At 38.1% G+C, this 144,179-nt stretch overlaps 3 protein-coding genes across 12 annotated transcripts in view; all 3 read left to right on the forward strand.

Moving 5' to 3' along the window:
- Positions 1 to 20,607, forward strand: part of dip2ba (disco-interacting protein 2 homolog Ba) — a 59,057-nt gene extending 38,450 nt beyond the window's left edge. The window contains exons 7-39 of one of the 2 annotated variants that reach the window (XM_053240475.1): positions 1,320 to 1,439; positions 3,420 to 3,617; positions 3,710 to 3,801; positions 3,919 to 4,029; positions 4,472 to 4,595; positions 4,697 to 4,806; positions 5,077 to 5,179; positions 6,263 to 6,327; positions 6,439 to 6,532; positions 6,873 to 6,992; positions 7,076 to 7,190; positions 7,279 to 7,418; positions 8,153 to 8,289; positions 8,383 to 8,463; positions 8,557 to 8,684; positions 8,778 to 8,892; positions 9,028 to 9,229; positions 9,466 to 9,578; positions 10,629 to 10,652; positions 12,385 to 12,465; positions 12,712 to 12,835; positions 13,286 to 13,407; positions 13,494 to 13,605; positions 13,698 to 13,807; positions 15,470 to 15,600; positions 15,844 to 16,012; positions 16,150 to 16,320; positions 16,623 to 16,684; positions 16,884 to 16,941; positions 17,034 to 17,108; positions 17,354 to 17,528; positions 17,627 to 17,750; positions 18,518 to 20,607. In XM_053240475.1, the coding sequence (XP_053096450.1) occupies positions 1,320 to 1,439; positions 3,420 to 3,617; positions 3,710 to 3,801; positions 3,919 to 4,029; positions 4,472 to 4,595; positions 4,697 to 4,806; positions 5,077 to 5,179; positions 6,263 to 6,327; positions 6,439 to 6,532; positions 6,873 to 6,992; positions 7,076 to 7,190; positions 7,279 to 7,418; positions 8,153 to 8,289; positions 8,383 to 8,463; positions 8,557 to 8,684; positions 8,778 to 8,892; positions 9,028 to 9,229; positions 9,466 to 9,578; positions 10,629 to 10,652; positions 12,385 to 12,465; positions 12,712 to 12,835; positions 13,286 to 13,407; positions 13,494 to 13,605; positions 13,698 to 13,807; positions 15,470 to 15,600; positions 15,844 to 16,012; positions 16,150 to 16,320; positions 16,623 to 16,684; positions 16,884 to 16,941; positions 17,034 to 17,108; positions 17,354 to 17,528; positions 17,627 to 17,750; positions 18,518 to 18,770 (3,959 nt within the window). In that variant the 3' untranslated portion in view covers positions 18,771 to 20,607. The remainder of the gene's footprint in view (positions 1 to 1,319; positions 1,440 to 3,419; positions 3,618 to 3,709; positions 3,802 to 3,918; positions 4,030 to 4,471; positions 4,596 to 4,696; positions 4,807 to 5,076; positions 5,180 to 6,262; positions 6,328 to 6,438; positions 6,533 to 6,872; positions 6,993 to 7,075; positions 7,191 to 7,278; positions 7,419 to 8,152; positions 8,290 to 8,382; positions 8,464 to 8,556; positions 8,685 to 8,777; positions 8,893 to 9,027; positions 9,230 to 9,465; positions 9,579 to 10,628; positions 10,653 to 12,384; positions 12,466 to 12,711; positions 12,836 to 13,285; positions 13,408 to 13,493; positions 13,606 to 13,697; positions 13,808 to 15,469; positions 15,601 to 15,843; positions 16,013 to 16,149; positions 16,321 to 16,622; positions 16,685 to 16,883; positions 16,942 to 17,033; positions 17,109 to 17,353; positions 17,529 to 17,626; positions 17,751 to 18,517) is intronic. The other variant, XM_026920246.3, reaches the window with a different exon arrangement.
- Positions 20,608 to 24,649: 4,042 nt separating this feature from the next.
- LOC113530704 (glucose-6-phosphate 1-dehydrogenase) lies at positions 24,650 to 42,529 on the forward strand. Of its 4 annotated transcripts, XM_053240476.1 has the most exons (15): positions 24,650 to 25,280; positions 25,499 to 25,526; positions 25,711 to 25,790; positions 25,885 to 26,006; positions 33,257 to 33,294; positions 34,182 to 34,290; positions 34,392 to 34,609; positions 34,738 to 34,896; positions 35,031 to 35,156; positions 35,273 to 35,366; positions 37,516 to 37,702; positions 38,292 to 38,527; positions 40,225 to 40,301; positions 40,423 to 40,515; positions 40,915 to 42,529. In XM_053240476.1, the coding sequence occupies exons 4-15, from the start codon at positions 25,890 to 25,892 to the stop codon at positions 41,003 to 41,005; spliced, it is 1,545 nt and encodes a 514-aa protein (XP_053096451.1). In that variant the 5' UTR covers positions 24,650 to 25,280; positions 25,499 to 25,526; positions 25,711 to 25,790; positions 25,885 to 25,889; the 3' UTR covers positions 41,006 to 42,529. The 4 variants fall into 4 exon arrangements, with proteins under 4 accessions (XP_053096451.1, XP_026776743.3, XP_026776745.3 ...); XM_026920942.3 differs by lacking the exon at positions 25,711 to 25,790; XM_026920944.3 differs by lacking the exon at positions 25,499 to 25,526.
- Positions 42,530 to 47,232: 4,703 nt separating this feature from the next.
- On the forward strand, positions 47,233 to 110,844 carry scn8aa (sodium channel, voltage gated, type VIII, alpha subunit a). Of its 6 annotated transcripts, none has more exons than XM_053240675.1 (27): positions 47,233 to 47,640; positions 51,333 to 51,664; positions 60,834 to 60,951; positions 62,806 to 62,896; positions 63,961 to 64,089; positions 65,925 to 66,016; positions 69,767 to 69,988; positions 71,819 to 71,882; positions 72,061 to 72,202; positions 76,670 to 76,876; positions 77,030 to 77,308; positions 78,160 to 78,474; positions 81,068 to 81,200; positions 81,556 to 81,794; positions 85,041 to 85,214; positions 85,443 to 85,799; positions 85,987 to 86,454; positions 86,965 to 87,082; positions 88,713 to 88,867; positions 90,055 to 90,228; positions 98,004 to 98,126; positions 103,289 to 103,573; positions 104,020 to 104,073; positions 104,158 to 104,295; positions 104,410 to 104,514; positions 104,608 to 104,878; positions 104,973 to 110,844. In XM_053240675.1, the coding sequence occupies exons 2-27, from the start codon at positions 51,389 to 51,391 to the stop codon at positions 106,118 to 106,120; spliced, it is 5,877 nt and encodes a 1,958-aa protein (XP_053096650.1). In that variant the 5' UTR covers positions 47,233 to 47,640; positions 51,333 to 51,388; the 3' UTR covers positions 106,121 to 110,844. The 6 variants fall into 6 exon arrangements, with proteins under 6 accessions (XP_053096650.1, XP_053096648.1, XP_053096652.1 ...); XM_053240673.1 differs by lacking the exon at positions 65,925 to 66,016 and adding an exon at positions 65,615 to 65,706 and having other exon boundaries at positions 47,233 to 47,554; positions 104,973 to 110,843; XM_053240677.1 differs by lacking the exon at positions 65,925 to 66,016 and adding an exon at positions 65,615 to 65,706 and having other exon boundaries at positions 47,233 to 47,554; positions 78,160 to 78,441; positions 104,973 to 110,843.
- The last annotated feature ends 33,335 nt before the right edge of the window (positions 110,845 to 144,179 follow it).

Here is a 144,179-nt window from a genome sequence, read left to right on the forward strand (position 1 = left end):
CATAAATATTTACTGGCCCATCTATAGAGATGTTCATTTATATAAACATTCTAGTTGTGTAACTGTTTACACCTCTTGTACACATTTCCAGTATAGTTTACATGCCATTTTAATAACAACGATGCATTATAATACGATGATACATGATAGTTTTATTGAGCTTTTCAAAAACTCAATGATTCTTACAGTGTTCAAGAACACAGACAAAACAATAATTACGAATGTTAAAATAACAGATTAGATAAATGACAGGCCTGAGAAAACAGCTGAGTCTTAAGTTTTACACAGAGCATGTGGGATTGTCTGGCTGTTACCACAAAAATGCTCAAATACCAAGACTGCAAAAATTTGACAGAGAGATAGTGAGCAAGGCATAAGAGGAAGGTCGAAGCATGTGTAGGGGTTGGTAGGGTAGCACAAGGTCAGAAAGAAAGAGGGTTTTGAGCTAAATATGGGAGTACAGGTGTAATACAGAGCCGGTTGTTAGTCAGGAGATGAGCTTGTGAAGGAATCGCGAGTTGATAACTTTAACTGTAAGAAGAACTGCAGTAATCTAAGCAAATGAAGGAGAGAGTCTTGTGTGACGGTAGACAGTTGAGTCATCCATTCTCACTGCTCCTCACCTGAATATGGTTTCTTCAGCTCAGAGCAAGCGTATCCTTACATCTTAACAACTTGAAAATGATTTAGAATGCAATTTGAGTAAAGAACTGAGCATTTCAGGATTAAGAATATTGACCAGAATGAAGGATATATAAATTACCTCAAAACATTAATTAAGGATTTTGAAAAATTTGATTTTGATTACTATTATCATTATATTGCCCTTGCCCAAGACAGATCTATCACAAATGTCAATATTGTGTGTGAAGGTTTTCTAAGATGTACTCACCTTTAACACCTCAGAATACTTCAGGTGTGTCAAATAATATACAGTAATGTGATTACTATTTTGCACATTGATGTGAATCCAGTATTTAACCCATATTTTGCTCTTTTTTCATCCATCATGGGGTTGCTTTTCTGACTATAGGAAAAGGTACCGTGACGTGAAAGAGAGCTGTTCAGTGCAGTGACCCCTGTCTTTTTTGCTTTCGTGTTCAATATCTTGCTGCCTCCCTGTTTTTTTTGTGTGTGTGTGTTAAAGTGATTTGTTCTTGTTGTTACAAATTGCGACATGTTTGGTGTGAGCTGTGAATCTGTTTCCTCTAACATGCATGCGCTGATTCTTATCTAGCTAGTGTCCTCCTGTTGAGAATTGAGAGCTGAGTGTGTGTGTGTGTGTGTGTGTGTGTGTGTGTGTGTGTGAATGTTTGTAGGCGTTCCAGTGCACAGCAGAGTCTCCACCAAGATCCAGCAGCTACTCAACACGCTGAAGAGACCCAAACGTCCTCCACTCAGCGAATTCTTCCTGGATGACGCTGAGCACATTGTGGAAGGTAGAAGAGATTTCATGTCAGTCGACTCCATCGTATCATGCAATATACACTATATGCCCAAAAATATGTGGATCCCTGATCATTCAACATCCCATTCTAAAACCAGGGGCATTAATATGGATTCATCCCCCTTTTGCTGCTTCCACTCTTCTGAGAAGGCTTTCCACTAGATTTTGGACCATGGCTGTGGGGATTTGTGCCCCTTCACCCACAAGAGATTGGGCACTGATGTTAGGCAAGAAGGCCTGGCACAGTTAGTGTTCCAGTTCACCCCAAAGGTGCTCAGTGGGGTTGAAGTCAGGCCACTCAGGTTCTGCCACACTAACCTTGGTAAACCATGTCTTTATGGACCTGACTTTGTGTACAGGGGCATTGTCATGCTGGAGCATGTTTGGGCCTCAGTACCAGTGAAAGGAAATCTTAATGCTACAACATACAAAGACATTCTATGCAATTGTGTGTTTCCAACAGTTTGAGGCATGCCCACATATGGGTGTGATGGTCAGGTGTCCCCATACTTTTGGCCATATAGTGTATATGGGATCTGAGACTACTTGCTCAAAATAATCTCTCTGATCCCTTTCAATCTGGCTTTCATCGACTGCATAGTACTGAAACTGCCCTCATAAGGGCTGTCAATGACCTACTACTCTCTGGTGACTCTGGTTCTCTTTCTATTCTTCTATTACTTGATCTTAGTTCTGCTTTCGATACTGTCTGTCATGACTTACTTCTCTCCCGCCTCTCGGATGTTGGGGTCACAGGTGTTGCTCTTTCCCAGCTTTCTTCATACCTCACAGATAGACAGTTTTACATTTCAATGCAGGATTATCAGTCCCCTACTGTTCCCCTGAAATCAGGTCTCCCTTAGGGATCAGTTTTTGGACCTTTACTATTCATTTTATATATATATATATATATATATATATATATATATATATATATATATATATATATATATATATATATATACTGCCTTTGGGTCAACTTATTGTCTCCCACTCTCCAGACTGGTCCACTATTAGCATGTGTAAATGAAATAAAAAGATGGCTTAACTCCAACTTCCTAAAACTGAATATGGATAAAACTGAGATCACTATTGTTGGAACACCAACACTTACTAAGAATATTCTCTGTGACATTGATGGCACTCTCATTTAACCATCCAGTACTGTAAAAAATTTAGCCATCATCTTTGATCCCTCCCTCACTTTCGAAGCTCATATTAACTCCATCTCTAAAATTGCATTTTTTCACCTTCATCGCATTGCTCGCCTTTGTCCCTTCATTATTCTCAAAGACGCTGAAACACTGGTCCATGCATTTATATCCTCATGTCTTGATTATTGCAATGCCCTCTCCATTGGTTTACCTGCTAGCTCTATTGCTAGGTTACAATATATTCAAAACTCTGCTGCTAGAATTCTGACATGTACCAGGTGCTCAGCTCACATTACTCCAGTCTTCTTTGATCTTCACTGGTTGTTGTTTTTGTTTCGCATTAAATATAAAATAATCTTGCTTACATTTAAATTATTTGACGGTTTGGCACCTTGCCAGCTCAGTGAACTGCTTCTCCCCTACAACCCGATCTGCTCACTCAGGTCTTCTGGGTCCGGACTCCTCTCTGTCCTTAGATCTCGCTACTTTATTATGGGTGGTAGGTCATTCAGCATAGTAGCTGTATTTATGTACATTCTAATCATCAGCATTTTGTGATCAGATCGTATTTTCTCAAGCTAATTACTACAGTTGGTGAAATGCCATGAGTTTTTTTTTTTTTATTGTATGGGAGTCATCTGTTTTTCTCATATGATCTTTTGATATGTTTTTAATAATTTTGATGCCAGTTTGATGCATAAAGAGAAAATATAGCTACGTGCATATCCTTCATGCTTATAAAATGTTTGTAAATGTAGTCGCATGACAAAAAACAGCCTATAATCTGGCTTTTAATCTTGCTATGCTCTGTCTTGTAGTCCCTCGGCCGGATCCTAACACTCCGCGTCCAGAGGGTCGTCAGATGATCCCAGTGAAGAGCGAGCCCCTGGGCGTAGTGAGTAACTGGCCCCCGGCACTGCAGGCAGCGCTCGCCCGATGGGGCGCCACTCAAGCCAAGAGCCCAGCTCTCACAGCGCTGGACATCACCGGCAAACCCCTCTACACTCTCACCTATGGTCAGTAGCACACAATTGTGTGTGTTTGTGTGATTTGTTCAGCAGTGTGTTGTTTTTTGAGAAATTAATCCCGCTCTTTTGTTGTCCTGTAGGTAAACTATGGAGCCGTAGTCTTAAACTGGCATACACACTCTTAAATAAACTGGGCACCAAGAACGAGCCTGTGCTCAAACCTGGAGACCGGGTAAGAGAAGATCAAGAAGAGTTGCGTGCTACTTAATACTCTGGTCATAATATGTATGTAGCAAGAATGAAAAGAAGTCTACTGGTAGTCAAGTAATGTCTTGTGTGTGTCAATTAGGTGGCCCTGGTCTACCCTAACAGTGACCCTGGTATGTTCTGGGTGGCTTTTTATGGCTGTCTGCTGGCTGAAGTCATTCCTGTTCCAATAGAGGTGCCACTGTCTCAGAAGGTAGGGAAGGATTTCAAGGAATACAGTTTAACCACATTGTTTTCAACATTATCTCTATACACTGCATCTGTGTGCACTCAAAACTCACTATAATAGAAGCCTAAGGGCAGTGGTTGAATTTTATCATTTAAAATATGAGGAAATATAACATAAGGTCTTTGGATAGACATGAGAGAATGCCTTATTATGCCTAAGAAAAACTATTCTTATTTAATTTCATCCAACTTTCCAATATCTGAACACAGAAAACTGTTGACGTTCACGCCTGTAGTAATCTACCGTATGCTACAGATATGGTGAATAGAGATTAGATTGAGAAATGCTGAAAAATTCCTTTAAAATACTGAGCAGTATAACGATCTGGCATTTATTTTCTTCTCACTTTGTTGAATCCTCATTATTAATACTTATTATGTTTTCTTTCATTTAACTTGTTGAATAGGATGCAGGAAACCAGCAGGTTGGCTTTTTATTGGGGAGCTGTGGGATCGGTCTTGCTCTCACCAGTGAAGTGTGTCTTAAAGGGCTACCAAAAACACCCAGTGGAGAAATACTCCAGTTCAAAGGTAACTGCAGCCTCTCCATTTGGTTTGTACCCTTAAACATGATGAGTTATGGATGTTGAACGAAAGGTCGATTGAGTGTGCGTTTGTGTGTGCTTTCACAGGATGGCCTCGGCTCAGGTGGGTCGTCACAGACACCAAGTATCTTACAAAACCTTCTAAGGACTGGCAGCCGCACATCCCCACTGCTAACACTGACACAGCCTACATCGAGGTGAGGACCTGTCACAAATAATCACTGTTCACATACCATTCAAACTTTCACAAAATTTACTTATTCCAAAGCAAATATCCACATTTGAATTTTAAGACTGACACTATTTTTTAAATGGTTGACCGCTTGATCTTTTAAGTAATTAAATACATTTTCTAAAAGAATCTTAGCCTTAGAGTCTGAATGTGAGCGAAAATCAGTGTGTGAATGTACGTATCATATGTACGAGATCCCTTGTCATCCTGCTAATTTTGCGATTGATGGTTTTAGTACAAGGCCAGTAAGGAAGGCACAGTGATGGGGGTGGCTGTGTCTAAAATCTCCATGCTGACGCACTGCCAGGCTCTCACTCAGGCCTGCAATTACTGTGAAGGTGAGTCACGCTGCAGCACTGTATTAATCACTGTATTATCACTGTATTATCATTAGATTATCACTGACACCAAGCTGAGAAAAATAACCCCGCATTGCACCTCACACTTTGCCCACAAACTCTGATCCAGCACTATTAAATATTAATGACATGGTTGGTAGAAGACTGTGCTATTTACATCACACATTATCCAAGATTTTTCATTCAAATTAACATTTTCTAACAGGGAACGGTCATTAAGTAGTGTAAGTTCTCTCCACAGTCAACAGCCTTATACAGGAACAACAAACCAGTGCAATAAAGAAGTGTTAAATAATTGAGAGCAGAAAGCTGTGTGTTCTTGAGTTCGATTAATATTTCATGTTGCCTCTGTGCACTGTAAGCATATTTCTACCACAGGAACTATTTACTTTAGATAGAGGAAAGGTTCTAGGAATCTTTGAAATTCCTGCTGTGGAAAAGGCACTTCTGTAGATAAGGATCTGTTGGAGTTTGCCTTACTGATTGGACTAATGCAAGCTTCACATGATTAAACCTGTGTTTAGCTAACAATCAGTTAGTTAAATATGTTCTATAGCAGAACTGACCACATGGAACATTTCTTATGATACTTTTGATTTTTTTACACAATTAGCAATCCAAAATTGAGTGACCTTGACTCAGGATATTGAGTGCGTGAGATTGCGCTTTTGGCTTTGATAGCCAATATTATTGTTAAGATTAATATTCCTATATTGTGTTTCCAGAACAAAGCAAAGTTCAAAAGTTGTTAGTCTCAAATTTCTCCATGTTCTGAGTTGCTCTGAGTTCTGAGTTTTTGCCATGTAAAGAGATCTTATCTGTGCTGCATTTTGTGTCATTTGTTTTACATAATAGTGCAAACGCAAAACAGAAACCACAGTGTATTTCCCCAAATCTTTTAATTCTTCAGAAGGTTCCTAGAACCCTGGTGCCTGTATACTGAATAACAGTTACTACAGCATGTGTTTCCTAATGAGACTGAGATTTTTGTGAATAAGCAAAAACAGCTTGAAACACACTGACTTAATATGTATTTCTATAAATCTGTGTTCATGGATTTAGGAGAGACACTGGTCAATGTTCTGGACTTCAAGAAAGACATGGGCCTGTGGCACGGGGTCCTGACAGTGAGTTTATTTCTCTTTGCTTCTGTGTTAAATGTTGGTGATGCAGTACAGATGCTCTGAAAGCTGTGAGGAAGTTGCTCCTAACTCTAAGTCTGTGGTTTGCTTCTCCAGAGTGTGATGAACAGGATTCACACCATCAGCGTGCCCTACGCTGTCATGAAGGCCTGTCCTCTATCCTGGGTGCAGCGAGTCCACGTCAGCAAAGGTTGGAATAGCATCTCTGTTTCAAAGTTCTGGTTTACACTTTTTGACAATTACATACAAATGGAAAAATACATTTGTGAGCACAGAGCAAAATATTTTAAAACTGGACACTTGGGGCAATATTTATCTGCCCTAATTAAATAATTTAACTCAATTGTATCATACATCAAACAGAATAGCATCAATATTTTCCACCGTCCATATGGCACTTTTACAAATCAGCGAGATATGAAGAGATATATTTTAACATTCACAAAAATGAGAAACTTCTATTGTTTTTATTTTTAGAGTGAAGTACATTGATTTGACTAAAATGTCTGAGTTTATGTGTTCGCTCGCAGCACGTGTGGCCCTGGTGAAGTGTCGGGATCTGCACTGGGCTATGATGGCTCACCGAGACCAAAAGGACATCAACCTATCCTCCCTGCGCATGCTCATTGTAGCTGACGGTGCTAATCCCTGTGAGGAAGCTAAAAATCTTCACAAGCACACTTCTCAACCTTATTCACCGTATCTAAAGCTTATATACGTGTGTGTGTTTTAGGGTCTGTGTCGTCATGCGATGCTTTCCTGAACGTGTTCCAGACTCACGGCCTAAAGCCGGAGGTGATTTGTCCCTGTGCCTCTTCTCCCGAGGCCCTGACTGTAGCTATACGCAGGTATGTACAGAAGTCAACATCTGTACCTGAAGTTGCCCACATTTCACTCAACAGTCTCTGAGCGCTGTGTGTTTGTGTGTGTGTGTAGGCCGGGTGTCCCTGGTGCTCCTCTCCCTGCCAGAGCCGTCTTGTCTATGGGAGGACTGAGTCATGGAGTGATCCGTGTCAACACAGAGGACAAGAACTCTGCTCTGACTGTGCAGGACGTGGGCCATGTCATGCCTGGAGGTGAGAATACACACTACAGGAGGACAGTGCTTCTGCTTTGTACATTTTAATTATTTAGCATTTATCTAAAGGGGTTTACAAGTGAAGCAGAATACACTTTAAGCATAGAAAAGAAATACTGTTACTTGTACTTTCCCAAAGATTTTGTGGTATCTATGCATGACCAAATCCAAACAGCTATGCTTGTGATCCATAAACACAAATTCCTCTCTATCAAAAAAGATTAATTATACAAATAATTTTGTGGAAGATCGAAAGAAAGACTTCTACACGATTGGATGTTTTGCATAAACATTTATTGATCAGATTTAACAACTGCCCGTAGACATCCATTAGTACAAGAAAAGAACAGAAAATAGACATTGTTGAAATAAAAGGCTGTGGAGATGGCGCTGCAGTATGGAGTAAGTAAAAACACAGATTGGAGTAAGTACTAATATTCAGGAGTGCTACAGTCAGTTAGTCTACAAGTAATGAAGTATTGCAAGTCAAAGAAGCCTAGCTTGCAATAATAATAGTGATGCATATTACTGCCCTTAAAATTCCAGGACTTGCTGGAGGATTCAGATGTATAATTATAAAGCAATATGTGTATTAAGCAATGGTCACTGATCATGTGGAAAAAAAATTACACTTAGATAGAACATATTTGAATAGACAGAAATCAGGAGGATTTGTGAGGAGTGATGAGGTAACCTTCACTGTGGTGCCTAAGTTTCTTTTTTGTGTTTCAGCTCTGATGTGTATCGTCAAGCCAGACGGCCCTCCCATGCTGTGTAAAACGGACGAGATTGGCGAGATTGTGCTGAACTCTCGGGCTGGTGGCACCATGTACTACGGCTTACCAGGGGTCACCAAAAACACATTTGAGGTGCGGACAGTAAATTTTAAACGTACATCCCTGAAGATGTTTCATAGTATATATCACATCCCTAATTTGTGAGGGTTTTTTTGTGTTTTGTAGGTGATTCCTGTGAACTCAGGTGGAACTCCTATAGGAGAGACACCTTTCACCCGGACAGGACTCTTGGGCTTTGTGGGTCCGGTAAGACATAACTAACTTTGTCCTAGTTTAAAACTGGCTTGTTGTCCTACTTTGTTCTTGTTTTGATGATTGTGCATGTGTGTGTGTTCTCAGGGCAGTCTGGTGTTTGTTGTGGGGAGAACTGAAGGACTGCTTATGGTCAGTGGACGCAGGCATAACGCAGATGACCTGGTGGCCACAGCACTGGCTGTAGAGCCGGTGAAAACAGTCTACAGAGGGAGGTGAGCTCTTCAGCTGTGCCACATTTCTGAAATACAAAACAAGCTTGTGAGAGTACTGAAAGCAGTGTGCGTGTGTGTTTGTGTGCACTACAGGATTGCAGTGTTCTCAGTCACAGTGTTCTATGATGAGAGGATCGTGATCGTGGCTGAGCAGAGGCCCGATGCCAACGAAGAGGACAGCTTCCAGTGGATGAGTCGTGTTCTACAGGTCTGGCTTTTCATAATAAAAACATGTATTTAAAATTTAAAATGCACTGCCTTCCACTGCCTTGATAAGAATTTTTCACTGTATTGATTGTATTGATGACTTTTTTCTTTTTTTCTTCCCTCCCCCCTCCCCCAGGCTATAGACACTATCCATCAAGTGGGCTTGTACTGTTTAGCATTAGTCCCAGCCAACACTTTGCCAAAGACCCCTCTGGGTGGCATTCACGTGTCTGAGACGAAGCACTGCTTTGTGGAGGGCTCCCTGCACCCTTGCAACATCCTCATGTGCCCTCACACCTGTGTGACCAACCTGCCCAAACCCCGGCAGAAACAACCAGGTACTCACTTTCAGCCTTCGGGATTCTCAGTGTCTCTCTTTTGTTTGTTAAATTAGCCTCATAGCTCCAGAGCACCCTTCAGAAAATTGGGGTGAGATACAACAGAAAGGACGCTCCTGTAGTTTGGAACATTGCCATGGTTAAATATATGTAAAGTATTTATTTATCCTCATATTGTTGGGAATATTTTGTGCGTATGCATCACCAGGTTTTGTGTTGTTTTGTCTTTGTAACAGTGGGAGTAGGTCCAGCCTCCATCATGGTAGGGAACCTGGTGGCAGGGAAGAGGATTGCCCAGGCTACAGGCAGAGAGTTGGGCATCATTGAGGATCAGGACATGTCCAGGAAGGTGTGTAGATTACATCAGATTCAGGTCACATCTGAACTGACATGCTAAGTACCAGGATAAGACCTTGCTGAATGAAACTAAACAACTGACTGTTTAAATTAAAAAACAACAAAAAAAAAAAAAAAAAAAAGAGCCAAAAATTCTTCATATAGCATTGCACCAAAAGATGCTTGTAGAGCTGAGATGCATGTAACATGCTATTGCCTCTGGGCACTGATTTGATGTGAAAAATGCATATCTTAATTATTATTTAAAAAAATTTTTTTTTTTTTTAATACTGAAAGTCTAACTGTAAAAATTGAGGTCATTAACAATTTGTAATTTTTTTAAACAATTTATTACATCAAAATATGTGTTTTTAATATGCAAATATTTCGTGCATCACAGTGAGTGCATACAGTAGTGTTGAGTGTGCTGATTGGTCAGATGGGGTGGATTAATTTTCTATAACATCAGCTCTGACAGTGGTTCTAGATAAAAGGATAATCACGGGTTTATATCATGTCTTCAGAACGGGGCTTTGCTATTTCAGGGTGTTCTTTCATAAATTTTTCTTAATGTTTGCAAATTGCTGCGGTATAAGAGGAATTGGAAATTGGAAACTGTAATTGGAAAATAATAACCTTTGTGGTGGTAACAGTAACTCCGCTTCATGTCAGACTGCATCACACCACCCTGTCTTTGATTATTTTCCTATAACAGCACACCGCGTGCATGTAGGGGTTTTTCCACTTTGCATATTTATGGAATCTGGATTTCTTAGTACAAGGATAAAAGTGTATGTATTTTTTTGTCTTGCCGTTTACTACCATTCTTGTATGGAATTTTACCTGTAAGTGATTTATTATACAATATCAAAAGAAAATTTATGGTCTTCAGAACAAGGTCTTGGGTGACTATAGCACAATCACTAGCATATTTCATCCTAATTTATGTGGTTTAATACCAGAAAAGGTAAAAGTAACATCAAATAGCATGTGATGAACCCAGTGCAAGGAGCATGACTGCTGCCCTCTTTATTTTCCACTCTCTGTTTACGTGGGCCTCTAGCTCTGTACATGGCCCATGAAGATGGTAAGCCTGACTGCTAGCAGCCCGTGTGTGTGTGTGTGTGTGTGTGTGTTTTGGCCTGAGCTATGACCCTCCTTAACCACCAGCCACACACAGCCACAACAACGACGATCTTAGATTCATCAGGGCTCTACAGAAATGGACTCTTTCTTCATAATGAAAGCTTTTCTCAGTAACTCATTCTAGTAATTGGAGTGTTGTAATATCTGCTTGTGTGCACACTTCCACTGATGAAACCAAACACACTCTTCACACACTGTGTGCGGCTGCCACTGCCATCTGCTCATGTCGTGAGATTCAGCCGGGTCAGCACATAATCAGACTCTTAACTAATCTAACAGAACCATTAGCAGTCCATAACACGGCCGTTTCCGTGAACACTAATAATTAGATCATTATCTGATTGAGCAGCTACTGGTTTATTCAAGTGGACATGTAAGCAGCATATTACAATACTGTTTATCAGAGTAGTTATTCCCAGATTCTCAGAGATATTCTCTGATAATCAAATTTTTCTCTGTTAATTTTGTATGTTTTGTTTTTTCTATGAAAGAAAAACTAGATTGAGATGATCCACACTGAAATTACTGAATCTTCAACATTACACTTGTGAAATGGTCACAAAGCAACTGATGCATTTATAGTTATCTTGTACATGAGCACATACTTGTAAATGCAACAGAAGCAAGTTTTTTTTTCTCCTTACCCGCATTGTTAAAGAATATATAAGCCCTTAAATCCCTATAGTAGGCACTAGCAGCAGTAGAAACACTCACATGTACATGAATATAAGGGCTGTATTGCGTAGTAAGCAATGCCCGTCGTCTGCATGAGCTTGCCCTTCCTGCTTCGGTGTGTGTATGTGGTGTGTGACACGCAGTGTGAAACACACACCTTGTATTCATAATGCTGCTTCCTCAATTCTGTTTTTTCTTTTTGTGTTTTATAATGAAATAGGTTGGACAAAGACGACCTCTGTACAGTTTGCCCCCCTTACTCCAAATGAGGTCAAATCATCCAAGGCATTTTTGGCATCTGAATTTTATTTCTTTAGTTTTGAACCCAAGGCTAATCTAGCTAACTAGTTAAGGCAAGACTATAGCTACCAATTTAGCATTGTGCAATCTGAATACCTAAAGTATTCACAAACAAACCTGCTAATGAGGTTTCTAAACCCATATGACATGCACTGTTATCTGTAAAATGGACAAATGGACATTACAGAGCTAACATTCGTAGTAGCCATGTTGAAGCCAGAATTACTTTATTCTTCAGCACACAATGTGTTGTCACTTAGCTAAAGAGGTGTAAGCCAACTTGTATACATGGAACTGCATGCCGGAAGTGATTTGAAATTATCTAGTTCCAGGTTGATTTCATTTTTAATACAGATTATTATGTTATTTTGTTGTTTATGAAACAGTTTATTTACAAATGAATGCCTTTTGATGCGAGTGTGCTATGATTTAGCAATCTGGCTTCAAAACTAAAGACGCCAAATATGTTTTGGTTGTTTGATTTAAGTTGGGGTAAGGGGTGAAGACTGTGGAAAATTCCATTTTGACCAAGCTATCGCATTAAATGTTTTGTCTTATTCTATACTTCCCGGTGATATTTGCTCGTGAAATGTAATGGGCTACCGAATATGTGCATTGCCTAAATATTAAGCATTGTGTAGGAGATAGAGTTAAGTAATAGTCTTATTTTTCATACTTGCTTCTCTCCTGCATTACAGCATCAGTTCCTGTCAGAGGCGCTGCAGTCGAGAGCACAGAGTGACCCAGATCACGTCCTCTACATGCTTCTCAATGCCAAGGTAAGTGAGAAAGAGCAATCTGTATTACTCACAAGTCTTTGTGTCTGTGTCCAATTTCCTCTTAAAGAAAAAAAAATAGAGTGTAATTATAGTTCTTGTGTTAGAGTTACACCCCACATTACAGAATGTCTTCACAGGTCTTTACCTTTTCCGTTTTATATTGCCAGATTAAACCCTCTAGGTTCATTTCCTTGGTTCTAATCAATCACACACATTTACCATACTGTTTACCATCTTGTCCTACAGGGGACAGCAGTGAGCACGGCCACATGTTCACAGCTTCACAAACGAGCTGAAAAGATTACCGCAGCACTGCTGGAGAGAGGAGGCATTAACACTGGAGACAATGTGGTGCTGCTCTACCCTCCTGGTACTGCATTCCTCCGTGAAGAGTAGACATGTCCTCAGTCCCCTAGAGTCCCATAGAGTCTTCAAGGACTCCCTGCTTTCTTTAGGAATTTCAACTTGTATAGATTTGTCACATTATATTTCTCACACAAGACACTCACTACTGTGCATATGTTTTTGTTCAAGGGAAATTGCATGGCCTAAGTGCTAACCTTCAAATTAGTACTAACAACTAAATTCCCCACCACATTGCTTTAGAAGGAATGTGGGTAGGAGATCCTAGATGCAGCTCAGATTCACAGGAAAATATTATTCATATTTAAATGCAGGTTCTGCAATTTTAGAGTCTCTCAATCTGTACTGTTATGTGTTAGGTCAACAATTTTTCATAATTTGTGGACACTACTTAATGTAATTTGTGATGTAATAATTATGTTGTAAGTCTGACATTTTCTCTTCCACTTCTTTACAGGCATCGACCTTATTGCCGCTTTCTACGGCTGTCTGTACGCCGGCTGTATACCAGTGACGGTCCGACCTCCTCACCCTCAGAACCTGGCGGCTACTCTTCCCACAGTGCGCATGATCATAGACGTGAGTTTTATACACGGCACTCTCACAGATTCCTATATCACTGACATTAATATGTGTGTGTGTAAAATAACGTGTGTTCTCTGTAGGTGAGCAAAGCAGCCTGTATCCTGACCACTCAGGCTCTCATGAAGACTTTACGATCTAAAGAAGCTGCAGCCAGCGTAAATGTGAAGACGTGGCCCACTATCATAGACACAGGTAACAGCGTAACTCATTCCTAATGAATATGTTACAGGATCTGATTGTCTCATTCACTCACACACACACGCCTGTTCTCCCTACGTGTGTAGATGATCTTCCAAGAAAGCGACCACCTAATATCTATAAGCCTCCCACACCTGAGATGTTGGCCTATCTGGATTTCAGTGTGTCCACCACTGGCATGTTGACGGGCGTGAAGGTAAATTAATCCTTATTCATCATCTTCACTCTCTTTTAACTCTGATTACAAAAACTAAAAACAGATAGTAGTAGTTGGTATGATGGTTGATCTTTTATGCTGGTTCCATTCCTAAGGTATGGATTTTTTCCATACTTTTATCCCAGTATGGAATACTTCTATGCAAGTAAACAATGTATTACATATAATCCACAGAGAACATGATGTAATAGAGCAAAAGACTGGAGACCATAGAAAAAATATAGAATATGAACTTTTTTTTTTTTTTTTATTGCGACATCCACACTGGTTGTGCATATTCATTTATAGATAGAAAAAATGCATAGCTCTCCTCTATGTTATCACTGACTCGCATGTTAATCTTTTCTGATTTAAAAAAAAAAAACAGACTTCACTTGCTTGCACTCTGTGTGGAGGAAGAGGCATTGGCACCTATCACAACATATAAAAATAAAACCTGCTGTTTATCATTATATTCCCACACACTAATGATAAAGCAGTGTTCGTTCAGTGTTGGAGTGGTTTGAGAAACAGAAAAATTACATTTCATGTGGATTATCATTTTATAGTCTACCTGTTCTGCATATTCAACAAAAAAATTAGATTTAAATAACAAATGGAAGTGAAGTTCAGTTTCATTCAATAAATGTTTGTAATATACCCTCACTGTAATATACATTGTATATACACTATACACACACACACACACACACAGTAATATACACTCACTGTCCACTTTATCAGGAGCACCTGTACACCAGCCAATCAGCGTGTCAGCAGCACAATGCAAAAAAAATAGATACAGGTCAATGCAGATACAGGTCAAGAGCTTCAGTTAATGTTCACATTAAACATCAGAATGAAGAAAAAGTGGTACTCTGTAACTTTGATCATTGCGTGGATGTTGGTACCAGATTTTCAGAAACTCAAACCAGAAACTCTTCTGGGAATTTCACACTGAACAGTCTCTAGAGTTTACACAGAATATACCAACCATTAGTACCACCCACTCCGAATGGTTGAAATAAGTTAAAAAGAAACAACTATACAAATGTGCAAAACTGTAGTGAATATAGATTATGTGGAAAATGGGATAGATACACTCATATGCAGATTATAACAGTGTGCAGCATTGGGTTGAGCAAAATTCTTGAAGTGTTATGTTTATCCTCCAAGAAGTAGTGCAGAAAAATCAATGTGCCTTCTCAGCTGTAGAAGTTGTGTGGAGTTGTACAGTGTGATGGCCGCAGGGAGAAGGAACCTGTGAAAGTGGTTCTTTCTGCACCGAGGCATAAGTAGCCTCCTGCTCACTGTGTCTTCTGTGCAGTGATTGTTGGATGGAGCGGGTGGGACCGATTGCTCATGATGATGACTATATGACAAAGCTGTTAATCAGGCTCTTGTACTTCTCCTCATTACCTTCCCTAATACATGCCACATTATCTGAGAGCTTCTGCATATGACAATGCTTACAGTCTTCTCTGACATACAGTTCTGTAGCCGCACTTAATGGGGCCTGCTGGTCAGATAGTCAGTGAATATACGCTGCCATGATCATTTCAAACTATATGGTGATCTACATATACTAATAAGAGATGAGTAATTTTACACTAATATGAATTGCGTATGTGTATGTTCATGTGTTTTGTTCCTTTCCTCCAGATCTCTCATGCCGCAGTGAGTGCTCTGTGTCGCTCCATTAAGCTACAGTGTGAGCTCTACTCCTCCAGACAGGTGGCCATCTGCCTCGACCCCTACTGCGGCCTTGGCTTTGTCCTCTGGTGCCTCTCTAGGTAAGACACAACCGCTAACCACTAATTTTAGAAACATGTACACACCTTTATATTGGTTTTACTGTCTTTGTGAGGTCCTTCTATTGATTAATGTATTAATGTAGCTAAATAGTGATAGGCTTACACCTGAACTCAAACCTTGACCTCACTAACTTTTACATTTTGACCTTTCCATCATGTTCATTTTTTCTTTCTCTCATTCTGTCTCTCTCACGCCGTTTGTTTGTGTGTGTGTGGCTACAGTGTGTATTCAGGTCATCAGTCCATCCTGATTCCCCCAATGGAGCTGGAGGTCTCTCCCTCTCTGTGGCTGAGCACACTCAGTCAGTATAAGATCAGAGACACCTTCTGCTCCTACTCTGTCACGGAGCTCTGCACCAAGAGCCTGGGGACGCAGACCGAGCTTCTGAAGGTGAACACATACTTATCTCAAACACACACAGGATCACACTCTCTGTCACACTTATTTAGCAGCATGACTCCCTCTCTTTGAGCTTTGGAATGTACCATTCCCCTGAGTGTGTGACTGATAGTAGTGTTGGGTTGCAGACGCGGGGTGTGAATCTGTCATGCGTGAGGAGCTGTGTTGTGGTGGCAGAGGAAAGGCCTCGGCTGGCACTCACACAGTCCTTCTCCAAACTGTTCAAAGACCTGGGCCTTTCACCACGCGCAGTCAGCACCGCATTCGGCTCCAGAGTCAACCTGGCCATCGGCCTGCAGGTCAGCAACCGCAGCAACCACACACACACACACACACACACACACACACACACACACACACAAGGCATCAACTGAGTCCTAGAATTACCAATTATACCCACAAACCACCCATTTTAAATATTATATATGTATTATTTAATATTATTAACATTATTCACTCACTCACTTATTGAGATAAATATTGCAAATAATACTGAATACTGAGATATTTATTGAGATAAATATTGATTTATCAAATGGAATTATTGTAAATATTGAGTGTATGTTGTGAGATAATTTTGCTTCTGTTTATTTTTGAATAGGGAACAGCTGGTCCAGATCCTTCTACTGTTTACGTAGACATGAAATCCCTCCGCCATGACCGGTAAGGAGGATCTGCTTCAGCCGAGTGACGTCAATCTCTAATCCCAAGGGTGACATGCATGATAACCTGTGTGTGTGTGTGTGTGTGTGTGTGTGTGTGTGTGTGTGTTTGTGTGTGTTTGTGTGTGTTTGTGTGTGTTTGTGTGTGTTTGTGTGTGTTTGTGTGTGTGTGTGTGTGCGCGTGCACGTGCATGTTGCAGGGTGAGACTGGTGGAGAGAGGAGCTCCTCAGAGTCTGCCCCTCATGGAGTCAGGAACTGTAAGCATATTTGCTTTCGTTCTATCAGCTTTGTCTATGAGAATGTTAATAAACCAGAATGGAATGTAAGTTTGTGTTGTGTTTGCACTCAGATTCTTCCAGGAGTGCGAGTAATTATTGTGAACCCAGAAACTAAGGGGCCACTTGGAGACTCACATCTGGGCGAGGTAACAGGTCTCGCGCACACACACACACACACACACACGCGCGCGCAAACATGCACACAAACACTGCAAATAGTTTCTAGTCTTGCTAAACTGTTCAAGAAAATACAACAAGATCAGTGTTGTAGCAGCAGGTTAATAATAACTGTAATAAAACCAACAATAATAACAATAGTGGTAACAAAAAGAAATAGTATGTATATTAGATGGTTTTTTGTGCATTTTTCATTTCCTGACTTCTGTGACAGATCTGGGTGAACAGCCCTCACAACGCCAGTGGCTACTACACCATTTACGGAGAGGAGAACCTGCAGGCTGATCACTTCAACACACACTTGAGCTTTGGCGAGACTCAGACTCTGTGGGCCAGGACCGGATATCTGGGCTTCATCAGGAGGACTGAGCTGCTGGACGCTACTGGAGGTCAGACTCCGACAGCGAGAGAACACTGACGTGGCTGTGGGAATCTATATACTATACAAGTATAAATGAATATTATAAAATTCTTTCTTATCCTTTAGATCGTCATGATGCGCTGTTTGTGGTCGGCTCACTGGATGAGACGTTGGAGTTGCGCGGTCTGCGCTATCACCCCATTGACATTGAGACATCAATATCACGGGCACATCGCAGCATTGCAGAGAGGTGAGAGTGCAGGATGTGGCTGTTGTACGCTACAAATCAAACGTTTTTGAACACTTCATTAACACTTCATTGCTTAAGCTTCAAGCAATGGGCATAAATACTCAAAAATACAAAATATAAAAAAGATAATATATGTAAGTTCAGAGGGTTTTTTTGGGTTTTGTTTCCTTCCTGTGACTAGTAGTATACATGGGTCAAAGAAAAAAATGCAAAGTGAAATAATTTTATGACTTTTTACCAAACATGTTAAAGAATTAAGTCATTCAGCTGTTATAATGTTATTCAGCATAACATAATTTTACCTTCACTACTTGGATAACATTTACAAAAATCACACTGTATATTACATTACCAAATATTATATATTTAGGGGCCAAGCACCGAAGTTGCACAGGCGTCCTATTGTAATTTATAACTCTTATTCTATTTGTTATACTGTTAATTACAATTTCTACTTTGTTTCTGTTTCTGCATGTATTTCTTTTCATTCTTATCTTTGAGTCAAAACTATAGTTTGTGTTAATATTAAACACTGCTGTACAACATATGCTGTATGACTGTGTAAGCCCTTTTCATTTCGTTTGACTCATGTGTACACACTTTACACTAATTTGATACTGTATGTTGTATAATGTTTGCAAGCACAGAGGAATTCTGGGATGAAAATGTGGAATTATTACAAATTAAACATGTCCATGGAGCATACTATGGATGATTATCAGTCATTGCTGAATGTTGACGACTGTGATTGGACTTCTTCTCCACAGTGCCGTGTTCACTTGGACCAACCTGCTGGTGGTGGTGGCTGAGCTGAGCGGCTCTGAGCAGGAAGCTCTGGATCTGGTGCCTCTGATCACTGGAGTGGTTCTGGAAGAGCACCACCTGATCGTGGGAGTGGTGGTTGTGGTGGACCCCGGCGTCATCCCCATCAACTCTCGAGGGGAGAAACAGCGCATGCACCTACGGGACTCCTTCCTGGCTGACCAGCTGGACCCCATCTATGTGGCCTACAACATGTGAGCTGATGGGAGCTTCTTCAAGGGATCAGAGATAAATATCAGAAGAACGCCAGTCTTTCCCGAGTCGGGGGGGCCATCAGCTCGATAACGTGAGATGCAGCATCAGACAGGCAGCATCATTTGCAGGAGGTGCTCCTTTTCTCTTTGTGCTAGACTAACAGGTTAACCCCGCCATGTTATTTAACTCGCAACTTTGCCAACAGCCATTTTGAAGAGCATGAAGGCAAAAAAGTTGCAAGTTATTGACTGCTTGCAATTGCCTCCTCAGTAGGGCAGTCAGTACCACCGGCCCTAAAGACTTTGTGCTCTGGTTTGAGACCGGACAGTAGACTGGAGGGGCTTACATATAAAACTTGTCCTTGCACTTTATTCCTCCTCCTTTTGAGCCTTTTTTTTGTGGGGGAGGGTGTCCTTAATTTTTCATTCTAAAAGTGCAAACAAATTTAAAGATGTCTTGCAACATATTTTGTCCATCTGGGGAGAAAACTGTCTGGTATGGTGCAGTCTGGGATCACATTATGCATCATTCATGAGGGCAAAACACTGTCCTGATTCAAGAGGGCTTCTGAAAACCCTCATTGGTGCTCACTCTGAACTTCAAGCACCATTTCTCCTCTGCTGGACAAAACATCAGACATCGCTGAGTATTAGCAGGATCACCAGCGTCATTGGCTGTGCTAGTTTGACACGCAGAATTTGCTTTGTTCATATATATTTTGTCTTTTACTCAGAACTACTAGTTGTTTTAAAGTGGAAAGTGAAAGGTTTACATCGAAACCTCAGTTTGCACGCACGAGAATAGATTTTATAACTCATATTGCCAACAGTAATGCACAGCATTTGATAACCAGTGTGATCAATAGCTTTTAAAGGATCCTCATAGGAAGCACAAATCGATTCGAACATACTGGATTTCTATCTTGAAATTTATATGCAGAGAACTAATGTACACATAGGGTGAAAGGAAAGTTTCAAGATAAACTCCATGCCTTATGAAACCTGTGGAAATTTTACTTTTATATGTATGTTTTATCCTTTTATTTGTATTGCTGTACTTATACTTTGTACTGGTATCAAAGGGACTGTGGACTGGTGAAAATCTGGAAGGCTTCATGTGTGTGTAGGTTATTGTAGTGTCTCACTGGGTGTTACTGTATAATCAAATGGACACGTGATCACGGTCCCCTAAACTTGACTGATCTCTCATAGCTGATGGGAACATTTCCTCATCACTGGCTTAAACAGAAGAATTATAAAAAAAAGTAACTATTTTACACATTTGAGAAAAATACAGTTAAGTTGCACGTTCTGTCTTTTAATTTCTTTGTGCTTTTGAAATTTTAGTTAATATGTGTGTGCACATATTACCCATTCCATCATGATGGCAGTATTGTTAAAAAAAACATTACTTTCCCCTCATTGTTAATAGAAAAGGCGATATTTAAGGAATGATTTTAGTTTACCGGCTTTACATTGCTTTATTGTTTACATGCTGTTCAATGTTTATGTTCATTTTAGCACAGGGTCATTTAACACCAGAAACAATTGAAACTCGCTTCCTGGCATTATGAACACATGCAAATCCATTTGTACAGTTTAATCTGAGAGAGAAGAGGTTTTATTCTGTGGACTCTTTACTTACAGCTGCTAATTCTGGTTCACTCTGTTCAAACAAACTGCAAACAGAATTATTCTGAACTGAACGTTAATCTTAGTGTCCTTTAGGAGACTGTTCTGACGGACCGGATTGAGGGTTTTTTGTTTTTTTTTTTTTGGTTGCAAATCCATTAATTTCAATGCAGAGCTGAATGCCCATTTAATTAAACTTATTAAATAGACACTGTGTTTCACTTTTTTTTTTCTCCATTTCTGTTATAGGCAAAATGTGTCTCAGTGTCATAATACAATTACAGTTTAATGACGTACATAAGTTTGTCCTAAAGTATAGTAGATCTGTCTGATTTCTTTCATTTGTGATCATTTCTTTCCTCAATACAACAAGCCAAGTAACCCATTCACAAAATACATTACTGGGATGACTGTGTTTGTGTTTGTTTGTTTGTGTGTGTTTGTGTTTGTGTGTGTGTGTGTGTGTGTGTGTGTGTGTGTGTTTAAATAAATAAATAAATAAATAAAATTAACTTTTTTAGAATATTTTCTTTCAGACAAAATCAGGGATGGATGCAACCTTGTTGTGCAGGACTTTGTTTAGACAGAAAACAAATCAGAGACTCTTAATCTTAACACCTCTGTACATCCTTCTGTTATTTTCCATTTTTGTAAAATTAAGTAAAGAAAAACTAAACATACCTGTTCACTTCAATAACATCAATAATGATCCTCTATAGTTCACTAAATCTGAAATCTAAATAATTATTGACTAATGATCTCAAACAAAAACAGTAGATATGAATTTAAGGAATGTTTGTGAATTTTAATGGGAATGGCATAGAACTGAACTGAATTAGGTAGCAATAGCACACAATGTACAATCGCACAATCAGGTAAATTAGCCGTATAGGTGTACAGTTCCTGAGAATATCTGTTGACATGACGACCCATCCTCTACAACATCTGTCGACGGAAAGGGACCACTGCAGGGCCACTGCACACCAGATGTTATTTGGGTGGTAGTTTATTTTCAATACAGCAATGACACTGACGTGTGTGTGTGTGTTGTGTTTGTGCTGCTATGAGTGTATTGGATGCTGCAGTGTTGCTGGGCTACAGTCAGTAATTGTATACTTTCATAGTGCACCCATGGGACCTGTTTATTTGCATTAATCATGCACTATAAGCTTCTATTTTTCTTTTGCGGCCCTTCAGCAGATCAGCGCTTTGTTGGTTTGTGTGTCATTTGTTTTGTGTAGGGAAAAGATTGCTCATTTATTCATCTTCAGTAACTGCTGAACCTGAACTGAACTGCTGGTCAGGATGGCAGTGAATCCCGGGAATACACCCACCTCACAGCTCCAGGATCCTGGGTTTGAACGTGAGCTTGGGTTACTGTCTGCATGGAGTTTTTACATGATCTGTCCTCATGACCTCCCAAAAACATCCTGGTAGGTGGATGTGCAGCTTTAATGCTTTAATGCTGTTCCACTCAATCCTAGTCTCAAATGTCTCTCAGGTGTCTTTATTATATGATTATTTAAGAAAAGGGTGTATTTCTAAGGAAGAAGTATTAATTCTGGAGTGGGGCAGAAATCGAAGGAAGCTGTGCAGCTCATTTAGGGGACTTTTCACTGAAGTCTAAAATAGTACTACTGTACATATGCATCTTTTTTTTTTTTTTTTTTTTTTTTTTAACATCTTCCACTTTCTCTTAAGACTACTTGACTAATGGGTCACAGTATGATGTATGCTATGAGTGGAGTTACTAAACTACTTACCTTCTATACTAACATTAGTTAAGTTGTTAAGAATGATTTAAAATAGCAGGTTAGCAGATTTGCGTAACAACATACCATGTGTATAGAAATCCACTGTATCCAGTCTTATTAATATCCTTTTGTTCCAACAGCATAAAATGATCTGATATACAGTATATCAGTTGTGTACAGTCAAATACAGAAGTTTGTATCCCCTCTAATTGCATGAAATTAAACAATTAAAAAAAAAAAAACAAGAAAAATGTTTAAAATGAAAGACAACAGGGAATAAATCATCAGAAAAATAGTTTGAAAAGACGTTTTTCCATGATGTGATTGTTCTCCAGACCTGATATGAAAAAGAAAGTAAATGACATCTGACTAGAACAGCAAAGTCAAGAAAAATGGATTGTGAGTAATACAGCAAAACAAACAAACAAGCAAACAAACAAAAATCTAAAAGGGAGATACAAACTTTTTAAACTGATTTTTCCCTTCAGTATTAAAATTTCAGCATACAATTTCTGACCACTTTTGCTACTTGATGTAATATAATAAAATTGCTATTAATTACATCTCTGAGTTCATTTTCATTCACACAAGAAATTATTTCTAAGACAAATGCAGGCAGATATACCTTTGCTATTCTGTCTATTTCTGCACGACACTAAAAAGATGAAAATCGCTTCTAATTACAGCGTACACAGACATACATTTTGCATGTTTGACATTTTACTGATATGGTAAACTAGTGCAGCATTAAATATAGCAAAACTGAAGAAATGTGACTGAAACTATACTCAAATGTCGCTACTCCTGAACAGCAAAAACTGTCACTTCATCCACCAACAACCAACACAGAAATATACTACTTTTTAAATAAACTACTTTATTAGAAAGAGGTTTTAAAAAGTCCAAGCCATTTTATCAGAGAGAGTAATAATAATAATAATAATAATATACATTTTCTCTACAGACTTTTTTTCTAGCTACAGCTCCCCACAATTTTATCTTAATTTATTTAGGGGACCAAGCATGCAGTGCTTGAAACCCTATTGTTTTCTTTAGGATATTTCTTCTTCTTATTATTATTTTTTTTAATGCAGACCAAACTGTAGGTGTTACAGACATGAGACATGGTCAGTAGGTGCTGTAGTACTCCCTCCCACTTCTCAGCCAAGAGAGATGAGCCCCACTGGCCTAATAGTGGCGCTATAGCGAAGATCTGGCTCATACCTAGGAAACAAGTCCTACAGTGAAAAGTCTTTGTGTTGCTCACTCCTTGAGTTCAAGAACAATTTAGTTTGAACCCCACAGATTGACGCTTGCGGCTGTATTTATATAAAAATGAATATACCTGTGAAAATTATACGACTACAATTTAACATTTTACGTGTTAATTAATAACGCTGTACATTCCTCTCTGAGTTAGCTGAAGAACTGCTGTTTATTTTTGCTAAATCATTGTGAACATACGCATAAGCTATGGGTGGGGTGAAAGGTGGAGCTGCAGCTTTTCAGATGCATCTATTGCGCATGCGCTGGTTCTAAGTCTCTACTGCGCAGACTCTGGCTCCAATTTTTGCAAGATGTTATATTTGTTAAGATTTATCTTTCCTTCTTTGAGTCACTCAGTCACGACTCAAAGCTCTAAACTATTTTCCTGACAAAATCAATATAGTTTAGACCTTTGAGTCGGGACTGAGGGAGCTAACATTATGCTAGCGAGCTAACATTATGCATCATTTTAATCAAAGTAATGTCGTATTAATGCTGCCTTCATGTGCTCTCGGATTTATCCTCCTTCCCACTTCTGAAGTAGGAGCATGTCGTGTTCACATGCTTTGTTGTCGGAAAGAACATGAAACATGGACGACGCCAGGTTCATTCATATGTACACCATTACACACATTACTCAGTTAGCTAGCTTGCTGACGATGGGGTTTTTGGTCAAATACAATCTATTTTCACTGTGTAAAAATGTACAACATGCACAGGCTGGTTGCTGATATAGTAAATATGACCAAAACAGCAAGCGCTAACAATTAGCTGCATTTAGAAAAATAAACAAAAACTGTCATTCAGTACAGAAACTGGACTCTCCTCCTCCATGTTGAAAGTTTCCTCCCATCTCGGAAACTCGGGTATCAGAATTATCTCCGAGTTTCCCAGTCATTCATGGGGACATTCATGTGTAACTTCCTAGTGGGAAACTCGTATGTACGATAATTCCGATAGCACTTGAATCAGCATAAGTAGTGAATGGACCAACTGAAAATATAAACAGCAGTCAATATTTACACTAAATAATTATAATTAAGATCATTTTGAATTGATTCTCATTACTTGTATTTGCAATATATTTTTATGCTTCTGGATTTTATTATTTTATTTGAAACTTTTCGCACAAAATGAACTCCATAGGCTCCGATGAGAAACACAGTACACACACGATTTAATACAGGAAGCGATTTATTTGCTAATTTGCTAATTGTAGCTAACTGTAGCTCCAAACACTCTCCACAGACACCAATGTTCTGTGCTATTTTCTTTCCAACTTTATTTTCTTCGTAATGTCTCTATAGACATTTAATGAGAGGTTGTATATGACAGGATAAGATGAAAACACAGTTTTACGTTTTTATTCCTTTTTTCGAGTCAAGCAGTAGCCTATATAGGAACTAAAATCACTTGGGAACTAAAGTTGTGAGAAGGGGGGAATGAAAAAAATGTTGTACCACGCGCGCCACACGATTGGTCCGAGGAATCATACGAGCCAATCGTTTGGATTTGTCGCTGTAGACGTCATAGCTAATTTGCATAAAGTTGATAAAAGTTCAACTTGCTTTGTCGCGCGCGTACATCGAAACCGTATGGCCTGCTGTCACTGTGTAGCTCGCTAATGTGAACGCGCTTTTAAGTTGGCAGCACTGACCCCACCACAGGGCGAGCTCGGGAGTGGCCACGCCCCCAAAATAATCTCATTGGCTCACAGCTGTATGGGGCTTGAGCTTGACTTCCGGGGCTTTTTGTTTTTACGTTTGGCTGACAGTGGTGGGGATTTACTAATTCTGTCTGCCGATTGTGCATCTATTCCTACTGCTGTATCATCGCAGAAGTTTATCCTTGAACGCCTAAATGTAAGTAGTTGATTATTTATATATAATTATGTATGTTAATCATACAGTCTGGCAAAATGATCCCTTTTAAATCCAGGGCTCAACCTGTAGAATCCTGTGTGTTTATATAAAAGTCAGGTAGGAAAGATCTCGTGTTGTTTTGGATGGTGTGTATTAAATGTCAGACCAAACGATCAGCCTCTAGTAGTATTTAATTTTAATGTGTTTTAACTCAACAGAAGTTGCATAACTAAAGAAATAGCATGGGTAAGGAAGCAGCTGAATGTTAAATATCTTTAACAAGTGTTGATGCCTGCTCATTTCTCTTTAAAACAGTGATATCAAATGGTCTTGGTCTTGATTACAATACCTGTTGCTTTTTGCACAGATTTAATCTGCTTTTCATGACTCTCCTTCTGTCTGTTTGTCTGTTTCCCTCCCACTAAACAAGTGGGCTTTTCTGGCTTCACCAATCTCTCAAGATTTGTCCATGCAAAAGTAATCACAACTGAAAGAAGTTCAGTTTAATAGGTAATGGATGAGCCCATAGCAGAATCATAGCAGAAGCTGGAAACAGGTAAGAGAGATGTCCGAGTGCCTACTAATCTTCTAATGCCCTTTGCAGAGAAGATGAGCATGCTGCCCCTCTCTCGCTCTGAAGTGTTCGGGGAGCTGAGGAAAGAGCTGCATCAGGATAAAGAGTTTCACCAGTGCGATGTCCATATCTTCATCATTTTGGGCGCATCAGTAAGTTAGAATTTATGAGCGAAAAAGAGTGAACATGACCGTTCTAGCATGAATGTCCCACATACAGTTTTAGAATTGTATCTGAATACAGGGCTTAATGTGAGCCTCCATATATTTTCATTAATCTGTGGAATATTCAGCATGTTTCACTCTTACACTTGGTCAGAATGTGACAAAACATCCCAACCTTAGATCATTTCCCCAGTCCACTTCCACCTTAGACCAGCTACTTGCTCTTATTTTTTAAAAAAAAAAAAAAGTCCCTGATTCTGATTTAGCTGGATTTTTTGTACTTTGTCATTTAGAGGGAAGTAGAAGTCCAGTTAAGCAACAACAAATGAAAAGAAAGACTTGAATGAGGAAATATGAGTCTTGCAGTACAGAAGGGTTGAGTAACACGGAGGAGCGGTTCAGCAGGGGGATCAATCATGGCGCTGAATACTCAGTGGTCAGATGTTATGAAAACAGGCTACTGTTAGGACAAATATTAAAGAAGCTCTTTCTGGTCAGGATAAGGTATACGTTTGAAACAGACATCTTTACAGAAATTAACTAGAGAGAGAACAATCATTGCAATGACTAAAGCACAAAAAAGGAAAAACCCATAACTACTAACCTACATAATGCTAATATTTGAATAAAGTAATGTGATTCATTTCTTTTTTCATCCATGTAATCTGTAAAATATGAGCACATAAGTGCAGCCAAATGAACATTCCTTGTGGAGGGAAAAGCGGGCCCTCCCTTTTTTTTATTTATTTATTTATTTTTTTGAATGGGCGTGGTGCTATTGAGCCTGCTTGTGCAGCATCATTACCAGTCAGCATTTTTTCCTGCAAGGAAGGAGGAAGGTCAGGTAACTAGGTAATTGTAGCACTGATAGACTTAGGTGTGGCTCTGTGCCCAGACACGTGGACATGTGACTTAATGCTTAAATAAACACCGACTGGACCTAATCTCTGCTACTGTCTGGACAAAACCCTAATGTGACATTTTTCTGGCAGTACTACAACCTGGCTGTGATACGCTTTGCTGGTGTATCAGTTCTGCTTCTCTTGTTAACTACATTGTATTTCCTTTCCTGCTATTTTTGTCAGAAGCTTCTAATTAGATGGACATGAACCTGAGTTATCAGAAGAAACCAGAGTGGAGTTGTATGTAGGCTAAGCAAGAAGGAAGAGACAAGGTGTGCACATGGTTGTAGTGTTATAGGTAGAAGTGAATCCTACATGCACACAGTCACCTTTTTATACATCCCTATAATTAGTTTGATCTTACTGGACTATTACGTCATATGTTAAAGCTTAAAAACCCATTAAGTGTTCGTTACAAATAGGAGGGGGGATATGCCCAGCCAGTGGTTGTTGTATGCTGCTATAGAGCTAGTTTTACAACTACTGTTCCAATGAACAGTATTTTCTAATTATTTTCTAATTTTTTTTCCAACTGTTCATCTAGTTCAACTGTTCAACTGTTTCAAAAGTTGATCTAATCAGTTTGTCTGTGTGAGAACTAGTTATATAGAGTGGTTTGCACTTTATGCAGCAAGATCCTGCAGAAATCAGACAGATGGTAATGTCAAAGTTTTTACACTTTTCTTTTCTGCCACACTTTATCGATGGTCCCTAACCTTTCAGCAACAGATACTCAGAGTATTGTTTGGAGAAAATGGAGATCATTTTCTCTGACTGTTAGCGAGCAGGTTACCAACCAGAGTGAGACTGCATGCAGTGGCAAACAGCTATAGTGAAAAGGTTTGAAATAAACAAGGTTTATAAAATAAACAGAAACTGGTAAAGTAAATGAAACAAGGTATATAGAGTCAGTAAAATTTGTGATTTAATATAAAACAACTGTAATTAAAATGTTTTCAATAAACATGTTCTAAAGGGAAAATAAGCATAATTTGGTAAAGACAAATAAAACAAAAAATAAAAAATTTTAAAGTATGTAAAGTAAATAAAATTTGTCTTGTAATAGAAAACAACTTTGAAAGGTTTTAAAGCAACAAGATATAAAAAGGAAAATTATAAACCATGACAAAACACAGATAATATTAAAGTAAATCAAATTGAAAGTAAAATTTGTTTTATATAAAACAGCTATAATTAAAATGTTTTAAATAAACAAGGTTTAAATGGAAGCTAATCAGCAATGTAGACAGATAGATTTGCACACTTCGGACAGAATAGAAGAAAGTGTTGCTGCTTCCATTCTGTAGCTTGCCGATACAATTTGCTGTGAGCTGCCAGATATCCTGAGAGTCACGGCCAGTCTTTCAACTGTGCTCACTGGTGACTGGTGGGTTGACTGGAGTACAGTGTACACTGCAGTGTAAACAGTGAAAGTCTCACTTATCGCATCCACTATCTTCCCTTTTCTATCTATTTTTTATGGTGAAACATGGATCTCTCTTCTATGTTTATCACTTTTAGAACAGTTTCCATTCCCTGTAAATTCCAGTTTCCGTTTTTCTGTAAATCTTGGTTTGCGAAAATATTTGTGTAAAAAGGGGAACATAAACAAAGGGGCTTGTTTTTTTGGGGGAGTTTTGTCTATGCAACAAGGCCTGAATGCAAGAAGAAGAGTGCTGGTTCTCCACCGATGAGAGCTGTGAGTCGTTTCTTTGAGGTCTGATCGGCAAGTGTTCCAACTAGACCTTCATTTTGTGTCCATGTTGCACGGCAGTTAGCCTGAGAGAGTGTGAGACAATGTCTTGTTGGTGTTTTGAGTGTTTTACTTGTGTAACATATCAGATTGCTTTCTTACGTTTACTGTAAAAAGTATAGTAACAAAAGGGCCCCATCTGTGGATGCATTGTACCTAGAAAAGAATACACAAAAGATGAAGTTTGCTGCCACTGAGTTTCTGTTGGAGGAGAGACCGAGAGCATACCTTTGCATGGGTTAGACACTTTGAGGATTTCAGGATGACAGCTGTGAAATATGACAAGCTTCTTCCAGCCACATAGCAGATGGGAGGGATCTGACATGCTCTTCCGAGCCCATCAGTACAGAATAATATAGAAATATAGATAGGCCTCACGAACGTAGGTTCCATACATTGATATTAGTTTTTCTTCAGTAGGTTCATACTTCAGCCTGTTGAAACGCATTTGCTATTACCACCAGGCAAGAGCCAGATGAGTAATTTGAAACACCTTTGGAATAATGGCCTCAAGATTCAGGATCTTTAGCAGACCTTTTGACTGCTTACCAAACTGTTGGCATTGTGCAAGGCCACACAGGCTTTCACAATTTTCTGTACTGATAACTCTGTGCCAGGACCATACAGGTACCTGGCCAGCATGTTGGCATTACAGCATTATCACAGATGGAGAGATTGTGAAAAGGGACAGCAGCCTACGGCATCCTGTTTGGGCTACACAAAGAGCTTTGTCTGTCAGGGACAATTTTAAATACTAGAGTACTTTTTGTCCGAGGCTGGAATGCTGCTGTATCAGGAAATGCACTGGAAAAAAATAACTTATCAAATTTACAAAAAAAAAAAAAAAACGACTGAGGCACCAATTTGCACTCGGTTTGTTTGATTAAATTTAACCCTATATTTTGAGTAAAGAATACCTACATTTAATCAAATAAAATCTACCTAATATTTGTCAGTACATATTACTTGTTACTAAATACCTAATTACTTACAAAAAGTGGGTAACAATAACAATACTCAACAAACAAGAGTTTTTGTTACCCAGTTATTTGGTTTATATTTGTTTCATATTTGGCTTTAAAAATTTGTATTATAAAATGTAATTCAGTATTTATTATCATTGCTACTTAACGGCCAATAACATGTTAAATGCCTCCAACCAGAAGTAGCACTCCACTAATATTGGCACCCTTGGTAAATATGAACAAAGAAGGCTGTGAAAAGTTGTTTTTATTGTTTAACTTTTTGATCTTTTGTTCAGAAAATTCACAAAAATACTCTGCTCTCATGGATATCAAACAATTGCAAACACAACACAGGTTTATCCAAAAAAAAACCAAAAAAAAAAACAAACCTGTGTTAAATATATGTATGGCACAATTATTGGCACCCCTTTGAATTCATATGAGAAAAATATATCTGAAGTATATTCCGCTTTGATATTTAACATTTTTTAGTACACTTGGGTGTCTAGGAACAGGAAGTTTTTCAACCATGACTTCCTGTTTCACAGGAGTATAAGTATGAGGTAACACACAGGCCAGATTCCCTTAGTCATTCATCACAATGGGTAAGACCAAGGAATATAGCTGTGATGTGCGGCAAAAGGTTGTTGAGCTTCATAAAATAGGAAGTGGCTATAAGAAAATAACAAAGCATTGAAAATGCCCATTTCCACCATCAGGGAAATAATTAATAAGTTCCAGTAAACTGGAACTGTTATGAATCAACCTGGAAGAGGACGTGTGTCTATATTGTCTCAAAGCACTGTGAAGAGGACGGTTCGAGTGGCCAAAAAATCTCCAAGGATCTCAGCTGGAGAATTGCAGACGTTAGTTGCCTCTTGGGGTCAGAAAGTCTCCAAAACTCCAATCCGACATCACCTACATCACCACAAGTTGTTTGGAAGGGTTTCAAGAAAAAAGCGTCTACTCTCTTCCAAAAACAATCTCAAGCATCTTCAGTTTGCCAGATACTATTGGAACTTCAAATGGGATCGGGTTCTATGGTCCAAAATAAAGCTTTTTGGCAATAAACATCAGAGGTGGGTTTGGCGCACACAGAGAGGTAGCCAGAAAAGTACCTCATGCCCACTGTTAAATATGGTGGTGGCTCTTTAATGTTTTAGGACTGTTTTTCTCTTGGAGGAACTGGACATTTTGCTCATATTTACCAAGGGTGCCAATATTATTGGAAGGCACTGTACATTAGCCTTTGTAAAGACTAAACTGGCAGAATCCATCATGACTACTTTGACCATTTTGCACACACACACACACTCCTTCTTCTAGAAATAATAAAATAAAATGCATACTTTTCGAATGTAGTTTTAGACAATGTGCAATTAACTGTAAAATTTCTTTTATGTAGTCTGAAATATTATAAACATACCCATATTAGAGCATGAAATATGAAATGGCTCTAATGCAAGAGTAAAAATGTTGATAGATAGAAAAAACTGCTTATTTATTAGTAATTTATTTTGATGTATTTTTAACTCCTGATAAAGAGGAAATTGAGTTGTGTGCATGTCTGAGAATCTTAAGTGCAAGTCTCCCTTATAAACAGGTGATGAAAGCGTGTTCAAGGTGTTGCAACATAACCTAAGCAATCAGCAACCAGAACCTGGTACTGTTTTGAGTTATATGCAGAAATTGTAGTTCATGCACTTCTTGTGTGAATTATTTTCTGGTCTTTCTGCTAAATCTCTCCATAAACTGGAATTGATCCAAAATTCATTAGCTCAGCTACGTTCTTGTACAAGTATACCTGCATGCTTTAGTTCAGTTCCACCTGATGTACTCTTATAGACTCTTATCTCATCCAGTTCAGTTTTTGCTGTATGGTGAGGTCCTTCCTCGTTTCACTGTGCCATTCACTCAGCTGTTTGGCCACCGGTTTCCTTTCTCTTCCTTAACTGTTTACCATGTTAGCAACATTTCTTTGATTGCACAGAAGAAAACATTTTTCACTTTTCAATTCATATTAAAATCTACATGAAGACAAAATGCTGGAGGACACCAGAGTGAGTCTGTAAAGTAATCCTTGTTAAGAAGTGAACTCTGATGACTAATTTTACCTTTATTATCTGTAACTATGCCACATATCATGACACATTTGCTCACTCCTAACTTCAGCAAAGAACAGTGTGTAGATTATAACTGTTGTTAAGTCACAGGATTATAAAGTGTGTTATAATGTCAAAGTTTTGTTAATGTCATAGGATATTTTGTCACTTTGTGTTAGTGTCACTCCACTGTATTTTTGTTGCTCAAGCTCCTGGCCTATTATTGCTACTCGTCCATGAAGGAGCATTTTATTTGCTTTACGAATATTATATTTAAAAAGATTTTTAACTATATATTATTAAGGTATAATTTTCTGTGTAAGCAGTCTGATCTGATTGCATGCTTCTTGAATAGAACTTATCTGACTTATCCAACCTTACATTAGCCATTATAATAGAAACCAGATGACTTGCCAAGAGAAAATTTTTTTACAAACGAAAACAGAAGTTCAAATATTGCTATGTCTATTGCAATAAGGTTACAGATTGTCTAACTCCAGATTGAGGCCAGATTATTACCCAAGAGGAACTTTTGAAACTTTCAGCTGGCTCTGGACTCATGTATCTGCAATTAATAAAAATGCTACATCTACACAATACTGTCAGCTTCAGATTAATTTTAAGATTTGAATAATATTTAATATCTGTATTCATGATTGTGTGTATGCATTAATTAGCCTATGTTCAAAGTGAGCAATCAGTGGGCCTCATTTATCAGTATTTTAGTAAAGTTGTGCGTAATTGTTCGCATAATCGTGAATGAACAAAAAGGTTTTGGAATCGCTGATTTCCTTCATAAGTAGATGAATGCCAATCACCCATAAATTGCCAGATGTGTGAACAGCACAGCTGATTTGCAGAAGGTGATGCCCACAAAACTCACACAAGCTCACACAGCTGAAATGACGAGCAAGAGGCAAAAATAGACTTTGTCATAAGTTGAACTGAAAATTATTTTGACTCCTGTCTGTGCCAATAAAAAAATATACAGTGTTCAACCCTGCTGGAATTTATCAGATTTGTCTGAATAACAAATAATGATTGCACATATTGTTCCTGCCTGAAATTTTATTGAACTGTTGAATTGAAATGTTTATTTTTTCATGTCATCTTACAGTGAATTTTGAAAGTCAAAACTTATAATTGGTCAGCAAGTATTTAAAAGAAAATTAAAATATTAAAAATGCCGCTTGCATAAGTATTTAATCTCCCAGATTCCAGAAGCTCCAGATGAAGGATATTTACTTACAGTTGTTTTTCAGCTTGAAATCTTAAATCAGCTCACAGTTTTCTTAAAGAACAGATGCCAAAGTGTATTACTGGTGGAAATACTTGATTATGGTCAAAACCCATAATTTTCCATAATTTGCTAACTTCCAGAATTCAGCCATATTAAAATATTTTCCCAGATCGCCACACATTATACTTACACTTAATAAGTCTTATAGCATTGCATGCATAATATGCTGTATGTACATAAATATGCACATATTTTTCTCTTGGTTTTTGCTTCTAGGGAGATCTGGCCAAAAAGAAGATTTATCCAACTCTGTGGTAAGAAAGTTGTGATGTAACATACTGATTATAAATATCAGATTACATAAGAGCAATTTGACTAAGTTCACTGACACAGGCAAGAGATAAGCTACAATGCACTGGATTTTTCTATATATAGACTCACCGTCCACTTTATTAGGAACACCAGCTCATTCATGCAGTTATCCAATCAGCCAGTCATGAGGCAGCAGTACAATGCATAAAATCATGCAGATACAGGTCAAGAGCTTCAGGTAATGTTCATATAAAAAAAAAAAAAGGAAAAAATGTGCTCTCTGTGACTTTGACCATGGCATGGATGTTGGTCCCAGATGGGCTGGTTTGAGTATTTCAGAAACTGCTGATCTCCTGGGATTTTCAGGCACAAACTTTAACTTCTCTAGAGTTACACAGAATGGTGTGGAAAACAAAAGAAACATCCAGTGAGCAACAGTTCTGTGGGCAGACAGGCCTTGTTGATCAGTGAGGTCAGAGGAGAATAGCCATACTGGTTCAGGAAACTGACAGGAAGGCTAAAGTAACTCAATTAACTGTGGCAACATATAAAAAGTGCTGTAATTCCTACACCATTCACACAATTTGGATGTAAATACTCTCAAAAGAAGCAACTGTAATATATTATGGTAGACAGATAAAATAATAAATTTGCCACTGTCAAAATGTTTATGGACCTGACTGTGTATACACACACACACACACACACACACACACACACACACACACAACACACACTTGTTTTTGAGATAGAAAGCTTGAAAACCTGCTCAGTAGGATAATAAAAGATTATTTGTGCTTATTAAACAGTATATAAAGAGTACTGTATTTACTTTGTCTATCACAGAACAAACATTGAAATATTGTCTTTATGTCGTCTTCTTTCTCAGGTGGTTATTCAGGGATGGACTTCTTCCTGAACAGACCTTCTTTGTCGGCTTTGCCCGCTCTGACCTGACTGTGGATGCCATTCGGAGAGCCTGTCTGCCCCACATGAAGGTAGTTTATCCTCTCTGTGTGTGTGTGTGTGTGTGTGTGTGTGTGTGTGTGTGTGTGTGTGTGTGTTATACAATAAAGTTCCTCTGAATGCCCTTCCTCAGGTGGCAGACACTGAAGCAGACCGTGTCTCTGCTTTCTTCAGCCGTAACTCCTACATAAGTGGGAAGTATGATGATGAGCGTGCTTTCTCCAACCTGCATTCTCACCTGTTGTCTCTGCCTGGTGGTGCTGGGGCCAACCGCCTCTTCTACCTGGCCCTGCCACCCAGCGTTTACCATGATGTCACCAAGAACATCCGACACCACTGTCTTAGCACCAAGTGAGGAGCAATGAGCTTTTAGTTGGTTTGCTTCTACATACATTTAGAAATGAGTAAGGCTGTTTGCAATTTGTAATGTTTTATAGTAGATCTTTTGAGAATGACAAAGTATGTTCCATGGCTTGAAGGGGATGGAACCGAGTGATTGTTGAAAAGCCATTTGGCCGTGACCTGCAGAGCTCAGAGGAACTGTCCAATCATCTTTCCTCTCTCTTCACTGAGGACCAAATCTACCGCATAGACCATTACCTTGGCAAGGAGATGGTGCAGAACCTCATGGTCCTAAGGTAAGTCTCTTCTGCATCGTTTACTCTATACTTTTTTTTGCATTCTACTGTATTCTGCAGTGTTTTGTAGCTTTGTGTCTTAAGCACACAGATGACTGTTGCTGGACTCATGTAAACTTATTGAATGTTTCCAGGTTTGGAAATAGAATATTTGGGCCCATATGGAACCGGGACAGTGTTGCTTGTGTGGTTCTGACCTTTAAAGAGCCCTTTGGAACCCAGGGCAGAGGTGGCTACTTTGATGATTTTGGCATCATTCGGTAAGATGAATCGGTGCATCGGAGCAGATCAACACATAGTGTTCTGCTTCTTTAAGAAAGAATTGCTAATTTACTTATTCTGATTCCCTTCCTGTCCCCTTCTCACCCATGTTCAGCGATGTCATGCAGAATCACCTTCTGCAGATGCTGTGTCTGGTTGCCATGGAGAAACCTGCCTCCACCAGCTCAGATGATGTACGAGATGAGAAGGTAACGATCCTGCCATTGAATTAACCCAACACTACTCCACTGGTCTGCACAAATTTATCTGGGCAAACTTTTTTTTAAGGAACAGCCTGATGCAGTACATTTTCAGCTCATTGAGTTTAGTCATAAAATTCAGTGACACCACAATCTAATACTGTGTGGCTCTAAGACTGCCGGATGTGGCACTTGATTAGATCAAGATGTGAAATACCAAAGTTTAGTGATGGGAGAAGCAACGTATTTGAATTTTGTGGTGCATTGAGTTTGCAACACTGGTTCACATTAGCAACATCTGCTGGTCAGTTTAGTGGAACTGCATCTGGAAAACCTGAACCTAAACACCAAACACAAATGTGTTGTTCACAAGAGAGTCAGCTCTTTTAGGTGAACATGGAGAGTCATATATATATATATATATATATATATATATATATATATATATATATATATATATATATATACATATATACATATATATATATATATATATATATATATATATATATATATATATATATATATATAGATAGATAGATAGATGTAGGCAATGGAGTTGCTCTTAATTTAATGACAGTGCTTCTATGGGAAGTTCTTTCCAACATCAGAGCTGTACATTTGCATGAATGGTGAGATGTATGTTGTATGTGTGTAAGAGGCAGCATGGTGGGGAGGGTCACCCTGCACTACTGGTACCAATGCGGTACCAATGCAACTCAAGCATGACAAAACTGCACTACTAGCACAACTGCACAGCACTGACCAATTACCTTCTTTTTTTATTTAGAAAGTAGCATAAGTTTTTGTTAAACAATTTCAGCCATAGTTGGGTGAGGATTAGAAAGAAGAACAATTACTGATCAAAATATCATAGTAGTATTATAATTGAAGTATTATAGTAGAGTAATTATAGAATTATAGCATCAGTCATCTTCAGTAAGTGCTTTATCCTGGTGAACACACCCTGAATGGGACACTAGTCTGTCGAAGGGCACCATACACACACAATTCACACAGTCCTTCATACCTAGGATCAATTTAGAGGCACCTATTCATATACTAGCATATTTCTTGGGAAGTGGGAGGAAACTGGAGAACCGGGAGGAAACCCACTTGGACGTGGGGAGAACCTGCACAATGCATGACTCCGTAAAGCAGAAAATCCAAACGATTGGCTCAAATGATTCCTTCCTTTCACCAATCCTATAGAGTGTGTGATCCGATGTTTCCGTAGTTCCCCACTCACGCTAACATGGTATCCACATTAGCAATTAGCATAAAATTGAAATCCAGCATACGATGCTCTTATGCATGTTTAGTTGCTATAGAGCACATTTCACTACACATTTCATATCCAGTGCAATATATAATAAAAGAAAATTTTTTTTGAGGTTTGCGTCATGTTGATATTCCAGTGATTGATTAGCATCAGTAGTATGGAAGTACGTGGTCCGTAAAGCTGTTCACACAGACGCAGTTCAAATCTGGCAGCAGCAACATTACCTGATCAGAACAACTCAAGCATGACAAACCTGCACTACCCAGCACAACTGCACAGCACTGACCAATTACCTGTGTGATTCGCTAGACCACACATTGCAACTTGCTTGGCAGCACAGCACATGCCAAAAAAAAGTGCGCAACCCACTGAGTAGTGCGGCATGACCAATTAAAGAGTTCTCTACTGCGGAAAATGTCAGCTCATACGAAGCAAAACAGATTTTCACATACAGCATGGAAAACTGGCCTAGGTGTGTGGTCAATGCCTGGAATTCTCCCCAGAATCGATAAGTCTTTTAAAAAGAATGATAGTATAAGAACCATACAAAATGGTCTACTCTACAGACAGAAATCCAAAGGCTTCTTAATCATCTGTAACACCAAGATGAGCCCATGAGTTGTTTTACTATGTCAGCATTGTTGAAAAGTATATAAATAATGGAAACCATGTATGTAAGCACTAATATGCTAATATGGATTTGAATCTGCCTATCAACAGTATCTATGCTTTTTGATACCACATTCTGAAATTAAAATTAAAAGCAGTTCATATCTAAGCATTACAGTGACTAGCCGTACAGAATTGGAGCTAGGAGTTCTTCTTTAGTGTTTTTCTGCCTGGCTGGTCACATATTCCGTCTGGTTCCCATTGCAGGTAAAGGTGCTGAAGTGCATTGCTCCTGTCACTCTCTCAGATGTAGTTTTGGGCCAGTATGTAGGAGATCCAGAGGGTGAGGGAGATGCTAAGCTGGGCTACCTAGATGACCCTACTGTCCCTAAAGGATCTACACAGGCTACGTTTGCTACAGCTGTACTCTATGTAAGGAATGAACGCTGGGATGGTGAGTGATGTCTGCATTTCTTTCTTGGTTAAATATACACGTATATGTACATGGCAATGTCTCCTCCAGACATAACAAGCAGTAATTATAAAAGTAGAAACTAAATCCTTATGTCAACGAAGACATTATGTTAGTCTAGTAGTTCTTACCCTGTGTGACATATTTTTGTAATCAATGCTGGGTATTAAAGTGACTAAAATTTTTATGGATGTAAACATGACATCACTACAAAAAATACTAGTTTTATGCCATTTTTATTACTTTTAGTTGATCAGCTAATCCAGCTAACTCCAGTACCATCTTTAGTCTTGCATAGCTTAGTTGCCAACAAATAAACCAGGATAGATCTTTTGCTGAAACTAATACTGTGTAAAGCTACCGAACAAGAAATGCACAGAAACCTAAGAATGTAAGTGATCCAGAAGAAGAGAGAGATGTTAAGTGTGAAACTGGTATTTTATAGTGTGTTTTTTTTTTTGTGTGTGTGTGTGTGTGTGTGTGTGTGTGTGTGTGTGTGTGTGTGTGTGTGTGTGTGTGTGTGTGTGTGTATTTAAAAACTATCTCCGATCACAATCTCCTCCTCCCCCAGGTGTTCCATTCATACTGAGATGTGGGAAGGCACTGAATGAGCGGAAGGCAGAAGTGAGGCTGCAGTTTATGGATGTACCAGGTGACATCTTCAATTCACAGTGCCGTAGGAACGAGCTGGTGGTGCGTGTCCAGCCCAACGAGGCTATCTATGCCAAGATGATGAGCAAGAAGCCTGGAGTCTATTTCAGCCCCGAGGAAACAGAGCTGGACCTGACCTACCGTAGCAGATACAAGGTGAGGGAAGGGGTCCTGGCAACTATGTTTTTTATGCCTCTTCCCCTGAGTGGTGGAGGCATTATGTTTTCAGGAGATTCTTGTTAGCGTGATATCTCAAAAACGAGTGGTTGAATGTTTATAGGATTTATGTGGATTTATGACTTATCATTGTAACCAGCAGATGAACTGATTAGATTTTGAAGTTGATCCAGACATGATTAAGGTCACAGCAAGGTCCAATGTCTAAAAGAGTATTTTAATAGCTTCTCTTCCTGTTTGTCAAACAGAGATGGAACTTAGACATTCATTATCAGGAAAACAAGGCCCATTTTTGACGTCAGTCTGTCCATGTGTCTTTCCAAGTTTTTCATTAGTGCGATATCTCAAGAACAAATAGTTGAATGTTTATAGGATTTATGTGTGGAATTATCATTGTAACGAGCAGATGAACTGATTAGATTTTGGAATGGAGCCAAACAAGGTTAAGGTAACAGCAAGGTCCAATGTCTGAAATGGTTTTTCTTCTCTAGCTTCTTTCCTGTGTGAGGTATATTTTAAGTGTATTTCTGGCATACAAATTAGGAACAGGAAGGACTAGACTTGTGGATGCCTCTGCCACCAGCATCTACACTGTTGACACTGAGTTTACTTGTTTCATGCTGCATTCACTAGTGTAAATAATAACTGCATATGTTCTTGAATGGTTAAATGTAGAGAGCACCATATAGGGGTAAACATTAGATATATTACCATTTCACTCAGATCACTTTATGCTGGTTACTAGTGGGCATTCCTATCATTACTTTATTGCTGGTTGCCATGGGTTTGCAGGTAGGGCTACCTGTAGGTAGGTAGGCTAATGCAATAGACAATATAATGTATACAAAACCAACCATCTGACCACAATTCAGATGTCTTCCTACTAGAAATAAAAATACTGAAGGGAAATACAGTGCATCCATGCAGTTCATCACAGTCTACTAGTGTCAGAATGAGCCTAAAAGAACAGAAAGGAAAAACAACCAAAAAATGTTTTGCTACTCACATTTTCTGCCATCTGCAAGTGACACAGCAAGTGTCACAGATTGGCTCAGGACCTGAAAAGCAATCAATTTCTGGAATGAAAAAACACAAATAATGTTCCCCGGTTGGCGGTGGAACTACCAACCACCATCCATAAAGTTTTAGTCACTCCACTTTTTCACGTCACTCACCCTGCCTACGTTGCGTCTCTAACAGTCATCTTGCCTTCTGCTGCTGGCCCATCACCAGCTCTTGTTGAAAATGAATGAATTCTGGCCTGCCTGTGTTGAACTCAGGAAGCAAGATCATTAAATCAATAAAGATCATTTAATTTGTGGGAAAACTCATCAAATGTTGCTGCAGCTGAATTCAGGAAAACAAAGAAAAAACAGGGTTGTGACAAAAATCTTTCAGTCAGTAATACATTTTGACACCTTTACTTTAGGAAACTATAAATATATTTTACCAAAATGAAGTGGAAAGGTTTTAATTTTATATTAATGCACTAATTTACTTAATTCATTATATCTCTACAGAGATCACATTGGGTAGAATGGGTAAGGAATTAGCTAGCTCAGCGTGATTTCCTCACACAGTGAATGGAACAGTTTGATCAAGTTTTTGGATGCCATAGTGAAAACAGCATAAGGTACAGTTGTTAATGTTAATGTATTCTTACCCTTTCTGTTCAGGATGTCAATCTTCCAGATGCATATGAGCGTCTGATTCTGGATGTCTTCTGTGGCAGTCAGATGCACTTTGTGCGCAGGTGAGGCTACTACTAAATTCTTACTGCTTTTAAAATCTACTGTATTAGTGTGCTAGCTTGCCACTATAGCAAAACTCCCAGAGCACTGTATTTGACCAATAATTTTTCCCTGATTTTTTAGTGATGAATTGAGGGAAGCCTGGAGGATCTTCACCCCACTTCTTCATCAGATAGAACAAGAGAAGATCGTTCCCCTTAAATATAAATATGGAAGGTAAACCTTATTTGTTAAATGTATAATCGTTCATGTATTTATGCTAACCCTAACCTCGAACGAAATCCACATTTGTGCAGGTCACTATGGTCTACTCAGAATGTTCACTGAAAGAAATTTCTGATTTAGCTGATTGAAAGAAGCACTTATTTTTCCATCAATGTACACAGCTTACCTAAAGACCTCAGATTTAGGGGCATCATAAAAAAGAGTTCATTGACTTCTGTCATTTATATTTAAAAACAAAGAAGGTATACTTAAAAGTATATACTCTTTTTAAGTATACTTAAAAAGAAAGAAGGCTCTTCTGGCTATATTTTCCTCTGTGAAATATCATTGAAATGGAAGTTGTTGCTCCAGGTATTACTGTTCTTAATTCTTGTTGTTCTTCACTTGCAGTCGTGGACCTCCTGAGGCAGATGAATTGGCGCAGAAGGTGGGCTTCCGTTATGAAGGAACATACAAATGGGTCAATCCCCACAAACTCTGAACAAAGTAGAGACAGTTTGCGTGTGTGTGTGTCGGTTTGTATGCAGACCAAAAGAATTTACCAGATACCAGCCATATAACTAATTTACTTTACTTTTTTTTCATAGCAGGCCTAGATACTGTATGCATATAATAGTCATATGTAGTCTACTGTAACTAATTACTCTGATAAAGAGTCACCTGTCATTCCTTCTGTTTCATTCCTATTGTATAGATTTTGAAGGTGGTGAACTGTTCTTAACATTTGCTTTCCTTTCTCTTTTTCCTCTTTTATATATTATCTAAGCTATAATTGAATAAAGAAATGTATGTCACTGCTGGCAAATAAGAGACCACATAATCACTGATACTGAATTTGAAGTTTTTTTTTTTTTTTTTTTTTTCTTGCACTGTTTAATGGCTTAAGTGTTCAGTGGGTAGGGGCTTTCTAATGTTAATGTAAAAGCCATGAGTCTATTTCATTTAGTACATGATACATATGAATGATTTCAACAAATATATAGTATGTACACTATAATGCCAAAAGTATGTGGACACCTGGCCATTACACCCATTACACTGCCCATTCAGTCACAAGAGGATTACTGAGGTCGGACATTGATGTCAAGTGAGAAGGCCAGTGGGGTTGAGGTCGGGACTCAGGCCACTCGAGTTCTTCCACACCGACTTTGGCATGTCTATATGGAGCTCACTTTGTGCACAGGGGCATTGTCATGATGAAACAGGTTTGGGCCCTTTAATTCCAGTGAAGGGAAATATTAAAGCTGCAGCATACAAAGACATTCTAGACAATTGTGTGCTTCCAATTTTGTGACAGCAGTTTGGGGAAGAGCCACATATGGATGTGATGGGCAGGTGTCCACATACGTTTGGCCGTATAGTGTGTATTAAACAGATTTTCAGCCACAGGATCACAGATAACAAAACCATATGTCATTTCCCTTAAGTTGGGGTGCTAAACTTCCATTCTGAGTTTTGCACTGCCCCCTGTGACATTGCATACATGATGTCATGTGATGTTTAATTACATATTGTCAGTACTAAGGCTTATTAAGACTTCTTATTGATTACAATACTTTTTTAAGTTTACAGTGAATTTGATGATAAATGTTCTTAAAATCTTTTTCAAAATAAAAAGCAATTGACCTATGATTTTTTTTTTTAAACCAAAAAAACATGGATGTTATTCAGAATTGAATGTTTTCATGGATATCTGGAAAAACTTGTGTCTTAACACCTAGTGTCAGCTGAGCTGTGTATAGCTCGTTTAATTATAATGAGCTGTATGTTTCTGGAATTTGTTACATATTTATTAATGGAAAAAAAGACCAACTTTATACATGGAAAACATTCTGTTCTTTGTTTTTTTTTTTTTTTTAAAATTGGTACATATTTGCTCGAGGAGGTCTTTGAATTGCTGTGTTCATGAGATTCCGTTACTGTTTTCATAAAAAAATGCATTATAACAAGTTTATGATTGAATATGCTTATACATCCAATAAAATACTTGTTTTTTCATGTAAAATTATTGTGTAAAACTGTTATTCACTACATAGACCCATACTATATGACATGAGAGTCTTTACTTGTGCCTTCACAAGAGGTTACAAAATGAAATATAAGTTAAATTATTTTTCATTTTCATGGAGATAGATAGATACTTTACAGTTTGGTGAGACGTTACAAAAACTGTTGGATCTCTTTTTTTTTTTTTTACAAATTAAGCTTTTTGTTATCCGCTGTTATCTATTTATGTTCATCATCTGTCTTTAAAAACTCTTTTTTTCCAATTTCAATTCCTAAATATTTAGCACTTTCCTTGGTAAGGATTATTAAAGTCTAATCAAAGGAGCAATCATGAACTGTTTTTTTGTTACAGTGCTTGAAAAGCAAAAATAAGTACACCCTCAATGCGAAATGCCCAATCATAAAAACAAATATCCACCTCAATGATAATGCCCTAAACCCAAAAACAAATACTCCCCACACTACTAAATACCCCAAACCTAAAAACATGCACCTCTGTGTTAATGACCCAAACACAAAAACAAATACCCCCTCACTGCTAAATGCCCCGAACACACAAAACAATACCACCTCAATTCTATATCCCCCAAACACCAATACAAATATGCACCTTACTGCTAATGCCCCAAACCCCAAAACCAATGACCCAACCCCAAAAATAAATACACTGTACACTGTTAAATTCCCCAAACATAATAATAAATACTCCCTCGACTGATACATTCCCCCAAAACCCAAAAATAAATGGCTAGTCCTAGGATTTGAGGCCTATCCTTGCAAACCTGGTGTCAGTCTACTTACGAGAGTGTAAACCTCGCTAATTATCAAAACCGCTGACATTTTTAAACAGCATTGCTGCCACACATCAATCGATTCTAATAAGGGGGAAACTAATTAACTCAATCATCTATAACTCATGATTGCTTGCATGGATTTACGTGAAACTATAATAGATAACTGATAACAGATAACTGTTTCTCAGGGACAGTAAGTCCAATCAAGCTGAAGTTCGGTATGATGCATCTATGTGCTAATGTGTAAGTGGATTTTTAATGATGACCTAATTAATTTAAAAAAAATGGCCAATCAGCTTTAAGCAGAAATTTGACAGGGTTAATATTGTGAAATCATCATGAAAGGCACTACAATTCCCCTAATTTCTATTTTTAGCTTGATTATTTTGCTCAAATTATACAAAATTGCCTTAGCTCCACCCACTCAAATGGGTGGTAATTTGCATAATATGTGAAACCTACTTTTGCAAATAGCTGTAATGTATAATTGGTGATGTGGATATGAACCAAACAGCATGGTCATTGATATGGGTGGGGTTAAGTCCAAATAGCTCTTTCTCATTAACCAAAAGTCTGATTGAGTTGAAATTTGGTGTGCTGCATCATTCTGCTAATTTGTAATGGGATTTTTAATCCTCACTGGATTACTTCAAAAACATGTCTGTTTTCAGCCAATCAGCTTTCAGCAGGCATTTTCACACAAACGGCATTTAGCAATCATCACAATACTTGCTAGAAGTATGTCCATCTATGATCTCTTTATTGTTCAATGTAGCTTGGCAAGAACTGGCCACTGGGGACACTATTTATGAGGAGTGCTTGGACCCCACAGATCACTGCTGGCCTCCTCCTCCTCCTCCTGCTTCTTGTTCCTGTTCTTCTTTCTCTTCTTCTTCGTCTTCTTCTTCTTTTTCTTCTTATTCTTCTTCACTGGTTGTGCAGACCAAACTGTAGGTGCTACAGACATGAAACCTGACCAGTAGGTAGTACTGTACTCCCTCCTGCTACTCAGACAGGATAGATGAGCCTGATCGGCCTAGTGGTGGCGCTATAACAAAGCATTTTAGTTTGTGCAAATTAGATTTTGTACTTATTCCTTAGGTTCTCAGAATTTCTATTATATTTTCATTTTCTCTATTTACTGATTCTTCCTTTATGTTGTTTTTTTATTTGCCTTTTTTTCTTTCTAAAGCACTTTGAGCTGCATTTTAATGTATGAAAGGTGCTATATAAATTAAGTTTCTCATGATGATGTGATTATTATTATTGTTGTTGTTGTTAGTAGTAGTAGTAGTAGTAGTATTAGTGTTTAGCATAAACATGGTAGATGCAACGGATTTGTCACATATGTTTTGTTAAAGAACATAGCAGTCCGTGAGATCCAGCTGTTTGGATGGTGATGACATGTAGAGCAGCACAGAGTTCACAAATATCTTCTGCATCCTTCTGAGTCATGCCGAGTAGTGACTAATACATGTATATGTGCAGGTTTCTTCAATAAACCATATCTCTGTGTCACCCTGATGGCAGAGATGTTACTCACATCTTTATTCGCTGTCTATGAATATACAGTGTATGAGAGAGACATGCAGAGATCAACTTTATGAATCTGAAGCGTGAATTTGCTTTATCAACCAGTAGTGCAACTGATTTGGATACACTGACCTCTAAAGAAGGGGAAGAAGATGTAATACTTACCAACCCGATTATTGGTTAACCCTAACTCTTAAAAGATTTTTCTATTTGTCCCTTTAGGGAAACCTGTAAAGTTTCTATATAGAACCATACAACAGATTGATCAGAAAACCAAAGAAAATGTCCCCTCAACTCGGAATTCCTACTCAGAAACTCAGGAAGGTCTCCTCATCTAGGAGTTCAGCAAGTGATGTCAAATAAACATGGCTGCTCACAGCAACAAGTAAACAAAGTAGCACATCTTACCTTTAAATGAGTTATAATGTATATACAAGTATTTGCTTTAGATTAATGAACATTCAGATTACATATTAACATATTAACTTGTTAAATCTATACCACTGACTAAACAGTTGTTTTGTTTTGAGGAGGATGAGGTACATCACTCATCACAATTAGCTGGCTAGATTGTACCTTTACTGAGCGAAATAGAAGTCACGGAGGACAGGGAGGGGGCAAGGACAATACAGGGAACCATCCCTTCATAATAATAATAATAATAATAATACTACTACTAATAATAATAATAATAATAATAATAATAATAATAATATAGTTCACATTTGTTTTTAGCCTTTTGAAACTAGAACAAAACCTGATGTTTTTAAATTTTATCTCCCAAATGGGGATGTAGCTAGAGAAGATATATATTCAAATGCATTACTGGAGGAAGCATGACCCACTAGTGTTTCATCACTAGCCAGATTAAGAGTTGACTTTGTAACGAGAGCTCTATTCGAGGACTCCTATAAGACGTATATCTGCTATATTTAGAGTCTTGAGTTTGAGTTTGAAGTACAAACCTTCAGACATGATGCTGTATCCCTGAGCTAGCATGAGCTGAAGGTGAGCTTCCTCTCCTCAATGTCATTTCAAAGTGTGTACACAGGCTGAATGCGAGCAGACGGTGGATAGTGGAGGTGCAGGAGTGCCAAGTCATTGTCATGATTTTTTTTCGTCATCTTCGTGACTAATAATATTTCCCACAGCCCGCTGCTGGACAGCCCTGGCATGCTTTGACTCAGAGTGCCATCCAGCATCCAGCCGCAGTCTTGACGTGTCCCTGCAGCACAGCAGGTGAAGCCATGCTAATCAGCCTGATTGTACTGCAGAAACCTGAGACTTGTTGTAAATGTTTATAATATTTGGTATCAGTGAAGAGCTTCATATACTATAAGGAACACCATACTATAAATATACACAAGGACACAGCTAAGAGAGATACTTATCTCTCAAGAAGCAGACATTTAACCTAGTGTGATCTCTATATAGGTATCTTGGGTAGCACAGGGGTGCAGCAGGTGATGTTCAGGGTTCAAGCTCGCGGTAGAGGTTGTTGTAATTTTGCATGTTCTCACCATGTCTCTGCGGGTTTCCTCTGGGTTCTTTGGTTTCCTCCCACCACCCAAAAACATGTCGGTAGATATTTAGGGAATGTGAGTGTAGGGGTGTGTGGTGTCCTGTGACGGACTGGCATCCCGTCTAACTGGCATCCCCTCTAAACTTACGCCCAGTTTTCCAGGCATAGACTCAACAACGCTGGCCAGGATAAAGTGCTTACTGAAGATGAATGAATAAAAAATATTGTGGTATAGTTATCTCAAAAGACCTAAAAATTTAAACCAGGGGTTCTCAAACTTTTTACACTCAGAGACCCCTTTAATTGTAAAAAAAAAAAAAAAAAAAGATTCCCTCATTAGACATTTTTAACAAACAAAATATTTTTTAAAAATAGGTACATTATTTAAATGTGTACAATAATATTTTTGCTATTTATTGGAGTTTTAATTTCTGAACTTAGAACCTATAGAACCCATTTTGCCATTCGATTCCAGTTGACATTATTTTCAGGCATAATAACGCTGATAATGGTGGGTTGTGGTTTTTGCCACTGTAACAAAATTATACCCCCATGGCTATTCTTCACACACTCCTGAATGTTCCTGGATCCTACTTTGACATCCAAGGCTCTATTCTGACCAACATAACAATCATATTTTATTGTTTTAATTCCAATAAAAAATGTTTAGAGGTAAATATTAAACATAAGCAGACTACTCTTGCTGTCAGTTGACTCTAACCTCAGTTGATAAAGAACATTTTTGTCCTAGCTACTGTATTTATGATCTCACCAGAATCCAGAGTCATTTGGACCGATTCCTGTTGGTGAATCATATTCATTCATTCATTCATCCATTCATCCATTCGTTCATTCATTCAAGATTCACTCCAGTAAGCAGCTTCTTGTCTCTGGGAGTTTTTCCTCTATCGAATAAAGAACAGTTTGAACTGTAACCCATATTATTTCGGGTAAAGGACTGCTCTGTGAGGAATCAGTGAGGAGCTTCTTCTTGCTTTTTGGGATGAGCTCAGGCGTTATCAGTGCAGAGTAAACACACACACACACACACACACACACTGGGAGGGAAGGTGGGAAAGGAGCAGCAATATGGCGGAGAACGCCGTTTCTCTTCAGTGTTCCCGACATCCGCAGTCCTGCTGTGCGTTTTAGGATAGCTGTTAATGTTGAACAAGTAAGTGCGCTGTTCAGATTTACTCTTCACGCTCATTCATCTCAGTAATCTTTCCCAGCCAAAATGTCGCCTGGGTTTATTGCATGGTAAGCGCGCCTTGTGCATTTCTTCACAGCATCACTGGAATAAGGATTTTTATTTTTATTATTATTATTGATCTTGGTATGTCGCAGTTCCTTTCTAGATTTGCATTCAGCATGCATGCATGCACTGGTGGCATTTCAGTAAGAGCGTGCATTATGGATACATGCATAGATATTTGATATTATAGGCTAAATCAGGATTTTTTTGTGTATTATATAAGCACTTCGGTGAGTGGTAGCCTACAAAAGTGCGAGAATCCTGCCTTTGGATGGCGCTGATTCACACAGATTGCACTTATTTGGCCACATTTGGATTTTACTTCTTAATGCTATTGCAAGGGCAGCACAACAACCTAAAATACCTAATGTGATCAGCCTGGTGATAGATATATTTAAAAAAAAAAAAAAAAAAAGAAAGAAATGGTGATAGCTTGAGTTGATGTGTCAATATGGGCCTGGAATATTTTGCCACTTTGTTGGAATATCAGCTATTCCTATAATGCTGTGTTTTTATGAAAGCACTCAGTGACGCACACAGAATGAATGCTCATACTACACAATGAAGGGTGCATAAAGAAATAGAAATCCATTCTCTGATATTTTTCTGAGCTGTCGCTTGTGCACAGGTGAGTATCGGGATAGCGATTGGCGCTCGGTGTATCGGTGCATCCCTGGCTGCAGTGTGCAGTGGAGTCGGTGAGGGGCGGACAGAGCGGGTGTGGTAGGCAGCAGCTTTCTCTCTCTCCACAAATAACCTCCTTTACATCGTCGTCCACTTCTCCTTCAGTGCAGGATCGTCTGGTTTTTTTCCCCCCCGTGCCTTAGGTTAACCCAGAAGCTGCTTTTTTCCCCCTCTGTCTCTTTTACACGACAGAAAAACAGGCTCCGCCGAGACAAAATCCGCCCTACTGCAGCATTCTGGTTTTGATTTTTGGTGGACAGTCAGTGCTGAGATCCTCTGGATTGCATGCGCATTTTCAGTCCCCTGACCATGTAGAGGAGGAAGTGTGTCCGAGATGAGCTGTGTGACCTCGCTAATGGTGCTTAACTAAGCTGCTCAACAGATATGCAAGCATTTCGGTGAAAGCAAGGTAAGAAGAGTGCTGGGATGTGATTGCGCATCGAGGGCGATTCTGATTTGGATGAACCTGCAGCCTCAGTGGGATGGACAGAAATACTTGTTTGGCTGATGTTAACGGGGATTTCTAAACACAGAGCTGTCTGTATTTAATCTGACGCATGGGAATGCATGAGTAATGCACTTTCAGCATTTACAGCATCTCTGTTTGGCTCGCATTTACAGCATCTGTGCTGGATTGCATCCCTCATTGCGCTGGGAAAAGAAAGCCTCGTTGTGCTATTACGTTACACATTCAGCTGTGCTGTCGAAATATGACTATGGCACGAATGCACGCTCTGATCTGCACACAGATGACGACAGGGTTATCAGCCTGACGTCATATCATGCATTAACGTTTAAAATCAAGTAATCTGCATTTATGAAGTAAGTGAATAACATTTCAGGACCAGCGTCACGATGTGTGCTTTAGTGAGTGGTGCTGAACAGACAGCTCCCTTCCGCCAATCACGGCTCTCTCTGCCTCTGTGTCTTACCCAAATATGTCACTAACAGCCTATATGGCGTATATTTTATTTCACTATAATCATCAGCAGTATAATCATCACGATTGCATTTCTACCTACTCATACATAATCGACATGTGCATTGCAGTTAAGCTAAAAGACACTGCTGAGCCATGTGCTGTGCCATGATTAAAGAATTAAAGAATGACCTGCAGTTTTAGTTTTAACCAAAATGATTTGTGGATCAAAGAGGAGGCTAGAAATGCTGTGATTCATCCATCCCAGATTCATTCATCTGCACTCTGAGATTAGTCAGGATGCCCACAGCATTCAATAAACCATTTAGTGGTTGGCTGGAGGCCTTATTTGCATATTGCAGGCTTAAGTGTTAATTAACAAGCAGTAAATCGTGGTGTCCTCTGTTCTGCTTAGTGAAGATGCTGATCTTAGACAAAAATCTAAAACCTAAATGCTTGCCCTACTGTCGAGTCAGTAGTTCTTACAGCGATAAAGAATATTTCAATTATATTGTACGCTTTATTAAGCATATAGGATTACAGCTATATCTTTACCGTATTTATTCATTGTTATACGCATCATCGTGAGCAAGGCAACATATGTTCTGTCAGGAGCAATAACTTTGATCTTATCTTAAATATTAAAATTCTTTTCATACTTAAGATAATTATATCATGCTGTATAACTTATAGGCCTAGGACTACCCAGCATACATTATAGCATTATAGACACATGGGCAGAGTTGTTATAAGGTGTCATAGCCTTTAATATGTGCTCATTAGCAATATAAGAGCTTCAGATTATGTTCAGTTGAATTCCCTGCTTATTAAATCAGACTCACCATATTGTCTTCTCATTTTTCGATGATGTTTGATCATTGTGTCTTTTCCCCATTTAATTTAAATATTGGATAAGCATCATAACTAGGAATAAGGAATAGATTTTCAGGTAAAAAGCAGCAACTACATTACATATAGTCAGCAAATAATCAGACTAATGTTGTTCTTTGACTTTTGACCAAATATTTACATACAGTGAAAACAATCAGTGATATTTGATATCTACAGGAGACAGCTGAGAGGACGTTGTGCTTTACAGTGCTGTACATACATACATTCATACATAAAACTATATACCATGTCTTTCTGTACTATATAGGTTGAAGTCCACTATGTTTACTATACCATTACTTAAATTTACATTTGATTCCCTTATTAAAACAGCTTTTGTTACTGTCAGGTGGCTCAGTGATAGTAATCAGTGGTGCAGTGAGGCTCTGGTTGGTCTGGTTAAGTTTCTAGCTCGTAATTGCCTGACGGGAGCTTGTTGATTTATGATTCAGCAATAAATGCATCAAGAAGAAGATGGCTTGCTTTAAAAGAGCTATGTCATCCCCTCCTTCATTACTATTCCACTGGCCCAGTGAAGTAAGCAATGTCCCCTAAACATCTCCATGGATTATTGATTATTATTATGAGGACAAAGACATATACAAGACCTGTCTGTTAATTTATCATCTGTGGAATTTCTAGTGATCTTTCCAAATCAATTACACCAAGACAAACAGGGATAAGAGTTAATGTATCAGAAAGTAGCTTAATGCTCATGAACTCAGTTGTTTCCACCTGCAGGCCTTCATAACTGAGTTTGTTTTTCAACACCCATGTAAAAAAAAGTATGAGTCAGACACGATCGAGTGCTTTGTCCTTTTTAAGTCTCTCTAATTTTAGCATCGGTGTGTTTCTTGAACTGTAGGCTAGGTAATTTTAGTCTAATGGGACCTGGGTTAATGCAAGTGTGATGTCTATCTATAAGGTTTGGTAATCTTCAATGGTCTGCTTGATTTTGATTACACGAGTCCCTTATTCATCTCAGTGGTGCTCACTTGGGTACATAAAAGCAGATTCTTTATCATCATTAGTGCAAAATAGTGCTCTGCTCTTCCTTCGGAGTTACATAATACTTTCAATGTCAAGCCTGTGTGTTCTACTCAAATCCAAGTTTTGCATTTTATTTCAAATATCATGGATTGAAATGATCTGATTTGTTTGTATTTTTGGATTGTTCACCATCTTCTCTGTCCTCTGCCCCAGAGCTCACTGCCCTGGATGGTCCCTAACTAAAGAAGCAGTCGCTGCAGGATGAAAACATGGCTGCACCCCTTCTTGCACCGCCAGGACCTGACAGCTTCAGATTGTTTACCTTGGAGACTCTGGCTAATATTGAAAAGCGTGTTGCTGAGGAGAAAGCCAAGCCTCCACCCAAGCCAGACAGCAGTTATCGTGATGATGATGATGAAAACAAGCCCAAACCCAACAGTGACCTGGAAGCGGGCAAAAACCTGCCCTTCATCTATGGTGACATCTCTCCTGGAATGGTGGCGACACCACTGGAGGACATCGACCCTTTCTACATGAATAAGAAAGTGAGTGATCGAGTTCCCCAGCTTGGGGATTTTCCTCTTTTATTCTGTAGATTCTTTATTTCACTCAGCAGTACAGGCTGGACGGCTGTACCTTCATTTTCTGTTTACTCTGGGTGGCTAAAGGTCAGCCTGACCTTGTTGGATAGGAGTCGAACATCTTCATCACAGAAAAGGATTGATATGCAGCTCAGCATCAGTAAAATGTGTCCTGTAGCATTTTGGATACTTTAAAATTTAGGGTGTGACATGGTTTACATAAAATGCTGCTTTTTAATTATACTTTTTATTGTTTATAATAATTTAAAATTATATACAATTTTAGACATATACATAACTCTATAGTGTAAATACATATCTATAGTGTAAAAGCCATATCCCTAAACAGTAAAATACATATCTGTATAAAATAAAATACATATCTCTATAATTTAAAATCCATATCCCTAAAAAGTAAAATATATATCTGTATAGTGTAAAATAAATATCTCTATGGACTACAGTCCATATTTTTGTAGAGCGTAATACATCTTTATAGAGTATAAAATATATCTCTACAGAGTAAAATACATATATCTGTAGTGTAAAATCCATTTCTTTATAGAATAAAATGCATATCTATATAGAATAGAGGAAAATCTATATCTCTTTAGATATAGAAATATAAATCCATATTTCCATAGTGTAAAATTGTTATCTCTGTATAGTAAAACACACATCTTTATAGAGTAAAATACTTATAGAGTAAAATCTTTATGGAGTATGAAATATATATTTATAGTAAAATGCATATCTTTTATAGAGATATTATAGAGATATTTTATAGACATATGTAAACAATATGTTTTGGCAATTAAAAGCTTTTTAAAGATGTGTAAATAGCAACTCATTATATACATAATATGGCCAAAAGTTTCTGGACACCTGAACATCACACCCATATGTGCTTGTTGAACATCCTATTCCAGATTTAGTCCCAATTTGCTGTTATTCTCCACTCCTCTGGGAAGGCTTTCCACTAGATTTTAGAGCATGGCTGTGGAGATTTGTGATCATTCAGCCACAAGGTGAGGTCAGGCACTGATGTAAGGTGAGGAGGCCTGGGGCACAGATTGCATTACAGTTCATCCCAAAGATGTTCAGTGAGGTTGAGGTCAGGGCTCTGTGCAGGTCACTTGCCTTCTTCCACACCAACTTTGGCAAACCATGTCTTAATGGAGCTCGCTTTGTGTACAGGAACAGTCATGCTGGAACAGGTTTGGGCCTCTTAGTTCAAGTGAAGGGAAACTGTAATGCTAGAGCTTACAAAGACATTCTATACAATTGTGTACTTCCAACTTTGTGGCAACAGTTTGGGGAAGAACCACATATGAGTGTGATGGTCAGGTGTCCACACACTTGTGGCCATATAGTGTATTCTGTGTAAAGTGTGTAAAGATGTTATTGTTGGGCTTTACATAGAACCATGTAAGCACCATTCTGAGTGCTGAATACAACCAGTTGGAAAAAAAAAAAAAAAAAAATATATATATATATAATGGAACCCCAAAACATAAATTCATGTGGTACATTACTCCAATATGTCCCAGATGAGTTCTTCATTCAGCTTTGTTTTTTTAACTTTTGCTGGCAATTTGATGCTGTGCCAGTGTAAAAGAGCAACACCAAATGCAGCTAAGTCATTAAACTACTCTCCTTTTAGAAATATTGTAATATTAACAACATGCAGGCTGTTACAACTGTTCCTGCTTAACACAACTTGTGTGTTTACTCAGGAGCATACAGCGTATTTTTTTAAATACAGTTACACTGTTACACGATGTTAGATATTCTCTTGGAATGTTCAAATTCATATTCCAAGTCACAGTTCAAGATACTGCAATAAGATATGGTGTTTGAATGTTTGCAACCACATCGCTACATGTCCTTTCACAATCAGTATGATGTTTTCAGAAAAAGAGACTAGTACTTCCAATTATTTCGAATAACCAGTAGAAATTCAGTGTTCCTGGCTGGGATGGGAAGTGTGGTGCTGCTTGTATCAGCTATCACGTTGTACGCTGATGGCTCTGGGGCTTTGGGAGAAGGTCAGCTGTAGAAACTGTTAAAGCACTGTCGTTCCAGATGACAGACTATAATAATTGTTCTTTCTCTAATCTGCCAGGAAGGTAGTGAAGAAAGAAGTTGTGTACCACATTCCCAGCTCCATTAAATTACAGGACATTGGTTTTAAAAAAAAAATCCATGTTTTGTCATACAGTAAGAGAAGTTGTAACATCTAGACATTGGTAGAGGAAGCCAGACTTTTAAAACTGCAGCTAATAATAATAAGAAACATTCTAGCTAGTCTACAGCCACCTAGCACGAAGGCTGGTTATTTATCTTTCTAGGTAATACACTAATTTTATTGCTAACACAAAGAGTAACCCACAAGCCAGAGATTTTTTTTTTCAAGAAATTCATTACACTGCATCAACACTAATCAGTAAGATAATTAATTTTGCATATTGTTTAATTACATTTGCTTTGCAGTTAATTGAATTAGAAAAGCTGTTTTTTTGCTAAGTGTGATGCCAGTTCCTAATGAACTAGCAAACTGAAACAAAAGTAAAAAAATGATAGATTTACTTATAAATTTTTACCATATTTTAATCCGAGTTGTGGCATTTGTACAGGTTAAATTTTAGATTAATAATAAAATCATTTACTGTATAAGTAGCTTTTGTTTGCCTGAGCGCTACTGCTACTATAAAGCTAATTTCTGCTAGCGCCCTTATGCTGTGCTAGTACTAAGCTAATGAATATGTTGTCTTTTGACTTTGAAACCAGTTTGAAGTCAGACTGTTATCTGAAAAATACAGCTAGAGGTTATATTTGTTTAGTGTCTCTGTGCCCTCTGTCAAGGTTACATCAGTGTATTAATTTATACAAATGCTAACTGGCATATTAGCTATCACACTATGAGTTAATTAACTACAAGTCTTTTTTTAAACAACTTATCTGTCTACATTCACTGTCGCTCAGTTTCTACATACACTTGATGAACGGTTCTTGTTTGAATAAATTTTAATTAAAACCTGACACACTAGCTATATGGTAACGGGATGCAGCCATTAACACACACACACACACACACACACACACATACACACGTATGGACACACAATTTAAGCTGTTGATCATGTAGCACATCTTTCTGGTGCAGTGTAGTTCATTACCTTGCGGTTTTGCAGCTCTGGATTCATATATATCTCTAATGTCAGTTTTGCGTACTCTGGATAGATTGTTTTTCCAGGTGTGTGGCCCTGTCCTGTCTTCCTGTGCTTAAGAGAGCTGTGGCTTGGTGCTAAGTGCACCCAGTGAAGCCTCAGTAGATCTGCCATGTCGACCTGTCCTAAATAATGCATAGAGCTGTGTGTTAATGTTATGTGTGTACCTCTCTCTTTCCCTCACTATCCCTCATTCTCTGTCAGTGTCTCTCGCCCACACTCTCCCTCTTTCTATTTCACTCTCTTTATCCCACTCTCATGGTGTGCATGCTTCCTGTTATGCAACTGCTCTGCCTACTGCACAAGAAGGTGATTGCCATCTCCCGGTGAAATCCTTCGCTGAAACATGTTCGAGAAAAACCAAATCACTGGTAGAGGTTTTGTGCAAATTGCCCGGTATATCTGTGCCTGGAATGAGCCGCAATGTTAAAACCTGAAAATATATGAGAACCTGCTAAATTTGTGCCAATTCTTTTCATCTCGTTTCATATTCGGCCCAGGGATTCAAAATCGAAGCAGAGTGTAGCGATATGATCTGGGCCTGATCCTCATTTATCACCCGATATGTTTCTATTGTTGTAGCAGTAGTAGGTTTGCACTGTATTTTGTTTTCTGCGCAGCAGGTTCAGTGTGGCGTGGTGAAACACGACTCCCTGCTCTTTTCAGCCTGCTCTTTTCACAGTGATTGCAGTGCAGAAGCTGTGGCCAGCAGCTTTTACAGCCTCTTAGAGACAAGTCAGGCCCATTACACTGTCAGCAACAATTAGGCCTGGAGGCTGGCTGGTTGCAGGAGCAGCTGATCTAACCGCAGCCCGAGACCACACTGCTGACGAGCTGAGCGCTCACGGAGACGTAGGTCGCCAGTTTGGTGGGGGGTTGTGGTGCTGAGGCGGATGGAGAGAGGGAGGGGATAACACAGGACATATTTTATCTTGGTGTTTGGCTCGGGCTCTGCCGAATGCGCCACTTCTCTGTCTCCGATGACGCAGCACTTTAAAACTGGACAGGGCTTGGCTGCACCAAGTGTGAGGACATGGTGTTAGAAGCTCAGGAAAATAGACAGAGAATTCCAGCATTTCATGCCTTCATCCTTTGTTTCAGGAAGTCTCATTTCATAGTCCTTGTTTTCTTTTTATATTTATTACATTCCCCTCCCTCCATTTTTCTTTTTATAGTTACTGTATTTCATTCTCTTTTAGTAAATATTATCTCCACATTTCTCTGCATTTTCTCTCTCTCCCCTCACCAATCTGCGCTGATGTAGAAGGCAGACAGCGATGGTGGAACATGCCGGAAAGTGTTCCACTGATGCAACCCTCCCCTTGTTCTTGAAATGCTCAACACAGACGAGCTCAGCTCCAACCAGTGCTGATGACGCATTCAAATCCTTCACTTTGAGAGTAAAGGTTAAATGTTTGTCCCTCTGGGAGAACCCTTAAAGGTTCTATGTAGATCATTAAATATTGTTACACTGTTAGGCAGGCTTTCAAGTAGAAGCCGTTTAGGAAGCAAAGTGTGTGAGTCCTACCCAAACAGTGAATATTGTTTCTTCAAGCAGGACATGTTTTTGGATTAAAATGCTCATGTTGTCCCAGGAACAACCTTTTTTTTTTTTTTTTTTTTTTTAACAGTCACTGCCAGTGTGTGCCTAGGACTCATTCCAAAAATATTGTGTAGCTTAGTAATTTATTTCATAGTTATTAAGTAAAATTGTTATTTGTTAAAAAAAAATCTAGCAGATGTTAGCTCAGCCAACTAGATAGCTACACACAGAGTTTTTATTGAAATGAATAATGAAAGTGGTACAGCTTAAATTCTTTAAAATTATACCACAGTGCTGTTGAAATCTCGAAATGATCAGAAGGTGGTGATTAATTTCTCTGATGGTAGTGTTGGCTGCAAAGCAAATAATAGGTTATATAATAATACGTATCGTTTCTATAGTAACAGTTAATTCACATGGACTTGTATGGAAGATGCTCCATATAATCTAAAGCATGTTGTTATTTAACAACAAAAAAAAATCATTCACATGGTGAAGTTTTCTGTAAGGAGATGTTTATTAAATATTTATGGAAGGAGTCTCCAGTGTCAGTGTTTTGTAACAGTCAGAGGTAAAACCTGACCTTCAAGTTTTCCAAAATGGGAGAGTCATTAGGACAGTGGACTTTGTGGTTTGCAGGTTCTCAGTAGCAGGACAAGCTGTCTATAGATGTTATAATGTAAGTGATGACAGGAAGTAACTTGTTTCACAGATTCCACAACATTGAAAGTAATAATGTAATAAATGGTTGAAAAGTATGATGATCATTCTTTAATAATTAATTGAGAAATTACTGTGGTATAAGAGGAATAAAACAATTCAGTACGTGCTGTTATAGGAAAATAATCACTGTTGATTGTGTTATAATCCTTACATAATTAAACATGAAGTATATTCAAATAATCAAATAATTTTGCCTAAGTTTCTAAATTGAAATGATGTTTCTGTACTGGAACCAACTGGTGCATCTGGAAGCCATTTTTAAGAAAAAAACAAAACAAAAACAACAACATATTTTTAAGATGATGGTATCAGATTGCAGTGATTGGTTAAAAAAAACGCTGTTCCCAGAACAATAAAAAAAGATGTTGATCTTGACACATATCCTAATAGAAGAAATCACTTTTACACTTTACCAAAGGTGGTAAATCACCTTGCATCACCTTGGGTGACACCGGGTCATCGCTTTTTTTTCCAGAGACACTGGTATTGAATGACACTGTATTGGACCTTATGGAGGAAAGGTGAACAGTACTGAGTGTACTGATTAAAACGTAGAGGATGTTATGTGAGAATTTTAATCAGTTTTTATGCGAACCTTCATACTGAACAATATCATTGTGTCGGTTTACCTGAGAAATTTTTTAAATATTCAGAATTCTAGATTAAAAGCGAAAGCTTCAGGTTCAGATCCGTTAATCTTGAAATATGTTTTACTGCAGCTTTTGGAATGAATTTTAAATCTGCTCGTAGCACATAAGGAGGAGGCGTTTGCTCCGCATGTAGGTGGTGCTGTATATTACACAAGGCGTCTTGTCTATTGATGTATGAAGTAGGTGCTGCAGTCCGACTTAATGACTTAAGTGCATGAGCTGTTTTTCTTCTCTTGACCCTCCTCCCTCTCCTCCTCTCTTCCCCATCACTCTCTCTGACTCTGTATCTCTCACCAGTCTAGTACATCTTCCAGTGTTGTTTATCTGCTCTGCTACGCTTCTGTAATTTGATTTTATTCATTTTGTCGCTTTGACACTGCTCTCTTTCTGCCTGTAAGACTCACTCTCATTTTTTTCCTCCACCATTCCTTTTCTCATTCAGCCTCTCTGTGTCTCTCCTACAGTTTTTACTGTTTGATTTAAGATTTCTAACAGTAAAAACACAACAGAAATTCCCTCAGTATCCTATATTAAGAATCAGATGTAGAACATACTACATAATTTAGATGTTAATTCCTTTGTTTACTTTATATTGTAGAAAAATTATGCTTCAGTTTGTTAATTTTCTACATTGTTTTTTTTAGGCTAGGTTTGTAAAATGTCATTTTGAGTAACATTAAAATTCTGATCCAGTGAGCACTGATTATCAGAGATGTCCGTGGATAACCACAAGCCTAATCTGACTTAAACTAGCCCATAAAACAGGTTATTATTATTTGGCTTCTAAAAATACGCCTTTCAGTTGGTCAGTTTAAGTTTGACATCTTGTATATGACCACGTTAGCAAATTTTCTTCCTAAGACATTCAAAAAACTCACTTTGACAGAAACCTAGAAATGACTGTTTTGTCTTATTTTAGGTGTTTTAAACATTTTGTCCTCACTGGGGAGAATAAGTCCTTTTCATAAATAATACATTTGTCCTTATAACCTTTAAAGCAATAAAAGACATGCCCATAACTTTGACTCTTTTATTGATCATCCCTTTTTTTCTTATAATGGCAGTTTTATTTGTTTTTTTTAACATGTAGATCTTACACAATACAACGTGCTTTGTGTTTAGAGAATTTTTTTAGCTCAGTCTATATTTCAGCTGGTAACCGACTTTCTGGTCCATCTAGAAATTCCTCTTTACTGCGCTTCTTTCTTTATTAATCACTTTTCCTCTCTTTCTTCTGGTTTCTCTCATTTTCCCACTCATTTCCTTATTTCTCTTCTCTGTTATTTGTGCAATTCCTAAGTCCTCACTATTTTGTTCTCTCTCTGCTGTTCCACTCGAAATTATAATATTTTCAGGAGCTGTGTAGTCTCTCATGCATCATGAAGCAAAAATGCACACGAAATCTTTCAGTTTGTGTGTGTGTGTGAAACAAAACCAGAAACGTAACATGCTTTTTATAAAAGCTGTATGATTCTTTTCTCAAAACTGAAAAAAAACTTTGTGTGTGTGTGATTCAGTCTTTCTCAGGGGTAACTGGCACTAACAGAATGATATTTACTGAACTTTTCTAACCCAATTCCATCAGTGCCTGTGAAGTGGACCTTAATTAAATGAAACGATTCTACACTGATTACTACATGACTTTGGTGTTGAAACAAATGAAGCACAGTTTCAGCTGCACCTTGAGTCAGTGGCTGTAGTGATGAAAAGCAGAACCGCATGATATTGACAAAATACCTTGTAGCACTTACACATATTATGACTGCCTTGCAATATATTAAAGTACATTGTTGAACTCTTCGTCTGTCATGATTCATCCAAATGCACACACACACACATCTGAAGCACATAAGGTCAGGATGCCCACACCTTATTTCCATATTGCAGCCTTTCACTATATCAGTGGAAGTGTTAACGATAGACATTTTAACATACAGCCCTGTACGCTAGCTATCTATTTGCTGATGAATGAAATGAATGAAAATGATAATATTACGCACATACATAGTCTCACATACAGAGACTTCAGAGTGATTCCAGCTTAGGGACATATGTTAGATGACTAACATCAGTTAGATGATTCAGCATTCAGCCTCGATCAATTTCTGATGTTATGCTTTAGTACATTTTAAGAAAGCATCTGGACAGTGAACAAGATCGTCTTTCCGTACCTTTGAATCACTAGGTTTAATGTGATATGTTAGTAGTTTATGGTTGTTATTGTCGAACAGAGTAAACAGAGGAGTACAGACAGATATGCAAACCTGTAGCTTGTGTTTCTGTGATATTTTCATAGTATACAAGCTTTTGAACATGGATTCATTCTGCTCTGATGAGCAAATTCCAGGAACATACATGTAACTGTACAATGCATTAAATCTATAACTCCTAATAGTTCTTCAGTCCTTGTATTGGGTAAACTCTTAAAGGTTCTATGTAAAGCCCTACAAGTGAGTATTTCCCTGTCAGTATGGTTCCAAGTGGAGCCTTTTAAGAAAGCTAAGAAACTGTAAGAACCCTTAAAAAAACATTGAAGGGTTATATTTTCTGAGAGTGTAATTCTGCAGCCATTTTAGTAGTTGCCATGTAATTTCAGTTCTTATCCAAAATAAAGCAAAACATTTTTTAATCCTATTCAGAAAGGGAAATTAAAGTATTTCACTATTAGTATTAACTATTAATATTATTCTTACCCTGCACTAACGTTCTGTTACTTGCCATAATGAAGAAATGTTTGTGAAACCTGGCACACTATTGTCTTTTTGTATAAATTCAATTTCTAACCTTTTTAATGTGTATTAATGTATTTTTTTGAAGCTGTATGTGTGGAAATATTGCTTACTTTTTGTGTTTATGGTGTCAAAATTTTGAAATTATAATTACTCCATAGATTGAAATACTCTGAAACTTTGTATAATACAATGTGAAACTAACCTTCTCTCTCTCTCTCTCTCTCTCTCTCTCACTCTCTCTCTTTCTCTCTGCAGACATTTATAGTGATAAACAAAGGGAAAACAATATTCCGCTTTAGTGCCACACCTTCCTTGTACATTATAAGTCCTTTTAATATTGTTAGGCGAATAGCTATTAAAATTTTGATACATTCATATCCTTTCAATATGCTTTTGCATACAATGTGCTGTGAAGTTTGAAGAAATGACATGTCCTATTATGGTTAGGCATCATAATGCAGCCATCAAATCCTTTAGGAATCTAATGTGTATGTATTCGTTTAAGTGCATGCCTGCAGTTTTTATGTTGCCGCTGAAAGATGTAGAACAGGTGGGAAAGAAGCTGGGTCTCTCCCTAGGGCACTGCATTTGCATTAGAACAGCATCAACAATGGCAGGTCAGCAACACATTACAATGTTTTTTTATGGAGCTCAAAAAACAACTTCCTATGCATTAATATTTCAAACGTGAGGAATGGCTTGTTTACACTGCCTTAAGCATGCTGTATCTACTTTAGCACAGAGAAGATCCAGCATTAGTAAGATTCCCAGGAGCGATTTCTGTGCATGTAATGAGTCAATTCCTGGAAGAGATGGAGCAGATTCCAGCTGGAAACTATTTTCAAAACTTTGTGCTTGGTACCCTAGCAGAGGTGGATAAATCAGTAGCCCAGACAGCCGGGACAAGAAGATTTCAAGTCTGGGCTATTAGTTTGTATATGTAGTTGGTTGCAGACAAGTAGCTTCAACAACCAGAAAAAAATCCTACTCCTTATAGACTTTAGCAAAACAAAAGGTTTTATTAGGTATGTAGCTATGTATATTTAAATGTAATGCCCTTCATGGTGGTGTGACGTACCTCAATGTTGTAACTATAGCACAAATTACTCATTTCAAATCCCACCACATCATCCATCGTTTAGTGTGCACAAATTACAGACATCTTTTCAGAATCAGCAACATGTAGGATTGTGAAAATATTAATGAAGCTAAGCAAAGCTGCCACATAACTCTCCTCTTTATAACTAACAGTCACCTCACACTTAAACATATTGAGAGAAAATAAAAATGCTAGCCTGTTGCAAGTATCTTTTACATGCGATGTGAGAACATAACATAACATATCTCATAGCCGAAACATTGGCCAACAACTTGCAATGACACATTAGCACCATTGTTAAACGAGTTCAATGATTATATACTCATTTCACTTAGTTTGTATTAGTATACTTAACTAGCTAGTTAGCTGGCCATATGTTAATACATTGCATTAGCTATCATCTTTTAGCATTGTCAGTTTCCAGGCAGTCAAAACATGGGCCAAAGCACTTTGGGGCTTTTACTTGCCTGGTGGGCTAGATAATGAATTTATCATTTGTCCATCCCTGCTTAGTTACTTAAGCACTGAGTCACAATATTGTAAATCTTTGAAAAGTTAGTCACATAATTATTAAGCCTGAGTTTCAGCAGCGAGTTTAGTTAAGTCCTACCAACAACAGCTCCTTAAACTGTAGCTGGTTGTCACAGTGACCTACAGAGTGAAATACTGCAGATTTAATCCTAATCATTTAATGCAGTTATGACACAGTAAGTATAGATCTAAGCAGTCTAAATGTAAGGACATTCTCTTTTCCGACATTATTAGTTTGATCAATATTTAGCTCAGAATTAGAAAGTTAAGAATGGGCACTGCGTGCAAATCTCTCTAAAGGCCTTTGGTCATATTGCATTATTTGATGGTTGATGTGGCAGCAATCCAAACCACCAGAAGCATTAAAACTGTCTGGACAAATAATACCAGACTAAGATGAAATTCATTCTTATGCCATTTTCATGATTGATTGTACGAGGTACATATTTAAGTAATATTTTTTTATTTTTGTTTACGAAGTTTTTTTTTCCTACAAAGTTTTGTTTACATGTAGATATCTGAAAATCTAAAATGTGTTGACCAGCATGCAGTGTTTTTCTCTGTTGACGTATTCCAGTTTGCCTTAACTCCTTCTCACGTTATTCAGCATGATCATCATGTGTACGATTTTGACCAACTGTGTATTCATGACGTTTAGTAATCCTCCAGAATGGTCCAAACAAGTAGAGTAAGTACTCCATTCACACTGCATGAACACCTTTATAAAATATAGAAATACATTGTAAAATGCTTGCTATTTTAACACACAGTCAAAGAAATAAGGCTGCCAAGTGTGTGTATTTCAGTATATGCTTGAATTAAACCATATGCATTAGCTCCTCAGTGTAGCTTCTAATGTCTGGACCACACGACAAGATTTATACAATCCTACCCAATGTTGAAAATGTGAGAGACTCCACAAAAAAAATGACAGATTTTATGGATATTTTTGTCCTGGATCGTCCTTCAGTCCTCCTACACTACAAGATTTGCCCAGAATAAAACACCACTCTTTCAGATTATGCTCTCAAGTCGAAATCCTGACCAATGTTCTCAACTCTCAAAACCTGCGATCTCTCAGAATTTCTTATGAAGATTTTAGCAAACTTCAGCATGGCTGTGACTAGTTAAAGCTCTTCCACACATGACATCAAGATGTTGAAATGTAAATATTCAACATGTTTAATATTTATGATTTTTATTCAGAGTGACCACAACTGGACTGTGAATACTTTGGATAGGATTTTATTCCACACCACTGGAGACTCTGGAAAGATAATCATTTAAGCCCATTTTAAAACAGGGAGACATTTTGTGATCGACAAATAGGTTGAGTCAAGCTCAAAATCTAGCCTCTCTCTTAGATAATCTGAGAGGAAAATCTTCATTCCTTCTGGCGGAACACTTAAAGGTTCTATGTAGAACGCTAAACAGAGTGTTTTCCTATCAGAAAGAGTCCAAAGAGGCTAAGAACCCTTAATTAACCAATGAGTCCTTAAAGAACCCTTGAGGAACCCATTTTTTCTAATAGTGTAGTGTGATATAAGATATTCTTTGATCTTTTCTTCATCTTCTCAAATACACAATGTGCTTTAAAGCCATACAGTCCTTATTTCAATAATTTATCTCTTTTGCATGTTCTGGAAAATTAGAAGATTATTCATATTACTCTTATCACAATCAGGTTTTTAATTCATGACTAGATCATTACTAATGTCCATAAGCTTCTTGTTGTCACTCTCTTGTACATAGGTACACATTCACAGGAATTTATACGTTCGAATCGGCCATCAAAATCATCGCCCGCGGCTTCTGTATAGACGACTTCACATTCCTGAGAGATCCATGGAACTGGCTGGACTTCATGGTCATCTCAATGGCGTAAGTATCCTCCAGCATACAGTATCACAGCTTTATTGAATTTGTTCCATTCAAAACCTGCTGCTTACCTTTTAAAGTCATTCTGAATATTGTGAAATGTTTTTAATGATTAAATCATTTGATTTGAATGCAGTGGTTGAAATTCAAAATTATCAGACTTTTATAAGAAACAAATAGCTGTGACTCTAATTCTGAGATAGTATAAAATATTAACATGAATATAAGAGCCTATAAAGTTACAATAAGAAAACATCTACTCTTGTTACACTAAATTAACAGGAGAAGCTCTAAGCCCTACCTAATTTTCTTCTATCCATCTAGTCACAGCTTAACAAGTAACCTTTGCTATCAATTTATCACTCCTCCATTTTTCAGAAGCTTGACCTTCAAACTAACCAGGTGTGGGCGGGGCCTGGGATCATTCAATTAGCATATTATTAATTTTTAATTCATGTAAAAGTGTAGATGCCTTTTTTGCCTTTTTCTATCATAAGTTTTTGTAGAACTACCATATTAATAGATATTATAGAGAAATTATTATAGAGAAATTTTATGGTCTATATATCAAGTTATGGATGACACTGACTAGTTTAATATGTCTGTACTCTTCAGTGTTTTCTCTCTGAACTCCTCATTTTGTTCAGTTTCTATACTTTTTCTTTCTCTTTAATGAGTGGGGTGTGTATGTTGTGTGAGCTTACTTGTAGATATTTTTCTGCATACAGTATATTCACCTTTAAAGTGTTCCAGCAAGACTGTTCTTTGTTCCTTTTCCTGACAGCTCCTGGAAAGCCATGGACCTTGCTTTGACACTCTTTTATTTCCCTCAGATCACATTCACACAGATCAGTCTTTGTTTATGGGTTAATTTTAGATTTACGAGGTGGGGAAATGCTTTTATGGATGTGGGAACACCACCATTCAATTTAAATGTTATTGTAATCATAGAAATGTTATTATGGAAATGTTTCAATCTGTTTCTGGCTTAATCTAACTCTAGTTGTGTTAGAGTTGTGTTCAGACCTTTGTTTTCCACATTCCTTGTTTGCTGGCTTTGGCATCAAATGATATAATAATATTTTCTGTCAAAGATACAATAAAAGTAGCAAAATATATGGAACATATATGGACATATGGATTAAAGGCCATATTCAGAGTTGGCATCTTAAGTCTAAAAGTTAAATCAGTATTTAAATGGGGAAAGTTGCTTGTATTCGGGTTACACACATGCTTAAATCAATTTTGCATACACACCACAGTTAACAATAGTCTTGACTGAAAGAAAACAAATTATAGTACCAAAACTCTGCTTGCCATTTATGTAAACCAAAGGCGCAAATTAATCCACACAAATTAATCCTTGTCTTTGACGCTTCTTTATTCATTGTATTGTAAAGATTGATTTTTCTGGGTTATACAGAAAGAGTGATCAGCCCTTACTGTAATGTCTGCCTGTGGAACTGAACCGTTGTGCTCGTGTCTCTGTGTAACTTTGATTTGATTATTGATTTGATTATTATTGCAGGTATATAACAGAGTTTGTAAACCTAGGCAATGTCTCAGCTCTGCGCACGTTCAGAGTTCTGAGGGCATTGAAAACTATTTCTGTAATCCCAGGTAAGAACGTGCGTGGACGGGAGGGGCCGGGTTGGTGTTAGGTGTGTGTGTGTGTGTGTGCGTGTACGTGCGTGTTGTTTCTTTTCCTTTTCTTTTCTTCCCCCCTCTGCGTGGACAGGCTCTGTGAGTGGTGTAGTTCCTGGTCCAGTGGCGTGCTGGTGTTCTTGCCGTGTTTGTGGTGGTCATTGGTGTCTGTGTGTGATCCTCCCTTATTTCAGATATATAACAGAATTTGTGGACCTGGGGAATGTATCTGCGCTGAGAACGTTCAGAGTTCTCCGAGCATTGAAAACTATCTCTGTCATTCCAGGTGAGGCCCAATTTAAACACTGAGGCTGAGTTTTGCGTTTCTGTTTCATTTTAAGTTTCATTTCACTGTTATGATTTTAGCAGAGATTACATTAGAAGTGACTATTTGGTTTGCTTTCTTTTTTTTTTTTCCTTCTACCTCCAAAATGATCAAAAATGGTACTTATACATTTTTGATAGGCTTTGCAGTCTACTATTGCACTATGGCCAGAGTCTCATAGCATTTGCTTTCCCATCTGCCCTGGAGGAGACACACTGACACAGAGAGGCTCATGGAGCAGCAGCAAAAGTCCAACACCTCTGTTCCACAATTTTTTCATTATTATATGTTGGGTGCTCTGATAAGAACAGGATTTGATTTTACAGGCAGTCACAAATCAAGATTCAAGATTCTTTCATTGCCATGCAATGGTGTTAGTGGCAGCTGACTTCAGTACAGCTCAACAATAAACAATACACTAAATAATAAAGGGCAACAAGACAACTCATGCAAGAAATGTGCATTTTAAGTGCAAATTTACGAGAAGAGTAATTGAATAATTGAGTAGCGATTGAATTAGATATTTAACAGTAACTATATATATATATACTGATACCAAATCATAGTCAAGCCTTGAGAATTTATTAAATTATTGTTACATTAATGTTAAATTAAATTAACATGAATTTATTATTTATTATTCATGTATACAGTGGGATGACATGACATGCATTCAAGTCCAGGATACAACATAAAGTCAACTCCAGAATTACTGACACCCTTCAAAATAACATTTAACTTTTTTTTTATTAAACAATATAGACGATAATTCAGACTTCATAAAAAATACTTTACTTTAGGCACAAAATCATTCTCATAAGACTATTATGAGAATTCATGGTTATACTGTATAAATTATAGAGAAATCATGCCATTTTCTCTTAAAAACATATGTGTAAGAATGATTGATACCCCTTAAATAATTCTATTTTACGGTTTGCACAATACAACAGATGCACAAGAACCCTAACCCAGAATGAATAACAAACTCTATGTACACAGAACTACATGAATAGTATCATTCAGGTTAAGTGTGTTGTTTTGCAGGTTTATGTTTTAGTACATAACCACTCTAGAACAGTCCCATAAACTCCCAAGAACCATAACTCTCATAGCTGCATAGATCTCCTTAACTGAATATTAAGCTGAGACTGGAACTAGAGCTAGAGCTATAAGTTGTTTTTTTTAAAAACCTGTGTGATGTAAGAAGTGTAGCAATGTAACATATAATGCAGAAGTACCATTTCATACTAGATATTATAATCAGGAATAAATTATTTTGTGTTTACATGGTTTTTTGATTTTATTCAATATCTACATTTCAATGCACTTTTTAGTGAACTCTAAAAATATACCGCTTACTTCTTTATGAAGACTGCCAAGCCTAGATTGGGGATATATTTTATGCTGCATGATGCTTCGAAAGACACTTGCTTTTATAATATTAGCCCAGAACGAGCTTGGTTGACTTATTTATCTGAACTTCATTTTTTTTTCTTTTAATTTTTAGTTTATTTTATTTGTGTATCGGTCTGGGAAAATTTTGTCATTTTGACATTTTCCACTATTTATATAGTTGTGAAAATGACCATCCTGAACTGAAATGTTTCTCTTTTGCTTTAGTCTCAACCACAAGTACAGTTTTTCCATTTTAAAATCCCAAAAGAGAAAAAAGGAAAAGATTGCATGTAAAGACTGCATTCTGATTACAGCTTAGGAGCATTACAGACATTTTGACAATCTGTATCTGATTACAAACTGATTTGATTAGGCTGTTTCACTATGGCACGTAACTGTCCAACAAAATCATCAAAGTGTTATGTTCACTGTCACACTTAGCTAGCAAGTTTTTAGACATCTTTAGTCAGACTGACTTTTTTTTTTTTTGCTGCGTTTGTTGAACCGACTCCTTACACAAAATGATCTTTGCAGGAAGATAAAATAAAATAATTTCCTCATCTTTTTGGTGAAATACAGTTATAGTTTCTTAAGTTTGAAGCTGTTGTCAGAGTACATTATAGGCAGAACCAATCCAGATTTTTCGTCTTTTGTTCACAGAATCCAGTCACAGCAACATCCAATGGGTTTTCCCAGACCGCCACACATTTACAATGAAACCTGATAAAAAAACAAAACAATGTAAAGGATATGGTAAAACAATGTAAATGGATACATTCAGATCTCTTAAAAAATTTGAAATAAAATAAGGATTAAAAAAACTCTTGGTGTCTTTTCCGCTTCATGAGCAAGTAGCAGGGAACAGTAGTACAATATAATGATTTGTGCAATAAGTAATTTGAATTTTAGAAGAGTATAGTGATAATTCATTACTTGTGATCAGTTCTCCATTATGGGCCAGAGGTCGACCATGCTAATGTGCTCATTTTTGATTCAGTGAAGTAAAGAGGTTTGGGGTATGGGGCTTTGCACTTCTAATGATATTACAAGTCCAATGGAGCTGCATCAGATGTCGCTGTTGGACTGTATGCATTCAGCCTTAGGGTTTAAATGCCCTGCATGTGATCTCCACTTTGATCCCTCTCCCTGCATGCTCTGCTCTCCCTCTGTCATGGCCCCCTTGCTGTGCTGCAGTATTTAAATATGAATGGATGTCACAGACTTATTAATGGGAGTCCTCTCTTTGGGTCCTCACAGATCACACTGATGAAACTTTCACAACACTGGGAGCTCTATGTAGCTGAAGTGTGTGTTCATGCAATATTATAGTTTAAAATAGATTTAAATGTGTGTTGTGAGGGTAATAAGTAAGCTTATACCACAGCACTGTCGAATTCTTGATTCTGATTGGTTAGAAGGTGTTGATTAATTTTCTATAGTAGTATAGTAGTTGTGCTCATTGTAATATGTTATTTTTCCTATAGTAACAGCTAATTCACAGGGACTAGGCAGATGCTCCACAAAAATGGATTAAGAAACGTATATAATTGTAAATTTGGTGAAGTTTTCTGTGAGGAGACATTTATTTAGCATTTTTGGCAGGAGTCTCCAGTGTCAGCATGTAAAAGATATCATTTTAAGTTTTCCCACATGGGAATGTTTTGGCGTTCCTGTTTCTCAGTAAAATGACAAGGTATTTTTTTTTGTCTTATTAATTTGAAGAGAGAATTAAAATAGAGGCAATGACTGTTTATAGCTGCTGTGCTAAGTGTAAGTGATGAGAACCTAACTAAATTGTTGGACAACATTAATTTATTGTTGGCAAATTTTTGTGGATTAAGAAGATTGAAACATTTTGCGAGGTGCTGTAATTGAAAAATAATAAACTTAAGAGTTTACATAGTGAGTGAGAATGGAAAGAGATGGCTCCCAGACAGTCACTGTGTAGTCTTGTGATCATAATATATGATTTTTTTTTTATGTTAGTGTTGTGTGCATATGGTCTATTTTTCGACTTATAAAGGAGGTCAAGGCATGATTATAAAAATTGGTTTAATTTTATAAGTCAATGGACTTCAAAAATGTGTACACAGAAAATTATATCCCTGTGTGTGTGTGTGAGTGAGAGAGTTTATGAAATTGGCTGCACTATATAATGGCTCTTTTAAAACCTTCTGTCTCCCTTTCATGCCTTGAGACCCCTTTCGTCCACATCTGCCAGTTGAACATATACACAACTTCTCTGTGCTTCTCTCTTTGCCTGTGTGTTTGTGTGTGTGTGTGTGTATGTGTGGGGGTATTTTCACCACCCAGGTCTAAAGACCATCGTTGGCGCCTTGATCCAGTCAGTGAAGAAGCTGTCGGATGTGATGATCCTCACCGTGTTCTGTCTCAGCGTGTTCGCCCTCATCGGTCTGCAGCTCTTCATGGGGAACCTGCGGCACAAGTGTGTCATCTGGCCCATCAACATCACTGAGTTATACCAGGCCAACGGCAGCCACACCTTCGACTGGGACGAGTACATCATGAATGAAAGTGAGAGAAGCATCCTGAACCAGATGCTGTAACAGTGCACACACTCTCAGATTTGACATTTATGGGTTTCGGCAGGAGTCTCAGTAATTGAGGAGATCGATTTTATGCCTGGAAGGGATTCAAGTGACTCAGAGTAACTGTAATAGAAAATGAGAAGTTTTGGGGAAATAAATGTTGTTGACCTTCAGGGCTGGAAAATGTTTAAGTAAATGTATTTTGTTACTTTAGCTAAGGATCATTTAAGGGGATTTGTACTTCACCTGACTATAATTGAAAAGGAGTACTTGTAGTTTTACTTAATTACGCTTCCTTGAAAAATGTCTCTCTATTTTAACTGTATTTATTAATTATATTTAAAACATCTAATCACATCCATACAAGCACAAACATCTTTGTACCAAGGCTACATATTTGTTATCATTTGTTCTTCTTCTACTGCCAGGCAAGAGTTTTTCAAAATCTGGCATTTAGTATGTTTCATTACACTTTAATCGCTATTACTGCCACAGACTGACCTGTTCAATCTTTGAAATAATTAATAGAAATGAAATACTGATAGATAGTGTTAGTATTAACTGTTGTATTAATTAGTGCCTAAAGTGCCTAATTAGAGGGATAAAGTTTTTGGATTCTTTCCAATAAGATTAAATCTGGATTGTTACATTAAAATAAAGTCATTTCTCAATTCACTAACATTTTATAATATATATTTATCTATTCATGTACACCTATTCTTTGGATAGATTTTCTAAAATTTTCACACCTATTGGTCCATTTGTTGTGTCAAAGTGAAACTTGATACTTTTGCTTCATCTGCTGTTTGGTTTGGTTTGTTTTCTTACTACACATAATTAAATGTACCAAAAAAAACAAGAACAACATTGAGGGGCATGTAGGGCTGAAAATGCATTCATTCACTGGTCAGAAATACAAAGACAGAAAAAGCTAAACCATTGCCAAGTACACAGAAATAATAATCATAGAGCATAGTGCACAGAAATAATAAGCAAAGAGCACAGAAATAACAAAAGAGCATAGTGCACAGAAATCATAAGCACAGAGCATAGAAATAATAAAAGTCATAAAAATCATCTGAGCACGAAGAACATGAAGCTTCACTTTGCGCAGCTGGATGGATTCAGGATCTAATCACTTTCTTATGGTGTTTGCTTGGAACAGGACCGAGACCACCACGCTCAGATAGTCTCGAACTGGTTGTTTTGGTCTACACTCGATTGCTGTGTTCTCACCTGTCTAACCGAGCTGCACCAAACGGGAAAACACACCAGGGTTTGATTCAAACAGACTAAACTTTTCATATGTGAAGTAAAAATACTAACATATAGGGCGTACAAAAACTTTTGAGTGATACTATATGTTATCATGACTTTCATTCAGAAAAGAAGAAAAGGAAACAAATCTCATGTTGATGTAGACAAATTTGATTCGATTTCTTGCTAAACAAAGAATGAATGTCAACCCCATCCCTAACTCCAGCCTTGACTTTCAAAGGTTATGACTTTAATTTAAAGACCTGATTTATAATTTAATTTGAAATCATTCTTTTCTAAATACTTAGCACATTTAGGAATATGGACATTTCTCAACAAAATACCAATAACTTTACTTTTTAATTAAATTGTTCTGTGCTTTTTCCACCCATGTTAAATTCTACAACCTGGTCCTGGTTAGAAATTCATCTTTTGTATTTTCTTACAATCCTGATTCAATTGTAGTCATTTGTGACTGTAAGAAAAGAAATGAAAAGAAAGGCCAGTAGTCAGGAAAACACTTGGAATTAACTGGAGCTGTTTCTCTGTTTGTCACCAGCCAATTTCTACAAACTCCCTGGCAGTCTGGATGCTCTGTTATGTGGGAACGGCTCCGATGCTGGGTGAGTTGCTCTGCAGTCTCTTTCCCTCAAACCAGCACAACATATCAGCTTAAATACTATTAAACATGGTTCAGCAAAGGAGCCAACTATCCTGGAAGTGCTGCTTCTCATTTAAATAAGTCTGTGTGCTGGAAGGAATCCTGCAGTCTTATTGCGTGTTGTGTGTGTTTCTGGTTAGTCGTTGTCCTGAGGGCTACACATGTATGAAGGCTGGACGCAATCCAAACTACGGCTACACCAGCTTTGACAGCTTTGGCTGGGCATTTCTTGCTCTTTTCCGCCTCATGACGCAGGACTTCTGGGAGAACTTGTACATGCTGGTAAGTGTGCATCATATTTTCTTGAATTAGGGCTGCGCACTATATCATTTGTTCACTGTTATGACGGTTTTAGCCTTGGCAGTACTGACATCGCATTGCAATATGCAATAAGCATTTTTATTTATGATGTTCTGTGAGCATTCTGAGTCATCTTGGTTTTCAGCGTGTGGCAGTGTAATCATAGTAAGTTATTTTTGTCCATATAATGCAGTGCTATTGAATTCTTGAATCTGATTGGTCAGGAGGTGTTGATTCATTTTCTATAATAGCACTGCTCAGACAGTTAACGCACCCATTCTAATTCTAATGTTGTCATTTTCCATAATAACAGCTATTTCACACACACACTAGTTTGGCAGACGCTCCACATAATCTAAAAGTAAAAACAAATAATGAAGTTATTCCAACAAAGAAAAAAGTGTAATCGTTGATATGGTAAACCTTTCTGTGACGAGGTGTTTATTTAAGGAAGGAGTCTCTAGTGTCAGTGCTTTGTAGCAGTCAGGAAGTTTTCAACCACACCAGTATTTTCAGGACAGATGACGTAGCATTTTGTGGTTTCTCTGTAACTTGACAAGCTGCATTTTTTTGGCCTTCTTTTTCTTCATTCATTTTGTGGATGTTCCACAACATTATTAACTATAAATGGATAAAAAGTATGACACATTGTTCTTTAATACATAAATAATCACAATCATGGCTGTAGTAGAAGTGGAATAAAACATATTGGGACAAGCTGTTATTGGAAAATAATCAATTTCTGGGTGGTAACAGTAATTCCATGTCTTCATACTGCTCCATCATTGATTATTTTCCTATAAAGGCATGCCTTATCATGTTTATTCCTTTTTTATGAATATTTTAAGGCATATTTGATTATTTTACAATCTTAAATGATTTTGATTTTTATTTTACATTCCAACAAACATGTACTGCTTTGTAGAGCAAAGGCAAAAAGCTTGTTATTGCAAGCATTTGAATGCTCTATTGTTTTTATGACTTGCTACTTAAAATGCAAAATATGCAAGTCAATTCAAAAATGTTCTGACATAAAATATAAATGTGCAATTTTCATTTTATGTATATTTCTATGCTGGTCAAGCAACACATGCCACCAGTTTTCTTCCTCCACCCAGAGAGTGAATGTAATACTCTCTAAATAATATGCTCTAAATTGGATTATATGTAGCAGTGAGTCTGAGCTGCTGTAGCTCGGTGTGTTCAGAGTGGAACGTCGTAGGCTGCTCTGTAATGGCTGAAACACTTTAGAATACAGGAGCGACCGGGAAGAGGCATGAAATATTAACCTGCAGATTACAGCACAGGCAGACTGATGAGAAATGACTCCCAGATGGGAGCACATAGCCTACCCTATTTTTGGTCCAAGCTTTGAATCTATGTTTTTAGTATTTGCTCACTTTCATGTCATGCTTGTCGCCGGCCCCCTGCTTCTCTGTAAGGCACAGGGCTATATTTACACCAACTCACCTCCGAATGATGCAGCTGTTGTCCAGACTCATGGTGTGAACTACATTTCTTTCTTCTGGAATGTCTTGATGTGCATGAAACCACCTCAAAACCTCAAAAATTCATATATGTTATTCAATAATACCTCAGTAATTTTAAAATCTCTTTACATGAGATTATTGTGGATGGTACCACTTAGAAACCATGAAGATGGCTTTGGACTTCAGTTGATATGAACAGTTTGCTATGATGGCTTAGGACTACAATTGCTATGATAGCTTTAAGACTGCAATTACCACAAATAGTTTTGCACTCAAGTCTCCATCAGTGAACATACATGACTTCATGCATAAACTATAATGAACTATTGTGGTTACACACTTGTACTTTTTGACCATACAGTATACAGTTGTAGGAGGGAATTATTTATAATCGCACTATCCCGTGTGACCAAGATGAGGATGGGTTCCCTTTTGAGTCTGGTTCCTCTCAAGGTTTCTTCATATCGTCTCAGGGAGTTTTTCCTTGCCACTGCTGCCTCTAGCTTGCTTATTAGAGATAAATTCATAAATTTAAAATTTATTATATCCTGAAATTATATATTTCCATAAAGCTTTAATGCTTTATAATATGCTATATAATGCTTTGTGACAATGTCCATTGTTAAAAGCGTGAAACAAATAAAATTTAATTTAATTAATTCAAATAATGTATTTATTAGAGGGAAGAAGATTTTAGTTTTTGGGAGGGCTTGAGGTGGATGTGACTGTAACAGTTGTTTAAATTTCCTCATAGCAGTCGTCTGAGCTCAAAGAGTTTTTTCTTCTGAGCCAGGTTCCTCTAGCAGAATTATTTTTAAATGCTGCATCTCAATTCATTGTTACAGTCCACTTATTAGCTGCAGACTTTCATTGATCTTACTGTATACATATGTGACAATATTTCATGAAATGTATTTATTTGGAATATGGAACCATGACATAAGCATTTTATGAGGCAGAGTTTCATGTCCATTGAGCCTTGATGTTATCATTCTAGACTGATGCTGAATGAGAAAATAGATATCCAAGATATCTGAGATCCTTGACCTATAATGTCCCATTATAACATTACTTAGTGACATTTCCACATTATCAAAACCAGATCATCTTAAACCTTCCACATTAATATATCTAGCTATTGAGACTGTGTTACTTAACTGGAAAGAGAAAACCAAAATATCCATAAAACATTGTCCTTATCCTCTTAACAGATCAGTAAAATCCAGTAACAATATTAAACGCATCAAAGAATCCTGGTCTTATTTTTTTTTTCTATAGATCTTTTTTTTTTCATCTTTTCTGTTTTTATAATACTGTACGCTGAATAATAAACTTTTTTTGTATAATACACATTTCAATTTATAATACACTGAGAGATAATGATAATTTTTTTGTATTTCTTATAATACCTTGAGATCTTTCTTCTTTTTTATTTTATTTTTTCATTTGTAATATTAGGAAAAGTGGGTGGAGAGAAAGGGGAAAATGGCTTGATGACAAGTTGCCCTGTCTGATTGTTTTTCCTTCACTTTTGGGCTTTCCCAAGGTCCCAAAGACACAGGTGTCCTATTAATTTCACATTACTGAGATGTAAATAATACACAAAAATGACAGTAAAATAAATATCACAGTGTAACAAACTTCATAGATGGGCAAGGAGGAGGTAGAGTCTTCACTGAGAAATGAGCTGTATTTTTTTTTTTTTAAATCAGAATTAAAATCCATGTGTCTGTTTCTCCGAAGTCAGGACTGGTAAAGAACATTTGAGCAAAGCTACATTGCTGTATCCTCTAGCAGTTCTCTGGTATCCATAGAAACTGACAGAATGAACCAATCAAAACTCTCATATTAAACTGACTCAAATTGGTTTCCCTGACTCCAAACATACAAATATTTTTATATTCTCTTTGGCCTGTCATTGTTTTAAAACAAAAATAAGTGGGTTTAGTGGTGGGTATAAGCATAAAACCATCATTAAAAGCCAGTAAATGTAGAAAACCTGGTGTGAAAGGGAGTGTATAGGTGTATGAGATCAGCTCCACCAAAGTTTAGGCCCCATCCTTTCTGTGCAATATGACTAAAGTATGTTTGTACACTGAGAGCATGTGAAAGTAGGTCAGATGGAGAATCAGCATAATCAAAAGGATCTTGGCTTCTCAAAGGGCACATTCTGATTACACTATAACTTACAGTTGGATTATTTAATGCATTTTTGCTATTGGTTCCCATTCCGGATTCTTCTGGGAAGGCTTTCCACTAGATTTTAGAGCGTGGCTGTGGGGATTTGTGCTCATTCAGCCACAAGAGCATTAGTGAGATCAGGCACTGATGTCGGGTGATAAGCCTGTAGTGCAGTTGGAGTTCCAGTTCATGCTAAAGGTGTTCAGTGGGGTTGAGGTCAGGGCTCTGTGCAGGCCACTTGAGTTCTTCCACTTCCAACCTTGGCATGCCATGTCTTCATGGAGCTCACTTTGCGCACAGGGGCACTGTCATGCTGGAACAGGTTTGAGTCCCTTAGTTCCAGTGAGGGGAATTTGTAATGCTATGGCACATAAAGACATTTTAGACGATTGTGTGCTTCCAACTTTGTGATAACAGTTTGGGGAAGACCCACACATGGGTGTGATAGTCAGGTATCCACATACATTTGACCATATGGTGGATTTATAAGGGAGAAACACAAACAAACAAACAAACAAACAAATAAATAAATTTTATTGATAAAACCATTTTAAAAACAAATTTGTAAAATGAGAATGAGTAAAACAGCGATAAATTTAAAGTGAAATAAATAAGAGAAAAAAAGGGGGAAATGACAGAAAAATGACAGAATTATTGAATATTAGTCAACTTTTTTTGCAAGTCACTATATGCTAAGTACTGAGGTTTCCTACCAAACACCTAAACTTGTTTGGCACTGGAATAATTTTTTTTTTTTTTACTTTTTTGTGTTCCACAGACTCTAAGGGCAGCAGGGAAGACCTACATGATCTTTTTCGTGCTGGTGATCTTCGTGGGCTCCTTCTACCTGGTCAATCTGATCCTGGCTGTGGTGGCCATGGCCTATGAAGAGCAGAACCAGGCCACCATGGAAGAAGCAGCACAGAAAGAGGAGGAATTCAAAGCCATGCTGGAACAGCTTAAGAAACAGCAAGAGGAAGCCCAGGTTACTGATATTACCGCATAGTGTCCTCTCTATAGCTGTAGGACTATCCTTTGACTACTACTATTAGTAATTTGTAATGTTTTGTTGCTGCGCTTTCGCATGTTGATATTTTGGGCACATATTGACTAATCCCTCGGTTGGTGACTGTCGCAGGCAAACGCCATGGCCACATCAGCAGGTACGGTGTCAGAGGATGCAGCGGAGGATGATGGAGTGGAGAACTTGTCGTGTAGCTCCTCCGAGATGTCCAAACTCAGTTCCAAGAGCGCCAAGGAGCGCAGGAACCGCAAGAAGAAGTGGAAGCAGAAGGAGCAGGACAGGGAAAAAGGGGACAGTGAGAAGTTTGTCAAATCTGAATCGGATGATGGCAGCAGGAAGAGGTTCCGTTTCCCTGACAACCGCTTAGGCCGAAGGTCCTCCATCATGAACCAGGTGAGTCACAGGAGTGTGTGTGTGTGTGTGCACAGAGCTGAAATGACATTTTAAAGAAAGAACATTTGTATTTATTGTGAATGTTCACTATTTCATTATATAGGTCATAACATTCCATTATTTCATTAGTTGGGTATAAGACTTCCCGTCTAACATAATTACAATGGATTACTGCTGGAATGGTATGAAAACTTATGTAATTTTAACATCCAATCCAATATCATGTTTATATGCAACATTGTCATATTTGCTTACTACATTATGAAGAAAACATTAAATGTCATGGAACACTGCAGTGGCAATGCAAGCATTTCATTAATTAAATTAGATTTATTCATTTGGCAGATGCTTTTATCCAAATTGTCTTCTGAGCAGATAAGGGTTAAGGGTGTTTTCTCAAGTGCCCAACAGTAGCAGCAGCTCAGCGGTACTGGGATTCAAACTCACAATCTTCTGATCAGTAGTCCAGAGCAATAATCAATGCTCCATCACAGCCCCAATTATGAGAAACTTCTAGAGTATATATACTTCTAGAGTGTGTGTATATATACAGACACACACACACACTCTAGAAGTATATATACTCCATCATGAACCATGAACTTTAGTTCACTTTTAGCCTTCAACAAATTATGAAAATAAAAAGAGCTATGATCTTTTTTTCCTGACTGTTAAAAAATTATGAAGCCTGCTGCATAATATAACAGTATAATTATGACATTGATGGAATAACTGTGTCAAAGTACCTTGCCAAAACAAATACAATCCCACTTGAGAGAGGAAGAGTATTTTTGTCTTGATCTTTTACATGCTCTCTACTGAAGCTCTAGCTTTTTTCCGCTTCACTTCAGTCTCTCCTCAGCATCCCTGGCTCGCCCTTCTTATCACGCCACAACAGCAAGAGCAGCATCTTCAGCTTCAAAGGCCGCTGCCGGGACGCTGGCTCTGAGAACGAGTTTGCAGATGACGAGCACAGCACTGTGGAGGAGTGCGATCAGAGACGTGGCTCGCTGTTTAGCCCGTACCGCCGCAGCAGCTACAGTGGCTACCATGGCAAACACAACAGCACGGTGGACTGCAATGGGGTTGTGTCTCTAATCGGGCCTGGTCCGGGAGGACGCCTACTGCCTGAGGTGATAATAGATAAGGCAGCTTCTGACGACAGCGTAAGGACAGCTACGAGTAGATCAGTATAGGCACGGACATCTTTCCTCTCTGAGCCTTGGCTTTCATTTTCTTTTCTCTGTTTTCTCCCTCTCCTTTTTCTCCTGCATTTGACACTTTGTTTATGGTTATTATTTTGACTTTGCTCTCTCTTTTGCCCTCTTTGTTTTGGGTTGAAGCTCGGTTAGCTAGCTGCCTGTGGCTGCTGCCCTTGCAAGAATGAAAATGAGAATTATAATGTAAAAAAAAAAAAAATGCAGAAGCTATTTGCACCCAGGTGAAAACAGAAATGTATAATTTTTGTGCCCAGTTTAGTTTAGGTGCTAATTTTAGGTGCTAATTTCCGCCCACTGGCTTGGTCTCCCTCTATCGCATGATGGCTAACACTTGCTTGCAAACATGACCACTGTTTTGTTTTAAATACATAAAAGTTAGCCTAACGTTAGCTGGTTTAGACAATATAACAACCTAATGTTAGCCGTCACACTTGGCTACTAGATTACACTATGTAATACATTATTTAATTATATAACAGTCTAATGGTCGATATCATAATAGGGAACTTTGCTACTGGTTTAATTAAACAGTTTAACAGTTAGCCTAATGTTGGCTAGCTTTCCAATAACTTTGGCTACTGGTTTATACATTATAATAGTTAGCTTAACATTGTCTAGCTTGCTACTGGTTTACATTCGAGATAGGAAAAAAAAAGCATATCAATAGCTCACCCAATAGTTGTGGTTTTACATTACACAGTATAATAGTTGCCCTAATGTTTACGAGCTTGCTAGTGAACGAACCTGTCTATTAGTTTCAGTTACATAATCATTCTGTTAACTAGCTTGCTAGCAAACCTGGCTAATGGGATCAGTTAAAAAATAGTTCTCCTAATGTTAGCTGGCTTGCTACTGAGCTTGGGTAATGCATTCAACTGCATTGTAGTTATACTAATATTATTGTTAGCTTGCTAGCTACCCTGGTTGCTGATTTACACACTGTAATATTTAGCCTAATATCAGCTAATTGTCTGGAGTCATAGGTGTCTGGATTACACAAAATACTATTTAGCCAAATGTTAGCAAACTTGACTAGCTACTAAAATAATTATGCTAGGTTTAGGTAGCTGGCTAGGTTGTTAATGTTACTAAAGTCTGTTCTGTTCCACATGCTCATTTCTTTAAGGTACTTTAGGGACTTGAATAGCTGTACCGGGTGCAAATAGATACTCAGGAAGGGGAATCTTGCTTCTGGAAGAACTGACAATAATATATGAAACTAGTTGCTGAACGGAGTTGCCACGTTATTAGTTAGTGAATCAGTTCACCTAATAAACTGGCAACCTAGTTTATATTTGCATAAAATACTGGATAAGATTGCACTAAATATCTTTTATCAGAAATAAAGGATGTACATTTTGTGAACATGCATGTTTCATTAGCTGTAGATAAGCATTGTTGTCTTCATTTGGAGTTTGTCCTTCCTTTGGACATTTCATTTCTTCCACATCTGCATTTTTCTCCTTTGTCTCCTTTGTTATGTGTGTTTATCCATCGTGTGATATGTATTTAAATGTGTAAATATGTTTCACTGTCCTTCCGTACATCTTCAAATGATCTCCTGCGTATTGCTTTTAAGATGTGAAACTGAAATGCATTTTCAGATGCATTAATGGAAGATGGACATTAAGATCTCACTTCTGCATATGTCTGAGCACTTAGGCCATTTTAACCATCACTATGGTGTTTTAGGCGATTCCCATTGTGTGTCCAAGATGAACAGTAATGCACATCCTGTCTGTTTCATCAGGCTTTAGATCACATAATTGTCTGTTATTGTGTGTGTGTTTGTGTGTGTGTGTATGGTGTACAAGAAGAGGGACAGGCTGTACAAATCAGATAGCCTCCATATCTGATCATTCTGTCACACATTCTGTCTCATTCACATGTCATTAGAAACTGGGGACAAAAACAAGAGCTTCTTTCTCTTTCCATAATTTCAGTTTCTCTCTTTTTTTTCCTTTAGTTTTTCTTTTCTATATATCATTGATTTTGAAACCCACTTTGAATGGACAGTTATCTTCTGCCGCTCCTGACTGTAGCTAGCATGGTAGTTTGCCGTTCTTACGAATCTCTGAGAGCCCTTGCGTATCTAAATGCAGCATGAAAACGGACTGATGGATTATGGTGTCTATAATTTTTTTTTCCTCTCTGACTCTTATGACTCTGAGTGCATGCTGATGCACGCTAACTGCTGCCCCTCCGGCATCCTGGATGGTGCAATAACACGCAGTCTTCAGAGATGGGGAGAGAGTAAAGCCAAATTGTGCTTTAGTGGACTGATTTAATTAACTGGTGATTTACCAGGCTTCGAGCGCAGCTTCCAGACAAGGCTGTGCGTCATTGGGAAGAGTCTCTGTAAAAGGGAAATCAAATATCTTTAGCTCTCCTTTTCTCCCCAGTTGAAGCCTGCATGTTTTTGCTCTTTTGACTGACTTTTCTGATAATGACAACCTCTTTCCTCTGCTCCTGTGATGCACTTCAGACTGTGGTTTCTCAATACTTTCAATTTAACCTCAATGCTTTTTCCTCTTGACAGCCAACCACTGACATTGAGATCAAGAAGAAACTCTCAGGCTCTTTAATGGTTTCTATGGACCAACTCAATGCTTCTTTTGGGCACAAAGAGCGAGCGAACAGCGTCATGAGCGTCACCAATACATTAGTAGAGGGTAGCCTTTTTTAATTTTGTTCTCTTATACTACATTCACACTTGCAAGTGACAAGTGACTCATGTTATTTGCAGTTTGTCTCTTGTGGACGTGTAGTGGATGTGACCTGTCCAGTGTTTTTTTGTTCTGACGATATATAAAAAATGCATTAATCAGTATAAGAATTGGTTATTTGATTTACATGTTACATGCAAAGCTTATACTAGCTTCATTGGCAGATCTGCAAAGCAAGCTGATATAAGCACCTGAAATTAAGTTTTATAAAATTTAGGGTGACTTTAAAAAATAATACATAATAATGAAACCACAGGATTATCAATAATCTGATTTTATATCTCATCTGTTTGGTTTAAAGAACTGGAGGAATCGCAGAGAAAGTGTCCACCATGCTGGTACAAGTTTGCCAACAACTTCCTTATCTGGGAATGCTGCCCCATGTGGCTGAAGATCAAAGAGATTGTTAACCTGATCGTGATGGACCCCTTCGTAGACTTGGCTATCACTATATGCATCGTCCTCAACACTCTGTTCATGGCCATGGAGCACTACCCGATGACGCCACACTTTGAACACGTGTTGTCTGTGGGCAACCTGGTGAGGGTCTTAAATCTGGCTTCTTACTGTTCTTCATCTTGAAGCATATTATTTAGTAACTACAGTTTGACTAATATGAAAGGGCAAATGTTTGCATCCCCCATGGTTTCTGGGTGACAAAGTAATAATGATAATAATAAAGATGTAAAAAAAAAAAAAAAAAGATGTTGGTGCAGCAATACAAAAATGCAAAACATGAGCCAAAATCAGCAGAAAATATTTTGAAAAGAAGCTTTGTTGTGGTTTTTGCAGTATTCAGACCTGATCTGTAGAAAGCATTATATGATATTTAGCATGACAAATATGTAAAGAAGAATGGGCAGACAATCTGAGAGAGAAATAATGAACAAGGCTTCAAGAGGCTGAACACTACATCTGAAAATACAAGAGGCAGTTATAACAGGAAAGGGTGGGCATAAAGGTTATTATACCACAGGGCTGCTGAATTCTCTAATCTCTAATCTCTAAATGGTCATGTTTATATTAATGCAGTTATTGTTTCTGTAGTAAAAACTAATTTGCAAGTACTAGTATGGCAAATCCGCCTCATAATGTATGACTAAAAATAAATGGATTAAAAATAACTTGTTTCCGGTTCCATAGGATTAAAGAAACCTATAAATGGATAAAGGCATGATGTGTTGACCTTAATGAATAAAAAAAATTTAATCACTGGGATATTGATGTGGTAGATGAGGAAGAGAACATTTTGAGACATGATGTTATGGAAAAATAATCAACTTCAGTGTGGTAACAGTAAGCATCTGGATGCATTATGCCACTGTCTCTCTCTCTCTCTCTCTCTCTGTATCTCTGTATCTCTTTCTTTGAATTTCTCCCTATCTCTATCTCTCTCTGTATCTCTCTCTGTATTTCTCTATCCCTATCTCTCTCTGTATCTCTCTCTCTGTCACACACACACACGCACACACCGGCTCCTCCTTGCCTGTAGTCTGATTGAGAGACATTGCTACAGGCTGAGGTAGTGGGAGGCCTGCATTAATATTTCATGCTGCCTGATCGATGAGCAGCTCTAAAATGGTACCTAATATTAAAATCAGTGCAGTTTCCTGCTTCCATCTCATTGAATAAAGCGACTTATAGATCAAAGACACAACCTTCTTATTATTACACTATGTGGATGTGTAACATGACTGTCTCTTTACCTTTGTCTCTCTTTTTTAATCTCTCTCAAGCTCCTTTCCTCACTGCCACTGTCTCTCTGTGTGTCTGATTATTAATAGCTCACATACGTTGTATTGATCATACTTTGTCACTTCAGGATGTGTGTGTGTGTGTGATTTGAACAGCATTACCGGGATTGATATGCTGTAGGTAATGAATCCATACTATCATATCCTGTACAGGCCAAAGGTCATGAATATTAATAGAATAAGCTACTGTATAAGGTGTTCATATATTTATGGTATATTTATATATTACAACTGAGACAGGATGTAGTTGAGTAGTTGTGGGTTAAGGGTCTTGCTTTAAGGGGCTTTAGGATTTGAACTCACAACCTTCTGATCAGTATCTCAAAGCCTTAACTACTGATAGCACTTGTGCATAATCATATAATATGTAAAACCTGAATCTATCGCTACGACTATGCTGAATTGTATATTTATATATATTTATATTTCATTACCTTTCGCTGTGTTTCACAATGTGAAACTATGTTTAACTGACCTTTCACAGTGTCAGTTCAGCAAATATCCCAGTTGAGTAACCACCAGACTTAATCAGCCTTTTTTAAACCATCTGAAACAGTTGATGTCTGATGATCGTAGTAGCGTGTAGATTGATGTTGATGCTTATTCACATATTAGCTTCTCTCAGGCTAGTGGACTAAATGTTAGGTTTCAGCTGCTGCTGGTGCACAGCTGTTTGGAGGTTAGCGATGACTGGGATCACGTTGTTCCAGGCTAGAGGAAGTGTGACTCATGCATCAAGGCCAAGCTCAAGCCTCCTGCAGCCTGCTAGGGCAGGAAGATTTATTACTGATGTCACAGCATCCTCTGATTACTTCACTGCACCCTCTTTGCTAATATGTGCTGAGTAAAATGCCTTGGATATGTCTGACTTAAGGGCTCGTTATACTTCATTAGGACTGCTACTGAAAGCTGACTAAAAGCCCCAAGCTTTCATAGTCTTTCAGAATAGTAGGAGGATCTTAGCTGTCCATCAAACAAAGCGTGATAAGTGAAAGCACGTGGTTTATTGTTCATTGAAAGATAATCGCAGCACGATTTGACTGAGATGAGGATGCTGAGGATTAGACAGAATCACATTGTCTAATAGCAAATGTTTAGTCGAAAGCAAGATTCAAGGCTTTTGAACTTCTCTCAGTTAAAGCGGAATGCTTATATGACACAAAATTGTAACGATATAAACGTGAATGTGAAGGCAGATCCCATATGAACAGCTAAACTGTAATGACTCCAACTCACCAACTTATTAAGGACAGGGCATGCTGTTATAAGAAAATAATCAACGATGTAGTGGTGCCAATGCTTACATTTTTTTTATTAAATAAAGAATAAGGTCATACTCTTTATCTGTTTATAGTTATGTTTAACTACGTAGTTACGTGTTATAAACTGTTTAACAGCTATAAACAATCGTTTGCTCAAAAAATGCAATTTTGTCATGTTACTGAAAAACTGCAAATCCCTTTGCCCTGATGACTTTCCCTTGTCTGAAAACTTAAACAAAGTGCTGACACTGGAGACTCCTTCCAAAAATGCAAAAAAAAAGGTCTTCTCACAGAAATTCCACACGTTTTTTAATCTGTTTATGAGGATCATCATAAAGTCCCTGTGTAGGTTGTTATTATAGACATGATAATGTATTAGAATGAGTGCATTAATGTAAACCTTGCAGCTGGCACTACTGTCAGGGGATGCTGTTATAGAAAGTTAATCAACATCTTGTGACAGTCACATTCAAAAAATGCAACAGTGCCTTTTTAATGCTCCAGAGGTTTCAGAAGACTTGTTTCCATATAAGCCTTGATATGGGTCTATTTTGATTGGCTTAATATCAAATTATACAGCACTTCAAATCACAGATATAATCATCAGTTTGAATATAATGTGTGGATTCATTTATAGTCAATATTGTTATTAAGCTATTATACTCATTTCCTTTTTCAAAGCCTCAGGTTTATTCACAAAAAACCATCCATTTTTTTTTTTAATTTTAGGAATTTAAAACAAGCTTTTAAAGCTGCTGTGTCTTTTCCAGGTATTCACTGGAATTTTCACTGCGGAAATGGTGGCCAAGCTGGTTGCAATGGACCCGTACTACTACTTCCAGGAGGGATGGAACATCTTTGATGGTTTTATTGTGAGCCTGAGCTTGATGGAGCTTGGATTAGCTGATGTGGAGGGCCTGTCTGTGCTCAGATCATTCCGATTGGTAAACACTCACCCATCACTCTATACTGTATGTTAGGAATATAAAAGGCCTGACCACAATTCATTAACTGCTCTAGCTCTAAAAGCCTCATTTGCTTTCAGCCTCGTCTGAAAGCAAAATGATGATACTTTGCTTTAAAACAATTCCAGTTTTTAAACAATAAGTTTTTCCTCCTTCAGTTTCGTTCTTCTCTTTACTCTTGTTTGCTGTTTTGTGTGCAACCCTCAGCTGCGAGTGTTTAAGCTGGCTAAGTCGTGGCCCACTTTGAACATGCTGATAAAGATCATTGGGAACTCAGTGGGTGCTCTGGGGAACCTGACTCTGGTCCTGGCCATCATTGTCTTCATCTTTGCTGTGGTGGGCATGCAGCTGTTTGGGAAGAACTACAGGGACTGTGTGTGTAAGATTGCTGAAAGCTGCGAGCTCCCCCGTTGGCACATGAATGACTTCTTCCACTCGTTTCTGATCGTGTTCCGTGTGCTGTGTGGAGAGTGGATCGAGACGATGTGGGACTGCATGGAAGTGGCCGGTCAAGCCATGTGTCTCATCGTGTTTATGATGGTCATGGTTATCGGAAACTTAGTGGTAAGAGTTCAGATTTAGTCTTAATGAGCTGCTGCACTGTAACATTAATGTTGTATTTTATTTGAACAGCTTCCAATTTGAGCTTTTCTTCATGATAAAGTATGCAGTGTTTTATAGAACACATGGTTGGATGGTTACTAAATGCAGAATGTGGTATCAGGGTTGTAATTGTGTCCTGGCTCTTCAGGTGCTGAATCTGTTCCTTGCCTTGCTGCTGAGCTCATTCAGTGCAGACAACCTGGCGGCCACGGATGATGATGGAGAGATGAACAACCTGCAGATCTCTGTTAACCGTATCAAGAGAGGCATAGCCTGGGTAAAGGCCAAAATCCGTCAGTTAGTGCGTGTTATCCTCCGGAGGCAGGTGGTGGATGAGGCCAAGCCTCTGGACGAGCTGTATGACAAGAAACTGAACTGCATCGCCAACCACACGGACCTCAACCGTGAGTTGGATTACCAGAAAGACGCCAACGGCACCACCAGTGGCATCGGCAGCAGTGTGGGCAGGTACATGATCGACGAGGACCACATGTCCTTCATCCACAACCCCAATCTGACCGTATGTGTGCCCATCGCGGCAGGGGAGTCCGACTTTGAAAATCTGAACACGGAGGACTTCAGCAGTGAGTCAGAGGCTGAGGGCAGCAAAGATGGGGTGAGTCGTTTAAGAGCAGGCATAACATGATTAAATGTTGAGGAGCAAGACGGTAACTAAAACTAACAAAAAATATATAAATTGGGTCAGAACTGAGGCAATGATAACAAAGGCAACAATAATATCAACAACAATGTTGTTACTGTTGTTACTACAATGAACTGAAATAGCCCAAAACAAAGAAAATATTAAATATATAACAAATAAGATTAAAAAAATTTTAGTTTTTTTTGCCATCAGGATATTCAGGAATCAAAGAAGTGGTATTTTTCAATATCTTGCTACTGAAAATCAGTTTCCTGGAGATTGATTGAGATAGTTTGCGGCATACAGAACAGGATTATACAGTATGTCGAATATACATCAAGAAAATATGGAATTTAAGAATCTTAAATAAACACTTGGATAAATGTGACACTGAATATATGTTTGTAAAATAGTTACACTGTTGGTGTATGATTATTAAAGTGTATCATTAAAGTATGACCTAAACCCGTTCGCCTCTGTTAGCTGGATGACAGCAGCTCGTCAGAAGGCAGCACTATAGACATTAAGCCAGAGGTCGAGGAGGCTGTGGTGGTGGAGGCAGTAGAGGAGTACGTCGACCCAGAGCCATGCTGGACTGAAGGTATCACTTAAACATACATAAACACACACTTAGTTATAGAGGGGTTGTGTAGATAAAATTGAATATATAAATATATAGCATTGTCAGTTTATTAGATATGTCAATTTAGTTACTAACAAATGGCAACTCAGAGTATATAAAAGAAGTAAATACTTTAAAATGCATTTACATTGCTTGAACAGTGAGTGAAGGACTACAAAAAACACTTAAAAATTTAGGAATTCGGAGACATTTCAGACTAGAGTGCTTCATCAATTTTGCAAGCAAAATGTTTCAGATGTCATAAAAATGAAGTACAAGAGTCAGACAAGACAATATTGTATTAATATTCTATCATCCAACTACAGAAAAAATATATATTGAGGAAAACAATAAAGTTTTACAATATAAATATCAAACATCACAATAAAAATAGAAATTGTTCTCTGATGTATATTTTCTTAGAATATTTTTATTTTTGAATGATAAACATTCGGACAGATTTATTACTGGTATGGCATTTAACCTGCTTTTTTGTGGCATTACAAATAAATAAATAAATAAATAAATAAATAAATGGCAAATTAAAAAAATGAAAAAACCCTTCACTTAATTTATTTTGTGTGTAAATGTACATTTTTTGTAAACATTTCCATATAGTATTGATGAAATATATTTTTTGCTTTCTTAATGTTCAGGTGTCAAAGTTGTTATAAGCAGAAACTCAGTCAAAACTTATTTTTTCTACATTTTTGGCTGTTATCCAGATTTTGCCACAGCAACATCTGACAGGTTTTCCCAGAACACCATACACATACTTTGTACGTAAGCTGTATTTGATTTAACTCGGAAGTCAAGTCTTGGAACTTGGAATGATGTAATTTTCAAGCTACAAAGTGGGAAAGTGTGTGTTTTATTAGCAACAAGCTAGCCGGCTACCAATAGTGATCAGGAAATTTATGATGTATCTACAAAACAACAAACTGTATGGCCAGTGTTATAGATTTAACCAACTAATGTGTCTGTGTTGATTGATCTAAAGTAAATGCGCCTATAAACTCATTTACAGTAGTGAAATAATATTTACTGTTCATGGTGTGAGCTGCCATGTTGATTTGACATTAACATGGGGTAGAGGATTCCTTCCTGACTCTCTGAGTAAAAAGTCCCAGTTGAGGGGGCATTTTCTTTGGTTTCCCTTAGCTGAAAGTTAGAAATACAGAGTTATGAGATTTGTTGTTCGCAGCATCTAACACTATACACTCTCAGAAGAAATGGTGCTAAACTCTACCTTTCCTTGTGGAACCCTTATCTTAATTAATGTATAGTTCACCTGGAAATGTGTATATAGTGTACCTTTAAAAAAGATTTAAGATAATTTGAATGTAATTACCTTTTAAAGCTTTAAATTTACACTACATGCACCTTTCTAGGTAAATTATAGATACTAAGGTACAGAAGGTGTTCCCATAATGGTACCACCCTAGTGACATGAAATGAATCAGTTTTGTGCGGAGAATGTTGTCCATTATTTTTTATTATTATTATTATTTTTTTTTTACCAATAACATCATCCTACTACATGCTTTGCTTTCCCAATGAGTAGTTTTTTTGCTGCTTATGTGGTTAAGGGAATTGTTGTGATTTGCAGCTTGTGTTGCGCGCTACAAGTGCTGTGACGTGTCCATCACTGAGGGCTGGGGAAAGAGCTGGTGGTACCTCCGCAAGACCTGCTATCTCATTGTGGAGCACAACTGGTTTGAAACGCTCATCATCTTCATGATTCTGCTGAGTAGTGGAGCCTTGGTGAGTTCACACACAGAGACACTGAGCTTCCAGTTTGTTAATTATTAAAACTGGTAGACCTAATAAACTTATAGCTCAGTGTGAACATAGACACACACCCCTACAACCACAGCATACCCAGCTCCACATTCATTTAGTCTTAGTCTCTGTGTAAAATGGTGTAATTATGCAAGCACTAACGTGAGGTGAAGTTCACTCACTTGCTGCAGAGCAATGGAGCCTGAAACACACACTTCTGTGCCCTGTGATTAATGGACTGTACCATTCATCAAACAGGGGTTCTATTTCTGTTCCTAGCAAGGCTCTTCCCCTGTGTACCAGTAATGAAGCCCAAATTAGAAACTAATGCAATTCAGGAGCCAGGTCTTACTCAAGAGCATTTTGGAAGCTGACGTTGCTTTTGTTTTAAAAGAATTACGACACAGTTGCTAATCCTGCATTTTCCACACGAAACTGCTTTGATAATTAGTTTTACAAGTAATGTGTTAGCATTTTAAACATTTTAACATTCCACAGCAGTGAACCAAATCTTCTCCATCCTTATAGAGTGGACTCATTAAGCCATATTGTTTTCAAATTTATACCACAGCACTGTAAAATTTCTTAATTCTAATTAATCAGAAGGTGTTGATTGATTTTCTATAAGAGCAGCTCTGGCTGTAGTTTGTTTTGCAAGGTTTATATTAATGCGCTTGTTCTATATTAACAACTTACACACTGACATGTATGGCAGATGCTTCACATACACAGTTTTAAATAAGTGAGTGTAGCCATTGATATGGTGCTGTTTACTGTGTGTGGAAGTTTATTTAACATTTTGGAAGGAGTCTCCAGTGTCAGTGCTCTGGAACTGTCAGAGATAAAGCTGTAACTTTTAAGTTTGCTGACATTACTGCTCAGGCTTACGTAAGTGATAACAGAGAACTAACTTGTTTCATGGATGTTCCACAACATTAAATGTGACTATAAACAGATAAAAAAAGTATGATGTGTTGTTTTTTAATTAATGATAAATTTTAATCGTTGGCAAATTGCTGTGGCATAAGATAATAAATAAAATACTTCAGGACATGATGTTATTGGGAAATAATCAACCATCAATTATTTTCCTATAACAGCACTCCTCATTGAGTTTTATTCCTCACTTAGCTTTAGTGACTGAGTTCTGTCTTGTGCTCTTCATGTAGGCTTTTGAAGATGTATACATTGAGCAGAGGAAGACTATTCGGATCATCTTGGAGTACGCTGACCGAGTGTTCACCTACATCTTCATCCTGGAGATGCTGCTGAAATGGGTGGCCTACGGTTTCGTGAAGTATTTCACCAACGCCTGGTGCTGGCTGGACTTCTTCATCGTGGATGTAAGTGTGCTGCTATGCTTCCTCTGTGTTGATTAGAGAAAGTTATTCTATGATGGCCTCACACATACACACCTTGTCGAGTGCAAGCTAGCTAAATATGCAAGAGGTTGGATGCAGACGATATACTTGGCCACATTATTGATGAAATCCTATTTAGAACTAGGACATCATTTGTTGTTCTTCTTTCATCGGCTCCCGTTAGGGGTCGCCACAGCGGATCATTGGTCCGTATATTTGATTTGGCATAGTTTTTACACCGGATACTCTTCCTGATGCAACCCTCTCGAGTTTTTATCTGGGTTTTGGACCGGCACTGGGAGTGCACTGTCTTGTGCATCCCCAACGACTGAGGTTGGTTCCCTGGCCAGGAATCAAACCGGGGCTGCGGCGATGAGAGGGCCGAGGACTATCCAATAGTGCTCCAGAGACCCGAGCTAGGACATCATTTAGTTCGCTAAAATGAATTTCATATAATGTCATCCATGATGTTACCAGTCCTTGAGCATATTGTTACCTGCGATTTGGCTTTAGTTCATTTATAGCTTTCTAAGGCTGCTTTTACATTTGATATTTTGTTCAGAACTGCCAGAATTTCATAATTCTGTGGGAAGGATTTAAAAAAAGGCTTTGCTGTGTATGTGTGTGTGTGTGTGTGTGTGTGTGTGTGTGCGTGTTTTGTCACAGCACTTCCAAATTTGAACTTGTTAGAAAAGCACAGAGTGACTTCAAGCACTTTTTTTTTGACCTAACCAATTGGGTGACAAGTTGAGGGGCACGTGAGAAAAAACTACATGGAGGACAAAAAGTTTAGTCTTGTTAATGATATTATAAGAACATTTATGCAATGTTAAATTGAAAATATTTCATACCATCTTGGCTATTTTTGGGACACTTACGTCTTTTCTACCTCCAAAGCTAAAGCAAAGGCAAACAACTTCCTTTTCAACAAAGTTAAATCAACCTTTATTTGATCTTTATTACTGATGATAATTAAATCTAATCTAGAGAGAAAGCTAGGCTAGTTAGTTAGCTAGGACTGGTAAGAGCGTTGCTTATAAAAAGCTCCTTTTTGTGCCGATATGAAAAAAAAAATGCCTAATGTAAAAAGCAGCCTATGTTTCATAAGGTATCAGCTCTGTAAGTTCATAAAAACACCAGCGTCATGGCCTATCACGTTCACGGAGGCTTAAAATAGCAGAAAATAGTGCTGTGTTGTCTTTGAGCTGACAGCAAAAATGGAAAGGGTTCTCACACAGGAGTTTCTCCTGAATATCTGCTCCGTGTCTGCTGTTGCCATGCAGATAAAATAACCTCCAGGGATTCTTTTCCAGCAAGGTGTGACTGTGTTGGGCCATTTCATGAAATGAAGTCCTGAATATAAAGTGTTACAGAGTGTAATGGTATGCAGAGGTGACGTGTAATAAGAGCATATCAGTTACTTTCTCAGGAGTCCATGCACTTAGCTTTGAACTGGAACCATGTTTTATCTATAGACGTGCAGGCTCATCACCCATGCATAACCATGAAAATGTTTGCTACTGTGATGCTTGAATATTTAAAACAATTCTCTGCTAAAAGTCTCAGAAATCCTGTGGCTAGCAAAGAATTGTATATTCCTGTGCAATCACATTCCTTTTTGTGCAGATTTAAAAATAAAAAATAAAGAATACACTGTGAACCTATGTGTGAGAAATAAAAAATGGCACATAATTAACATAGCCAATCAATAACAATGATTATTGATACGATATTCAAGCATTGCTAAACCCTAAAATGTTCCTTATTCTGAAAACCGTATTTGTGCCTATGTATTGTCTAATGCAGTGTTTAATGAATACGTCTGATTGAGCTCCTATTTGACCCTCATTGTGAAGGACCCTCCAAGTGTTACTCTTAATTTTTTGCAGAGGTTGAAAAAATCTAAATCCCTTTTTCATTATAAATTTAGCAACTGTACAGTGTGGCTTTTTTATGAGACAAATGTCTGTATGTACTAGAGATGTAACTGAATTTAAATACATTATTCAGATTGAACAGATTATGTATTCCAAACAGATTTCCAAACAGATAGTAATAGGAATGAAATATGAAATTTATTATTTTTTTTTTTAAAGAAAGATTGCCAGAAATGTTCACAGGGCATCTGGTGAGACTAAAGATGTGCATCAATTCAGGTGCAAACAAGTACTCAGATATGAAGCTCGTGGGAAAAATAAAGACCACACTGCATAATGCATTTACAGCCTTTATTTATAACATGCTGACAGTGCTGGTATGTATACTTCTGGGTTTTGTTTTGTTTTTTTTAACAATGTTTCCAGTCATAGTTATAATGTTTAGGCCATGCTCACTTTGGGTTTCAGTACAAATACAAATATGGATATGGATATTTGAAGCACTAAACAGATACCGATATAGACTATCTATATCGGTATCTGTTTAGTTGCATTACACACACATTACACTGTAATGCCATTGCATTACACTCCAATGGCCATGGTATTATATGTGTGACCTATTTCTGTTTTGTTTCTTTTCTATATTTTCTTTGAACTTTGAACATTTTACGTAGGTAACATGTATCAAAGTTTATTGCATCAAATGTGTAATTTTCAGGCTTTAGAAATTGCCATTTTGATGCATTAGTTTATCTTACAAAAAAATATTAAACATACAATGAAAGGTATACTGCAGTCATAAGTTTGGAAACATCTTATAAAAGGGTTTTCTTCATTTTTACTATTTTCTGCAATTCTTTATAATAATAATGAAGACATTAACACTATGAATTAAAACATGGAATTATGCAGTGACCAAGAAAATTGTTAAACGAATAAAAACTATTTTATTCTATTTTATAACTATTTTAAATTCAGCAAAATGTTTTCCTGATAAAGCATTAACTTCACTGTGTACAATTGCCTTAGAAACAAATTTGAGTCAAAATGTCTTAGGGACAATGAAAAATATATTCATATATATATTACTAGTTTGTCCAACCCTTTGACTGGTTGTTAAATTCTACATCCCAGTGGTTGTAAATATGAATCCTGTAAGTGAAGCAATAGAGTGACACAAACAGAGAGAAATATCAAATATGAAAAGAAGATATTCCAGTGATTTCTTTTAAGAAGCTAGATGTATTTAAAATAAATGTATTGTTGCACTGTATTCTCAGGTTAATTAGCTAGCCTAATCGACTAGGCTAGCATACATGCTAGGAAAGTTGAAATCAGTGTTAGCCTTGGTCTCTAAAGCAGCGGTCTTCAACCTTTTCGGGCAGAAGATCACTTTGGAAGTCAAAATTCGAACTCGAGATCTAAAACACTATATGTTGCCAAAAGAAACAAAAAGCCAACCAAGCGTAATGCCATTTTACTACCAGTACAAGATTCATAACTGTAATTGGCCAGAATTAATATTTTTCATAAATTGGGCTACTCCCTGCCCATACAATTGCTCACCACTGATTAAAGATGTAGCACTATTCAAATCTAGCCAACTAGAGAATATTTTACCATTGCATTTTTTTCTTTCTTTGTTGCCATCATTGACAGTACATGGATAGTTGCGAGTTACTAAAAATGCCTCAGTGCTCAACCGGTAGATCATGATCGGCAGTTTGACAACCACTACTGTAAGACTTGTGGACCTGGGCTGAAATATATTACACTACTCACTAGGATCAGTGTTGCCAACTCTTTTCAGGGAAAGTAGCTAATGCATGCTCAAAAGACAAATGCAAGACGGTCACTAATATCTGCTCAATAGTTGTTTGGCTCTTTTTTTGAAATAAAGTCACTTAAGGGGGATAAACAGTCATCAAATCTGGCGACACTGGATAAGTCAGTCCAGTGTTTTTTTAATCTAGAGCCTGATCAATTAGTTTTGCAGTGCTGTAAGCTTGGTTTGTTGGTAGTTGCCACATTACACTTCTACCCTTTTATATACTTATATCTAAAGCACTTGGAGGACAACTTCACAGTAAGGGACATTCTTGTATGAGTGTATTATAGTACCTGTGTGTGCTTTTCTCCTGTGTGTAGATGTATTATGATGACAGTATACTGTTTATGTATATGTATTGTGTGTGTAGTTTGTGTGATTGTGTGTTCTGACCATGTTCCTGATCTAACCACCTTTCAGCAGAGCCCATCACTCCCAACACTTTCTTCCAGACTTCTCGGAGAGCTGGTGTGGTAGATAGAGTTACACTTGAGCCATTGCTACAACATAAATAAGTAATTTACCTTAACACGTCAGTTCTTATAAAGTAATGCTAAATGTCCATAGGAAGGCTAGGTCCTTTTGGTTCTTTTATTGAGTAACTGAATCAAATTTATAGTCATATACAAATTCAAATTCACGCATAGTCCTATCCAGTTTAATTATAATTTTATTTCTCAGAAGAGGCCTGCTTTTGTAGTACAAGTTGATCAAAACTAAGGATACAACTAGGAAAAATACAATTATAGCTTCACAAAATAGTGACTTCTCGGCAGAAGAAAGAAACATTTAGACTTATGGTGCTCTATCCCCATCAGTCCTCCTTCCATAGCTTCAGTAATGGCAGATGGGACTGTTTGGGGTAGGTTAGGGGAATTTCAGGCTAGATAAACAGGCCTATCCATCACATGTCCCCACAACTTCTTTTCCCATGAGAATATCTGAGGTGGTGATGTTGGGGATGTGTGGTAGATAGTAAGTGTAGTCTTAACATTAGCCAGTGCTCTGCCTTGGTTCTGCTTTGTGTCCGATCAGTTCCTCTGCTGGCCTGTACTGTGTTTTTACACGGCCCAGCTCAGAGAAGCTCCAACAAAACAACCACCATCATGTCGAGCATGCTTTTACCTGTATCAACCCTTCTTTTCCTGTCAATCAGATATGCCTCATTCCTTGTTCTGTTTATTATCCTTCTGTTCATGCTATTGTCTTTATTTGCTCTCATTTCTGCTTTTCAGTTTTATTTGTAATATGAAAGTTAAGGGATCATGTTAGAAATATCTTCATCTTATCCTGGTAACAATCACGTTATCACAGCAGATTGGACTCTTTGTTTCACTTATCCATAACAAATTGACTAAATCCTAGATCAAGGAAAGTCATAGTGAACTCATATGATTATCAAAACCTACTTAAAGGAAAAATCCATCCTGAACAACATGCATATTAATCTCCAAGATTTATTTTGTAATAAAATTCTGAGTTGTTTTTTCTTATAATCAAATTTTTCATGGACGTGTTGGTCTATTTTCACTTTGGTTAACAGTTTTCTGCATTGTCGACAATGCTGTTTGCCTACCTGATGATAGTGGTGCAGTGGGATTTAGTCTGCCTTCATTTATACATAAAGAGAGTGATGCGGCAGTGCTTTAGTCCTTTAGTCTGTCCAGCTGTCTTGCTTCTTCATTTGTTCACTCTACTCAAACAAAACTTCAACTTTCATGCTCCTGTCAATGCCATTGTGCTTATCATCTTGTAGCTCACTAACTAGCCGAGCCGAGTCTCTGCCGTAACACACGTGTCGTATAGCTGCATTGCATTCTGGAACTTTGCGTCCTGCATTTGCTGTCTCCACTACTTCTACATGGAATTTCTCATTAATGACATTGCTGGAAAATTGTGAGTGAGAATAGAAGGTCTTTAGGAATTAACCATTATCTCGTATGTTTGAGATCGCTGAAATTTTTATTCCTATTAAACACCGTTGTGATTGAGCTAGCAGTGCCCCCAGAATGGGACAGAACTTCTAACATCTCACAGGAATAATAAAATACAGCACCAACCAACAAATTAGCACCAGAATCTTTAAGCATATTACAAAGATTTCAATATAAACAAGTTTAATGTGTTTCAGGGTGGAGTTTTCTTTTAAGATAGGACTCGGTTTTATGGATCATGAGTCATTGGAATTAGGTTTGGATTACATTGGAATGTCATTTGCTTCTTTTTATGTTCCTTTTTGCTTCAGTTTCCTGTCTTCATTTGGCCACAGCCACACATCTCATTGACCTTGCCTTGCAGAGCGAGAGCGTTGGCACATGAGGAACACTGGTGCCAGTTCACCTGGCCCTCCATACACGGGCCTTCCATTGGCTCAAGCTAAAGGTGACATTTACCTGCAAAGATCCAACCTTTAGATGAAGGTGAAAGCTTTATGGACTATTCCTAGGCCTCTGAGGGAGCTTGTGGACTTGCTTAGATGGTTTCAGTAAGACAGAAATGGTTGTGTAGCCATTTTAATGTTTCTGTTGTCGGAAAAGATTCTCAGTTCCAGTCTTGGCGACTTCATGCAACTCATACTGGTTTTCCCCATTTTCCTTTCTGTAATTCATATGATACAGGTCATGAATTTAATTAGCACATGGAGTGCATTAAAGTCAGGAACAACACAAGAATGTACAAAGCAGGACTGAGTTTGGTGAACCACTGTGCAGATCAGGTCATGAGCCTTAAACTGGATTTACTTTAGAGATATCCTAAATCTAATCCCGTCCCAGAGCCACAGATTATATACTGTAACACCTACAGTATAGCGAGCAGATACGGGTGTGTTAGGGGCTAATGTTAAATTGCCAGTAGTCTACAGTGGTACATTCAGGATAAAGCTTTCACCTTTGTTAGAACCCCGTCTGTAAATTGGTCAGCTTGAGTGTTGTGTACTTTTTGCTGTGTTTTTACCAAGTCTCTGTCAGTGGTTTATTGGAGGTGCTCAGAAATGTTTGTATACCTTTACACAGAAACTCAAGCCCCCTTTATACGGGTAATGCCTATCCATGCACATTTGTGTTTCTCTACTAGCCTAGGCCTTTTACTTAACTATTTATACACTTTATTTATTTTCCATATAGAGTAAATATCCATCATAGTTAAGATATAATTTTTTTCACGTAGATGATCAATGTGCAGTAGTTACATATACTAGCACAATGACATTACCATGCTTGACTGTGTGTGTGTGTGTGTGTGTGTTTCGTTTTGGATGGCACATCAACACTCACAGGGCTTTGGTTTCTGGAGTATGATCTTGTCCTTTCAGTGTCGTCTAGTACGGTGATCTCCCCTAATCTGCCCCTTCCCCTTATGTTATGTTGTATCTGTGGTATTTTGAGTATATGTAAACTCTGTGTGAGATCGATGTGACTGCAAACCTGACATACATTTTAAACATGTACATGTTTACCTGTATTCTTTCTCTTAGGTGCCATTAGTATGTCTGTCTTAAATTGTTTGGGATTTTATGCCACAGCCGAGAGCGACAAGGAGACACAATGTTAGAAGGGCAAGGGTAAGGTTCTTGTAATCTGTTGGGGTTTTCATATTTTTTTTAATTGTCTCCTTTGTGCCGAAACCCCCTTCCCAAGGCCCCTTTAATCAGCGTCATGTCTCTGCCTTTCCTCTTCTTTTATTTGAGTCTTATATCTCTCTGTCACTTTCTCTCTTCAACCATCAGTTTCTTCACAGGTAAAAAAGAAGCTCGCAAGATTCACCGACCTCCTAAAACTAACAGAGATCAAAATCCAGGGGCGTGACTGCTGCCGCTAAAGCTCTACACACTTATAACCCTAAACATGACACTCTTTCTCTCTCTTTATCTCTCTCTCTCAAGGATATATACATGTATAAAGACATTATTATATATGTATATACCCATCCAAGTACGTCTATATATGTGTGTAAAGCAACATTCAAGCAGCTCTAGGACCATCTCGTCCATAGACAGCTTTGCCCATCTAACAGTCTGGATCCTTTTTTGCTTCTCTGTTTCTGTGTAGGTGTCTATAGTCAGCCTTATAGCTAATGCGCTGGGCTACTCCGATCTAGGGCCCATTAAATCACTCAGGACACTCAGGGCCCTGAGACCACTCAGAGCATTGTCCCGTTTTGAAGGGATGAGGGTAAGAAAAGCTATAGAGCTGATCCTGCATGCCCATTCAACAGTTACAGCATGCTAGAGCTGATCAAAAAAACAGCAAAGAAAACAGCAACAACAACGCCAAAGTCATACCAGGGGGATCATTTCAAACAAAAGAAAATGAAAAGAAAGTACCCAATGAAAATAAATCATTCTTTTCATACATAATACAATTTCATGCATTCTTTACCAGATATGTCACCGTTGAGTTATGATGCAGCTGGGATATTCTTTAGAACACAAGTATTCCCTGATTTCAGTGGAATCCTCTTGTGTTCAGCTGATTCCTAGTTCATTCTCTAAGTAAGGAATAAAACATGACGGCGTGTGCTGTTATAGGAAAGTAATCAACAGCAGTGTGGTGTGATGTGAAGCAGAATTACTGTTACCATCCAGCTGTTCATTATTTTCCTATAACAGAACGTTGCAAAGTGTTTTATTCCTCTTATACCACAGCAGTTTGCCATTGCTAACAATATTTTATTTAATAAGAGCTACACACTTCACTTTTTATCCATTTATCATTATGTTTAATGTTGTGGAATGTCCACAGAACAAGATCGTTTCTGTTATCACTTATGTTATAGCAACTATAAACAGCCGTTACCGCCCTTTACCAGCTTCTCTTTTCTCTCTCTTTTGACGTTTATAAGACAAAAAAAATGCAGCTTTTCATCTCCTGAGAAATGTCCTGAAGATTTTCAAGTGTCAGACAGCTTTAATTCCAACTGTTATAAGGTGCTGACACTGGAGACTTCTTCCAAAAATGCTAAATATACATCTCCTTTTAGAAGATTGCACCATATCAATAACTATACATGTTTTTTGAATTAGTTTATGTGGAGCGTCCATCACACAAGTCCCTGTGTAAGGTGTAAGTTGTTACAGTTGAAACTATAAGGTAATAGAACAAGCTCATTAATATAAACCTTCCGAATCTTCCTTCAGAATCGAGAATCCAACAACACTGTGGTATAAGACCTAACAGATAATCAAGGTTTTATAACAATCCGATAAAACGAAGGCTTCTCAAAGCTGCATTGCAAATTCTAATAAGATGAATTTCAAATTCTGATAAGATGAATGTTTTGTTAAAAAAAAATTGGCTTTTTGATTTAGAAAAAAACAATGCAAAGGTTATTTTTTTGTAAACTGAGACCAGCTTCGATCAATTGGCTGCTCCTTTGGCCTGATTTTCTCAACCTATGCTTTTAATGGAGAGCCCCCGTCCCTCCATCATTCCCCCTTTCCCACTGACCCCTTCTGCATCTATCAGAGAACAACCAGCAGCACAGATCTAATGGATCACTGAACTCTCACCTCCGCCTGCCCCATACAATACCGCACAGAGCCACTTCAGAGCGAAAGACTCCTTTACATGACGGAGTCGTCACTCCTATCGCACTATAGCGCACATCCATGTGCAAGGAATTAGCGTGGCTCTCAATTACCTCCTGCAGCTAGTCTGTAGTAAGAGTAGGTGTTAAGCTGGGCCTTCTCAGCAGTCATCCCTGCTTTGGTGGTTGTGAATGGTGGTGCCTGGTTGTTGTCGCTTTCAGTCCCTCCTCTCTTACCCCTGGACTGGTTGCCTTGAGCTTCTGTTGCCTTTCTAACCTCTCACCTCCTTCCCGGGCCCCTATCCCCTATTCCCCCATCCCCCAACGCCCTCCCTCCCTCCCTCCCTCACTCCCTTGTCCTGTCCTGTCCATCTCACCCTGTCCAACCTGCTGGAGTCGCGCCTCACCTCTCTTTCGCTTGTCCAGGATCTGCTCATGGGACTGAAAATAAGAGAGCCTCACACACACAGCAGTGTGGGTGTGAGAGGAGGATATTTGCTAAGCTTCTGTGGACTGTGGGAATGTAAAATAAAGTTCTCTGAAGCCTTGGGTTCAGAGGTACTTAAACGTGGTTGTTTTGATCATTGGAAGTTAACCGAACAGTTTGTGCCACTGCGAAGGGTGGAGAATGGACAGTATGACATGTCTCAAGATAAGTGCTCACTATAAATTTGAGAGTGTTCGGACAATATTTATGGAAATTGACTACCTTTTTGAGTCAAAACAGAAGCTTAGGAAATTGACCAGGCAGCCTGCTGGCAGTAAGTGGTTTTATTCACAGCATGGCACTCTTAGGACATGGCACGATGATTCCTGTTAGACATGCTGAAACTGGGAGACTGGACCCACTAGAGCAGAGAGATGTATATAACTTACAGCCAATTATCACAATCACTGTGGCTAAAAAGACACCCATTTCACTCTGGGCAAAACTTGTGTCCTCTCTACAGAATGATCAAATAACCCAAAAATGACAGACCAGATTATACAATAAAGATAATTATGCATGGATTTCACAGGCCTCTGCTGCTGTGTATACTTTTATCTATTAAGGAACAATCTTTCCAAATCTTTTTTTATGATGTTTTTATTTTTATTATTTTTGTTTGTTTTCCTGGTTTATTTCCTCCATGTATTATAATCTAATATATGAGTACTGGCCTAGTAAGCATGTCATTTTTGGGTGGCATATGGAATGTCATGTTTCTAAAACTTTGTAAAACTCGTTGTCCCTATGATAACCCAGTTTTGATTGGGTCGAAATAGCTAAGTGCTATTATGCAGTAATAGAAAGAAAGATAAGTAAATGAATACTATATCTATACATTTATATTAGTCTTTGTTCATTAAATGAAATGCCATTTTGTTTTAACTGAACAAAAAAGTATGAGTTAAAAATGAATAAATGACTTGATAAGGAGACAGCAGCGCAGAGAGGTGAGAAATAAGAGAAGTTTAAAAATATTTACTTATTAGCATTATTTAAAAATAAATACATAAATAAATAAATCTGTATGAAGGAATTTGGCAGTTTGATCTGGGTTGTGGTTAATCTCAATGCTAGCCCAGATTAAGCACGGATCATTAATGTCCATCTACTCCGATAGGATCTACGTTCACTCTTGTGATTATTCACGTATGTAAATCTCTCTGTGCTGGTGCCTCTCCTGATTCATTTATTTATTGATTTTAACAGTGTTTGAGTTTGCACAATGATGCCATGTAACACGCATGTCCAGTTCAATTGCCAATGCACATTATGCACTTTTGAAAGCCATTTTCCCTCACTTTTATATCTGTGTTGAATGTCAAGAAAAACTGCAATGTCTATGTGACATTTAAATGTGTGCTAAATTCAAAGCTAACATTGATTCTCCTGACAAATAACTTTAAATGGGGTTGTCTTTTATCCCATACTTCAATTCATTTAAACGAATCATACAAAGAATTAGTTTTTGTAGTGATCGTGTATCATCTTACGATGTATGAGTACTATGTATACTATAGTGCTGTATAAGGGCTGAAAAAGTGTTACATTGATTTGGTCAAGAGGAAGGTCAAGAGAAGCATTTTTTCCCCTTAAATTTTTTTAATTATCAGTACTTTTAACAGCAAATGGAGAGACCATGCCCCATATTTGCTAGGAGAATCTTACCATTCCACAGTATTAAATTAGTGTGTAAGGAGGGAATATGGCTCCACTGTGGAATCTGTGAAAAACATGCATGCTCAGCTGCCTGCCCCAGAGCTGCGGCTCAGCCAGCCTAACACAGCGTGTGAGCGTCCACAGCACGCTCCGCTCCTCGCTAATCACTGGTGGATGGGATCCTGAACAGGGCTGAGGGTGGAGGGGGACTGGGGAAAGCCCAGGGAAAGTGGGGATTTGATATGATCAGTGTAGTTCTGTTCTTGCTTGCTTGTGGGTGGAGGAACAGGTTATGTTAAGGGTTTGCTGGGTTTGTTGGGTTTGCATTGCCTATCTGTATGGCAGGTATTTATAATGCTGATTGCCCTAATTGCCCTATAATGCCCTAATTCTAAGGTTCTTAACCTTAATTAAGAGGTCATGATTAAAACTGCACATAGTGCCATTGTTCTCTTTTCCCCAAAGACTAAATTTATGGAAATGCACAAACCCTTTCATGCATAAATTATTTTAACACATGCCCAGATACTTTAGATGTTTTTATTGCTTAAAATTGCATGTTACATGAATTTTACTTTTTCTAAATAGCACTTATATTAAACAGCAAATGAATATAAACAGAAATTGTTAATGTTCTGGTCTAAAATATTTATGTTGATGACCAAATTTATAAAAAAATATACGAAAAAATAACAAAATATTCTTAACATTTTCAAAATTTACACTGTTTAGAACTGTTGCATGATGTAACTGATTTTGGATGTACAAAAAAAACAACCACAGAACTATTTATATCCTTTAATTTATTTTTTATTGAAATAATAATAATTATTTATTTATAATTACTTAGTATTTTTAAACTATCAAAAAAATCTTTTTTTTAAAAAAGCTAAGCTTTCATTAGTTCATTATTAGTATTATAATTTTTTATATTTAAATTTTTATTTGAGATTTTGTGTAGAAAGACACATTACTGCATTAAGTCGTAAGAATAACAAAAATCAGCATAATGATTTATGGAATATTACAGTAATGATCTCAAGTGATTATATCATCCTAAAAACTGCCTTAAATTTCGAATCCCAATGAGACCACAGCCATCCGTGGCTGGTATTCCAAGAAACCAAAAGTAGCCATGCTCTCTGGGTGGGAGGGATGGCATTATACTCTCCCCTGTCAATCACAGTGACACTAGCCAATTGTAGGCATCTGTGAGCTCATGTATGAGGAAGAGGGCAGATAGCGGTTTCCCCCCAGTGTGTTACGCCACCCTGTGATGCAGCAAGAGCAGCAGTTTGAAAAGGTGTGGATGGCTGGCTTCATGTGTCTCGGAGGAATCACATGTTAGCCTTCACCCTCCCAGTTTGGTAGCTGTTGTATGACAGGGGAGAGCTGGCAGGTGACCAAGTTAGGGAGAAAAATGAACAAAACAAACCTGCCTTAAAATGACTGTGGATATTATGCATGAAAGGGTTAAAATAAATCTTATATGGCCTTTTGCTATTCTGTGATACCTTAAAAAGAATATATTGAGCCATACAAATATGACGCTGCATTATATATGTTTGTTCATAGCTGGTAGTGATTGTGATGAGTATATATGTGTGTACAGTTTCTGGGTCCTCACGCAGCACTGCATTGTCTCTTCCACTCTTGCTCTAGGTTGTAGTCAACGCCTTGGTGGGTGCCATCCCTTCCATTATGAATGTGTTGCTGGTTTGCCTCATCTTTTGGCTGATTTTCAGTATCATGGGCGTCAACCTGTTTGCGGGGAAGTACTACTACTGCTTCAATGAAACTTCTGAGGAATACTTTAAACCACACGAGGTGAACAACAGGACGCAGTGCATCGAACTCATCAATTCGAACTACACTGAAGTGCGCTGGAAGAATGTCAAGATCAATTTTGACAACGTGGGTGCCGGCTATCTAGCTCTGCTCCAAGTGGTGAGCTTCTTTGTTGATGATACTCATGCTAGCAATCAGTATTTCCAGTATATTTCTTTCTTTGTCTTTATGTTTGTGGTTATGTGACAGGGTGTGGTTGAAGGGTGGACTGTAAGAATATGTCTCTTCATCCATGTATAATTCAGTTTCTGTATTGTTCAGTGTGTGATGTGGACTTTCATTCATCTTCAGTAAGTGCTTTATCCTGGTCAGGGTCTTGGAGGAACTAGGGGCAATTTACCAGGGCCAGTCCACCTACTGGTCTGTTTTTGGGAGGTGGGAGGAAAACGGAGAACCAGAAGAAACCCATGCGAACACAGGAAGAACATAGGAAACGTAGACATAGACAATAAAATGAGCTCAGGATCAAACTGAGGACTCTTTAGCTGTGAGGTGGCAATGCAAATAGATGTTTAATGGATTTGTGTTTTTTTTTTTAATCATAGGCTACTTTCAAAGGTTGGATGGACATTATGTATGCAGCTGTTGATTCACGAAAGGTATGAATAGGAATATCAGTATCTGTTTTTTGATGACCCTTGCAGAATTCAAAGCCAACTCTTTCATTTTTTGTGTGATGTCAGGTGGAAGACCAGCCCTTGTATGAGGACAACATCTATATGTACCTTTACTTCGTCATCTTTATTATTTTTGGCTCGTTTTTCACTCTCAACCTGTTTATTGGTGTCATCATCGACAACTTCAACCAGCAAAAGAAAAAGATAAGGCTCCTCTCTTTCTTCATTTTGGAATGATTAGAATATTTGCTGTTTGGTAGCATGTACATTCTCCCAAATGTTATATTGATTGTAACCAAATATTGTCTGTTCCTATACTTTGGAGGTCAGGATATTTTCATGACAGAAGAACAGAAGAAATACTACAATGCAATGAAGAAACTTGGTTCAAAGAAACCACAAAAACCCATACCTAGACCTCAGGTAGTATACACCCGTACACGGCTGCACACATAACAGTAAAGGTATGTCCCGGAACTAATCTTGAGTCTCTAATCTTGTTAATTCGTCCTCTAGAACAAGATCCAGGGAATGGTGTTTGACTTTGTGACGCAGCAGGTCTTTGACATCTCTATCATGATTCTCATCTGTCTGAACATGGTAACCATGATGGTGGAAACAGATGATCAGTCACAGGAGACAGAAAATATACTGTACTGGGTGAACTTCATCTTCATTGTGGTCTTCACCTCTGAATTTGTCCTCAAGCTCTTTGCCCTGCGTCATTACTATTTCACCAATGGTTGGAATATCTTTGACTGTGTTGTGGTCATTCTTTCTATAGTCGGTAAGTCCCTCTCCATATTGTAAGGTCTGTATATGATTGTATAATCCTGTTTCCTCTGCTCATTTTTGTCTTTCCCATTTGTGTCTTACAATAGGTATGTTCCTAGCAGACTTGATTGAGAAGTACTTTGTGTCACCAACACTGTTCAGGGTTATTCGCTTGGCTCGAATTGGTCGTATCTTGCGTCTGATCAAAGGCGCCAAAGGCATCCGGACTTTACTGTTTGCCTTGATGATGTCACTGCCAGCTCTGTTCAACATCGGCTTGCTGCTCTTCCTGGTCATGTTCATCTTCTCCATCTTCGGCATGTCTAACTTTGCCTATGTCAAACGGGAATCTGGAATTGATGACATGTACAATTTTGAGACCTTTGGAAACAGCATGATCATTCTGTTTATGATCACCACCTCAGCAGGCTGGGATGGCCTATTGGCTCCCATCCTCAACTACCCTCCAGACTGTGATCCTGAGAAGGAGAACCCAGGTACCTCGGTAAAGGGCAACTGTGGCAATCCTTCCGTGGGCATTTTCTTCTTTGTCATGTACATCATTGTGTCTTTTCTGATCGTGGTAAATATGTACATCGCCATTATCCTGGAAAACTTTAGCGTGGCGACAGAAGAGAGTGCTGATCCGCTGTGCGAAGATGACTTTGAGTCTTTCTATGAGATCTGGGAGAAGTTTGATCCTACAGCTTCGCAGTTTATCACATTTGCAAAGCTCAGTGACTTTGCTGACACTCTCGAGCACCCCCTAAGGGTGCCTAAGCCCAACACGATAGAACTCATTGCCATGGACCTGCCCATGGTGAGTGGAGACCGAATTCACTGCCTGGACATCCTGTTTGCCTTTACCAAGCGTGTTCTGGGTGACAGTGGTGACCTGGACATGATGCGGCAGCAGATGGAGGAGCGTTTCATTGCCGCCAATCCCTCCAAGGTATCTTTTGAGCCCATTACCACCACATTGCGGCGCAAGCAGGAGCACATGTCTGCTTCGGTCATCCAGCGTGCTTACCGCGCCCACCTTGTACGCCGAGGCTTCATTTGCAAGCGTCTTCTAAGCAGTGGCAAGCTGGAGAATGGAGGGACCAACCAGGAGAAGAAGGAGGACACACCCTCCACTGCCTCACTGCCCTCCTACGACAGCGTGACCAAACCAGAGAAAGAAAAAATGGATGACAGCGAAAGCAAAGGCAAGAATGGCAAAAACCAAAAAGACATCAAGGAATCAAAGTGTTAGAACTATGCCAGTGGTTATAGCCAAAACAAGACACAATTGTGATGAGACTCGATCAGTTCTAACAAATGTAAAGGAAAACCATTTTCAATGAAACCCAGAAAACGGAAAAAAAAGTTGTTTACAGACATTACAGATGCGCCAGTGCAGAGAAAGCAGCTTGGTTTCTTACCACTTTGATTACGACCAAATCAAACCCTAATGAGCTTACTGTTTGGCATCTGTATTCAGCGACCAAGATTTTACAGCTTGACAAAGCAACTAAAAACACGATGAAAGAACCATGGCAGATATCTACGTTAGGGACCACCACCCATAGAACATACACCACCCCGTGTGGAGGTTAGCATTCCTCTGCTACAGATTTGCCCCTTATAAACACTGCCGAAATCCAGCGGGAAATCCCCCACTCGGTCCAGGAAAGTTTCTGGAACATTGTCCTTTGACCAGAAAAAGAACAGATTACAGTAGAGTGGACTGAAATGAGAGGGGAAACTGAGGAAAATGACAAACCAGAAAATTATGCAAGGGTTATGTGAGATGAATATATGTGCATCTTATCGAGAAACAAAAATGAAGGTAAAAAAAGAAACATTTGGCCCATGTCGCTAGTCTTTTCATCATCTCTTTGTTATACTTGCATTAAAAAAAGACATTTTATACATAGACTTCCACACTGCAAATTGGGTTGGGCTCGTTAATCAGGGTTTTGACTTGGGCTGTAAGGGACTTGCTCAGACTGAGTTCCAGATAAATAAGTAACTAATTGTGCTCGTGCATAGAAATGACTTGCATGGTGGCATGTTTTGATCAGAAATCATGCATGTATAATCATAGTCCACTTGACACTTCTACTCTGACCACAAATGTGGCTTGACCATACGTTCGAGGCTGTCCACAGGTAAATATTTCAATAGAAATGACTGGAAAGGGGAAATTGGTAATACTCAAAAATTGTTCTTAATTGTTCTGGTTGTACTTACCCCACGATAAACATTGCTTTGTAACTAACCAACTTTCAGATCATGCAAAATCCATATAGTTAGAGTCAGTGGATTATCAAAAGCAGTTTTTTATTCTATATACATTGTGGCACACTTGAAGCAGGTCCACTTTGTAGGTCTACTTACAGACTTTCACTGCCCCAGACTTTAGGAACTTGTGGTTAGGTTTCTATTCAAATCAAAGTCTTGGGCAAATAAACCTGGGTTTATTTTCATTTCGCACCAGCAATATGATTTGGCCCTTAATTTCCAGGCTTGTAACATGCAATCAAGGGTCTATGAAGGTTGCAGCAAGCCACCATGCCATCTGTAATCTCTTACAATACTTTGTCAGTCGGGACCAGACCTCTCTTGGAGGTGACCTCTTTAACATACTTTTTTTTTTTTTTTTTAAATGTTGTCTCAGTCTATTTGTTTTAAAGGTAATGCATAATCATGGTGACCATATCAGGGGTTGTGTATTTTGTTAGATGTGTGTTTTGTCTTGGAGACATTAGGAAGAGCAGTAGGGTAGCTATTAGGAATGCATCTACTGGGTGGCTTTCTGACTGTTGAATAATAGAGTAAATATTGACAGTATAAAATGTGTAGTATGGGGCATATGCAGAGTGGATGTTATACAATGAAGCTCTGCTCTGAGAATGACATGATAAAAGGAATAATCCAGGTTATGGTGAAGAATGCTTGTGACAGTGAATATTATGCAATTATGGAAAGTTCATCTGTTTTTTAAATACTATTTGTCTATATGGGAAAATTGTCTATATGGCACCGTGAAAACTATGTCTGCAACCTCTTGAGCAAACTGCCATCCACTTTTGCTCTGAATGTGAAATGTTTTTAAAGCTTGGAAAAGAACAAAATGTCATTCTTCCAAATGTCTTTTATTTATTCTTTGTTTCTACTCATTATGCCATGGGCTATTTGAATGTCTTACTGTAAGAATTACAGGGAACCAGAGAAGATGATTTACAAATAGGAACAACCAAGATCAGTCATCACTCTTTTCTCACAGAGGAAAAGTTGAAATGACAATTTTTTTATTGTTCTAACTCGCTCTTACCTGCCAAGCTCTTCTCTGCCCTCATTAGCCCATACACATAGAAGGTGAAAGGTGATGATGACCCCGAATCACTGAAGGCACTAGAATCCACACCATCAGAGCCTGAGTGTGTGTGTATTTAGTGTTTACAGCCCAGCTCCCTCTCCCTATCAGACCTGTTTGTTGGTCTGTCGACTGCCTGAGATCTCCTGAGTGGGAACTGTGGACTCCAATCCAAATCGGTGCCCAGTGAAAAGCATAGGCGACCATGCAGTTTCTCCTGACACACCCCTTTCTCCTCGAATGCGATTGTACCGTGTTGTAAAATCACACTTACACACTGTATGACGTGTTAATGTATGGTTCAGTGGGAGCTATGATGTCCATGGCACAATTGCTGAAAAGTAAAGACTACACTTAACACTTGAGAGAGACGACAAGTATTGTAATATATGCTTTTCTTTTAACCGGCATGCTTTGTTGTGGTTTTTGTAAATACAGAATTTTACAGATTAAACGACTACTATTAATCGGTTAATGAATTATAACAATAACAATAATACATGAATGGCTTCCAGCTAATGCCCTTGTCAAATTTGTTACTTTCCTTTTTTTTTTTTTAATTGATCACTTCAAATTGTCGGGGGAATAACTGAATGATCTATTGTACCAAGGATACTATATTAGACAAACTATATAAATATATATGAATATACGTAATATATGTATATGTATGAGAGCATATATAAAAGAGCACTGTCAGATTTTTGTTTATATATGCAACATGTCCAGTGGATGTCAATTTTTTTGTGTTTGGGGAACAAATTCACACACAGTTTTTATTGGAGCTGCTTGGAACTTAATACTGTATGATGATTACGATTACACTACCAGCACACCTTTGTGAATCCCGAGTCCTGTCTAACGGCCACACACAGTGCGTGTACGCTCCGTCCGACCTTCGGCCAGCGTTCACCCACTGAGTCCGAAGAACTCAACAGTCACTGAGATGCTGATGTCCCCTGTTTCTTTTAGTGCTGTAACCCCCGGATCAGTACACTGGCTGTAATATCTTTCAAATCATTTGTTTGTTCTTCTTCAGTTCCTGTGATTTGTTTCTAGTGCTACTTCACAAATTATGTGTGCCTTTTTCCATGTTTCTGCAATTTCTGAAATGCATTTTTTTCCGGAGGATGGTGCCATACCAAACGACCTGCGGAGGGGAAAGAGATGGGAAATGAAAATGGAGCACAATGCAAATCAGGGACTTTAGTGTGTACAAGGTGTCTGACATACTGCCAGAGGAATACCTACACAAAACAAGGGGAAAACAATCCACTAGATTTGATGTTACAATGATATTTCTGTGCTTTGTGTATCATCCATTTGGCTTGTGACAAAAAAAATTGCTTGCCTTCTGATTTTTTTTTCTTTCCCCCATCTGAACTCACTTTTGTATCAGTAATCGGTTACTGGCCAATTTCATTTTGAGCATGATAGAAATGCTTTTCCATTTTGCTGAAAAATAAGTGCTTTTCAAACCGTTGTTATTGTTTGACACAGTGTTGTAGGAGGACATGTTATGGTGTGTGTGGCACAACCACTTGGACTCTTAGTACAAACATATAAAATTGTCTTCATTTGAGCACGAACCTTTTTATTAACAATAAAGCAGCCTTCCAGTTATAAAATGTGTCAACTGCTTTTATTGAGGAATAAAAAAATAACAGGCTGTTGACCGGCTATCCATCAGCGTCCATTTGAATGCATGTTATAGCTAATCATTTCTATAGAGTACTATAATTACCAGCCACATTGCATCACCTCTCTCAAAAGCACTGCTATTGAGCTGAACCTTCAACATGGTATTAATACATGGCCAGCACATTGCCTTCATTTTGGGTAGTGTGTTCTTCTACACTCATGTGTGTGTCTGTATAATGAGCCATCTTCCCATGAGCCTGAGAGTGAGAATGGATTTTGACAGTGTCATGAAAATTTGCTGGACTCTGCACATCGCTCCACTAAGTCATGTTTTTGCAGGCAGATCAATACAAAGCCATTAGCTGTGTGGTGAGGTATCCACGTCCCCACTGTAACTGCCTCACCTCAGAAGCCCCATGGGAATTTGATCTAAGCTCCTTGCTCTTAGAGTGATTGATCTGCACTTCTCCAGCATAGTGTTGGGGAAATGTGTCACAGGAATTATCTTCGAAAAGGGAGGAAAATGCATCTACACAGTACAGTGCTGGAGCTTCTCTTGGCCTCTCCTTTACCACATCCTTGTTGACAAGTCACATGCTTTCCCCTCATGTTTACTCTCCAGCTCTGCCTTTCCTTCTCGAAAAATCTCAGACCTTATGCTGCTGATTTCCCTGCCTTTTTTAATTTTTTTTTTAAAAATCCACTCATGAAATTATGCTTTGGTGTAGATCTCCAAATGTCTGTGTCCATCCCCCCTCTTCTGTGTGCTTGGTGTGTGCACGTGTGGTAAAAGCGAGAGAGAGAGGAAAAGGGAGTGGGAGGGAGGCAGGGTGCGGCGAAGCACTGCAGTGCAGATAAACGAATGCGCCATTAGTGGCTGAGTCAGCAGCCTACTCCCAGCTCGGCCCCCCGCCTGCACCAACCTGCGCCTCAATGCACTTTACACACATGCACCATACACACACACACAAGCAATATGGTTCTGGCTCTAAAATGGGAGGGTGGGTGTGGGTGTTAACACAGGCTCTGCTGCGAATAATGGTTCTGTGCCTAACATGGAACCTAATTTGAGAACACATTTGCACACACACTTATGCACGCTCTCTTTTGTAAAATATTTAAGCACAGTGTATTCTTGAGGTTTTACAATACCCCTTATGAAGATCAGTCACATCACTCAGACAAAGCCAGCTTGGTAACTTATTAAGCCACATGCACTGCTAAATACTGAGGTGCTTTGAAGCTCCTAAAGAAGATGGAAATGAATCACTGCATGATGTGCCGTGCCAAAATCCCCTTTTACTCCACCTACCATGCTTTTTAAAGGCTAGTCTGACTCTGCTATAGGCTCCACCTAGTTTCTGTATAGGCTGTGTGTGCTGAGGATTATGGGTAATGAATGCACTACTGGTCAGTCTCATCTATATGTACATTTTTGACTGATAACTGATAGTTTTCATGTCTAGGTTGAATCAAGTCTATTGTAGTTCTCAGGTAAAGAATAAAACATGACACAGCATTTGGTTATAGAAAAATAATCAGTGATGGCTGGAATGATGTGGCCTGACTAGAAGCAGAGTTATAGTTACCACCCCGAAGTTGAATATTTTCCAGCACCCTGAAGTGTTTTATTCCTCTTATGCCACATTATGTATAATATTGTGGTACATCAGCAAACATCAGTTAGTTCCTGTCATAATGTATGTTACAGCAGCTATAAACACTCATTCTCTCACCAGCTTCTCCTTTCTCTCTCTCTCTCTTAATGTTAATAAGACAAGAAAAGCTTGTCATATTACCAAGAAACCGCAGAGCCCTCCATCCTGAAGACTTAAAGTTACAGCTTCACCTCTGACTGTTACAGAGTGCTGACACTAACTATTGTTGTTGTATTTATTTAAGGCACTTATATACACCCACCGAACACTTTATTAAGAGCACTATACTAATACTGGGAAGGACCTCCTCAACATTCGTGGCATGATTTCCACAAGATGTTGGAAACATTCCTTTTAGATTCTGCGAAGCAGTTCATGCAGATTTTTCAAGTGCACGTTCATGCTGTGAATCTCCCGTTCCACCACATCCCAAAGGTGTTCTCCTGGATTCAGATCCTATGACTGGGAAGACCACTGAAGAAAATTGAACTCATTGTCATGTTCGTGAAACCAGTTTGAAATGACGTTTACTTTGCGACGTGGTGCATTATCATGCTGGAAGTGGCCATTAGAAGATGGGTAAATTGTGGCCATGAAGGGATGCGTGTGGTCAGGAATAATACTCAAATAGGCTGTGGCATTTAAGCAATGATTGACAGGTATTATGGTATTAACGGGCCCAACGTGTGCCAAGAAAACATTCCTCACACCATTACACTACCTCCACCAGCCTGGACTGTTGACACAAGAAGGTTGGGTCCATGGATTCATGCTGCTGGTGCCAAATTTGGACCCTACCATCTGTGTGCCTTAGCAGAAATCGAGATTCATCAGACCATGCGACATTTTTCGAGTCTTCAGCTGTCCAGTCTTGGTGAGCCTGTGCTCACTGCAGCCTCAGCTTTCTGTTCTTGGCTGACAGAAGTGGAACCTGACGTGCTCTTCTCCTGTTGTAGCTCATCTGCCTTAAAGTTCTGAAGATGTTCTGATGCTTTTCTACTCACCATGATTGTATGGAGGGGTTATCTGAGTTACTGTAGCCTTTCTGTCAGCTCGAACCAGCCTGTCCATTCTCCGTTGATCTCTCTCATCAACAAGGCATTTCTGTTCGCAGGACTGCCGCTCGCTGGATGTTTTTTCTTTATTGCACCATTCTGAGTAAACTCTAAAGACTGTTGTGTGTGAAAATTCCAGGAGATATAGCAGTTATAGAAATAGTCAAAGCAGCCCATTTGGCACCAACAATCATGCCACGGTCAAAATCACTCATCACATTTTTTCTTCCATTCTGATGGTTGATGTGAACATCTGTGTATCTGTCTAACACATGTATATCTGCATGATTTTATGCACCGCACTGCTGCCACACCATTGGCTAATTAGACAATTGCAAGAATGAGTAGGTGTACAGGTGTTCCTAATAAAGTGTTCAGTGAGTTTAAGTTATATAAATTACATACGTTCTTACTTTCCTACTTGTGTATGTATGTAAGATGAAGCAGTTTACCAGATGTAAAATACTGCTACTGGGTATGTAGTGAAAGAACCAGAAATGCAGAAGCAGTATTAAGAAGAATGCAGAAGTGTTTGTGCAGTAAGCAGGCTTTGTTTTTTTTTTCTTAAAAATCCATTTACGTCCAACATACAAGTCCCTGTGTATGTTTTTATTATAAAAATGATAATGTATCAGAACAAGCACATTTCTATAATCCTTGCAGCCATTACTCTGCTTTTACAGAAACATAATCAACCCTTTCTAGTGCACTGTGGTATAAATGACATTAATAACACAGGTACATGTTTGCCTCTGTAAAATATGCAGCATTGTACAGTATAAGTCTGACTTACTAACTTACTGTTATTGCACCACAAATAAAATGGTTTAACCTTGTGTCCTTTAAGAAAACGAGAAGAAACAAGACAAAAACCCACAAATGTTCTGGTTTCTTCCCCCACATTATGTGTTAATAGTTAGCAAAAATAGAAAAAAGGTGAGATGTCAGATAATTCACCACTGTCCATATGGTAATATTCATGAAGCTTTATACACCTACAATAACAATGCTGTATTTTATAGCATATAACTTATGTGTATTTTATCTGTGTATGTTTTGATTATATAAGTAGGTAATCTGTGTCCAGGCAATTAGAATTGTTAGCCTAACTACTGGTTGTCCAATGGCTCCATCTAGTGGTGAGATTACTGCATAGGCTGCTACATCCTGGAGGCTTGCATTACTTTCATTACCTAAATGCTTTTGTTTGTTTGTTTGTTTTGTTTTTACATATATATTGGCACAATAAAATATGCATATACCACAAAACTGGTGAATTCTCAAATCTGATTGGTCAGAAGGTGTTGATTAATTTTCTATAACAGCAGCTCTGACAAGAGTTCTGTCTGCAAGATTTATATTAATGCACTCTTCTGATATGATATTGCTTCTGTTGAGTTAATTCACAGGGATGGTGGACACTCCACATAATCTAAGACTAATAATAAACAGATTAAAAACGTTTTAATAAAGAAAAAGGGTAGTTGTTGATTTTGTTACACTCTGTGTAAGCAGATGTTTATTTACTCTTTATGGAAGGAGTCTCTAATGTCAGGGCTTTGTAACAGTCAGAAAGCTTTCTGCTGTCTTTGTCTTTGTGTTTTCCAGTTTCTCAGCAACATGGCAAGCTTTTTGCCCTTATTAACATCAAGAGAGAGATAAAAAGAGATGCTGGTGAAGGAACGACTGTTTGTAGCTGCTATAATGTAAGTGATTACAGGACTTGTCCCATGGACAGTCCACAATATTAAAAGCACGACATGTCATTCGTTAATAAACTAAAAAGTTGCAGTCGGTGACAAATTAATGTTTTATATGTGGTATAAAACATGACAGGGAGTGCTCTTATAGGAAAATCATTATCTTCTGGGTGGAAATCTTACAACCCCGGCACTGATTAGCTATTCTCCTATAACAGCACGTCCCGTTGTTTTTTTAATTCCTTATATCCTTATAACACCGTTGGATTAATCAGTACACTTGACCCAGAGCAAACTCTATCTGATAAAACATATAAGTGGCTGCTCAGAACCCCACAGCCTCCAGGAATCCCTAATAAATGATTGAAATAAAATTAGCTAGCAATAATATTGGACCTTTAATATTCGCCACACCTAGCGGTCAGTGAGACTAGTTAGAGACTGTGTTCAAAGTGATACATTTGAATAAGATGAAGAGATCAGGGAAGAGATCTTTTCACTTGAGCACCGTGTAAAGGTTGCAACTTGCAAAAACCAACTGTTAAAGCAGCAATTAATGCACAACCTTTGGACTTTGGACATTAAATGTGTGATTCATTGGGTAGGGCTGGGGTGAGTGGATTCCAGGCATTCCAGGCAAGTCGACTCCAAAGCTTTATATATTATATATATATATATATATATATATATATATATATATATATATATATTTTATATATATTTATATATATATATATATATATATATATATATATATATATATATATATATATATACATACACACACGTATATACATATATATATATATATATATATATATATATATATATATATATATATATATATATATATACACACACAAACACAAAGTACTAAGGGTATAGAACTCTGGTGTGATACTGTACTATTTCTTTGCTCAATAAAAAAAAAAAGAAATACAATCAGCAAATACCTGGTCCAGTGTTCAGTTTGAAATACTTAACAGCAGCATCGTGTTGAAATACATAGCATTTCAAAGCCATTCCATGTGCTTAATTAATATTACACGGTTTGTTTTGCCCAGTTCTTTTCCTTATGTATTGGTTTTTGGAATCGAGGAAATTATTGTGTGGAATCGACTCTTGGAATCGACTCCACTGATTCGCATCTCTAGGAATCAGAATCCGACTCGACTCCAAAATTCCTGGAATCGAACAGCCCTAATACTGGGTATGAGTCATCAGGGCTGTGTTCCAAATCCATACTACATACACTACAAATGTCCAAATAGCACGTCATGCCATGTGCCGTCTGTAGTAGTTAGGTGCATTGTTGTAGCTTATTTAAACAGACTATTGGATTCAAATTTTGGATTAAAAATTTGATTATTTTTATTTTTAGTTATTTCTTTTTAGATTTTATCTGTTTATATTTTTATATTTTAGTAGTTCTTGCTATAGATAGTGTAACTAATTCGACAAAGAGGTGCTGTGTTGTGTTTGCCATCCCCCCTGGTCAAATGCTTATCGGGGTGTTTGGAGGAAAAGGAAAAAGGAAAAGTTGAGAGGAAAAAGAAAAACAAACACAGCGGATTTCCAGCTCCCTCAGTGCCGTTTGTAAACTGGCGAAGTTAGTTTGAACATTTCAGTCACCTCAGTCAAATCAAGTGTTGACACTGATTAGCATTTTGCTGAAATGTGCCCAGTTTATATATATATATTTACATAAAAAAAAAAAAAAAAAAAATATATATATATATATATATATATATATATATATATATATATATATATATATATTCGATAACAGTTTACTTTGCTGTAATGTGTTAATGCTGAAAGTAAATGTTAAAGTCAACTGTTAAAGTTCAGGGCGAATATTTTAAAGTGTGTTTGGTGTAAATTCATGAGGTAAATGCTACAGCTGCTGAAGCTGATGCTAACATGAGTAGCTAATGTAGCTGAGTGAAAAACAAGGACAAGACTGAAGCTGATTCATTATTACATATTACTTTAGCAAAATTGGTATTTAGAACTTATAACTTATAAATTAATTATAAATTATTCTAGCTATTTAAATTATTATAGCTATAAATTAAGTGATTAAAGGAACTAACTGGTCTCAAGGATGTTCCACAACATTAAATGTAACAATGAACAACTGAATAGTGTGAAATGTCATTCATTAAGATTGTAGTCATTGGCAAATTGATGTGTAAGAATAAAACACCTCAGGATGGTAGCTTTGAATCTGGAGACAGAGACACTCCGACGATCATGTGGCACCATGCGCTCACTTGTCCGCATCTAGGAGCAGTTTACAGCACTCAGTTCACCTGAGGTGGGAGGAAACCGGAGAACCCAGAGGAAGCCCACACACACACGTGGGAGAACGTGCACAAACTCCACACTGACACTAACCTGAGATTGAACCGGAGACCCTGGAGATGTGCCACTTGTGCACCACTTTGCCACTCCACCCACATTATTTGTAAATATAATTATAAGCTGTAAATAATAGAGATATGATTTGGGTTGATATTGTTCCCCAGTGTTGCTCTCAAATTGCTTTAAAATGATGTTTGTAGATATCATGGATCCTCCTGTAATCCCTAGATGTTTTGGACTAGATTCCAGATGTTATTGAATCCTACAACCGCCCTTGGCTTCATGTAGTCGACCCGCACTGACAGGCTTTATCAGGTAAGATATTGCATAATCCTCATTCTTCCCTTTCAGGGAACACTGGTTATAAGCACAACCTCATGGATTTCCCTATTAGCATGACTTTCTTTCTGGCATTATATATATATTATATATCTTTATATGTATTTTTCTGGCATTATATACATTTCATATATACATACATACACACTATATAGCCAAAAGTTTGCGGACACCTGACCATATCACACCCATATGTGGTTCTTCCCCAAACTGGTGCCACAAATCTGGAAGCACACAATTGTAAAGAATGTCTTTGTAGGCTGTAAAATTACAGGTTCACTTCACTGGAACTAAGGGGCACAAACCTGTTCCAGCATGATAATGCCCCTGTGTACATTGTCATTATCATGTGAAGACATGTTTTGCCAAGGTTGGAGTGGTAGAACCTGAGTGGCCTGTACAGAGCCCTGATCGCAACCCCACTGAACACCTTCGGGATGAACTGGAAGAGTGACTGCCCCCCCAGGCCTCCTCGCCCAACATCAGTGCCTGATCTCACTAATGCTCTCGTGGCTCAATGGGCAAATCCCCTCAGCCACACTCCAAAATGTAGTGGAAAGAATACCCAGAGGAGTGGAGGATAACAGCGAATTGGGACTAAATCTGGAATGGGATGTTCAAGAAGCACATGCTGTATGAATGTTATGGTCAGGTGTATACATACATATATATATATATATATATAGTACATATATATACAGTACTGTGCAAAAGTCTTAGGCACATGCAAAGAAATGCCGTAGTGCAAAGATGCCTTCAAAAATAATGAAACTAAATGTTTCTACATTAAAAAAATACTATGAAGAGAAATAAAAAAAAATAGTAGTCTCAGGTACAATTTGTGCAGTTTTATAAGGAAATGAGCTGTAAGTGTGACTGGGCATCTTGCAGAAGCAGACACAGTTCTTCTGGAGACTTTAACTGTCACACTTGCGTCTTATTTTTGCAGAAAAACCCAGCAGCCTTCATTATGTTTTTTTTGTCTGAAAAGTGTCTCTTATGTAATATGCTGCTTTCTTTACTGTCATACAAACATTTTTCGGTAACATTTAATTTTGTTCTGGAAAAGTAATGTTTGGAAATTTAGAAGTCATAAGCTAAAAAACTATAACAAAGTTTGTACTAAAAAAAAATAGGGTGCCTAAGACTTTTGCACAGTACTATATATATATATATATATATATATATATATATATATATATATATATATATATATATATATGTGTGTGTGTGTGTGTGTGTGTGTGTGTGTGTAATAAGGGGTTGGTGTAATGTTAGTCTCATTAAAGCCCAGTCACAGTTTGAGTTCCACTGAAATGAGTCATAACTCTCTTAGGCTGAAGGAGTCCTGATTTTTATCATAGTGTGGTGATGAGTCAGTCTTGTAGGAATTTTCATCCACACCCAAAACTATTAAACTAGTATGTAAGATAAATTAATATACTATATTTGGATGTTGTATTACTACATGACAACTTGTGTATTGACTCTAACCTTTTACTAACCTACATTAGTTAGCTCAATGTATTTTGCTGTCATGTTTAACATGTCATATTTTGTTGTCGGAGATGCTTTAAGGCATCAGCTTGCTGCTTTATGACAGTTCAGTAACACTTTATCATGAGGTCCTTATTGCAAGTCATGAAACAAGATTAATTAAGTTAATATTTAACTATTCATATCATTATTACTTACTATTCTTTCATTATTCCGTGATGTACCAAGGATTAGTGCATGTATTAATTCAGCATTATGAAAGCTTTAATTAAGTATTAATATATGCATATTTCTTATTTGTGGACCTTATAATAAACTGTTACAGATGTTTCTTTCTCATTTTTCCTTAGTACTGGACGTCCTTTTATAAGTGCAGTGTAATAGATCCAAACCATGAGCATGCAGTCTTTCCTTTCTAGACCTCATCGTAGACTTTCATGACTTAGGTTGCCTTGTACATTTCCTTAAACAGTGCTTTGAAAAAGTATTCACCCTTCTTGAACTTTCTACATATTGTAACGCTACCAGCTGGATCATAAATTGCGGTAATATGTCATCAATCTACTCAAAATATCCCAAAGTTCTACATTTGGCAGAAACCCAACACTGCTCACTACCATGAGAACACCATCCCCAAAGTGAGGCATGCCCTATTCAGCTCTGCCAGGTTTTTGCTTTTTTGGAAAGGAAATTGTTTCAGATTCCAGGGTTTTCATTTTGATTTGATCCCTCAGGACTCCAGAAGGTCATATAACAAACTTCACTTGACAATGCTGACAGTTGACTGAGTATGGTGATGAATATGTCCATGGTGAGGGCAAGATAACAGGGTAATATTAAAAAAAACAGTAATGGAAGAAACCCCAACAGGGGATGTGTTTGCAGCTGACCACTAGGGGTCAGTATTTAGCTAAGAGCAGTTTAACAGTTTAACGTGATCGGTCATATTGTGTCCTCAGATGTCTCTGACGTCTCTCATGTTTTTCTGCAGTGCATCCTGTAGAAGGATCTGTAGATGGTGCCATTACTACCAAGTTGTGGTCTCCTTCTGTCCCACTATTAAACTCAAGGCTCAGTGGTTTACCTCAGTGTAGTCAATATCCAAAGTCTATGTTCTCATTTGTGTAAAATATTGATGACTGTGTTAAAACAATAATTAGAAATGCACAGAGCAGTTGCGCAGCAAATAACTAAGATTAAGGTAGCTGTTATTCATCTGTTTTACTTAGACATGTGAAATCATATGTCAGAGCAGCATAGTGTTTAAACCAGTGCTGTGTGTGCATCAGTCTGTCTGACTGTATCAAGGTGTGTGTATGTGTGCGTGGGATGAGGGCGGTAGTAATATTAGCACGGTGCCAGCGTGTCCTAGCCGGATTTGTAATAAGCAAGCTGCATGTATTATTCAGAACTGCACAGACAGGTTTCACTTCATGCTCCCGTCACTCCTCGTGGCCTGTCCCCAGGGACCAGCAGCCTAAATTGCTATTTCTAGTTGATATATTCCCTCGGCTCAGGCCTTAAAATGGCCAAGGAGAGAATAGTAGGGTGCTGGGTAGGGTCACAGTGTAGAGTCAGAGGTGTGCTGATGTTTATAGATTTATGCATTCATTCCAATACTGTATTACAACAATGTCACCTTCTCTCCTACGCAGTTTTGAAAAAAAAAAAAAAAAGACACAAGGTTGTGATAATATTGTTTTCTTTTAGTGACTATGTTTGGATTAGTGTTACTGCTGCAGTTAGTTTGTTGGTGAAGAATGGTAAGCTCATGCAATTTTACTTGTAATAAAGAATTTAATGAATTGAAATTTTTTAATTCTCAGCTTGATGGCAACTTCAATTTTGCAAAATACCTGTGAAAGAGTTGTTTCGTCACCTTGTTTAGCAATTTTCATTTAATTCATGATAGAGCCAGATCTTATGCCGGAAACACTGGGTATGAGGTGGGAACACACCCTAGATGAGAATCCAGTCCATAGCACGGCATCACTCATGCATACACATTCACACGTGGGGCAATTTAGACCAACCAATCAACCTACGTGCATGATTTTGGGAGGTGGGAAGAAACCAGAGAACCCAAAGGAACTCATGCAGACATGGCGAAAACATGAAAAACTCCACACAAGCAGTTCACCGTATGAACCGCGTGAGGCAGCAACACTACCCGCTGCACCGCCATGCCACTTTTGCCAATTTTAATAACCTTAATAACTTTAGTATCCCAAATAACCCGGTTATTAATTCTAATTTCACTTTCAGTTTTCTTTCCAAAAAACATATAAAAAGGGGAAGATAAAATGCAAAAATAGTTCCTAGCCAGGGTCTGTCTGCTTCTCTTAAAGATGATGACTCAGACTGTTGGGAATTCAGTAACATGGCTTGGCTAGGAGACAAAGATAAATTGAATAGTGCAGCAAGCAATACACGAATATAAATATATATATAAATATATAAATATATTATATATAAATATATAAAACAATATATGTTAATACAGTGTTTTTACAGTGTACACAAAACACTCTATGCATATAGTATTATAACTGCAGCAGACTTCAGAAATGATAGTGAATGTAGTAAAAAAACAGTGTGTTCCAGACAAACGTCTTTCAGCAGTTTCATGTCCTACTACCTCAGAAGCACTTTCATTGCACAGCTGATGAAGAACTTTTTCCTCTGGAAACTTTGCATATAATGTCTAATTTTGACTACATCTTTATCATTACTGAAGTACACTGCTGTGGCTATACTACCACTACATACATATAGTGTTTTAAGTAGAAATATCAAAAGATGCATCACACCTGTCTACATCTGGGTTTCATTGTGAAAAGTGGAGCCTTTTCAATTAAAGATGTTTCAGCCTGCTAGTCTTTAATAGATTCACTAGCTTCTCTCCAGATGCGGTTTCATAGCCAGAGCTGCAAGCTAATTACACCTTTGTTGCTAATGTTTCTGCTAATAAACTTTGTAACTGAGGTCAATAGTTTAGCCGGGCCTTTTTTCTCCATTTATTTGGCCTGTTAATGGCAGGCTATCAGATTGCTATCTTTCTTTCCTGTGCCGGTCTCTCTTGCTCCCTTGCTCTAGCCTGGAGGAGGACACATCTGAAGTGAGCATCTGGAGGAAGCCTGCTGAATAGGGCTCTTTTTTTCCTGGGAGCCTGCGCTTCAGCGAACGTGCTGGAGCCCTCTCACACTCGCTTTTCACCTCTCTCAGTCCATTCAGACACTCTTCCTCTTCTGTCAACTCATGTCCGCTTCTCATCTTTCACTCTTCTTTATTTCTCTCACCATGTCGATCCCTTCGTTCTGTAGGTCAGAGTGTGTAAATGAAATGGGGAAGTCGGACCCTGGGTTGAACAGACAGATTTATTGACGAGCGCAGAGGCCCGGTGGTCTACGAGCCTGTATGGGAGACCAGATAAATAAAACAGACTGGGCTGTGCTTCTACAAGATCATAAAGTCCTCACAAAGCTCTGCAAAACAAAAAGCCATCTCAACCATGAGCGGCACTGTGTAGGGGGGTGGACGCAGATTCCTTTTGCTCATATACAGCAGCTGAACTATTGTCGCAGGTTGGAAGGATCTCTGAGATGAGCAGAGATCCCAAGGTGACGCCCTATTGTGAAATGCTGGAGCATCCCAAGGTCACCTCCTGTGGGATAAATGAAACAGAGATGGAGGGAGCGAGTGAATGGAGGAGCGCAATGGGCACTCTTTGTAATAGTTCCTTTTCATTTGTGTTCCATGATTATCCCTGTTGCTGTGGCTGAAGTCTTCATAGCATGTTCTTCACTATCTGTAAATACCGTCTAGTCTCTTGATAGTTGATGACCTATGGCCTTTTTTTGTATTTGAAAAGATTTTTCATAGAAAGTTTCATAGGAAACAGAAGCAATGCATAAAATGATGTCAGATACGTATTCAAAAAGTGCCTCCATCTATCTATACATTTTAAACCATTTTAAAATGGTTGCATTTTGGGTACGCATCAGTTTAAGAGCTTGTGGTAGCTTGTTGTGTACAGTGGACTCTCAGGGGTTACTTCCTGTGTGATGCAGTCGCTTAGAAGTTACTTCCTGTGTGTGGTTTTTGCCAGTAGAAAGTAAAAGGCGGGCCTGCGCGCCCTCCTGAAGCTACAATCCTGTTAACCCATGACCTATCACTTGACCCAGTGAAGTGTTCCGGTGGACAAGAATCGGGAGTGAAACAATAAAACACTAAGAGGCAAAATCTTAGATGAAAGTAGGAGGGGAAAAGTTACCCTCTTCTTTTAAAACCTATTTACTCCATTTTACTTCAGTTTTCTTTATGGAGATTCGGGTGTATATTGTGTGTGACGGTTATGGGTAACGAGACGAGGTGGGTGAAAATTGAATTGGACTGTACCAAGATTAATCAAAGCTCTATTCGTAAACTATTGGCATCTCTAATTTATTAGGCTTGAGGTCAGGCTTGGTGATATCAGGAGTTTGAGGGCATTAGTTCAAGCCACTATTATCAAAGTTATAATGATTATTAGGTTATTATAGTTATTAGCCTGCTCGACTGTTCAGTAGAAATGAATGTTTTTAATCCAAAACTCAAAAACAGGTAGACCTTTGAATAATGCCAACTTGAATGGAAATGTTTATTTATTTATTTATTTATTTTGTCTCCTAATTTTCTCCCTAATTTTATTGTATTACTATGTTACTTGGCCAATACCCACTCGCATCCATTTCATCAGGAGGTTGAATGCTATCACATGCTTCCTCTGAGAGATGCAAACCCAGCCAACTGCATCTTTTCCAACTGCTGATCATTCGGCACAGGCGATATGGCGAGTGCTCTTCTGTTGCGCCACTTGGAAGCGTAGAATGCAAAATTTCTATGGAAAACTCAGGAATAAAATCTCTGACTCCAATAAATATTTAAATAATGAATAAAAATTTAATAATGTTAAGTACTTGGATTATTTTCATAAAAATAACCTGTATTGAGAGGTCTAAGCACCCCTGGTCCCCGAACCCATCATTGGAAGATCATTAGCTGGAATCACAATGATGTCACAGACATCCGTGATTGGAAGTCTAAGACAGTGTAATTAGCCTTGCTCTGGGTAGAACTAGGATAGTCTTCTTCTCATCCCCTGTCAATCTTAGTGATGGTAAAAAAGGGGCAGGAATTAGGTCGTGTATACAGAATTAGGCAATTAGTGCTCTCCTTGAAATGTGTTTAGCAAAATTAGAAGCAATTAAAGTAGCTTCATGCATTTTGGAGAAAGCATGTTAACCCTCACCCTCCCAGCTTAATAGCTGTTGTGCAGCAGGGGAGAGCTAGCTAACAGGTGGGAATTTGCAAAGACTAAATTGGGCGAGTGTGGGGGTGTATTCATGTTTGTGAAGAATAGCTAGCTCGAGGCTGAAAAAGTGCTTTAGGGTTGTTGTGTATGCTCCAGTGTAAAAGGAGTGGCACCAACTCAAGCCCATGGACATTGCTGATAAAGCTTATCTAAAACACAGAAGAAAACAGAGAAGCTTTTCAACAGCGTACTATAACACAACTGCAACATCACAGCGGGCCTCATCTTCTCGCCAGTATTCCGACGTGTTGGTGTGCTCCTTCCTTCATCAACAGTGGCATATGGAAACAGATATCCAAGCAGCCGACGCATATGTAACCCATAGTGATTTGATTTCCAAGCGAGGGATGACAGAATAGGCACAAATCCCTCCAAATAGACAATCCACTCATCTCTGGTTCTCATGCATTGAGGAGCACTCATAATCGCAGCATGATGGTGAAAAGGCAGGAGAGCTCAGCTTACGTGCCTGGAGAGAAAAGGCCGATCTGCTGGAACAATGACAATCAGGCCAGAGTATTAAACGCGCCAGTGACCTGGGCTTTTCCCCAGTGCGCCTCGTCCCATTGTGTGCCGCTGATTGATGTTGACTAGGGGTCACCTAAGCCTGAGCACACAAGCACAGTATGCTGCGCATGGGCCTAAACGTTTACACGCATTTATTTTACACACACATGCGTGAGCACACGCACAAATCCAGCAGCCTGCAGAGAAGCCATGCACAAATACAAACAAACAGCCATTTCTAGGTAAAATGTGTAAATATGGCAAAACATGGCAAGGCATTCTACTGCCTGTATACTTCAATGTGTGTGTGTGTGGTTGTGCTCAGTATCAACTCAATATGTATATGTGTGTGTGATACAGATTGACCAAACACAGTAGCACTTATCACTCCAGACAGTGATCAGTGGGTCAAGGTTGTCTTAGCTGTCTCCATCCTAATCATGTAGCTATAACTGTATACAATTTGTACAAATTTAAAAATTCTCCATTGGAGAGATCAGTAAAGCTTTGTGTTTATAACGAATCCAGCTTGCATGCTGCACACGCTTAGAGATGCATGCAGGCTGGCAATGGCTCCTGCCTATTGATCCATTGATCTGAAATCTATAGAGGTGAAGTTGTCCAATAAACCATCTTGAATTTCAGACCCCTCTCATTCTCAGCCAAGTGTGACTCACATAGGGGGAAGGTAATTGCAAATCTCTAATGGACATCCTTTATCTGACCTTCTCCAGCTGAATCTGGACTACGCGGAATATGCTAAAGATGAGTGTCAGAAAAAAAATTGGCAAAAAAGTCACAAGATAGCACAATGCCATTATCTGTGTTTGTACCTGTACAGTGCTTCAAATATCAGTATCTTGTATTATATTGTGTTTGGATTTAAACCTAAAGTGGGTGTGGCCTAGACCTGGAAGGAGTTCAGGGGCTCTGACAGTTCCTCAACCTCAGCTACATCACTCGAGTTCATTATTGGTATCTATGAGTGATGTATGTGTAACTGTGGTTCTTTTTTAAAAGATCCTGTTCACGCAATTATTTTCGTTTGTACCTGCCCAACAAATTTAGACATATAAACAAACTAGTAGCTTAATTTAAACCACTGCAACCCTGGCAGTTACTAAAGACGAATGAATGTACACTATATATCCATGTTAATGAACATGGTCTTTGTTCATATCTGAAATCAAAACCTCCCGCTGCCACAACTTTTTTGTCTCGATGCACACCTCTCAACCAGATGTCCTGTGAACCTTTCGGGTAAGCTTTCTAAAAAGGAAAAAAATAGCGCGCCTCCTATTCATATCTGTATTTGTATTTGTTTAGAACACATTATCTGTTCATTCTGAATAATGTATTGGCATTTGGTTACATCCATAATAATAATAATAAAAAACATGTTTCTCAGATGACAATGTACATCATTTTTCAGCATCATGTACCACCTAAAGTAGGAAGATCATCCATTAGAATTGTTTCATGGCTATCTAAAGCACACAGTTGCTGTAGATAATCCTGTCTCCATACTTAGTCTTTGCTTGCTTGAAGCTCTTCAGCAGGTTCTATAAAACAGCTCCACTGAGACCCAAAGTGGGCGAATGAAACAAATGAGGACCAGCTCCAGCATTCTGAATTTAAGTACAGAGATACCCGAGAGCACAAAACTGCCAAACCTTTATCTAATCTGCTCCTGTAGGTTTCAAATCACACTGAAAAGATAAGTCCTTGTTCTAGTATTCATCATTCTCTAGTAAACATAAACACTGAATAGATTTATTATATCTCTCTTACCCTGACATGTCTCCTGGGTATTCATGGAACACAGCTAATCATGATGAAGTGTATAGAGTCAAGAAAGCCTTGTTTTTTTTTGTTTTTTTTTTTTAGTTATTGCAGTATTTTCTTTTTTTTTTTTTATTTTGTGACTATAACGAATAAGAAGCCTCAGATTTGCCAGGTCAGCATTTATATATCAGGCCATGGATTATCATGTTATTTATTTACAAAGTGCTGATAAATCAGTGATGGAGTATAGGGAGCCAGAAAAATATTTTGCAAGCAGTATTTCTTTTTTTTTTTTTTTTATTAATTTCTTTCATGACGATAATGAATAGGATGAGACCTCAGAGTTTTCATGTCAACAGGATTTATAACACAAGGCCATGGCTTATTATGTTAAGTGATGTCATGACCATGTTTATATGTCATTAGTAGCCACGATTTAGTGACATCATGACCGAAGGTTAAGACTTTACCCTCATAAAGCTGAATGACCAAATTTGGCAATGCTTGCAATACCATAATTCAGAGCGAGCTTTTAAAACCAGTGGTCAGATGTGCAACAGTTTATATAGCCTTGGGAAAAATTGAAGAGAAATCTAATGAAAACAGGATGTTTAGTGTTTTAAAAAATGGTCAAATCATGGATGTAAAATATTCAAGTAGGTGAAAATATAACAAAATTTTATATCCCTTCCTGACTATGATATAAATACGCTCTAATAACTTGCCCACCCTTTTCCTATATACGGTAACGGCTGCCATCTTCTTTTAAATCATCTGTACAGCTTTAGGATTCTCTCAGTTGTAATATTTGGTCCTCATATAGCCATATTTCTTGAACATTCTTTTGAACATTTTTTATAAATCATTCACTGCCTTCTTCATATCAGGTCTGGAAGCTGAGAGGGTCATGAAGAAATGTATCTGACCGTATTGATTTTGCCTTGTTTTATATTTATTGCAGTATTGTGGGATACACTTCTATTTAAATTTGATCTTTTTTCATATTCTATTTTACATAGATAAATTGTGAAAATAGAGGAGCATTTCCATTCCCCCTGTTCAAAAACCATGGGGGTGCAAACTTTTGCACTCACTGTATACAGCCTTTAAAAAAGTCACTCTATAGAATAATGAGTTCAGAAGAAAATGGAAACAAACCTTGTTTTTGTTTTGCATTATGAATAGGCTGAGAAAATGGAGGGAAAGCAATAGCAACAGTGTAGACTGGATGAATGAAGGGCTGGCCACTCACACACACACACACACACACACTCACACACATTAACTCAGCACATCCATTGTCCGCAGCACGTCCCCAATGGCTCAGCGGCTCTCTGACTGACAGCTCGACAGGCTGCTTTTGGAGTGCTGCCACATGGTGAGTGTGTGAGGAAGGAGTGTAGCGCATGGCTGGTTCTGATCCAGCACTTTACTCCAGTTCCACACACGCACATTTACACTCATAGTTATCTCACTCTGATACAATTTTTTGTGCATTAAAAAAAATAATAAATAAAAACACCACGCAATGCAGTGAGAATGATTTGAGTCATGCCATGCTCTTCGTCTGTTGGTTGATGTCTTTATTTGGGTGAAGCATGTGTATGTGTAAGAGTGTGAAAGTGCGCTCATTGATGCTCCCTGTGCGTGCTCGTGTGTTTGAGTGACAGGACCGTGGGAGACGTATTGAGTAGTTGGACTAACTTTTGGCACCCTACAATCCTCCCATTTGAGAAGGAGCCCCTATTCACACACTCCCTCCCTTCTACCACACACAGTCTCATAGACACTCACTTATGGCTCCACATGGACTCTGGGAGCGTGGCGGCGGTGTGTAGCATCTCACACTCGAGGGGTGTGTCCTTTGGAATGCCGGCAGAGCCAGGAGGCAGAGAGAGGGCTGCTGGGAAACAATGGGCAAGACATCTGTCATGCGTGGCTGCACTCCCTTCCACTCACAATGGAGCAAGGCGAGTGGCTAGTGGTGCTTTTCTTTTTTCGGGCTTTCCTTTCCGGGGACAGCCCTGTGCACCACAATGGTTCTTTTGTCCCCTCCCTGCTTTTGCCAACGTTTAACCCTTCAAACCTGCTCCTTTTTCTGCCTGCCTTTTTTTGTGCAGGAAAATAAAACAAAATGCAAGAATCTCTCCTTCCAATGCTGCTTCTCCTTACCACATTTGCCACACACGTGTGCGAGTATCAGCACCATATTGCAACGTTACTCAGCATTTCTCAGATGAAGTAATCCGATCCCGAAGATGCTGTCACACCCTCTTCTAATCATTTCCTCCTGGCTGATACCTGTCAGCATATCGACCACCGCGTACATGAATGGCACTCCAGCCACTAGCACACTGTCCAGACTGAACACCATCGATTCATCTGTCCAGCAGCGCTTGTAGGGAGTTGCCTGAAATTACGGCGCCGTAGTTCCTACCCTGTTCTCGTCATGCTGCTGCTGCTAGCGCTCATGTAAATTGTACATTGATTTCACAGCCTGCCTGCCTTTCTTAAGGAATTAAGGAGTTCGAGCTGCTCTGACATTGATTCAGAGTCAGATTGCAATTTATTATTGCTGTCAACAACAAGATTTCTCAAGGAGACAACTTCTGGAGGAGGGATGTATTTATTTATTTATTTATTTTTTTGAGTTGCAGATTTTAAGGATGCAGATCCTGCCAGTTTTACAGTTCAAGCAGGAAACAGAAGATATACACAAGAAAAGAAAAACAAAGTGCAAATAATTTACGCCTTTCAATCCACGCGTGCATGTGTGGTTAGGGACCATAATGCACCGACTGGCAACCCGAACTGCTGCATCCTGGCTGTTAATTGTTCCCAGCTGTTGTTGCTCAGGGAACAAAGACACTTTTGAAAAGGTGATCTGTTGATTGGGGCACCGGTCTGCCTTTCTTTAATGGGACGTGGATCATAGGAAAGGTGGCATCTGCATAGAGCACCGCCTGTTCTGTCATCAGCGCTTTCACGCACACACTGTAACATCAGTTGTCCAGCTGTGTGTGTATGTGTGTGTGTGTGTGGTTGGATATTTGTGTTTTGGAAAAGCAGAGGGGGTCTGGTGGACAGACAGTTAGCAGCTTTGTGTGCTTCCTGCAACACTTCCAAGAGATTTCCACAGCACAGCAAACAGTGGTTTCCTGTGCTGGAAATTTTGGCACATTATGAGAAAGAATAAAAGAAGAACAAGCTTATAGATTTAAAGAGCTTTGTAGTAACAGCATTGTGCAATGGCCGTAAACACACACATCTTGCTCTCGGTGGCTCAAATACCTACAGACGTGATAAAGGAGTGCATGAGCGAGGAAGCGCAGCCAGGAACGCATTCACACACAAGTACAGGCTTGCACAGATGACACACTCCACACTCTGTTCCTCATCAGCATAAATATTTAAAAAGAGACTGTCACTGAAGCTTCACTGTCTTCTCTCAGTCTGGATGTGCTCACCGACGGGTATGAGACAAAACTGAAGGACTTGAGAGAAAGACAGAGACATGGACAATCAAACAGTAAGGAATGCTAGCTATGTAAACACTCTGTTCTGCCCCTTCAGGTCGAAAAATCTTAGCTTCTCACATATTGCTCTCTCATGGTCAGTCTGGAAACTGATGTCAGTTTAGTGCACTATTTTAGAAACTGTTTGAAGATCTTTACACACAGAACCAGTCATGTCAGTATATGTGTGTCTGTTGGTCTGGGAAAACCTGTTGTGTGTCACAGTGGATGAATTCTGACAAAAAATGGATTTTAACTAGAGATGGCACTGATCTGGTAAAGAATATCGCTATCAGGGCAATACCAACAAAAAAAATGTGGATGTGGATCGTACATCAGAGAAAATATATTAGATATTTTTGACACTGGAAATGTTTACATATAAAGACTAGAGGTTTTTCTTTTGTTAGAATTGTTTTATTATATTTATATTTAAAAAGTATGTAATTTTTGAATGAAAGAGTTTCAGTGAAGCGTATCAGTTAAAAACATTTTAAAGCATAGTAGTATTTAAAGAAAACAGTATCAGATGGATGTCAGTATTAGCTGATACTCAGGGTTTCAGTATTGCTATCAGTATCAGAAAGGAAAAATGATATCATGCCATCTCTAGTTTTGACCAAAATTGTTTTTTTTTTTTCTGCCTATTTTGTACTTTAACACCTCAATTTCAAGATGACATGAATATATTTAAAAATGCTGTGCCTTTTTTATTAACATTTTAAAAATACAAAAACATCTGTTAAAAGCAAGTATAAAGCTAGTTTCCTTGGTCATATTTATTATTTATTACATGTAAAATTAAATTCAAATTAATTAACAGCAGATGCATTTAGACAATAAGTGTGTTGGGCTCTTTAAGTGAAATTGGAATGACAAAGGTGACTTTCTCCTTCTTCACTTTTGAGGACTTGTGCTTGAGATTCATGTAAAAGAGAAATACATGGAAAGCCTGTGGTGTTCAAAAAATGTGAAGGGTTTTCCCAGGCCACCACACAACCTGTTCAGGGATGCACAGAAACATTGGGCTGAAAATGAATCAATACTTCACTTTCAGTTTTCAACCCACAAAAAAAAAATCACAAAAAACTCTGACCAAAAAATTTCCCTGTTTTGAGAGCTTTTCCGCTACAGGTTCAGTACAGCACCTGAATGCACAATGTCCTTTCATATGTACACCATGTATAATAGTTTAACTAGTTTAATTTTTAATGTTAGCTGTTTGATTTGTTGTTAGATCTGCTTTTTTAAATAATGTTCTTTTGAAAGGCCTGACATGCCATTACTAAAGTATATTTTCATTACTTCGATTTTAATTGACTACTAATTAATCAGTACTGATTATTAATGTTTTTCAAAAGTATAAAAGGGACAATAAATGATTACAATTTATCTAATAGGTTTAAAAGTCCAGCAGATGTTTTTCAGTCTTCAGTCTCGATTCTCAGTCCCGACTTCCCTCAAAGTTAGTTTCTGTCTAAGCCATGAATTCTCATTTCAGTGCATCAGTAATACTAATAGCATGACCAGGAACCCAAATTTGATCAGTTCGACATAGGTCCAGATCTAATTTAAGCATTTCAGCCTACACCACACCATGTTGATGACAGAAACACACAAAAGTCCCAAACACTTTAAATAATATGCTTGAGGCAAAATGAAAGAAACTCCTAAATTAAATTCTGAAAGTACCTGCAGTTTTTGTTCCCTATTTTTGTACAGCTGATGCAAATGTTTGCACGCCCTTACGTTGAAATGATGAAACCATCAAGAAATGTAATGCAAGTTACTGTAGACTTTATAAATTTTCCATCTTTATTGCATGTTCAGATAGTGGATGTTAAGATATTAACAGTGAAAAAGGATATAATAATAATAATAATAATAATAATAATAATAGTCATCAATTTAAGTACCTTTCTAAATAAAATCAATACCTTTTTTTTTTTTTTACTTTTACTGTCTGTTAACTATAAATAATATCTTGTCCCTTAGATCACAGATAAAATTGTAATTTCAGTGTAATGCGTCAGGTTAGATAGAAAATATCCAATATGAAGAGCTACATCACTCTTATTGTTAATGATACTGTATGTTAATTGTGATCATAATTTTTGGCTTCCTCACTTAACTCTAACCTACTGCAATATTGGCATCATGAGCAATAGCTACCTGGCGAGCATTAAATATGATTCCATAATTGAGGTGCCAAATTTAGTAACTCTTCAAAATGAAAGTTTATCTTTAAATCATTTTTCAACATAGAATCTAAGAAAACATGCATTTAACTATTTAAAAATTATAATAACTCATCTCAGACACATTATCACATTTACTACAAGGTTTCTTTGCTGACAGGCTGCATTTTGCTCTTAAATGTTGAGCAAACTAGCATCTATACTAATGGCATGAGGATATTAAGGACTTTGTAATAATTTACTTAAAATGAGTTTTTAAAATTAATCATTACTTTCAATCTATAATTTTGGTAAAAGAGTTGTACTTTCAAAGTGACCTCATCAGACAATATCACAATATAATTGAAAAAAAAAAAATAAGAGAACAAAATTTTCTTCTTCCCATGATCTTCAGGAAATTTGGACTTCATGCTGAACATGTGACTTGAGGAATAATCTAAATATTTCATAGGGGTGAATGTGTTCGGTCAAGGTAATGTTGTGGGACATAAATGCATGTTTAAATAGCTTTTTAGGATTATATTTCAAAGTAAAGTGTACTTATAATGTGCTGGGACAGGCAGAAAGTGCTGTAGACGTTTTATTAATGTTTTATTAAAGTTATTTATCTGAAATGTGCACATAGGTTGTTGTGAAAGGCACTTAACCTATGTTTAAAATGTATTTTACCTTTACTTTGTGTACATATTTCTAAATATAATATGAGTGGGACACAAATGGCACCCCGCTCATGGAATTACCCCAGTTCTTGCCTTTACCGAACAGCAACTAAACCTATTAACTATAAATGAGCTCTAATTTGGTCTCATTCTTTATTTAAATAGTGATTTTTATAGAAATATGTTTAAATTTAGTGTGTGGAACATTAATATTTAATGAAAAATAATTGTTATTATCATTTTAGTTTTTTCTCACTGTATGGAGGTTTTTTTTTTTCAAAGCAGTGTAGGAAAGTAGTCGAGTTCTGTTCATTTCCACCACTTTAGTGTCTGATTTGGGCTAAAGTGTAGATGGATTTGTGACGTGACCTCATTCCATTGCTGTCTCTCCACGGCTGTATTGTGTAACTCCTCCAGCTCAGATAGTGGAGGGATTTGAATCTAGTTGAGAGGCTGAAACTAAAACTGAAACCAGAGAAAGAAAGAGAACACGGCCGGTCAGTCCAGGTGTCCACTCGCAGTATAGTGTGTGTGTTTGAATAGGAAATGGAGCTCTGTGAAAATAGCCAGTGAAACAGTAGATCTCAAGCTTCCGTTCCTCTGTGTTCTCACGCATAGCCCATGGGACTGCAACAATCGTGAGGTTTCTGCTTGAGCTTGCTCTAGGATCAGCACCAAAAACAAGGACAGAAGTGAGAAATTAAGTCTTTGATTGTCTCAATGTGGGGCGTGAAATGAAATTCAATAAACTGAATGCTTGAAAGCTCAGGCATTTAGATGCGGTTAAATCAGCTGGCACCATCTGTGACCGCTCTGAAAGCAATTATGTACCGTAATGTACACAGGCACAGATCTGTAATAAAAAAGCCTCCACAGCGCTTGAGATTGAGCTTTGAGCTTTGCTTCCACACCCATAACCCTGTCCTTTATGCAGGATTTGTACTACATGCAGTACCAGTTCAGGGTCAGACCCCTTCATGTCGTAGGGTGCTAGTGATGCGCCCTCAGTCAAGGGAGTGAAGCTTGTAAAGACAAACGCTGAACGCTGGCTATCAGCTGCAGGATGACAAGCAGAGCCACACACAAGCTGTAAACGTGTCACGGCTGACCACGCAGCGCTGAAGGTCAGGAGAGGCTTGCTCTTACTTTCTCCTTTCTTCTCCATATGAAATGAAAGAAAGACAGCTACCATTAATGTTGAGCCAAATTGCTTTTGAAATTCCTTTTTAATGGAAGGATATGTTTATGGTCAGTGAATGGATAGTGTTTGTTCTTTGTTGGCATTAACAGGGCTGTCGGTCACCTCTGACCTCAAGGCAGCTGTGAATGTTGCTGTCACTGCTTTACTGAAATCAGTAGTTTAAAGGGGAGGCTAAGGACATCACATGGAGAAGATGAATGAATATATTGCATCAATACAGCATGCCATGATATAGTTTTTATTAATTCCATGGTCCATTTTCACATTACAAAGCATCTGCATGTGCGAGGCTGTCTGCGTTGAATTCCTGTTCTGAGTTTCATCTTAAATAAGGCTGTGGTCTGGCATAAATAAACATACAACAGCCCTCCGAGTCTCTAGTACTTATTGGGTGAGGAGAATTGGGGCAAACTGAGACTTTCAAGGTGTATGGGAGATCAAGCAAGTGGGAAGTAACCTGATATGAGAATAAAACTGTTCCTGTGGGATTTTTGTCATTTAATTTTGGGACAACTTAATTTCCTTTCTTACTTTTTTAGACATTAAGGCTCAGAGTTGTCCCTTTAGACGTCATAGCCTTAGGTCAATGGCTCTGCGACTATTACTATTAAAAAAAAAAAAGTGAACAAACTGAGCTGAACACGCTGCCTCCTTGGTAATAATCGTACCAGGCTTGAATGTAGAAAACTAGGTTTAAATATGTTATAATGACTCTCCCTGTCCTGCTAGTCTTGTGCTACACGTTTCCCTCTGTAAAGGGCCATTAAGCTATCAGGGACAAGGCCTGTGCGAAGTGAAACACTGTCCAGAGCCGATGGATTCCTTGGAGCTGGGGGAGGCCTGAGGGAGGGCAACGGGCTGGGCTGATGAGGGACAGACACGGGTGAAACGTGCTATCAATGTCAGAGGAATGCAGGAGCAGACAACAACCGTGTGGAGCGCTGCCTGTCCTTCATACACTTAATTACAACCAGAAAAACACACACAGAGAGACTGAATAGCCCTTTGGATGGTTTGGATGCAGCAGATGTTAATATGTATATAATAAGCATAATCTGAAATACCACTTGCTTTCTGTAAAGGCTGAAAGTGTTTTTGCCTTTTGTTAGGGCTACAATAGCCAAAGATGGATTGTGCCGTTGTACCTGTGAGGAAAGCAGTCCCTGAGCAGGAGAGTGGTATTTATTGGGAGTATTTGCCTTTCTGTCAGGTGCATTCTGGTTTGGATAAGTATAGTCACTAAGCATGAGATTTACGCTGATTGTCCAAGACCTCATTGTACATCACTGTAGTGTTGTTCTGTTCAGGCTCAGCTGGCCTTCAAACATCTTTTATTTGTTCTTCTTGGACAAAGCCATGCTCCGCCACTTGATGTTAATTCATTCTCAAGGACGGGCACATAAACCCTGACTAAACTGTCTGACAGAAGTCTTTACTTATCTGCTCCTATAACATAAAATTCCACTTTCTCTTCTTTTTCCCTGATTTCTTGGTGTGTGTATTGCCATGAGATCCCAGTGTTCTCACTGGGATTACTTTTTTGCACACTCATTTTGTTTCCAAACTACTTCCTGATTTACGTTTCAGTAGGTATCTGTTATCAGGTGTTAGTAAATACAAATAGTAAACTTAAAAATGGTCTCAAGGACATGGCATAAAACAGCCACAGCCCCACCATATAGATCAGCTGTTCAACAAATGTTAATCTTCATTAAGTCCCCAAGCATTTTAAATTCCATTGAAATACTAATTAACTCTTTTGAGTGATCAACAATTTAAAAAATGTTGCTAATTAACAGATGTAAGCTGATGTTCCTTTTCCTAGCCTTTCGCACTGCCCCATAGAGTTTTTAGTGGTCGAAAATGGGAACTTCAAAAAGCACTAAAAGAGGTTCATTGAGGCAGGATTCATGCCGCCCCATGCTTGCTTTATAAACATTTTCAGTGGGAGAGGAGCAGCAGACAGGATAGTTAATGCGTTTGCCAAATTAGGCTAGTTTATAGTTTTATACTTCCACAAAAAAGGCAAAATGTAAGAACAGACAGTGCCTATGATCTTCAGAACCACTTCTATTGTAAGATGTATTGCAAAGATTGGGAGAGGGATGAGTTGAACAAAGGTATCTCTAAAACCACTTAAAACGAGCTGCTAGACTGTACGCTGAATGACTGTATGTAGTCGACTCATAACTGCCAATTATGGGGTTATTCTAAAAATTCATTAGATAGTAGCCTGTAGTATGAATCAAATATATCTTGACTGTGTTGCTATTATTGTTGTCCTGTCCCAACAAAAGATATGGTCATGAACCACTGCTGAAAACAATGTAGAATAGGTCTTGTATTTCAGTGTTTTAGTTTGGCATTGGGCAATTTGTTGTGTAATGATGCCTAAATAATTGGGCAAACAGTCCCTAATTGAGCTGGAAGGCCACAGATAGATTTCTGTCATTAGTGTATTTACTTCATAGATGTTCATTAATTTGTTATTTCTATTTCCATCCTGTGTAGAGCAATTCCAACAGTAAACAGTATTTCTGCTCAGCTTTATCCACACACCTTTTGGCCTGCCAGTGAGCCAGCTAGATTTTTTTGGCCTTTTCTTCTGTCCCTGTTTTTTTTGTTTTTTTTTGTGGTACAAGGAGAAAAATATTCAATAATTATTGATCAGTAGACATCCAACTTTTACTACAGCCCCTATTTAATCACAAAAGCTGATTTATTGTTGCTTCTCCAACAATCCCATTAAATTGCTGTCTAGCTAATCAAGTCCATTCACTCTCCTGGAGGACTAATCTTTTACAAGGCTAGCAGAACAAATCCCTGTGGTAACAGGATTGCTGTGGAGCCAGGAGGCCCGTTCTCCTGCCTCGGCCCATAAATGAGGACCAACGTTTACAAGAGTTTCTGATTCCGCGGCAAATCCATGAGGTGATTTGTCTTCATGACAAACACAGTCAGTGGGACCTCAGTGATTTCAGTAAACACCATTAATGGATGACATTCTTCTTTTCCTCTATACATGGGGTCTGGATGAGGGCTTATTGCGTGAACCTGCACTTGTATTTTTGTAGTTGAGTAATATTGTTACTTGTGTGTGTGTTGCAGAAACATTGTGTTCAGGTCACTGTTGTGCAGAGTGACTGAGATGGCTTAGGTGTGGCAAATACCACCCACACGTACATATCTACACCCTGCACATTCCTTCAGGAGAATTTAGTACGTATCTGAGCTCTTTGGCTGGAGGTAATGTTTGCAAAGTAACCTTAAAAATCACTCATGTGAACGTATGTGGGTGATTTTCGGTTTATATGCCTGTGTAATATATGCAAGCACAAGCACGTATGGTTGCATTTTCATAACAGGCATCTGTTTGAGGGAAAATAAATTGATCCCAGTGCAGCCACGGAAAGCCTTAAACCCAGCCGTAATGAAATTGTACTATTAAAAGCCTTCAGTTTTCTCCTCACTGGGCATATTTGAGGGGAAGACCAGGTTTATGAGGTTTTCATAGTGTGTGGGGGCTCCATCCACTAAATGAAATGAGAAGCCTGTATAGATGGTGATGAAAGTGTGGAGGTGCTCGGTGAGCTTTATGACTCGGTATGACCGGTTCTCACTGTTTTTGCACACAGAATCCTTGTATTTCTTCATTGTGATCTTAAAACGGATCAGGATTGGACATGTGGAAAGTTTGCACATTAAATGATCAGAAAAATATGTAAGGAATAAAACATGACAGGGCCTGCTGTTATAGAAGGATAATCAGTGATGGGGTGTTGTGATGGCACTATGTGATCCCGTGATTATTATAACTGTTTTATTCCTCTCATACCACAGCAACTTGGCAATTAATACATTTTTAGTAATGAATGATGTACATTTTATCAGTTTATAATTACATTTATCATTGTGGAACTTCCACAAAACAAGTTAGATCCTCTATCGCCTACATTACAACAGCTATTGACGTAATGGGGCGTGCTATTACAGAAAAATAATCCATGACAGGGTGGGGTGGTGTGGTGTGGTCTGACACAAATCAGAGTTACTGTTACCATCTGAAATTGATTATTTTCCTGTAACAACATGTTCTGAAGTGTTTATTCTTCTTACACCACAGTGCTTTGACAACAATTACAATTTTTAGTGTATAAATGAACAACAAATTGTACTTGTTATCCATTTATAGCTACATTTAATGTTCTGGAACATGGGAGAAACCACATCCATGATTACCCACGTGTTTTTAATCTGTCTGTGGGGAGTATCCACCATACAAATCCCTGTATAAGTTGTTACTATAGAAATGATAATGTATTAGAACAAGCACATTAAAAGAAACCTTTGCAGTTGGAGTTGCTGTTATAGAAATGTAATCAACACCTACTGACCAATCAGAATTGAGCATTCAACAGTGCTGCTGTAAAAAAAAAGTTTGTTAATGATATGTACTTTAGGTTTAGATGAGGGTGTGAGATAATTGGTGTAAGAGTGTAAAGGCCTATAAATGTTAGTGGAGTGTGGAGATGGTGTATCATACTGCACTTTTTTTTTTTTTTTTTATATGAAGCACTCGCTAATTGTGATCGTGTCCTTTCTTTATCTCTCTAGCCTTCTAATATGCCCATGGAGCTAATATCCAGTTAAAGTGCTGTAGAGATTGCTATTTAGGTTTTATCTGATTTGTTCAATGCCTCTGGCTATGTGTATATAGGACTATTATTAAATTGTGCGTGGAGTCTCTTTCAGTCAGGTTGAGAATAGCAGGAGCCTGCACGGCTGCCTCATAATCAATGCTTCTTATAGGAAGAGGTATTGATTTCCTGCTCATTGGCATCAGATACACAGGTGATTGTTCCTCTGCTCTGCCTTAGATAGAAACATTGCTACTCACACTGCAGTAACATGCCGCAACACTGCTGTCAGAATTTATGTCCAAACATACTGATGCAACTGAATGCAACTCAGAAATGTGATTAAATATTGCTGCATTTAGAACTGCATAAGATTTTGCTTGGCAGCTATATATATATATATATATATATATATATATATATATATATATATATATATATATATATATATATATCATTATTGCTTGTCTCTGCAAAATAAACTTGATAACCTGATTTACACAATTTGCACAATTCAAAAAGAATCGTGTAAAGTAATCAAATTGTTACATGTAAAAGACTAAAAGACTGAAAAAAAGGCAGCTGGGAATCTCAGCACCTTCTCACATAAAAGCTTTTAGAAACCATGGATTACATTTTAATAAACCATTCATCACTGAGCTTAAATTTCCCTCTTAATTGACACCCAATGATTTATTTTCACTGAAAGCACTCAATTATCTCAATTATTATTTTTATACCACAGTGCTGTTGAGTTCCCAAATCTGATTGGTCAGAAAGTTTTGATAAATTTTCTATAACAGTAGCTCTGACAATAATGCTGGCTAAGAGGCAAATCACGGGTTTACCTTACTGCACATATCAATAGATGATATTCTTTCTATAGTAACAGCTCATTCACAGGGACTTATATGTTGGACACTGTACATAGTTTAAGACCAAAAAACATATAATCACTCATATGGTTAAGCTTTGTGTAAGGAGACATCTATTTAACATTTATGGAAGGAGTCTCCAGTGTCAGTGCTTTGTAACAGTCAGAGGTAAAGCTGTAACTTTAAACTTTATGATTATAGGAAAGCCAGAATGAAGAGCTTGTAGTTTTTCAGTAACATGACTCCAGTCTCCATTGTCAGTTGTTTATAACAGTAAGTTCTCCACCATGGGGGAGGCTCTAGGACAGAAGACTTGCGCTTTCTGGTTTCTCTCCAACATCATTGCTCTCAGAGAAGATCTGAGCCCCATTATAGATTTGTATATTGATATAGTGAGCAGAACTTTTCTGGATTGGTTTCACTCAGAGTGTATTGTACTGCACAAAGGACGTGTTCTCTGCAGTTTTATTTTTATTTTACTCCAACTCTACTTGTATCAAATGTATGGCAGCAGTCTTATTTTCCATGGATTAGTCTCACAAGTGACTAATACAAGGGTAACTTATATGACTGAGAAGACAGCAAGCATTGAAATTTAATCTAATAGGAATCGAGTGCTTTGCCCATATATTGCTGCATGAATAGTCCTAAATGTACTTATTACATTAATCACTGCAAATATGGGTTAATTTAAAAATATGGCTTCCACCCTAATTAATCAGTAGCTTATAAAATAACACTCAATCCAGCCCTGACTATTATTTAGCATTATTATTATTTAACTTACCATTATTGTATTTTTATATCAACAGGTAAATGTGGCATGTGACACTAAATTGAGCTCATGAAATCATATAATAATAATGACTGTGCAGGATGCGGGCTATTTTATAATGCTTTGAATTCTTTTCAATTTTTAGTTGTTAAAATTTTATATATAACAAAAATTTGTATATAATAAAATAATGCCGATTTTTTGTTAATTTGTTGCACATTCCTATTAAGAAATCATGCCCATGGTTTGAAGGATAAGCTGACAGAACGCTCATCTGCAAACCATCTGCTGTTGTTCATCATGTTATCCATAAAAAAATCATTCCTTGACATAAACAATGTCTCCGATTAAGAAGTCCTTAAGAGATGATAATATAATTCATTAATGACTGGCTTGCAGTGAGACAGACTGCCTAGCCCTGGTGTGACATCAGTGCCTGCAACACAAAAGCCTTCTCCATTCCATTAAAAGTGGGGAAAGATGTTTGTCATTACCCTTATTGAAAACTGTACAGTCAATACTGTGATTTATTCAAGAGGGACAAGCTAAGCCTTCGTCACAAGTTTAAACGTGGCTTAATCAATAGCACACAACGAACAAAGCTAACACGCATGAAGTGAGAGCTGCAGAAGGAGCTTTCACTACCTGAAATCACTGGATTGGATCTTGATTATCTTAATTGCTTATCTGTTCTGCTTTATGAAACATTGAAATCTGTAATTATAACAGATTTCACTGCATGTAATAACTGTACAGATGTACATGTAGCTAGATTGATACGATAATTTATGTTAACACTAGACCTACACTATTACTATTGCCAATTCCTTGCATGTTACACAATCAAATGTGTGAAAAGATAACAAGGTAATGTTAACATTAAGGTTAGGGCAAGAGTTGGAGTTTGAAGTAGAGGTCCTATTAAAATCTCCCTTACATAAGCTAACAATGTGTGTTAAATCTCTGTATTGATTAGTTCTGAGAAAAATTACTTCAGCTATGGTTGTTTAACCCTCAGATTAAATGAGTGAGTGTAAAATATTCCATGTTCACCCTTACATTTGTGTAAGACAGAATATGTGTTAAGTGTGTGTTAGCATTAGTATTGTTAATATATGTCATATTCATTCATTTGGCTGTAGATGTACAAAAATGGATAAAGTTTCGACGCACGTAGCTGTAAAGAAATAGTTTAGCTAACGTTAGTTTTTCTAATGAATAACCACAACTAGAAGTTAGTGTTATGCAAACAATCCATGCTAATTGATGGCTGTTAGCTGTTGTTAATGTCCATAAAACAAAATGAGACTTCAATCTCGATGAAAAACATCTCCTAGAGACATCATAGTCCTCCAGAAAACACATATTTTACACAATAGATATATTACACAACTTGCGACAGTTATAATTGCAGTGCTACTACACAGAGGTCCATTACCTGTCAGTGCTGCATGTTCCAGAAATAGAACCTCTAGGCACCCTGCTTTTTAGGTCATCGACAATGACTTCAGTATGTAATTGGCTCTAAGTGAACTCATTTTCTGAAAGTACTCGTTAAAAAAAAGACTTTGATGGCAGAACTGAAACAAATGAGATGTGAAGGTATTAACAGTACTGGAGAACCAGAACATGTATTAAAGTCTAACACTTTCAGTACTTCCTGTTTTGTACTTCCTGAATATTTTGTTAAATGTTCAGGATGTAGTGGAGTAGCAACATTTCTATGGAAATCATTAACTGTTATGTTGAGAACAGACTGTGAGCACCATATATCCTCCATGCAAATGCAATTACAGAGGCTTCACAATGTCATGGAGAATAAGGAAGTGAGAGCGGATTTAATTTCCCTCTGGCAGCGCTGCTAACATATGGAGTAGGAGATTCACCTCCACTATACAGGCTACAACAATAACATATAAATATACTGTAGCTGCACGTGCCGATCTGCGGGGTCCAAGCACTCCTTGCAAATAGTGCCCCCAGTGGCCAGTTCTTGTAAAATTTCTTAGAACCGTAAGAGACCATACATGAAAATACTTACCAAGTTTTGTGATGAATGATAGTTGTTTAAAATGCCTGTTGAAAGCTGATTGGCTGAAGGCGGTGGTGTTTTTGATGTAATTCTGTCATTATTAAAAATCCAGTTACAGATTAGTAGATCAATGCAGCACACCAAATTTCAGCTCAATTGGGCTTTTGGTTCCTGAGAAACAGCTATTTGAACTTAACTCCAACCACTATGAATATGAATAGTGCCCCCAGTGGCCAATTTGAGTGAGACTGCATCAGCTACTAGTAGGTCCTTCACCTAAACCTCATGAAAGTTTCATGACAATAGCTTAATGAGCACCTTGTCAAATACCTGCTAAAACCTAATTGGCCGAAGGCGGTCATGTTTTTTCAGTAATTAGAGATGATGAAAAATCCACTTACAGATTAACATATAGATGCAACCTACGAAATTCCAGATTGAGTGGCCTTTAGGTTCTTGAGAATAAGCTATTTGGACTTAAACTCCACCCCCTATGTATGACCACACCCCAACCTTTTCTCAGAACTTTGTACTGAACTTTGTACTATCCAGTTCAAATCCATACATCCAACCATGAATTAAAGCTATTTGAGTAAACCAGCTCCGCCACCTTAGAATTGATGAAAGTGTGGCGGCCATGTCATTTATAAATGCCAAAATGTTTTTTGATAAATACTGAGATTCACACTCTCCCAAGTAGTCTGACATCAATATTCTGAAGAGTAGCCCAAAATACTAGGATTAGTTCACAAAAGTAGGTTTCGCATATTATGCAAATCATCATAAATTTGAGTGGGTGTGGCAAAATGAAAATTCAAAAACATATTTTTGAAAATTAGCACCTTCAGTGCTTGGACCCCTGCAGTTGCCTTTTCAGTGTTTTTTTTTTCTTAAGGCTTTGCTAATCTTTAACACATTATGTAAGGCTAGGTTATATTGGAAAATATTTCTATAATGGTTGCCTACTTTTTCAATATAAAGCGTCTCTGCTATTGAGTTAGTCATATGATGGAGATGTAAATGAGCTATTAATTCAAACTGCTGAAGGACAAAAATACAGAGAATGAACTAATGTCACTGAGCTACAACAGTCAGCAGAAGGGAACGTGAGCAGTTGTCAATACCGCTGAATTCTGAAAGGTTTACGAGTGCAAGGGCAAAATGATCTTTATGTATGTATTTTTTTCTTCACCAGTACTGCTATAGAAATCGGAGATCATTATCCCCATCCTTAGTGTAAGCGCAATTACCACAGGTGAGAACTTAACGAGAAAAGAGGAAAAAAAAAAAGAGAAAACCTTTTTGCGCAAAAGTAACGGAAGTCTAAGCACAGATGTTGGGTCAGTCAATAAACATTCTGAAAAACATATTTCTGCAAATTATTTCATGAATTATTCTGTAATCACATATATTTGTAAACTATGCTCTAACATTATGCTGTGTTTCAGTGATAAAAAGAAAGACAAAGGTTTGATGGGCATTGGATACCACAGAACCTTTGAGAAAAATGTAAATAAATAAGCTGGAATTAGATTCTATTGTATTGTTCACATGAGGCACAGTGGCACAGTGGATAGCATTGCTTGCTCACAGTTCCCGGTTCGATCCTGACCTTGGGTGTAGAGTTGTTGGAGTTGGAGTTGTTGAAGCCCTAGAATTGAATTAATGTATCATTCAAGTTATATCAGTTTGGATATTGGTGAGATATTCTAACATTGGTAAGATATTCTCTAATTGTCCTAAGTGTAACAGTTGTAGTTTTGAATGTTTTTTGAAAGTCATGTCTTTTATAAGTTTATTGACAGAATCCAACAACTGCCCTTAGACGTCCATTCAGAGGTTTTTGTCTGTGGTGATCGCACAAGCGCTCCAGGTATGATTAGACTGAAAAATAAATGGAATATACCTACAGTAAAAGTATGTTGACTAGCCTAGCAATATTTCTGGATGGATATCTACACAGGATCTTTTTGTCCTATAAAAAAATTAGTATAATTAATTTCAGTTAGAAAATTACATCAAATCTTGATGTTATAAAGTAGCAGCCTTATGCTGCACATGGGTTGTACATTTTGTGCATAGAAACTAAGGGTGAATATATTGTGCTGTTTACCGTCACAATTTACTTTTATAGTGAACACTGAATTAAGAGCCATTCT

Source organism: Pangasianodon hypophthalmus, chromosome 16, assembly GCF_027358585.1.
Source record: "Pangasianodon hypophthalmus isolate fPanHyp1 chromosome 16, fPanHyp1.pri, whole genome shotgun sequence".
Lineage (NCBI taxonomy): Eukaryota > Metazoa > Chordata > Actinopteri > Siluriformes > Pangasiidae > Pangasianodon > Pangasianodon hypophthalmus.

Excerpts from the sequence above, each read along its gene's own strand:
- LOC113530704 (XM_026920942.3), top strand. Across the intron at positions 34,291-34,391 it reads CCTGTCTGCCCCACATGAAG|GTGGCAGACACTGAAGCAGA; the intron begins GTAGTTTATCCT and ends GCCCTTCCTCAG. Across the intron at positions 34,897-35,030 it reads CAGAACCTCATGGTCCTAAG|GTTTGGAAATAGAATATTTG; the intron begins GTAAGTCTCTTC and ends GAATGTTTCCAG.
- scn8aa (XM_053240675.1), top strand. The coding sequence starts at position 51,389 with ATGGCTGCACCCCTTCTTGCACCGCCAGGACCTGACAGCTTCAGATTG. Across the intron at positions 85,215-85,442 it reads TGCTCAGATCATTCCGATTG|CTGCGAGTGTTTAAGCTGGC; the intron begins GTAAACACTCAC and ends TGCAACCCTCAG. Across the intron at positions 86,455-86,964 it reads CTGAGGGCAGCAAAGATGGG|CTGGATGACAGCAGCTCGTC; the intron begins GTGAGTCGTTTA and ends CGCCTCTGTTAG.